At 41.4% G+C, this 144,179-nt stretch overlaps 1 protein-coding gene across 12 annotated transcripts; it reads right to left on the bottom strand.

Moving 5' to 3' along the window:
* Positions 1 to 57,848: 57,848 nt before the first annotated feature.
* On the bottom strand, positions 57,849 to 113,953 carry ephb3b (eph receptor B3b). Of its 12 annotated transcripts, none has more exons than XM_079350634.1 (16): positions 113,168 to 113,953; positions 84,277 to 84,341; positions 79,401 to 80,073; positions 75,980 to 76,135; positions 74,650 to 74,985; positions 72,362 to 72,486; positions 71,968 to 72,130; positions 71,415 to 71,523; positions 69,778 to 69,830; positions 69,463 to 69,585; positions 67,119 to 67,366; positions 66,399 to 66,614; positions 64,922 to 65,071; positions 64,364 to 64,563; positions 60,906 to 61,061; positions 57,849 to 58,987 (listed from the first exon to the last, which is right to left on the bottom strand). In XM_079350634.1, exons 1-16 carry the CDS (start codon positions 113,229 to 113,231, stop codon positions 58,879 to 58,881), a joined length of 2,946 nt encoding a protein of 981 aa, XP_079206760.1. In that variant the 5' UTR covers positions 113,232 to 113,953; the 3' UTR covers positions 57,849 to 58,878. The 12 variants fall into 12 exon arrangements, with proteins under 12 accessions (XP_079206760.1, XP_079206766.1, XP_079206762.1 ...); XM_079350640.1 differs by having other exon boundaries at positions 69,379 to 69,585; XM_079350636.1 differs by having other exon boundaries at positions 64,922 to 65,107; positions 69,379 to 69,585.
* Between the last annotated feature and the right edge of the window lie 30,226 nt (positions 113,954 to 144,179).

The raw sequence follows: 144,179 nt of genomic DNA on the forward strand, positions 1-144,179 counted from the left end.
CCATCATTAGAGGTAAATATAATGCTCACATCACTTCAGTTTTTCCCCTGAGGTGTGTACCCAAAGTGGATTTTTCCATTTGAGCTGTGATGGTGCTATAAAAAAAGTAATTAAAAGAATTTCAGTGAAATGAGTTTTCAATTTTTTGTTTTGATGAATATTTTTTAAATGTTGCTCTATTAGAAGAAAAATGAATAATAGTGACTCAATTGTAGGTCATCCGCTGCAGTGATCACATTTTGAAGATATTGCAACCACAAACCATTAATCAACCAGAGGTTACCCCCCTTGTCACAGACGGTAAAAGTTTGACTCTGCGTAAGATAAATCACAGTGTACGTTGTGTAAAAGATAATACGAAAAGTATGTCTACTGGAATGCCATGAATGTTATAACTCTTTTAACTTCACAGGGCCCGGAGTCCAAGCAACTATTACCCTCCATCAAAGCAGCAGACCTGCTTAAAAACATACTGTACACCACATTTAAAGTCATTAGAGTGATGACATTACCGCTTTAACGATACTCCCCTATAGTCTGAGCCGAGCCCCTAATGATCAAACTGGAACTGTACATAAACTCGTAAAAGCACTCAACGCTGCATTTAATAACTAGCCGACTTTCTTTGGAGGGTTTATAATGCCATGCTAAACAGACACTGTCTCCATTTCTCACGCAACAACGGGAAGATAATTATTCCAGTATTGTGCTATGGAGCAGGCTGCAGCATGGGTGTTCACAGTGAGGGAGCTGCTTTGATGTCGCAAATCTGTCCACTCTTCAGCCTCAGACTGCAGAATGCTAATGACTATTTGGCTCGGGGTGTCTTAGTCATTCTTTTCCAGACTCATACGACAAGGAACCCACAGGACAAACAGGTTTGTGACACATGGACGCACACACCTCGAAAGACTGTTTCGTTGCATATGAAACCTATTGAGGAATCTTCCCATATGGTGTGTTGCTGGTGCTTTATCTAATGCAGTGATAGATTTGTAGCAATACTGATACCAGTGGCGAAAATGCAATGTCTGCAAGTTTATATATATATATATATATATATATATATATATATATATATATATATATATATATATGTGTGTGTGTGTGTGTGTGTGTGTGTATATATATATGTATATATATATATATATATATATATATATATATATATATATATATATAAATGTGGTGAGTCTAACATAAATCCATGCCAATATTTTCTTCATTTTCATTAATCACTTGTGGTATCAGACGGATATCCAGTATCAGGAATATTCCATTCTTGGTACTGGTATTGAAAATCGGGTATGGAAACATTTCTGATGTCATGATATGGTGAGAAACAAAAATGTAACTAACAGATCAAATACCACAAGTGCAGTGTTCAAATAGCAAACACTTTGAGAGTTTAATCTTACAAAGTGTGCTGTGTTTCCACCTGGAAAAAAACAAAACAGTGGTAACCCGAGGTCTGTGCTGCAGTGCACTGTGCAATGTGCTTTGTTAAGTGACACTTAAAGCATGTCTGTGAGCCTCCCTTCCTGTCAGAGCCAGCGGCCCACTTGAGACTCGAGTATCTACACACATTTCTCACAACCAACAAAAATAAACCTACGGCAGGTTGGAGCCGCAGTGACCAAGCAAGGAGCTGCCATTTACAGGAAAGGGAGATAACCACAGCACAAACAACTTTGGAGACATTTTTGCTTGTGGTGCTTCAATGAGTGATTTCTCCATTAGCTGTAGAGTCTTTAAACTTTCTGAAACTTTCTGTTCTCTGTCAGTCTAAGATAAATTAATATATATTATTCTAAACTGTCTGCTGAGAATTCGCCCACTGATGAATGCTAGTGTTTTGAAGTGCTACTACAGATGCATAATCAGTGCTGTCAGCTTGAAGAATGGCTTTGTATCACATTAGCTCGTGGCAGTAGTGCTGTAAAAAAAAAAAAAAAAAAAAAAAAAATCCACTTTTTCGAGGGTTATTTAGGGGCTGTAGAATACTGTACCAGCTGCAGGCAAGTGGACTGCTGCCTTCGCTGTCTGCTGTCAGCCTCTCAATTGAATTACTCTAATGTTTTATCCCGCACTGTTCCCCCCTGCTTGTAATGAAATTAATGCCACTTTAATTTGCATCGCCCTCTTGTTAAAAGTCTAGGATTGCAGAATGAATGTGCCATTGTTTGACTGCAGGAGTAAAACAACACCGCGAGAACTCACTGGGTGTGAGAGTTAACTGGCTTGTAAATGGATCATATAAAGTGTCTTTCAGGAATGCTGAAATTATTTTCAGAAGTGTGGTCAGCCAGTTTTTGACGAGTTATCTTAGACCCATGCATCCATGGGTCTAAGATTGCATCATGCATCCATTAGCTTCAAAAGTGTTACCATGACACAAAGATTGCATATTCGGTCATGCACGCTTCACTGAAGGTCTATGAAGCACCTCGACTCAGTGTCATGTGATCCACTGAATCCTTCAGAGTGAGCATCAACGTTACAACCTCGGCGTCGTATTCATGCTTACAAAGGCAGCAGCTCATTGATCACTCTGCTCCCTCTCATCACCACGTCAGCCTCTCAGAACAGCAGGAGGAAAAAAATGTGTATTTTCAATGTACAATGAGCAGAGCTATTACTCCACACGATGACAACCAATCAATGCCACGACTGTGTATTCTGTCTTCAGTTGGAGGAGTAGCTCGATAAAATGAAAAAGATATACCGAGCGGGCTGATCTTGCTGTCAAAGCGGTCCTGCAGGTGGAGCCAGCCATGTTTGAAAGCTGTGTGTGCGCATCTTTCATAAGTCATGCTGCAACTTAAAGTATTAAAGGTTTATTTATGAGGAACGTGTGTGCTGGGATGCTGGTTTAGCTCAGTAGGGAAAAAAAACCCTCATACAGAGCCGAGGATAAAATACCTCCATCACTGGGTGAAACTTTGACTTCCAACCTCGGCCCTTTGATGGATCTCTATCTCTCTCCTCCCTGCAACGCCTGTCTTTCTTTAGCTTGTCCATCCATATAGGCACAATTGTCATTTGTGTCAGTGGTAGAATTTAAATGAAATTGAAGAATTGTTTTTAGTAGTATAGTATAAGTTTTTCTCTGTTTTAAATCATGAACCAGCAGTGGGCTGCACAATAAAAGTAAATGACCCAAGCAGTCAGGGATGTGGAGGAGTCGTCCACCTGCTGCCTGTCAAATAATTCAGCTGGTCAAAACGGGTGTATTCAGGCCCATCGGAATCATACACAGCAGAAAACATCTGCTTCTGTTTCTACACACACACACACACACACACACACACACAATTCCCCTCTCTAACCATTGCAACCTTTCAAGATGAATAAAAGTTATAGCTACGTGAATTAAATGTATATTGAAACCCACTGATCACTTTGTTTAACCTGTTCTTTTAATTGGGATTCTTTCAAGTCAGTTTAAGCCACGCTTGCCTTTCTCTAACTTTTTTTGTAAGTCTTTATTTCCCCGAAGGCCATAAATTAAAATACATTTATTCCTCAACCTGGTACACGTGAGGTGTAACCGCTGTCTTTTAAAACCTCCATTTCTGTTTTCACTGGTGCGCAGCTGAACTAAATTAATTACAAAGGCGCATGGGGGAAACCCCTACACATCTCCTCTGTAGAGAAAGTGTGACGACGGGGAGAAAGCTTTCCGTTTCAAGTCAAACTTTTAATTGAAAGTGCGAGAACAAAAGGAGTGATTTTTTTAAAATAAACCTGCCACGTTTTCTGTAATCCACTTCTAAGCTACAATTTATAAAGGGCCCTTATTAAAAGTTGACATTTGCTTATACAACACTCTGTTGTTTGTTTCATAGATCCCTATAAAACGTGTCATATCCTCTTTGAACGCTTCATCTATTTTAATGAATGGACACAATTGGGGTTTGAGCCGTGTTCTCAAAGGGGAGCTTTCAGTGGCGTTTGTTTGCTTAATTAAATCATGAGAGCCATCTCGAGTGTGACAGGTGAGCAAAACAGACGGTCGAGGGTTTCTTGCCTGAATCCCACTGAGACACTTGGATCCAGAAGCCTGGCACTAATGATTTCATTAACATGGCTAACAGGGCATCGGTACACCTGTTCACAGGCGTTCCAGCAGATACCTCTGTAACCTTGAGACAACGGTTCGAGGCCCCTGCCAACACTCTTTTTGTTTTATGACTGCTGTCTCAGCTCGTGTGCTCCTTTTGCTAAAAAGCTACAGAGTGTGTGCCTTTGAGTATTTCTCTACACTGCTCCCACATATGTGCACTCCTGAGTCAAAATATCTTCTTGTGTTTCGTGCCAAAGTGTCAGCGGTATCACAGAAAGCTACACTGAGAAGGTGTCAATGTAATGTTTGTTTTTTTAAAGAGTAACCCTAAAATGTTAAATCCAAGTCTAATGTCTCTCACGTTGAGTCTAGGTGGAACTTTTGCTCATAATTATTTTTCCTGTAAGGTTTCTTGGAAAAGCAGATGTGTGTTTCCACATAAAAGTACATTTTCTCGCATATTTTCACTGAGCTAGATGTGAATGTTTCAAGAAAATCACACCCCTGTGTCCCTCAGAGAAAACAAATCATTTGCATAAGAGTTCTGACCTTAGTTGTTTTTTTTTTATTATTATTTAGAACAGTTGACGCTCTTAAATCAAGCAGCTGGATTTTCTCTGATCCTTCTGGATTTTGCCGGGATGTCTCACACCACTCTCCTCGGTTCTGGCTGTCTCTCTCTGGACCCCTTTTTCTCACATTATCTGCATGCTTTAATGGTCTGTAACTTGTCAAAAAGCCCTATCTGTCTGCTCTCCCACTCATCTGACAGCCTCTCTGGTGTGTGTGTTAACCCCCCCCCCCCAACCCCTTTCCTGCCTCAGACTGTGATCGATAACCCCTGAGCCCCCCACCCAACTGAACTGTCTGCACAGGTGGATATCATTAAGGGATGAAAAATTTGCTCTGTCTTCCAACCTTTGTATAACCTGAATAGTTTTACTCTATGAATCCAAATACTTGAGATACAAGAGACATTTATGTGTGCACAATTATAAATCTTCCATACAAAGCTACAAAAACGCACTCACAAAGTGAATCTGGTTTAAAAAGAGAAATGAATATGTATATAATTTAGTTTGCAGAAATAAGAGAAATACTGTTGACATGTCTTTACAATAAATACCAAGCTATGAAATGCAACAAGTTAGCATAGCCTTTGGCACAAAGCCTGGAAACGAGGGTGAATAGTCTGCCCAGCTCAGTCGAAGACTCAGTCCTGCGAGTTGCCATGGGAAATAACATCTTATGCACACACCCCTTTTTTTAAATTGTTATTGGCGTTTTTTGATTTTTGAAAAACATGTATTACCCAGTCTTATTGTTTACCAAAACTTATCTGTTACTCTTGGAAATTAAAAGCATTGGCTTATTTGCTTTAACATTCCTTTTGCAGATGAACGGTTTAACCCGAGGAACATGTTTCAACTTTTCAGAACCACAACATAAAAAAAAAAAAAAAAAAAACAGAGTCAAGTGGAATGAGGACTATAACTCGAAGAGGAGGTGAAATATATGCGCTTTGTCTTACAGCAGCTCCAGATCTTCCTGAAGAGACATCATTGAAGAAAGGGGTGTCAATTTGGAAATCTTAAACATATATAGGAATTAGAAGCTAACTATAGCAACAGCGAATGTCAGTAAAGGCTATTAGTGCTGAAGCAAAAAAGGTTTGTTTTAAGTGAGGTTGTTATTCTCTTCTCCAAACCCACTTTACATGATATTCAACAGATCTGTCCAACAAGACTATTTCTGCTTCCAGAGAAACTTTACCTCCTTTTTTCTCTTCTGAAAACTACAAACTAAGACCTGTAAGCAGTTTTGCCCTCTATCTTTATCTGCGAGCAGTAAAGATGCTCCTATGAGCCTCAGACTGGGAGCATATACTCAGACTTTGTGCCCTACTTTGCCCAGGTCTTATACACAGAGCCCCATTGCTCATAAAAAGAGGCTGCAGACCGGTTTCAATAGGCCTTTCTGATGACTTGCATTTGCTTTATATATCAGCTCACTTTGTAATAACTGCTAGGAAAAACAAGCTTCATTCTTCTTGCAAGTTTTAGAATACAATACAAAATGTATTAACATACTTGAAGTGAAAAGGGGTCATATGTTCAAGCTAAATACTTCACATAACATGATAGGTAATTGAAATTTGGTATACATTTTGTAATAAATCTCGTTTTGTTGTACTCTGTTGTATCAGTTGAACTTTAATCTTATCAGTCAGACCTGTACAGTACAGCAACATTTTTCACAGGGTTAAAAGCTCACTGAACATCCTGAGGGAACAGTGGAACTTCCAGCATGATATTATCAGCTCCGGGTATAAACCAGGGCTTGGTATGACTATCGTGGTTTTTCACAGCAGGCTCACAGAGAGACCAAACTCAACCTGGAGAGTGGATCAGATCCCGGCTGCTGTGTTTTTGTGAATCCAGCTGTGCTGCGGTAAGTCTTCCTCCTCTGAACAAGCACCGTATTCAGGAGTGGCATGGGTCTTGTGCTAGGTTCATGCAGATATGCAGCGATAACAGGCTCCCTTTTTTCACATACACACACACACGCACAGACATACAGTCGCCCAATTCTCCACACCTACTCCTTCAACGCTCATGTGCAAACGTATATACTGTCTGTCTGTAGTCAGCTGAGATCCTGTAACAGAACAAACATTGTCCGACAGACTACCTTTCGAGGACAGATGAGATATGTGCAGCACCCAGTGAAAGGCTTATTATTTTAATGGGCCTGTGTGTTTTCCCAGATGCTAGGGTTGCAGTATAATGAAGTCTTTAGCACTGAAGATAAGACGGAGAAAGTAGATTACAAGGAGAACTCAGTGTGTGTTTGTATAACCTGTGTATGGACAACTGCAGTGGTTGTAAGTGAGATTAACGTGTCTAAATATTGTCCCAAGGCAGCGACCATTCAATGCCTTAATGCATCCTTACACTATGTGAGAAAACAGGAGCTAACAAAGAGATGCTGCATGCTGCATAACTGTATTACTCCAGGGGCAGGAGCAACTTTGTTCCCATCTGTATCTGAGGAACTCTGAGGACCCTTTGATCCTGATTAAATGATCCTTGTTCATACATGAACAAAGCGCTGTGGTTGATTGTATCTTTTTCAACTATAAACCCAAATTTGGACCGCAGAATATTCCAGATATATATGGCTTTGACTCCCTGACACTTGGGGAGGAGAGATGTCAGTGATGTCGGATTTATCTGAAGCTGCAGGAGCCTCCCCAGGCAGCTAGGAGAGACATATATCTGTAAGGCAGTGAAGGGAGGGAACGATAAAGGGAGGCTACACGGAGGAGGGAAGGGCTTGTTTGCCAAGGTCCAGGTTCACTACCTTTTACTGTTTGACTTGGCCCACTGATGAGATTATCAATGTTTTATTTCTAGCCATTATAAACATCTTTCTTACTGAAAAATCATGTGGGAAATATGCTGTTATAGGGTCAAGTGTGTGCTATTTTGCGTCATCAAAATAATGTGCCAAAAGTTTTGTTGCAACTTTGTTTCTCAGACATCATTAAAAACATGGACTCGTCTATCAACATCTTTGAAAACAATTAGCTTAGATGTGTCGCTCTTTGTATTCCATTAAGTGTAATAAAACCAGGGGATATCTATTATGGGAGTTATTTGGGGCTTAATCATTTGAAGCTGATGCTAAAGATTTGACTGACCAAACAGGCAATGATTAATAATATAACAGAACAATGAGATTCAATTGTCCCATGTATATTTTCTATTAGCATCCAAATCAAGTCGTCACTAAGCACCCATGGATTTACAAAATCAAGACAAATTACTGTAGCACTACAAAAGTTAAATATTTTTTTTGTAAAAAAAAAGAAAAAGAAAAAAAATTACTCTCAAGTTACCATGTTAAAAAAAAGGCAATGCTCTATCACTGCTAGCGAGCAGCTTGCCCGCCAACTTTAGCCTGTCAGAAAATACTAATTTCACCCTTATTGTCCTCCAAGTTTTGCATTAGGATAGACACCACTGCATTGTCAATTATCATTTTAATTTGCTAAAAATCTTTTATCTTCACAACCAATATCATTTACTTTACCTGATTTCTAGAATTAACAAAAGTAAAGCAGTAAACCGATATTAGCTGATTAGCAAAACTATTCCACTATTTTAGTAACTCTTACACACAAAACAGTTGTTGGAATAAAAACCTTCCAGAAAACAAATAGTCATACACAGCAAGAAAGCTCAGGGACAGTCTAACTTGAAAACATATGTCTCATGGAAATTTTGAGGTCTAAAGCTTAATTAGCCAACAATTTAGGAAAACAAGTGTAGCAGAGTTTTTGGAGTTGGCTTGCAGTTTGTGATTACTCGCATACACACCTACCTTATATTATATAAATGTGCAGAACATTTTTACATTTTGGGATATAAAGGATATAAACATGCAGCAGAGGTCCAATCGTCGCAACATGTTTCACTTGAAAGTCATTATCTGAATAAGAAATATGAAGATATTTTATTTTTAAATAGAGGCCAGATTGATGTCTATATACATTATGTATGCACTACACCTTTTATTCCCTAAATATGTCTTATCACAAGACTCATGAAGGGGGAAAGGGGGACTTAAAAAGGCATTTTTTTCAGCTTGGCTTAAGATTCTACTAACCCAAGCCTCCCACTGCCATTGGCTGTATATCTTAACACAATAATAGTTTTTCTTTATGGTGGAGCCTTGTGGTGCCAAATATCCTTTAGTGTCTGAATCATTACACCTCTAATGGTGTATAACTGATCTTCATCTTGACCATGTTGCCTCTTTGTTCCAAAAGTTTAAACACCAGTGAAAATCAGAAGAAAAGGAAGTGACTAAGCACAAAACATTTGGATGGTTCAGCGAAATATAAAGGTACCTCGTAGGCCCATAGACCTTAATGATTGACAGTGAACCCTAAACACGCCCACGAATAGGCTTTATTCAAATCAACCAATTATTTCCTGCCAAGTAGGCTGCCCCTGTGGCGTGAGCATTGCAGTTTGTGGGGTCTATATTTAAGGTTGCTCATTTAGAGGACAGTGACCCCTGTCGAGTTGTACTCTCCCAGATGGATAGTAAATCTAGGTGGTGTCTTTCAGGATGCTAATTTATGTGTCCCCGCTGGCAGCTTAAGCCCTGCTCCCTTTTGAATCAGCAACACCACCAGCTGGTGTGTCCCCACTCTCTCTGAATGCTACATTGTCTGTTGAGCATGGAAAAAAAGTGTTTTGCGTTTAAGAACCTGTCTCTGATCCTGACAGAAGTGTGGGCAGAATGGGTTCAGATTAAGCACCGGCCTAATGTGTCTCTACAAACATGGAGACAGTTTCTGTTAGGCTTTGCCTTCTTTGAGATATTTTGTTATTATGTTTCTCATGGCTGTGCAGCTCACCCCTGTTTATCTGAGAAACAGACCCTTAATTTGTCTGGTGGAAAAAAAAAAATGCCTTTTAAAGATTCAGGCAGCTCTTTTTGCTACACAGCAATGATGCTGGCCTTACACCAGTTTTCTTTATATATTCTGATATCACAGTCAGAAACATCAAAACATATATCACTCTATCCTGCAGTCATTAATTATGAGGGCTAAGTCTGAGCTGTCTTATTATCAGATGTCTTTAGTCACAGAGTGCAGTGATACTTTCTCTTTGGCTGACACTAGCACACTGTTGCTGACATACCCTATAAATATAGTGAGTTCATGCAAGTGTCTGCATCATATTCTGTGATTATACAAATGCTGACAACACAAGACATAGTCTTCCATTTAATTGGCCACAGAATGCAGTAAAACAGGTATTATATCTCATTAACTCTGTTGCTAGTGTAAGAAAAGCATGTATCATACCCATTTGCTCGATTTTTGCTTGTGATTTCTTTGTGGATCTGGTTGTCGATTGACTGAACGTGAACTTTTTTTCTGTCTTTTTTCTTTGTTATTGGTGTGTATGCATGTTTGTGCTTACATGTATTTAATAAAAAGGTCCGTTGTTTATAAAAAAAAGATCTTGTACAATGGATAATCTCAAATGGTCCACAAAGTTAATTTTTGTTACAGCAACATTTGATAGGTTGTATTACATGGCTGTCAAGCTAAAGACAGGATGGGCCTTCTTGCAAGACAAAACTACTGTGTTGATTAGCTGAGATGGGTAAGTGTGCAAGGAAGGAAAATGTCTAGGGCTCTGTGTACATTTGTGGGAGTTTGGGTGCAGGGCTGATTATGCTTCCTGTTTTTTTTTTCTTTTCTTACAAAGTATGTGCTGCGTTACTGTTGCGTGCTTTACTGATTAACCGTCGTCCGAAAAACAGAGGCAAACATGTTGGAACCATAGACTGTAAATACTGGAACCAAGCAAAGTGAGCTGGTTCACAGAGGGACACTGAAGCGAGGCTGCAACAGGTAAGGTCCGTGTCCCTTACTGTAGCTCTGGCAGCAGCAAGAAATTATGCCATGGGCAGCAGACGCATGGAAGCCCTAGACAAGTTATAATCCCAAAGTTCTGTCTGCCTTGAGGATTTAAGTTTCTCAAATCATTATTTTGGTATTGGTCCTGTAGCATAAAGCAGTTAGAAATGCATTTCTTACATCTGTCAAACATTTCAAATTCATTTGTTCTCTTAAGTAAAGTGTGTGAAACATGAACACATTTACCTGTGTTAGAAAGTTGCACGAAGTTTCAGACCAAATACATGAAACACCATTTAATGCATGTTTTTGCATGGCCTTTACATAAATGTGTGCATCTGTCGGAAAAAAACCCAATGCCACATGACAGATGGTTGTTGTATATGAATGTGTCAGAAAGGATTATGTTGATGACTACAGAGTCAGACAGTCTGCATGCGCTTTCCTGTGATTCTTTTCTGTCTGTGAGCTCTATGCTAAACTTCAGTACGAATGCTTCCTTTCTTATTAGAGAAACAGATAGAGATTTCTACGTGTTGTTTGCACTGACAGTCAGTTTTTGGAATAGAACCAGCAGGTACATTGGAATGCCAAGCAGATTTAATGAAAAAGACCCCAATACTTACACAGTTAGGTACAGAGGCATGTGCACATACCCAAACCTCCCTAGGGCATTATGATAGATAGATGGATGGATGGATGGATGGATGGATAGATAGTTTTCTTTTTTCAGCAATCAGCCTCAATAGACACTTAATGAACTGCATTGTTTTTTTTACACTTCCGTTTTGGCTTCCTGTTTCAGCTCCTGAAGCTTCCGCTTGGTGTCAACACATTGAACTAGAGAACTGACAGGGACCGAAAGCTAACTCTTAACTATTAACAACACTCAAAAATGCAAATATAATGAATATATATTTTAAAAGAATAACCTAATATTCAAACTGACAGCTGCAAGGGGAATCAGTTTTTTAACTACCTTGTCTTAGTTAAAAATAAATAAAATAAATAAAAATAAATATTCATTTAATAATGTTAGACCACTTTAATATACGCTGAACATAACACATAAGTGAATAGGACAATGATCACAAGACACGGTTAAAGGGCAGATCCAAAGGTTGATGCAGCAAGCTGCGATTAACCGACATTTGAAGATAACAACAATGTGGGAGAGAAAGAGAGCATCAGACAGTGATTCATTGTGCAGATTCTTTAGTTAAAGAAGGGGACGACTTACACAGACATCTGCATGTCTAAACAGGCTTGATTCTATCTAACATGTTGCAGACTGTACTGGTATATCTAAGCACATGCAGTCTGTAAATCAGGATAAGGAGAGATGAAGCAGGGTTGTTTTCAGAGAGGAGTACAGAAAGGTTCAGCATTCTTTGCAGTGTATTAATAGTTCAGCATTATTTATTTATTTTTATTATTAAAATGGAATGTTCCACCACTCGAACTCACGTCACAAAATTCACTGTGGACTCAGATATCCACACTTTAAACCTGGGAAGCCCTTGATGTTACATATGGATGGACACGTGCCATGAGAGGACAGTACAGTGAAAGCAGCAGTATCAGATAAGACAAGAGCACGACACTTTGTGCACGTGCCAGGGGGCCAGAACAGCAAAGTCAACAAAAGGCGCAGAGAAGGTAAACACGACAACAAAAGACACCTCTCCAGACAAAAAAAAAGAAAAAAAAGATCCCTGTGAGTTAAACCACGGCTGAGATATCAGAGGGGTCATTATCATGCCCCGTGTGAGCTCACAGTCTGGAAATGAGGATGCAGATTGTTTAGTGTTGGCAAAATGGAAAGTATTTACAGTGACTTATGTATAGGACCAACTTTAGTAAATGAATGTTACCAAACACGGACTAAGAAACAGAGAACACAGTCATGAGCTCTGCCGTGTTTCCAAGTAACATCTTATCACTCTGGCCTTTGTCTCCATTGTTTTTCATTTTGAAACTATTTGTCTTATCACAGCAGTGATGTTGCAGTATACCTGCATGTTTCAAAGCTTCAGATCTCGATCAACTAACAGTTTCCTCATGTCTGCCCCTCCCCCCTATCCTTCCCAGATGCAGTTGTTCCTTACCCGCATCAGTCGGTAAATCTCTCATCAGTGTGTGGTACAGTAGGCAGTGAAAGATCCAAGATTGTGCGGGTGTAGGATGGCTGGAAAGATGGATGGATGGAGAGCTCCGAGGTCAAGCTGAGTGACGACGGCTGTCCACACCTATCGGGGACAACAGCTGTCATGTTTACAGAAAACCAGTTTGACTTCCTGTTTAAACTTGTGGGTCACAAACACTTCTGGTGAACTATCTTGAATAAAAATAAAAAAAAATAAAAAAAACCTAAGGCGGAGGTTGTTTCAGTCTGGTATTTCTGTCCATCCGTCGTCCATGAGGATCATGCAAACAAAACAAACACACCAACCCCACTGTGTATGTCTTTGCATACATAAAAATACCAAAGGACCATTATAGCACCGTGTTGGTCCCCAAAGTAGTAGAGTGAGGGAAATATCTGAGTGAAAAATATTTATGAAGATACAATACAACTTGACTTTTTTTTTATCAACAGTAGCCCCATGTTGACTTCAGTATCCAGACCTCGCACACAGCAGTGGCTTACCTGCTTGTTAGTAGATTGGCTTTACACTTTACACTTCTCTTTCAAAACTGCTGCTACTTAAATTAGCCTCTAATATGTGCAGTGAAAGAACAAACAATGTAAAGGCGTCTGAGCAGGACAGGTTAAGAGGAAAACGAAGTGGAAGACTCTGGGAATGAGAGTCTATTTTCCTTTTTGTTTCACCCCCTCACTGTGTGTCTGTTCAAGTGTGTGTTCACCTAGAGCTGGGTGTGGATCCACACCCCTTGCCAGCAATCAAGTCTGCAAAGCTCCTTCTCATCTGCAATCGAGCTACGTCCACACTCCATAGTATAAAAGCCAACTCATTAGTCCTCTTGACGCCAGGTTGTCCGTTTACCAACCGGGGTTCAGATCAGTCAGTAATTATATTTTGTAAACCTACGATTGGCTTTACTGACTTTTTTATGTCCCTGTGTCCAGAGCTCCATACATCAACCTGCAACATTCCACGTTCTGCTCCGTGACCTCACCTCCAGATATATTGTTAACAGCGGAAACCTGCACTCACACCTTGGACCTCCCACCAGCATCCAACAAACGACAATAAATAACTTTCGCAAACCTTTACCCAAGACTGTTTTGTGTCTATGCTGTGGGTCGAGCTGTGTTCGTTATAACAGGGAAAGCATCTGTACATGATGGAAGTTCTTTTTTAAATGGAAATCTACAGAGCATGTTTTTGGATGAAACTATGAGGATGATAAATAATGCTTTCTCATTTCGTTGTTCAGTTACACAGTGCATATCCAGTATAATGCATGTTTCGATAAGATATACAGTTATGATTGAGGGTTGACAACATGTCTGCTAAAAAAAACATTTTCCTTTGCCTGTCTTTTTGTGAAAGACTCTTTTAAACAGTTACTGCTCTGTCTTGGATGTGCACATTTTTTAGTTCGAACGCACTAATTTCATAGATGACTAAACTTGTAGATGTCAGTATTATACAATTTAAAGAAACGTATACATTAACTTTCTTCCCCTTTGGCTGTTACATCCTTTTCCCTGAGTTCATGTCTTTTATCTCTATCTGGAACACTGTATTACCAACAGTGACATGCCTCACTCCATGTTGTTAAAGAGCGTCATCTTATCATCGAAAGATGGGACATTTAGTCATCGAGTGCATGCTGAAGGCGCTTCAGAGGACTGTTAGGAGGTTTCATTTGTCTTTTATCATTCACTTGTTCTGAGTGAGGATTTAAAGACGCTCAGTGCTCTTGATTTGCTCTTTCATTCAAACTGATGGAGCTCAGTGAACAGTGATTCAAGGGTTTCATTAAAATAAGGAGTCGTGGTGATTGTTACTATTAACTCTGCATGCTCTCAAGAAGAGGGGCCCTGACTGCTCTGTTTACAAATAATTGCTCCAATAATTAATGCTGGTTTTGGATGGTATTTTTGTAGAGGATTTTGAAGGCGGTGTTGAAGCAGTCGAAGAGGTGGGTGGTGAAAATACCCTTAAGATTCCATGTGGGTTTTGTGTAAAACACTGGCTGTTCAAATAATTCAAGGTTGACAATTCTGCACATCTTTGGTGTTGTTTTCATGGTTTGGAACTCAATTAGTGTTAGCAGTAACATTGTACCAACAAAAATAACCACCAATATTAGCTTTTATAAATAACACGAGCATTCAGACATTACAACACATAATTTACACACAGCCTTTTTAGAAACATTTAACAGCTTTTATAGATAGTAAACTTACGTGTTTTGTTTTTGTTTTGGTGTGATTTCTGTGTTTCTGTGCAATGACACACTTATTGCATGTTACATTGTGTGTGTTGAAACAATGTGTGACTCTCTGACCCGGTAGATGTCGCCCTTGAGCACCCAAAACTAAACCAAAACAAAACTGCTGTTTGGCGGCACCTCCGCTATTCTGAAGCTATCAATTAAAAAGCACCATCATTAAGCACATGAAGTCCTAGCGCGGGACAAAAAGGATTGCCGCTCGAGCTGCTTTGACCGTGGCCTGCTTTGTTGTGTTAGCAGGCTAATGTTAGCACCTTTTGGTAAACTCGTAGCTTCATATTGCACACAAATAAACAGAGAATGACCGAGATCTAAAGACACTTGACTTTCGAATAAGAAGAGTCTATGTCTAAGTCTATGTCAACACAACCCAACAATGATAACAGCTGGTGGGACTCACGCTTTCCACTCATCGTATACAGTTAAGACTCAGAGAGACATTTACAGAGGCTACACCTGATTTCTGATGTATTTATGTGTAAAATGTTGAATAATTCTTCTTCGTTTGTTTAACTCTCACCTGATCTGACTTTGCTGACATAATGAGTCTCTTTCTCAACATCTAAGCAATTAACTAAAGTTCCACTCAAAGTTATTATAATCAAAAACATTGCCCGAAGAACTAAAGTTATTTTCATTACACCTGACTTATCCTTTAAGGTCTGTCTTTTTGTGTCATATAAATTGTTCCCATCCAAAAAAACAAGAAAGGTAACATCCACAGACAGGGAGAAATAAGGGGAGGGAGACTGTAAGATAGAGAGAATAAAACATAGTCTCTTGTATCGCCTTAAGCAATACATCTCCCAGGGGAGGAGATGCTGACAACAAGAAGATAGAGGGAGAGAGACAAAACAGGAGAGAGGGGGAGAGGGAGGAGTGAGAGAGGCAATCACCTGCTACAAGGCATGAGAGGTATGGAGATGAGAGCACGGAATACTCAGACATTTCACATCACTCAAATAGTCATCTTCACATAAGTGCAAAATCACCAACATCAGCTGCATACAGAATGAGTGGGGTAACACTTTAGACCGGGCGGGTCACTCATGGTTATTCATAGAAGGGTCTCGATGGGGAAATTGGTGCAAACTGTCTCACTGGAGAAAATGTTGCATTCACATCTGCTAAATGCAGCTGCTCTTAAATGTTAGGCTCCACAGCTATACGTTCAAGTGTTTGTTATTTTGGGAAGGAGAAAGTTACGTTTTTTTAATGTAAATCAAAGTCAATGAAAGTCACACAATTTGGTAGTTTGGGAAGCTGTGATTTAAGAAGGGGGAAACATCTGTTTCCCTAATTGTAATTTATGAAGAACGTCACTGGTGTTGGTGCCTTGTTTTATCTTATCTTCTGTTTCCTGAATCTCACAACAACCATCAGTACATACTTTAGATTCAATCACACTTCTTTTTGCTATGCCAGGATTTCAAAACATTAGAATAACACAGACAACAGATACAAACATTGATCACATTCTTCTGCTATCTTCCTTGATGTCTTGTTGAAAAGAAACATTTATCTGGATGTCTAAATTCACTAATGCAACACTTCATACTTCCAGATTTTTTTAATTATTTTTTTTATTTAGAAATGATTTAAAAGATTGTTCACTGAGTCAACAGCTTAGCCAAAAGATCTTGGCTACATGACTGGACATTGCTAGGAAGTCCTCATTGCACTGGTATACCAAGTTTGGAAGTTGAAAGAGCAAAAAAAAATGAACTTTTTTTAACCAATACCAGTGAATTTTTTTTTAGCAAGATCCACAATCCAAAGACATTACTTTCTTCTCAAAAAACAATTAGCCTTTCAGAAAGGGGATGATAGTTACAGTTTATTAAGCAAAGGGAGGATTATTTATTAATAGTGCAATAAATGTAATTTATTGCATCCTCGTGCAAACACTAATACAGTATCATTTAAGTGCTAGTGATAAATTGAACTCCATTACGTTACAATAAGCAGCATTTTTAGATGAACAATGATACTATAGATGTGAATATACCTGGGCAGCCCTCCTGAGTAAGATATATGGGCTGTAGTGATCTATGTGACTTGTAATAAGTTATTTCTGCTAACAATGTAAAATTAAGATTTTCGTGATTTGCTGCAAATCAAGTATTACAGCTCTATACAGGTATGTCCACGCTGGACAGTTTGAGTAATTATTTGACAGTTTAAGTAATTATTGAGCAATTGGTCTTTTTTTTTTGCTTGCAAATTTGTTTGGATAACCCTGAGGTTTGTCTGTTTGCTTGCATTACTCATCTCCTCAGTGCTTTGACTTGTAATTATCTTTTTAATGATGTGAACAATGGTCAATTTCAGCAAAAAATAATATCGGATCTATTATTTGAATTAATAGCTGTTAGGAAAATGAACTCATCCTTCGGCACCTTTCGCTACATGGTATCGCTTTAGCTCGATGTGTCTTGCTTGATTTTCCAGCTGTCTAATATCTCAGCCCAGCTCTTTACTTGTCATCTATATTTATGATGAATTTGAAAATGCTTCACTGCACCGCTTTGCTCTTAAATGTGTCATTATGGGGCTTTGAGAGAGCAAACAGCATCTGAGGAATGCAGGCAGCTGACTTGGTTTTCCGCACACGTTGTGAGTGACACTTGCAGATTGACACTGACTGACTGACTGCGCCTCTGGGAGGCTAGCAAAGGGTGTGAACCTCTAAGTGCCAGCAGTGTGTGACTATGTCTGTCTGAGCATGAGTTCCATGGTGACAAAAGCCCAGATGTGTGCGAGATTGACAGAGCACTCTTGTCCATCAAGGCAGTTAGTTCCATCTATCAATAAAAGGTCTGTCACATCCGGTGATTCTAGCACGTTTGGTTGACATAGTACTGGTTCATCTGAATTCATATTCTAGATAGAATTTCACAAGTCCAGTGATCTTAAGGTTGACAGAAATAAACATTTTAACTTCAATCTCCTGTGAAAAGTATTGAAACAGACTATAATGATATTGCATCTATGTGACCTGATAAAGCAAACAGGACCCGTAGTGTAAAGAGTGACCATTTCTCTACTGCTTTATTTCAAGCCTGAAACCACAGAGAGGGGTAGATGCCAGATGAAGTGATGCTGCTGGAACAGCTTTTCTTTTCTTTTGGCACTGTTACTATTTTACACTGCACTAACACATGTTCTGATGAGTGATACATCTGACTTTTAAGAAAGCCAGATTAGATATTTGTGGTCATAAGCACTACTTACGCACGTGCATGACAATATCAGCGAAAGGGAAAAGAGGGCCAACTTTGTCCAGAGCGAACACCAAAGTCAACAAACGTTGAAAAAGCCTTCAGTGTTATCATACAAGTCATTGTAAGTGACTATACCACTGTGTACAACCCAACCCTGTAACCAAGCCTGCAGCAGACATTATGACATGTTTGGCATTTAAAGAAGAGCACTGCTCAAAATATTTATATTATTACTATTTTGCTTCAATTCCAAGCTTTGTAGCTTGAAGCGACAAGTAAATACACTTCAGATTTCAGAGAGACACCAAAGTTCTTTCATGTGGTCTGTGCTATGATTAAAAAATTACAGCACCCTGACATGTTTTCTCCCGTAACAATAACCACAGGAGGGGAAGTCAGGCTTTGTTTCCCAGCCAAGCCTTTCAGGTAACTATGCACTCGCGCACAGACATAAAAAGACCTTGAACGCTGAAGACATGCTCGCAAACACAGACGCGAGAAATAAAGGACGATATGTAGACACACTGAGCAGAGGCAGAGACGCTTCAGTGAATCAATGCAAAGGACACGTTTATTTATCTGTAAATTTAACAGGACAGAATGGTAGCTGGAATATGCAGAATTTGTATGATTCAGAGACATGTCTCTATGTTAACAAAATAACCATTTATGGAAGTTGGTTGTTGACACAGAGTAGCTGGGTTTCAAGAAGCAACAGTCTCCCTGTTCAAACATGTAATGATTTAAATCTTCGTAAAACTAACTACTACATTTTCTGAGCATGCACAAAATGTTGGAATGGAAAATAATTGATAAAGATACGCTTACACACCATATAGCAGTAAGACATATAAGACAAACAAATAGGTAAATAAAATAAGATGGAAATATTGAGAAATAATGCAATAAGTGCATAAATGCAGAGAATTGAAGAAATAAAGCAAAACTTACAGAAAGCAAAGTTTTGAGCAGTAGATTTGTGTGGAGTTTTGCACAGTTCCATGAAAACATGACTTTGTTTGATGTTGGCTTTGTTATGCATTCTTAAAGACATATACACATGCATGCAGGTCATGTTATACAGTCTCGCTTATGCTCTCAAGCAATGGTTTCAATGGATTCAATTGACACATGGTAAAAAAAAAATACACTTCAGCTAGTAAAAATTAGTGAAAAAAAACAGGTTCAACATGTTTGTATGCTTATCAAATGAAGAAGAAAATCCACTTCATTGGTTTGTTAGCACTTGATGATGATGGTGATGATGATTCAAAGAATGGACTCAAAAAACCTTTGCCTCCTCACGTACTCCACAGAGCACCTTCAATAACAATGAGCTGTTTTTAGGCAGAGGGTAGCCTTGCAGAGAAACAAACAGACAAAAGTGAAGCGCCGTGCCAAACAACCAAAGAATGTGAGACTTTAGAGCTTTTCTGAATTCAAGGCACTTGAAAAATAAAGAGTGATGTTTAAAGAGTAAATGTGCTCAAGATGTCGATTAAACATAGTAAATAATAGTAAACGTGATGCAATTGGTAAAACTTTTCTACATTGCTTGTTCAAGATAACACCCAGTATGACTTGCTGCCATGTGGCGACCTTTGGTGTTAAGAAATGAAGGCAAAGCAGAAGTTCACAAACCTGCAGTTCAGTCCTGGGTGTCACGCAGAAAAAGAGGGGATTAGATTTATTCATAGTTATGGCCGTGGCTGAGCTATATATATATATATATATATATATATATATATATATATATATATAAATATTTAGTAGCTATGCTTGTATTTGGTGTATTTTAAATGAACAGCAAATCATAAAGTGGCAACTACTTAAACAATAAAAATGCAAACTAAAAGAAACACGTTTTTAAAACCTGCTAAACTTATTGCTCAAACTTTACCTCACACTAATGCTTTAATATTTCCTGCAAAGGCTAGTAATCTCACAAGGTCGTCTTTGAGTATGCGCGTACCAGCATCCATATACACACACACATCCAGAATAATACACACAAAGTCATGCATGGACACACACACCTTGCCCAGAGCCAGTGCGGTCCAATTATAGGAAGAACCCAAAGTCCTGCTACATCAAAATGAGGAGGAGAGGATTAAGACCCGGGAAGGAGGGACGGCAGCAGTGAACTGGCAAGCAAGTTTCTGACAGGCCCTTCAAGCATCATGCTGCACTGAGTGCCTAGGCATGTAGTGGTGTAACCTGTTTGTGTGTGTGTGTGTGTGTGTGTGTGTGTGGTCTTGGTCGTGGTAAGCTTAATCATGGCCTCTACTTGTCATAATCCGCTTCCTGTACTCTGGGCTGCAAACCTACATGTTATTTAGAGTTTTTTTTGGGGGGGTCACAAAGGTTCAGGACAGCAGCAGCTACACAAACCTGTCAGTGTGTTGGCCATCATATCTGGAGTAGTGGTTAAACATTGAGCCTTGTAGATGAATGGTTTGAGAAGGGGTTGATGCCTTTTTTTTTGCAAATTATTTGTGACTTTTTAAAGAAGTTTTAGCTGACGGTTTTTAATTTGACAGAGTTTATTCATAAGGAGGGATTTGTGACATTTCATGCCGTCTTGATTGAAAATGTCTCCACGGCCAAACAGCTGAATCCACTGAACCAATTTCTTAGAGAGCAAAGCACATTGTCTGCTGCATTTTAAACATGGCCACGTGCATGTTTGAGGTGCAGAGGCTATTCTTCCCCCCTTCCTTACTCTTTTTTTTTTTTTTTTTTACAGACAGGTACACGCACACACTCACGCACACACAGACACAAATGCACGCAACCGTTTATTTCTGTATTTTTCACACAAGCTGCGCCTGGAACAGATGGCCAGTTTCATGGGCATGTTTGTGAACTCCTGGGTTGGGTCAATCAAACCGTTTTATGAGGGTAAAACAGGAGGGAGAGATGGAGGGACAAAGTGAGAGGGAGGAGGCAAGGTACACAACACCAGCATGTCAGACTCTGTTTATTTTCAGCATACTCGACTTTTGAGTCTCTAAGGAAACTGTTCTATTCTACATCAAACAAGTCTACTTCATGCAAAGCTAACTTGACATATTCCGAGGCAGTCTGTTAACGTGACAGCATCTTGAATTAAACTCAATTTCAGGTTAGTCAGCTAAAGGCTGGTTCACACAGGCAGGATTTTAAAATTGTCGGCCGATTTCTCAAACTTTAGAGACCACACACATATATAATCAGAGGTTTCACAGTTTTGGTCATACAGTGTGTGGTGTGCGGCCACATGGCAACATCAACACACCACACACGAACCGATTTCACTCACGAACGTCCCCCGATCAGACCGGAAATCTCGAAAAAGAGACCAAAACAGAGATCAAACATTCAAACGGTCCCAACTTCCTCCCGATCAGACGGATTATTTTATAAGATTATCTTATTGATGATCGGGGCGTCCTTAAGATTATCAGGAGGGGAGAATCGGGGCCGATATCCGCCTAATTATCCTGCCGTGTGAACCAGCCTTTAGTCTAATGATATAAAAAGTGAAAGTCAGAGTCTTATTGACAGACGTTTGGGTGGAGCAGATCAAGCGATGCAACGGGAACAGAGGCATGGACAGAGCACTCACATTTTTAGCGCCACCCTGTGATGCAATCGTTACTTCTTAAACAACTTAGGTTATTGAGGGAAATAATTGTTGATGGTCTGGACAATATAATGTTAAAAGTCCATCTGCCTTTATTTTAACGTCCTCTGTTAATTCAAGAGCTAAGAGCATCTTTCATTATTTCTTCTCTTTTATTGCCCTTTGAGCGTCACTTTAAGTTTCTGTAGGGATGTAGGGTATCTTTCTTTGACTACATGTTGGTTAAATTGAGTATATGGTTGCCGATTTTAAATGGAAAAATAAGCTCAGCAGGAAGAGTTGTGTCTGAAGGCTTCTACCATATTATTCTAACAATCGAACAGACTGTTTAGATTAGAGTGAAACCTCAGGCGAGGATCCAGCAGTGTATTCCAACATGAGGGTAGACTTGCAGCTAATGGAAGCCTAGAGCAGTTCTGTCTCTCCCTAATGAGAGTTCACCTTAAATTTGGCCTCTCTGATCTTAAAGACAATAGCTTGTTAGAGCTTACCCACACATTTTACCCAGCATGAGCTTTTCCTTTAGAACATTAAAAACAAAACTGTTGCTGAAATTACCCTTTCTTGACCAATATTAACTGCAGGATATAAATCTGGTTTCAGATTTCAGGGGGGATGACCCCATTAGATGACAGAGAGTCATTAAATATAAGTAATGATGACTTGATTTGTATTTTTCCTCTGTAAACAAAAAGTCTTGAAAGGGACAAATAATAGCTACATAACAAGTTAGTAGAAAACATCCTAACCAGACTTTATAGCATTTACTACAAAGGTTTCTAAGAACACATTTGCAGAGGAAGATAACTAACTTTTTTTATTATTATTATGTTACTGTATTTTTTATTTTAAGGGGACAATGCATACTAAAAAAAAAAAACATTTCTGTAACTACACCAGAGTCAGCCAAAAGGCACATCTGGCCAAATTTAATAAAAGGCTTCCTGGAAAAGCAAAACAAATTCAAACGTTGCTAAAAGCTACACATAGAAATAACATGGCAAGTAAGTATGTAGTATTTCAGCCCACTGTGTTTCCATGTAGACCAACATTAAAACCAGTCACACAAGTCTCGAAATAAATAATGTGGTTAATTACCTTCAAGTCAGTAAGGGATAATTGCCTCATACAGCATGTGCTTGTTGACCAATTAGTGAGACAATAGTGTTGGTTCAACAAGAAAAAAAGTAGAAATGTTTCCTGCAAATTGTTTCTGAATTAGAAATTTGCATATTCTACCACTTAATATGTTCAATTGTGTTGGCCAAATGAATGCAAAATAGGCAACAATAATTCAATTAAGCACACCAAATTTCCAAAGGTACGCAAGGTATAAGCAATAACTTTAGATCTTTGCTCGTGGTTGTTTGCTTCTTCTTTTTTAAACTTGATGTTCTCCTAATGAAGAAGCAGTGACAACAACTGTAGAAGCCCCTTTAGCCTTAATGTAAGTCGAGCTGAACCAGCAACTTAAGAAGTACAAGTTTGCCCCTGACATTTCCAGCCCTCAGAGGTTGCCAAAAGGCTTGAGTAACTATTTTCCCAACTTTGCTGCTCTGTCTAGGCAGTGTTTACTACACTGTAGTATTTGGTTGTGGACTGCCACTGTCAGAACCAGGTATGTTTGTGTGTGTTATGAGCTTCCTTGGAGTTTGAATCTCCCCAAGGTGTGCCTATGGGGAAAACATTAGAGAAGAGGATCCCTCTGAGACTGCCATGCACACGAGCAGTTGGTCCTGCTTTAAGTGTCTTTCTTCAAGCAATGTCGAGCAATGTGCAAGGGGATAAAGACACAAAAGGATCTGTGATCACAGAACTTGATGCAGTGCAACTTTGGAAGACTTTACAGCAAACACACACAGAGAGAACTGACCTATCACAACAAGGACAGGTCAAGGTGATGAACACGGATTGAAATCAACAGAAAAACAAAGGGCATGAAGGTAGTAAATGGCCCTGAGGTTTTATGATCCCGGAGAGCCAAATTTGCTAAATGGAAGTTCTTGCGGCAGTACACGGTGTCTGTGAAATTGCTTCCCTTGAGACGTGATGCCTGTAAATGTCGCTGTCCTCGCGGGGCTCACATCTCCACACAGCAGGAAGGACCTGCCATTGACTCGGGGTCAGACCTCAGTGGAGATGACCTGTCTGCGTCCTGCCTCTGCTTGTTCACGCCTTTCCTGTATACGCTCTCTCTCTCTCTGTCCTCTTTCTCCATCTCACATTCCTCTCCATCAATAGTACTCTGTTTTTCACAGCCTTTTCCCTCCCTCTTCACTTTTGCAGGCTCTTCTCTTTTACACTTTCTTCTCACTTGTGCCCTTCTTTGTCCTCGTTACCATGGCTACTGCCTCCTTTGAATGACATGGGGAGGCAGGAGGAGTGATGGAAGATACAGGGGCCTGCGTTACTCCTGCCATTCACCATTGTCCTTCCCTCTTCCATCTTAAATCTTTATTTCTTTCAAGTCTTCAATTAACCACTGCCATGGGAAAGTCATGCTGAAGCATTGACAGATCTGTACAGTCCTGCTGTCTTGTTTGTCCAGTTATTGTTTACTCCAAATCAAACACAAGACAAAGAATAAAAGACCAAGAAAAAGTTGTTGGTGTTTAATAGTGGGGGTTATTCTGGGCTTTTTCAGTGTAAGGGGACATTTGAGGATCATTTCAAATCCTAATTGGGTCCGAACCTTTGTGTTAAGGATATAATGAGCAAGGCAACACCAGGTGATCTTGGTAGGCTAAATAAGGTATGTGCTAGTGTGAGGGAAAATAAGCTAGTAAGCAATGGGAAGAACAGAGGAACAAAGCTCATGAGATGCACGGGAGAGTAAGACAGTGAAACGGCAAAGGCGGAACAAGAAAGGAGGAAAGGGATGTGCAGGTCTGTGATGCAGATCAAAGTCGAGGTGATACCCAGGGAGGGGAGAGAAGGGAAGGAGCACAAAAGGATTGAGGCCTGTAAAAAGAAAAGGGCAGTGATCAAAGAAGACATGAGGCGATGGAGGAGGCAAGGGAAGGGAGACCCAGGGAAGAGAGGGCGGTACATTCAGTGCCACAATGCCTGTGTGTGCGTGTGTAGCAACTGTATTGTCTTGTGCCCTATCTTTATGGGAATGTTTTTCTTTTATGATCCCCCATCCCCACCCCTTTTTCCGGGCTGGCAGATGCATGCACACATCAGTCCACCCTTCCAGCCACCCACCCACCCACACACAAACAACACGCTTCATGCCAGCTTTTCAACTGTCGGCCAGTGGAAGCGCCACGACCATAAAAGACGTTGTCACACAGTGCCTCACAGCGCCGCCTTGTTATCTTGACTACATTCGAAAAACCGTCAACTGATGCTGCAGGTGCCACGTTGCCTCCCTGCCATTACCTCATTTGCCGCGCTTGCCTAACTAATGAACACACGCCAGTGAAGGCCGAAGCGAAAGAACAGCAGGAAAGTTTAAATCCATGTGGCTCAGAAACAGCAGCAGAAGAAGTTATTTACATAATGCCTCCCTGATTACCAATCTCCCCGGCATACTTTTACTTTAATGTGTTAGTCTTGTGGGTGAGATGAGGAACAGGAAAAAGAGTAACGGGAGCAAGATAGTGATTTCTTGCATAGTGGTGCGATGGGCTAATGAGATATTAATTTGCAACCTTGACTTTCATGGCCTTGGGATGCAGAGATCAAAGGGAGATGATTTGTTTTTCCTGACGTGGAAGGTGTGGAACAAATCTTATTTCTTTCCACTTTTGGTTACACTAATTTTTATGAATTCTGTCTTTTTATTGTACAAATTTGTATGCAGATCAGAGGTGCTGGGTTGGTTAAATAGGAGCATTGAAGAGTACAAAATGCTAATTTTGCATCTGAACAAAAAACAGTACATGAACAGTAGTTTTGGTGAAATTGGGGTTTAAGTATTGCCTTTAACCTGTGATATCCTGCAGCTGTGTCCGCCATCTAGCAAGAATAAACCAGTGATTCAAATATCACTGCTGAAACTAAATGTCTTGTCAAAAGACTGACCTTGTTTAAAACAGAAGACAGTAACTTCTAATGCAGGGGAAAGAACTTTTTATCTTAACGGAAACACACCTCTAACAGTCTCTTCTTTATATCCCCTAACATCAAACTCTGCAGTATCGCTCTGAGGTACATATGGCTATCAAAGCTTGACTTTAAATACAAAACATATGTTCCTCACTTTAAGGGTAAACTGTGTTCATATAATTTCTTCAGATTTTCCTGTGCTAGCATCCCTCAGATGATGTTAGTATGTAGATGATAAATGGATTTGAGCTTGTTTAGCGCTTTTCTAGTCCTCTGAATACACTGCAACTCACACCTACCGATTTGCACACTGATGGCACAGGCTGCTATGTAAAGTGACCATCAGAAGGAACTAAACCCATTTACACATGACCAACTGAGTCACCGCCGCCCCGACCAGTGTGCCTTGGATTAAAATGTATGCACAACACTGCGTGAATCAGAGGTCAAGCTGATGAGGTTTCTGGATTAGTTTGCATTTCTTCTTACTGTTGTTTTAAGTGATTACCATCAGAAGTCTTAAAAACAGATTTTTTTTTAAAATCCAAACATTTTGTGTTTCATTGAAGACTTTTCAGCCCAAAAACAGAAAACTATGGGCTAACTGTACACACTGCTTTTCAAATTAATGGCAGAACATCTGTTATCCAGAGTACTATTTTCTTCAACGGCCACACATGTCCTAGTGTGTCCAGTTATTAGTCTGTGGTATAACATGATTTACCCAGGTTTGAACAATGTAATGGCATTTACAGCAATATTTAGGAAAAGTAAAGAGGGGCATTCTCATCTTCTCTAATTAGTCATTGTTGTGTAGATTTATCCATGTCATAATATGATCCTCTGTCCGACATGAGTCACTTTGTGCTCGTCTTTTAACAGTTAAAGTCTGCTGCCACTGATGACACATCTATCCGGCAGCCAAACACCTTGTCACATTTTCAGACAGGCAAGACAGAACATAACTCACAAAGGGCACCAGGGGCCCAGCCTTGGCCTGGAGGTTAGATGCCCACAGAGTTGCTGAGCCTTTCTTTATACTCCTTATGAATGATGCATGGCTAGCTGGAGTTGTGGTGGGGCATAGGGAGAGAGATTGAGAGAGAAAGTGAGAGACAGCAGCCATAGAAGCAAATCAGCATTGATCAAGGGCGCTACAATTACACTGAGCTCAGCTAGTTCCTTCCAGTGTGTGCCCCCAGGAATGGAGGAAATGGCCTTAGCTGGATGAAAAGGTCTTGTGTGTCTACAGTATGTGTGTGTGTGTATAAAGCAGTAGGGGGATCCTGTAGCTCTAACATTGGAGTATATTTTAAGGTTAACATTGTGAAGAATGTGATTCTTTCTAACTCCCCAAAAATCCAAAGTTTACATAACATATATTCATTTTGTTGTTGTGCCCCAAGGCCCAGTCTGTACAAGTCTGTCCATTCACACATTTCTTATTCAACTCATACAAATGCACAATATCAGTCTATGTATGTTTATCTGTTTATGATAATCAGCAATTGGGACCCATCAAGCAGTTATCACAGAGCACAGCAATTTGCTAAACTTCCTTCATTACATCCACAACTAACTGACAACATGTGTTTATTAATGCTGTGATTATTTTTAGCCTGAAAAATTACTTTGCAAAAAAAGAACTTTCTATCCCCCAGCAAACACATGGTATTGGAACGCCAAAAATGGGACCGTGAGTAGGTGACAGGGATAAAGTAGGATAAGGGGGCGCTTGGTGAGAGAGAGAGTGAGGTGTGAGATAAAAGGGAAGGATGGGAGGAATGCAAGAGGAAAAGAGGAAAGGTGATACGTTGGGCCGGGGAGTCGACAGATTGATGGATGGCTTCGCTGCAGATTGATACTGAGCAGAAACAGAGCTTTGAAAACATACTTTAACTGACACACAAATGCATTCATACACATACATTAAGGATACCATTACATAAAAAAAACAAAAAAAAACAATTGGTCCACACATGTTAAAACAGTCTTACTGGTACATAAACCATTCGGACACTCTAATCCAAAAGTGGCATTCAGGTAACAGTTAACTCCTTCCACTCCGTTTATCTCCTTTCCTAACACTCACACATACAGTATCATATGCTCCACGCAGCTTGACATAGAGCGCTGACTAATAACTGTAAACAAGTGTCACTGTGGGGCCCATCAAGCAGCCCAGTAATGATTATTACCATCATCGCTCTTCCTGATTATCTAGGCCTGTTGTTAGAACATGGTTGCCAGCCAAATATAGCACTGGCATTGTAGAACTACACTAAACCCCTCCCCATTTCACTCATTTACACCTAGAGCAACATCTGCTTGCAAGGTGTAACTGCGAAGGAGCAGCATTTAAGACTTCAAGCTGATCTTCGGTCAAAGAAACACAAAGATGATGCTATGCTGTGTTATCTGTAACAAAAAGCAAGAAACTGAACATGACTTGAATACTTCCTAATGGGTTGGAGAGTAACATGGAGGTAACAGTGCAAGCTGAGTGTACAATGAACACACGGAGAGCAAGGGCATGTAGGTTGTAAATACCGAGGGTGTGTGTATGTTTAAAAACTAAAAATCAGATGTGAAACTCTGCATGGAGCGAGATAGGTCGTATTTTAAGAAAAGATCCAGGTTTGGTGGGTGATAGTTGCTGGACATTCAGGATATTCTTATCATGAAAACTTTTTCAATTTTTTTTTTCAGTTTTCAGGGAAAATGTCAGTAGCTTTTCACTTCATATCATTTCAAAGTAGGAGAGCTGTAGGTCAGAGAGAGGACGATTTATCTTTTTTATTTCTCTCCTCTTTTCCTTCAAAAATGCCAATTTTACAATAGCATGCTTTCTTTTCATTGGATGTCCTTGGACTTGGAAAGTAGACTTGATTCCATTTATTACTCAGCACATGAATACTTCTGCACAAGCTGGCTCAATCAATACTCATACTGTTTGATGATGTGTGTTTGAATGCATAAGTATGTTGACAAGCGATTAGGTTTCTCACCATGTGCAATATGCTGTCAAACATTAATAGCTTTGTAATGCATCACTATAACGCAAAACCAAGAGGATGGGAGACAATGAACATTGTTATCATACGTGCTAGTATGAGACATGTGATCTAATATAGACGACTGTTTACTCAAAGTCTTCCAAAAAGTGTGGAATTAAGTTGGCACTTGCTAGTCTATCATTGTCATGTGGATTTATTGGTATACGAGACAGTCTGGTGTAGGGTCTCATCTGTAAATTCAAGTTATCAGACCTCCATGCCTCAACCAGCATGCTGAGTCCCCGCTGCTGTTGGCTGCTAATTCAGCTGCAACCACATTATTCTCCTTCTTAACATGGTTTCCTGCACATCTGCTTTGCCGTCCCTTCATCCCCCTCCTCCACATTTATGCACAGCCTCAGACATTCAGCTAATCAAGCCATTTTTATCCATGTCTTGTTGCATTTGTGAAAGCAGTTTGCTGTGTCTTGCTGTTAAAAGTGCAGGGTGTGTAATCTTGTGTATGCTTTTTAAAGACAGCCTTTGTGTGTTTGCTTATAAATAGGGACATTTTGGGTACATGGAGGCCAATGTTTTTCTGGTCGGATAATGCAGTGCCATTACCTGCATTATGAAAGCAGAAAGAGAGCTGTTGACCTTCACCTTTTTTTCATCTTACATTAATCCATTAATAAAAACATACTATAACACTCTCACTTTGAACAAAGCATGAAGAATACTTAACATAAGTCTTCATAAATCCAATTACACAGAAAACATGTATTTATTTCAAGAATTTATTCAATTGACCATGTATTTGTTGAACTTCAATAATTTTTTTGTCAAATCAAATTGTTTTAATTTATCAATATGTGGGAGAAACTTCAGGAAAGGTGGTGGTAAAGGGCATGGAAAGGGCTGGTCTTGGTTGTAAGGAGCTATGGAAGGGGCTTGTCACTCCCACTTCTGCAGGTGCTTGTGTTTGCGGAGATGTTTGGGAGTGCACGCCTTTTTGTATTTCCTCCACCACGAGACATGCTCGACCACAGGAGCTTCTTGGGACATTGCAGGTGTCCGCTCTGTCTCTGGCTCCGTGGTTTCATGGATCAGATCAGGTAGTGACATGACAGTCTGGTGTAGGGTCTCATCTGTAAATTCAAGTTATCAGACCTCCATGCCTCAACCAGCATGCTGAGTCCCCGCTGCTGTTGGCTGCTAATTCAGCTGCAACCACATTATTCTCCTTCTTAACATGGTTTCCTGCACATCTGCTTTGCCGTCCCTTCATCCCCCTCCTCCACATTTATGCACAGCCTCAGACATTCAACTAATCAAGCCATTTTTATCCATGTCTTGTTGTATTTGTAAAAGCAGTTTGCTGTGTCTTGCTGTTAAAAGTGCAGGGTGTGTAATCTTGTGTATGCTTTTTAAAGACAGCCTTTGTGTGTTTGCTTATAAATAGGGACATTTTGGGTGCATGGAGGCCAATGTTTTTTTCTAGTCGGCTATTGCAGTGGCATTACCTTAATACATAATATAACACTCTCACTTTGAACAAAGCATGAAGAACACAAAAGTCTTCAGAATTTCAATTACACAGAAAATATGTACTTATTTCAAGAATTTATTCAATTAACATTCATGTAGTTGTTGAACTTCAAATATTTTTTTGTCAAATCAAATTGTTTTAATTTATTAATATGTGGGAGAATCCGGAGCATCCCGTAGAAAACACAGCGTGTGATTTCAGGAAAGGTGGTGGTAAGGAGCATGGAAGGGGCTTGTCACTCCCTCTTCTGCACCATTTGCAGGTGCTTGTATTTGCGGAGATGTTTGGGAGTGCATGCCTTTTTGAATTTCCTCCACCACCAGACATGCTCGACCGCAGGAGCTTCTTGGGACATTGCAGGTGTCCGCTCTGTCTCTGTGGTTTCATGGATCAGTTCAGGAGCGTCCTGGACCATCTCAGCAGTTTCCTGGACTGTCTCTGCTGTTTCTTGGGCTGTCTCGTGTTTGTCCAGATATGTTTCAGATGTTTCTTTGACTGGAGGGTCAGCCTCATCTGTGACATGGATGTTCTCTGGCGGGAGGGATGGCTCTACCGTTGGCTCTTTTGTTTTAATTTTCTTTAGCACGAGGGTCATTCATAAATGTAGGGTAGAGAGGGGCATGTTGTCAGATGGGTAAGTTCTCACGATTAGTTATATCTCTGACACCAGAGGATGCTGTTTAAAATTAGAACCATTGAATGTGCAGCTCACAGTTCTTAAGAAATGTTATTTACGTGCAGTATTAATCAGTGATATTTCAGGTGAGAACAATTTTGATATTTTTTGAACATAAAAGTAAAAAAAACAACATTTGAGTTGTACATTTTGCCCACAATAGTGGAGGGAAAAGGTTTATTTTGATCCCTAAACCAAAGTCCTAAAAACGTGCTATTTGGCTAATTTGCATGTTTTCTGACATTTTGTTTTTGTAGAGTAAAGGCAAAGATACCTCGGCTACTGAAAGACCAGTTTTCCCAATAAAATTCAAACAGTTCAAATGATCTTGCAAAACAAATGAATTGAACCAAATAGCCAGTGATAGTAAAAAAACAAACAGACAAAGATAGTGCAGTTTGCATTGTTTCTATGAACAGTATATACAATGCCTTTAAGCTGCCTTGGTGACTGGTTTGTCTTACAACATGTTGAACCTTTATTGGCCCTTTTTCTTTCAGCTTCTTCTCAATTGCAGCTTTGGAACCATGTTTTCCCACTTAACTGAGAAATTAATGGCCCTTTGGTCATGGAGGCTCTGGATAATGAACTCATTCACTGTAAATTCATTAGCAAACATAACAGCAGACAGTTAGAGGGAATTATGCAAATTGTGGCATGCATACATAATAGCCTATCCTATAGCATGCTAATAATGCATATATAATGAGAATGTTTAATGTCACCCAATGAGACAAACAAATCCTTAAAGCAATTTGGATCCTTTATATAAGTGATATACATTTGTTTTCATTATCCGTTTGTATGCGGAGAAAATTCTGCTTACATATGGATGTCAGGGTCAGCAGCAGAATTATGATTGGCTGGAAGGCATTCCTGCTAACAGACACCTCAACGGAGCAAAGGCATGGGGACCTTTGAGCCCTTGTGTTCTTCTTGTGCGCCTGCTTCCTCCAACAAAGTTAGTGAAAAGCTTCTGGAAAAAACAAATAGAACAACAAACTGGACTTGATTCCACAATAATACAAACCCACACTTATAACTCCTACTCAGCGAACCACTCTGCCTGCCTATGCCACTGAATTCTTACCACTAAAATGCAAGTCATCTACATTTTCCTGGACACCTCTCATGGCTTGTTCTCTCTAAAGAATAGTGAACCGAGGACTGAATACAGTTGATAATGCATCAGATATTTCCTCCCACACAGTGAACATGAAGAAGGCAAGGATGCGTTTAATATTCAGTAATCCTTGCTTTTGCAGCTGTGTCTAAAGGGACATTGCCTTGGAAATGGCTTTCATATACTCGATATTTGCAGCATCATTCGCTATATTGAACTCATTTGTTTGCTGATTACACGGTCAGTTGAGGTCTACAAGTCTTCAACAACTCTGACCTATACTGTAAGGTGCTAATTCAATAGTTTGGTCCTCTCACTTTGGGGGATCTATATCAAGAAAAGATGACTAAGTGACGAGTGCTCTTCCTGCAAACATGTCCCTTTCACTCTTTAGAAGCAGCCGAGTTTTGCCATATGTAAGCTTAAAACACCTGATGTAATTTCCATCCACACTTTCCCCCCCTTTTTGCTGTTGTATACACACACACACACACACACACACACACACACACACTACAGCTTTCCCTTTGCTTTCATCTCCTCCAGTAGCACGTTCACTTTGTAATGGATTAAAACGGCAAGTGAACCAGAAGCAACACTTACTCAGAATGATGAATAACAATGCTTTCTACTTGACATAAATACACATGATAAAATTAATTGCTTATATGAACAGGCCCCCAAGAGACGAAAAAACATACAAAAAAAACCCCATTACTGGACCACAATGGCAACATGAAACACATATATATTTTTATATTTTTTTTTCTGCAGTGTTCTGAAAAAAAAATGCCTGTTGCAGATTTGCACATTCACATACAGTTGTGCAGTTGTCACACACTATGATGCAGAAAAAGATGCACTTACCTTCATGATCCACATACTGTACTTAACATTCAAATTAGTCTGTGCCGTAAATTATGATTCATCAACTAAGGCAATGCACAGCAAACACAAGAACAATGTATTTTAGTCAACACAAACAAAGAGCTCAGATAAAACTGATGGTTGGCGAACGAATTTTGCGGTCTTACCTGGACTTGGACAATGCTCTGTGTGTTCTGCATATTGACACCAAAAGGTTTGTTCAACAGAAAAACCTGATTACAACCATGTAGGATTAACATACACTCTCTTCAAATGATCTGTATAACCCCCCCCCCCCCCCATTCCATTAGGGAGGTCGACTTAAAGTATATCTTCACTTTCCTCCTGGCAGCTCAGCTCGTAAATCCCACACAGAGAGAGTCAGACTCTTTTCTCACAATGTCTTTGCCTACTCAGAAAACTTTTTTTGGAGGGAGTAGAGTACGGTACATTCGTCTGCTTTAAACAAAATGAATGATGTCATAAAATGAACTAAAAACAACAGATAAGCGTTAAATAACTGGAAGAGTCACAATCCTGATTTGATGTGCCTTCTAAATCCATTTCTAACCTTCTGTAACCTACCTGCTGTTGGAAATAAAGATGTATGAACAGAATGGAACAAATGTAGGCCACATTGTACCTGCAAGGCACCTCTGCCAACAACTGTACAGTATCTGCACTTTGCTGTGATGGTGTGTAATTAATTGGAAACTGTGCTTTGACACTTTTATTATATTTTTATTTAGAAATGCCCCGCTTTGAGGCATGGCTCCTGTGAATGATTGCCCCGTGTACGAATAAAGTAAAGACTATACATCATAAAAGAATCTTGGACTTATACTTCTCCCAGAATCTTTTGTAAGGCTAACCCCATAAGGAATTGAAGTTTTTTAAATTCTCTACAATTATGCTCATGGTCAAATATTTCCTGGAACTAGACATCTGCTCTGTATTGACTAAAGAGTTTTATCTTTGATCAAACATATATTAGTGACTCCTTGTCAGTAATGCTATCTTATCAAAACATCTTGACATACCTGTGCCGACTAGAACCTATGTGCAGACTTTTTTACACAGCAGCTGTTTGACTTCTTTTCCTTTCACACCACCTGCAAGCATTCAGAGGAGAGAAACACATGAACAATTTAGTCACGCTGAATAGCAGCAGTAAAGACGCACTGACCCCTTTGTGCGTGTATTTGTATATACATTCCTCTGTGTGATATTGCAGCGGGAGCACATCTGTGTGCACACTTCTAACATTCTTGTTGTGTTTGTGTGATTGATTATCCAGCAGCCTCTCAGCACCTTTTCGCTTCCCTATCTATCACTCTTTTCTCTTTACACACATACACACACGTGTACACAAGCCGTATTGCGGGTGACGGAAGCCCAGCTAACGGCATATTAGCCACCTGTGGGCAAGCCCAGTGCTGTGTAAATACTCAGGGCGGAGGTGGGGGGGAGAGAGATGAGCTGTGGCGCCCCGTCAACCCTAATCTAGGAAACCACCTAATCTCCTCAAACCCCCATGGAGCCTTTTCCATCACTCCCGCATAGATAGAAATATACCTGAAGGAACCCAATTGGCAGCATTACTGTAGGGTATTCCAGAAAGTCGTCTGGTCCACAACAGATTTAAGGATTAATTAAGAAAACTAGTGTCAGCATGTATTCTGTGGATTACATTGTGATGAGTCCCTTCTTTTGAAGAGTTAAATCAGTATTGCCACACTGTATATGTTGGTAAACTGGTGGTCCTGAGGTAAGAGATGATAGAAACACTGGAATATTACAGTACTGTTATCATTCATGCTCGTTTTCTATTCTGACAGCTAATTTATGACGATTGTGTTTAATCATCTACTTATACTGCTCTTCATATCTGATATGATAGAATTGGTTTGAATGGAATAGATAAAAGGGCCTGTCATCAGCATACATTTCATGGCTTAACTCATCAGTCTGGAACAAACTCACCCTCAAAGAATTGAAATGTTATGTCGACATGGTTTGAAGTGAAAAAGAATGCTTTGTTGTTTAAGTGATGTCATTAACTGACATTTATATTTGTATGAGGGCTAATAGCTTGGAAACTGTGCAACTCATTTAATCACAGACCAGGTTTGGCAAGGGACACAATGTGGGGTAATCAGAATCAAGATAGGGTTTAATTGCCAAGTACATTCACACCCACAAGGAATTATATTTTGTTATTTCCAAAGAAACTTCAAGGTTTTTAGTAATTATTTATCTCGATGAATAGTAACCCCTTTAAAACAAACTGCTGTCAAGTGTTGGTGCAGCTGTTTCAAGTAAATGTCATTCCCACTGACGTAAATGGTATGCTTGACTTGTGCCCATGTATTTCAGTATTTCAAGGGTCCAGGTTGGAGAACTAGTAGGAGGTATTATGAGAGACAATTTCTCTTAATCTGATCCTTGGACTGTCATGACTCGATCTTTGAAAACCTTTCGCGGTCAGTTTAATAATTAAACTGACTGCTAGCTAACAACATCTAAACACCTTCATTTGGATTGAAGATTCTGTTAAATAGCTGGCTTGAAAAAAATTAAAAGTGGAAATCTGTGGTATGCACAGAAACAAACACTTTTTTTCTGTAGAAGTGGGTTTGAGCTGAACCTCAACTGCAATCCAGTTACTCACACCCAAATGTTACTAATAGTGCAGCTGCACTTCATACAGCACTTGAAAGGTGATTTGGGAGGGGAGGAAAAACAGCAAGCAATTTGCATGTTGAAGCACTGCTCTGGCAGGTGGAGTGCTAATGAACAGTTCTATGATCCATTAATCGGGATCTCGTTTGTACATGGCCGTCATCACAGAGTGGCACTTCAGTTGGCGTGTTTGCGTGGCTCCATCAAAAGGGTTAATGGATACAATAGGTCTAATCAGTCCAAAGCAAACAGCTCTTCTGTGGTTTAAATTCAGGAAAGGCAATGGACTATTAGGATGCATATAATGAATCATTGTGCATCACCTTCAGAATAAAAGCCTAATGGGCAAAGCTTAATAAGCACATTTAGACTTATAGAGTAGGCTGTTTAAGGAAGTTTGATGACCAGATTGTGACTTGTAAAATTACTTTAATAAATTACATAAAGCTGTTATGGCCGCTTTTTAGTATCATTGCTTCGTGTCATAACATATCATATCACATGGCATCCCATTGTATTCATGTATTCCTGTTAAATTGAACAATAATGTTATGGCACCACATTATACTGTTTTGCATCATATTGTATCCTTTTCTGTTATATCACATTGTACCATATATCGTATGAAGTATCATATTAAGTCCTAAGTATCTTTATGATCACTGTCAGTTTTTCTCAAAGTTATTTATTTATTTATTTTTTCACATTCATCAATAATCTCACTCCTGAACCTCTTGTATGTTCGGGGTTACGAGAAGCATGGTGAGTGGTATTTGTGATGTACAACGTTGTAGATCTACATTAGGAAATTCAGTGTTCTCTATTAAGAGCTGTAATCTGTGGAACACATCACCGAGTGAAATAAAATCAATTCTGGAATTAAAATCTTTCACAGCAAAGGTCAAGTGCAGGCTAAAAGCAAACAAGAGCTGTGCTCAGTTTCAGAATTGTTGTATTTTACATTTGCTGATTAAATTGGCTCGACTGTATGTATTGTGATATAATTTTATTGTATTTTACATATACTGTATAGTTCTGTATAGTTACAGTTATATATGTTTGTTTGTGACTTAATGTCTTGTATTGGATACTCTGCAATTCTTAAAAGCCCAACCAGGTCAAGTGAGGGAAATTAGCAGTAGCTATAAATTATGCGCAGCAACATAATTTATGTTCTTTATTGAAACTGTTTAATTGCATTGTCCCTGTGCATGAATTAAACAGATCTTTTTTATTATAGTAAACCAGCTTTTACCAAAGCTAACTGCATGTATAATCAGAATAAACTTTTTCCACTTTTCCCATCACTTAAAGAAATTCCACCTATCTACCTCTTACTTAGAGCTAGAACCCCTTCTTCTCCCCTCTCCTCATGGGACAACATGCTGAAAATCTTATCAAGCTATGACCATTCTCTGATATGTAGCCTCTCTTAACCAGTTTTGAGGATTGAGATGTACGAGTCAACTGCAGGCTAACAATGGCACAAAGCAGGATACACACACTTTAGTGTCTATTTGCCAAACTTGTAGGGGGAGCACAGAGACATGGTGGTCAAGCCCAGACCTTATTTGGTAATCTCTCATCAAGAGCCTGATTGGTGTGAGGGGAAGAAGGTGACTGGTGAATATGGTGGTTTCTAGTTGAGTTACAAAAGAAAGGTTTAAGACATTCTTTCTATGTGGCTAATGAAATCGATTTAAGTTGTGTTATTATCATTGCATTTAAGTTAAAGCAAAGTCAGTCTGTTTAGCATGTCCCTCTACATAAAAAGAGTCACCCAGAGTTTGTAGGTTCTATATGTGCACTTGAGGATTCACTGAAATAAGGATTTAGGGTTATCAAAATGCTCAAAAGCTGTTTATAAAGAGCATCAGTTAACTTTGCTTGAATGCATAAAGTCAGGCCATAGTGTCCATGTTTGTGTGTTAAAGAATGAAATGGTTGTAAAAATGAAAAAGAGGACGTCAACAAGAAATTACCAGTCAAACAGCCCAGATACACAAGGATGTTGTTGACAACGACATCACACTTGCAGCCTTTAAGCTTTATTAATTAGGTTGACAATGCCAGGATATGACTGTAATCACACGTCACTTATTATGCACTGCATGCTGTTCCACCTCACACAGTGAACCATGCATTTATGTCATGGGTATTGTATAAACACTTCACAGGGGGTAGCCTTAATGAGTCAACATGGTACGCTGTTAGTTATCCATTCCTGAATGATTTATGGTCATGTTGAGGATGATGGCCTGTTAGGTGAAAATATTACTCACGACTTGTAGCATGTGACAGTACAGAAGCTCATCTGCAGACAACGATCTGCTGGGTGTGTCTTATTCAATTTTGGTATCACTTGTACCTCATTTCATTTGGATAAAGTGAACTAAGTTTATATTCCAGATTAGCATAATCTATGTGAAAGTGTATTCTAGTCATGACACTAAAGAGAAAATACAGCGTATGGATGTACCCATTGCATTGCATGGAAGGCCTTTGGCACAGATCAGATTTCCCCATTTGGGGATAAAACCAGCATCAATGCCCTTTGTGTACAGCCTAGATTTTCCGCTTCACCATCTCTTCTCTCTGCTATGTGGTAAATACTTGAATGAGGTCCCAGTGTTCGTCATGTGTCCCCTCCAACTGATGCGCAGTGATATGCAAAATGGCAGCGATCTACACTGGAGACAAAAAAATGAGACAATGCAAATGTCAAACTGTGCTACACTGGGCCTGTGGGGTGCAGGGGGTGGGGGTTGAGGGGGTGTGATGGTGTCATGGGGAGGTTGTGCAAAATGTCTGTGGGTGTGTGCGCATGTCTCTCTGGCAAGGGGCTTATGCATGCATGCAAGCAGATGTGCGCCAACACATGTTAGTGTACTAATGCATGGGTTCATGTGTTTGTATATGCAATTATCAGCTTCATCAGACATTACCTTGTCACAACTACCGTCCCCAGCCTGTCACCCCTGCAAACAGACACGTCTCAAAAGGCTTGATACTTAATGCATGAGGGAAGGAGGGTGTCTGGTGTAACTGTGGGGCCCTAAGCCGGTTAATGACGCCGGGCACCAGAAGCCCCACAGATGGCTAATCTAACCATTGTCTTCTACCCACCCAGCCCCTCTGAGCAAACTCCCATCCCATTGGCCCCCCATGCAGCATGCAACTGTTTACCCCTATTCTAACCAATTCTAATCCTGTTTAGCAACATTCTCAGAACTCTGAATGGCCTTTCCCCCCCTACCCTCTCCCCTCTCCTTTCTCCCTCTAACCTCCTCTTTTGTTTTTTCCAATGATAAAACGGGACGGCTGGGTGAAGAGGGGCCTCGGTTTATCCTCACTTGTGTTAAAAAAAGACAGATAGGGCCACTGGGGAAGCGAAGGGGAGGAGAGGGGAGGGAGTGAGTATGAAAGCAGGAGGGAGGGTGGGAAGACCTTGGAATGTTCAGAGGGTTTTTTTTTTTTTTTTTTTTTTTCAAGGCGAGTTCATGCCCCAGCTAATTAACGATTATACTTCATAGTTCTTGCATACACTAATATGCCGGGATGATGGATATGGTGCTGACATCTTCAGCCTCCTGATTCAGCTGCTGAAGCCTCCCTCTCTTTTCTTCTGGGTTAATCTGTGACTCCTAGTTTACTGTGTCAATCTCGGCCCCAGTTTGGCTGACAGATACTCCTATAATTCCTTTCCCTCTATCAGGAGGGAGGAGGGTGGCATGTATGTTGCAAATAAAAGGCCTCACTTTTAAATCCATTGCTTCTAAGCCACATGTACAAAATGAGACAACTACACACACTCACACAAACACACTGTGGCTGTCTGTAACCTCTACCAAAGCGAGAATGTCCCAAAGCAGCCAAAAGAGGGATCAGTGGATTGGGCCTGTGTGTTCACGTTGCCCTCTCTGCTAGTCTTTACACTTTTGTTTTCATACATATCAAAGCATTTTTTTTTTCCTGTGCTTTCTGCATAGCCTGCTAATTTGACACATTGCCGTTTATACTGATTTGAATAAGTGGATAAGAGGGCACAAAGGCCCACGTAGAATAGGGAATGACTTGAAACTCTTTCATCGGCCGTTGAAAAGGACATTGTGACTGTCCGACCTCACCGCTGACTTCCACAGGCGTTTCAACAGAGCGGGGAGATTACAGGCGACGAAAGAATCCACTTAACACGTTTTGTTTGGTCCGTCTATCTCTTCTTCTCCTCCCATTGCTCGGCAGCGGACCAATGAAAAGGAGAAATTGTACGCAAATGGGATTGCTGTCTATCTGTTGCAGCCAGGTATTGGCATGCCATGACTTCAAAGGCCATCGAATGCTTTGAAGTGCAGCTTGAAGTGAGACACCTGTTTTTCTTCTCGTTGTAATAATTGTTTGACACAGTCATACTTAACACTATGCTGAATGACAGGCTGGGATTTGAGGAATCTAACCATTGGTCCTGGTCGCAAAATCATCGTATCCAATGACATGGCAGGAGGAAGAACTCCAGGAACAACAAGTGATAGCTTACACAAGGCTCTGTGAATCTCCGTTTGAAAGGTTATTCCCAGAGCATTGGGTAACAATCACGTACGCATTCCTTTGCAAACTTTTTTCACACTTCAATTGGTGCCATTTACTGATATTGATTTGTGTTGAGTCATTTTGTGGTGTCATCAAACATTTGGTGGTCCTCAGTGGAGTTGTTCCAATACCAGTATGAGTTTTGACTCCGATACCGCCCCCGATGTGATATATACCACTGACTACCCCAAAGCAAGGCTATGATCCAGATTCATAACCATTTAGCCAAAAAAAAAAAAAAAATCAGTATCTTAAACTATAAAAGTCAAGGTATGGGAATTGGGACGGGAAGATATGGTAGCTGTTCATCTCTAATTATAATGTATTATTTTCCAATTAAAAGCCTTCTGACAAGCTGCTGAGGTAATTAAGACAACCTATTAGGAGCCTACCTGCTAGGTTTCCTAGATTTACGTTTCTTTTTTCCTAAAATATTTAAGAAGGAGTGGGTCTGCTTCAGATTATCCGTAACCGTACCTGTGACTCTTTCGTCTCTAAATAGATAGAGAATAAAAAGGTATTATGTTTCTGACCTCCAGCCAAACAAAAGCATATCCCTAACCCTCAAATGAAAACTCTCAAAGCTTTACTTTCTTCCATCTCCTTTTCATTCAGTGTCTGCTTTTCATCCAAAGGACCTTACTACTACTATAAAAGGGAATGCACATGCTCAAATTTAAACCCTGCACAAATAAAATCTCTCCCTCTTGTTTTTTCATTCCCTACTTTTTTGTGCCATTGTCACAAGTGTTTAATTGGAAAGATGAAGATGCACTGCAGACTTATAATATTGGGTTTAATAGCATGGGACTGTAAAGTAGTTTAAGATAGTGAACAAGATTTATGTTTTGATTTATGTAATATTAACACGTTTCAAAATATGTATTCACAAAACACGTTTAATTTCTGATGTAGATCTCAGAAAATGTTCTACTTGATAACATATGTGGCTTAACTACATGACATTCCATTATGATAAGTTGCAAATACTAATAGTGCAAAACAAAATAACTTGCGTCATGCATATTCTAATATATTCCATAAAAGTATGAAATTACACTTTTAGTAGAATAAAGTCAGAAATATGTCTTCAGCAGCAGTGAACTTTATGTGCAAAGGAAGGTGATTGGCTGCCAATGGTATGATAAATGATCTAGTTGAGGCATCGACTCAGAGTCACATTTGAATATTCTCAATGATTAATTTAGAAAAAGAACAATGTCTTGCAACACCCCTTCATCATACCACAATACTGAAATAATCTAATAATGCATCAATTACCTGTGTAGAAAGATGTATTTTTAAGTAGTTTGTTTCCAATTAAATAATACATATCATTCTGAAATTTCACAGACCAATCGGCCATTTCACAGGTGTCCCATCCTGCCACAAGTCAAAGAGAATAGGAGGACAGCAGCATGAGACTACAATATGGTTCCTGAGCTTAGCAATAAGAAGGTTCCAGCACAAAGACAAGCTCTGTTCCCTGCTGATGAGCCAGCACAAACTGCCAGTCCCCTCACTGAATCATTCCCCTAGTAAATGTCCTTCACCATCGGCTTTTATGCAGCACAGCTCCCTCCCCTAGACTGCAGGCACTGTAAACGGCAAGCAGGGTCAGAGTAATTGAAATCATTAATCGTGTTTTATTCCACTTTGGGGCAAAGTAAGCCTGAATTGGAAAGAGGTAGGTAATGGCTCTGGATAATGTAGCAGTCTTTGAAGGAGGCGAACGAAGCAATATTGAGTTGTATAGAATATTGAGTTTCAAAGGTGGAATAGTTGTACATCAGGTACTATTATGCTGTCATAATAAAATCTTTGATTTAGCTTTTGGAATTAATGTCATGGTGTATTTATTTATCACTTTGAATAACAACCACAAAGGCACAAACAAAAAGAAGAACACAGTTCCTAAAACACACCTTGGTGTTTTCCAATATCACACTGTCAAAAAAATGGGCCCTTTTCCTGTGGAGCTGTCGAACACTGACAAACCAACAGGGTACAGAAGCCAGCACAAACAAAGGGAAACACAACGACCACAATTTTCTCACATTACATGTTTTTAAATAATTTTTCTTCCTCTTTGATATTTAACTTTGTTGTAAACGCCATGACTACTACACATAATACCCCCAAACTACTCATGTTCAACCCTAATTCCTAGAGTCCATGCTAGTAACTACAACCTTATGTATCGACCAGACAGGGCAAAGGTGACTGTATAGTTGATTGCATGTCCATAGAGCAGAGCACCCCGAGGTGCAAGGGCACAACATGTCCTGCACACCCTGGTAGATGAACAGCAAGCTAACCTCTGGCGCCACGCTCCCATTTTTTGTTTTGACCTCATGATGTTCCCCCACTGGTGCAGACAGGCCATAAGTGTCAGCTCATGTTTGACCTGTCTCCACCTCAACCTGGCTCCAATTTCAACATCAATACACGAGGACTCGAAATATGGCGGCACACCTTTTTTTTCACAAAAGCAGCTCTCGGTAGATGCTTGCTCTTTCTTTCTCACCGAGAGACAGGACCATCATCCTCTTTGTGCCATCACCATTAAAGCGCTCTTTTAAATGTCAAGTTTCAAATAAAAGATGACAGTTACATTGATTTTTTTTTTAGCACAACATGTCTGTGTGGTAATAAGAATATGAGGGGTAGAATAAAAATCTGTGTTTGAAGCTGAAAAAAGAAAATCCCTACCTGATGTCATTGTCATTATTTATACCTGTGATAGAAGAGGCCAACACTAAAACAAAACATTCAACTAATATACCTTTACATTTCTAAACATATATACCTTAAAATAATTAATTATCAATGAGTTTCCAATTATCATAACAAAGAAATGTTAACAATATATGTTTTTTAGGGAACTAGAAAAACCAAGCATCATTGAAACCTCCCTCTGATCTCCATCCAACATGGTACAGGCACTATATCTTCTGCATTGTGTACACATAAATAATGTTAGTTCAGCTTATATCATTAGCCCAGGTTATATTTCAATGTGTCTCTTTCATAGTCATTTTCCACATGTTTTATTGATATATTTTATTTTAGACCTCGAACCACATAGAAGCTGCTATCCATGTGAATTCTACTAAAGTTGTATATTGTTTCGCCCAGCTCTATGCAATGTGTTTCTTAACATTAATGTATCTTTCTCGCTGCCGTGGAAAACGTGTTTAAATTAATTATTTTGAATTTAAAGTATCCTTTGAATCTCTTTTTTTGTTTAATTATAATAACCACAAGTTGAAAATCACTCGACTAAAATTGCAAAACATCCTCTTATCATTAATGTAATAGGTTTGCGGTGAGGTTTGGGTGTGTGTTAATTACTGGCCCGGGGCGCAGAGAGGATGTGGCTTTGTCCTGCTGTTGCAGAGCAGAATACCTGTATCCAGACACTGAGTGGCATAGCTGGGTAAGCTTTAAAGAGTTAAGTGAAGATATAATTGGATGTTTTCTATGATCATGCCAGCTGGCCCACCTGTGCTTATCAGGTTAACTGGTTTAGGACGGGTTTGATTGTGCTCACTGACTGGCACAAGTAGTTTTAACAGCAAATGTGAGAAAGGAGGTTGACAGCTGCTTTTCAAGGGCAGTTTCCTTTTTAGCTGTCTAAATTGTAATTGTCTTACTGCTGCTACAAGTACTGAGAAGGGTCACCCATACAGTATATTTACTGACATACAACCATATCAGTCCAATGCAAATGATAACACAAGAAAAAGCCTGGAACCAACACCTCTGTTTTATGACACACCTACTTCATGGTGAACATCCTAAAAAACATTTGTGACTCCTTAATGGTAACAAAACAATTTTTAATTTACCATTTGATTTGACATTCTGTTTTTCTCAAGGCATCAAGGGACACAAATTGTAGGGTCTTTTTAGACAAGATGATGGCTAAACTAACTGTGGTGATGTTGAAGATGTTAGTGCCAAATTACTTGCTATGAGATGAGATTCAGCTTTATTGTCATTACACGTGCAGAATCATGAAACACAGGGCGTGATCGAAAACTGTCCATTGTGCTAATGGGTGGTATACATGTGAGGTTTCGCCTTGATGTTGAGAGTGGCGTGATGTAAATGTGGGAAAGATGTAAATTCACACATCTGTGGTGTACCTTTGGATCAGGGGTGTGTTTCGGCCTTTCAACACCAAAAGAGGGGAAACGGATCAGCCAGGTAAACATTGAGTCAAATCAAGTTTATTTGTATGGGACATCTAAAAACAGCTTCAGCTGACCAAAGTGATTTCCTGGCACACAAACAGATACTTATCTAGACTTAAAATAGTCAGGGACTCAACTCATCAAAAGGGTACGAAGCAACCATTCTAATACATAATGCAAGTCATGGACTTGGACCATAGGATAAGAGTCAGGGACTCATTAGGAAATTGTCATGACTAACAATATCTCACCAGAAGTGCAATAAGCAGATGCAAGAATTTACTCGTGAATGGTCTCTACTGATTTAATCTACAGTTCTAACAGATTTAAAATCGTCCAGTTGTCTCTATTAAATGACAGCATAATTATTCAACACATTGGTGTCGTAAAAATAAATTAAACTATGACGTTGTAATAAAATTGTACAGATGGGTGACAAATGTCCTTATAGCCAGTCCACCAGTCAGCAAAGTCCTCACTGACCTCGACAACCTTCAAAGCGCACACAAATTAACTAACTTTCACTGATCATAGGTGAATACAAATGGTCTCAAAATGTGTTCAAAAGACATTTCAATCTCTCTCAAGGTTAAATGTTTTCATGCTTACTGATGAATCCCATCAGATTGTAATACATTTTCTCCAGACCTTTCCGAATAGCCTTTCCTCTGAACAGCAATTATGTGACTAAACCACTTCCAAAAGGTGTGTGAACCCATTTTATGGCCTGATTGAAAGCTATTCATCACAGTTGGCAGTGTTGTGAATGAACATGTGCCACGTCTCAAAAAAAGTTTTACTTCTCAGAACAAAGCATTGTGATCTTTGCCAGTATTTACTGCTCAAGGCAAAGTAAATGAATTCTTGCTTTTAAGGGCCAACACAATAAAATCCAATCTATATTGACTAGTTGTGGATGCTTTGGTGGTGATGGTGGACAAATTGTCTCGTGCCTGTCTCTCAGGGCATGGTGCCACAGATTGAGTTGCAGTTCTCACAGTTTGTAAGTCATGTGGTGTGGTAGAGGTTCAGCTGTATCTCGGGAACACCTGGAAGCCAGTGACAGTAGGTTAGCCTGCAGACAAATAACATTCAAATGGTCTGTAATCTTGGAACCCCATTGTCTAGGAACAGAGCCTCTGGAAGCAGGTTTTTTTTTTTTAGAGCAGCCAGCTATTAGCAATAACAGCCAAGACTTCCTGTTCTGCGTGTTGTCATTGGTTATCATCTGTCAGGCAACTTGAAAAGTGACAGTGATGTCGCTGTTTGGTGGCGACATCTATGAGCAAATTGCTCTCAGCTATCAGATGTATTCTAGGTTACGTTACAGCAAGTGCTTTCCAAAATGGATAGTTTCCCTACCAGCACTCCGGACTTTCACTACAGAAACCGGAATCATTTGTAATTGTGAGAGTGATTTAATTTGTGTCAATGAAATGATCTATGGCAACTGTTGTACGCACAGTAGTCCTATAATTAAGACGGATATAAAACCTTGTTTCTGCCAAGCGGTCCGGGTCAGTTTGATTCGGTTTGGTGCAATTTTATTGGTGTTTCCACCGCCAAAAGTTGGGAATGGTACCAAAGTAAGGGATCCGCACCGTCCTACTTTTTTGGTACCCTTTTGTTGGGGTGACAAGGGTACCAATCCTGCCTTAAAGGTTTCCTTTTATTAATTGTGTCCCGTTGTTCTTTGTTAAACTTAAATTATACTATTTTGGGCTGCTGTGATGTCACAATATTTTGCGGCTACATAGTTTACACTCCAATCATCATATAAGGCTACGGTTGGCTGTGGAAACGCAAGCAAGATCAGAGTTTGCCGTACCAAACTATACCAAACCAAACCACTGCTTTGTGGAAATGGGGCTTAAGATGGGCACCAAATTGCCCCCTTGCTACTTAAAGCATATCCCTATGGTTTAAACAAGCATTCAGTGACTTTCAGAACTGTAATAGGATGCATAGACGTTCTTGTTTTTTTTCTGGCACAGTATATGGCACAGTAGCATGGCTTTAAAACACATCCCGTCTGCGTCATAGCACATAGATGAGGAGGAGGGAATTTATGATTGAGGGGAGGAACCGCATGGCTTTGTAATAAATGCACAGTACATCATCATTTCTCACCTAAACTGAACCCGCTGACCACTCTTTGACCTCTGAAGCAGGGGGCAGATGGAGATCAGGATTAAACGAAGACAACAGATGAGCTAAAGGCGCGGGGGATCAAAACGGACGCAACAAAAGAGGAGAGCAGTGAGAAATTAGCGTCCCCTTTTAGAGCTTTAGCTGTGTGTTTTTTTTTCTTCTCTATACGCCATAACAAAGACATATTACCATAATCACCGTTTCTCCATTATCATCAGATCGATTCAATTCCCCTCCACTGTTCTCAAAGTCCTTTGAGAGAAACATCAGTATCTCTGTGTTCAAGGTGAAGCGTGCATGCTCTTGTGTGCAGCAATGCCTGTGTTTTGTGCATGCATACAGTGTGTTTGTGTGTGTGTGTGTGTGTGTGTGTGTGTGTGTGTGTGTGTGTGTGTGTAATTCTATGAACAGTTTGGGTGTTTGGAGAGGATGTTCTCTGGCAGAGGCAATAAAGTCTGGCAATAATCAGCAGTCCAGTGATGTGTGTGTCCTGAGGAAAAATCAGCTCAGATGGTAAACGCAGTAACATTACTTTGACTACTTGAGCAGCAAGTTAATAGTGAGAGAATTGGGCTTTTGACCAGAGGGGCCGACAGTTCAAACCCATTTCCTACTGACTGTCTGAACAGGAAGGTGTAAAAGATGTCTGTTTGCTTCTTAAACTCACCCTGTCATTCCTGCTTTTTTCCACCGTCGAGCAAGATGTGGCCTTCTAAGTGCTGTAAGGGAGGATTTGGCAACTGGTGGCACAAACATGATCAATGTTTTCTCGGCGATCAACAAAATATTTTAGATTTAATACTGCGAACAAGAAATGACCCTATAATTGTGTGACAAAGACAGTAGTATTACATCATAAAATTGTACAAAATCACAAGGTAAATTAAAGGAATTTAAATATGCAGCCTATTAAATATGCATTTGGACTATCGACCCCTTTTTATATGGTGCAGGTACTCAGTGCAAGCAGAAAAAAAACCATACTTTTGATCATGCCGTGTCTGTGCATGTCGTCCAACTGCCTGCCATGCTTCTCAGCCTGTGTGATGATTTTTATCACATCACACGGGACCACTGGAGCATGTGTGTTAGGAGGTGTGCCTGTATTGTTGTTGTCAAGCATGTCTGAGGTTTTTTTTTTTTTCTCTTAAACCTGCCGCTAATCCTTTTTTTCTACTCTCGTCAGGGGAGGATGGTGCGCGTATGTCAACACAGCGAAATCGCTTTTCTTCTGAAGACACGCACACTTCTGCAGCCGAGTGTGAGGACACGGAGAGTAAACATGCACAGCCAGAGAGGTATGACCACACACAGTCTTTGGTTGTATACAGATATGCTTGGTGCCTGGTAGAGATGCAACCATAAAGAAGTGAGCTTCTGAAGAAGCTGCTCGACTCAACAGTAAGAGATGATTTAAATAACTGCAGGAAATAATGGTCAAATACTTCCTTTTATTCCACACTGATTAGTGCAAGAGCTATAGCTGGAAATCACTGGCTTTGCAATTAAAGCTTCCCCTGCTTTTGCAAACCTACACAGTATACTCTTAATCATCAAGTGTAGGATTAAGGAGAGAAGGATTAAGGGTAGAAGACAACTACAATACACACAGGACATCTCTGCTGTTAAAAAGCTCCGACAGACATTTTCCTTCCTCGCTGACATTCTCGCCCCTCTTCTATCAACACTTGCAACATCGTACCAGATAATGCTGCAGCACAAATTAGCACATTCCAATCTTATTATAGACGCTCATTTTATGTGCATCCTTTGATGTGTGGAGCATAGTTTTTATTTCACATTTTCCATGTGTTTAATATGACGGCTCTAACGGTGTAGAATGTAATGAGAGGTAATTGCCGGCTCTAACTATGCCTCCATCGAAAGCCTTTATTGTTCTTTATTGGACACCATTTACACCCTGATAGCGCACTCTGCTAAATTAGGCTTGATGCAAATCTTTGATAATGAGCGATATGTGAGCACTGTGTGTTTAGGCCCGCCTCAATACAGCTATTAAACACAGCGTTCACTGGTGTAGCATGAGGGCAACTGCTATCCCTAAAGCGTGAATGTCTGATTGGTTTATTTAAATCTGTGTCTAGTTAAACAGAATGATGGCTTCTCTGTTTACCAGCTGTCCTACATTTCGCTTTCACAACTGCCCTCCTCCTCTGTGGAAAAGAGGACACATTTTACCCAAGATGCATCACGATCTAGCCTTTGTATGACCCCATTCGCCGTGATGCGAACGTCTGGCCGCGGGCGGGGTCACATATCGGTCACTTTCGTCCAATCAGAAACTCTGTTGTAGGAGACCGGCTGTGGTTGGTGGTAAAGCCGAGTCCAGTGACGTGATTGGAGTAGCGTCGAATAGCGATCACAACAAATCTAACGTTGTTCGAAAACAAATCCAACATTACAAGGTCGGTCTTAATCTGTGAAATTGGACGATGTCCTATTTTTTTTGTGATTCATGTTATTTTATCGGACAAAGGACACTTCGGATTTCCCGCTGCGTTTAGCTTACGCTCAAGCTGCACTTTCTTACCCTCCGCCTTTGTTTCCTGACAACTCTTGGCGACTCGTCCTGTTTACAGGTCATTGGCGGTGCAGAGGGGTGAAGCGGAGTTTGTAATGAGTTGACGTTTGTTTCACATAGAAAACACCTCACTGGAATACGGAGCCACGCAGCTGCACAGCCCCCAAGAATGTTGGCACATTATCTAACACCCCCCACTGCCTCACCTTTGTCTTCCTGCCACCTGAAATTAGACTGCTTCACTTTGGCCTCGTTAGAGGTCCTTATTGAGGTCAAGGGGTGAGACTGGACACCCGACGGTAGATTGAAATCAGTTCAGTTTTTGAGTGCCCTAAAAACAATTTAACCACATAAGTAGATTTTTATGAAGTTATTCTGGTTCTTTTTTAGGACTGAGATTATCAAACGTATGTATTTTTGTTAAGACAAAAACGTCAACAGTTCTATAATAAACCCATAATACACACAGGAAACCAATCAGTCCTATGATGCATTTAAAAAAGACAATAGCTTAATGTCTTTTTCTTTCCCTCTTGATGGCTAAATTCAAAATGTTCCTACATTTTAAAATATCCCGTGTATTCTCATTCGTTGATTTGGTGATTATTTTCCTCTTCGACTGACTTTGTGGTAAGAATTTGATCTACTACTCCAAGCTTGATATATGGGTGTTCTTTGTTTATTTTTTTTTCAAGGCAACGGAAATAACTGTACAGACATTGTCTTCAAGAGGGATACAGTGTTATGAAATAAGTGGTAAATGAATTTTAAAAATATTTTTGTAGACGAGGAATTTTTTTTCCTCACATTTTTTTGTTCAAAATGGACGGCATTTATTAACAGTTTTACTCCGTTAATGCTGATTAATTTTAAACGATGATGACTTGTATGGTTTTGTTTTTATTTCTACGTGAGAAAAAAAACTTCTGTTTTTCATGTGAACTTGTTGCTACTGCAAAACAACCTTTCAAAAATATGCCACAAAATTTTTTTTAATTTCTGTTTATATTTGATAAAACAACTTTATTCATTCACCTGGACTGCTCGGTCACTTTATTGCATTTAATTAATTTGGAAATCACATTGAAGATAGACAGTATGTTAATTTGGGGAATAAAAAACGAGTCAGGGGACATTTCATTCCAAGCTGAAAAAAAATCCTGCCGAGAGGTAACGTGTTTGCGAAGATGTCAAATCTTGACAGTTTTCTAAACTAGCTCAGTCTTTGTGGACACAATAATAAAACACTTTTCTGACTTTTCAATGCAGAGAACCTTTTGTTATTCACTCACTATATAGAAAGATAAGCAGAAGCTGGGAATCGTTTTTTTTTCCCCCACTCCATCTTCTTCCGCCTGGTCCTCTTAAACTTCCTCATACATGCTGGACTATTTTAACTCCGTAAATCAAGGACAGCGTGGAGGACGAGGTGTGATTGCTTTCACACCCAGGAAGTAATCACAGCAGACCTGCCAGAGCTCTGATTAAGACTGATAAATATCGACAAGCAGTTAATGAGATGTCAGGCAGGAACAAGGCCCCTTCCCTTCACGCCGACCAACGACACCAGTGGGGAGTTGGAAAAATGACCTCAACTCGTCAATGTCACGACCGTCTTTCATTAGAGCAAAGCACAAGTTATTCATTATCTTTAGGTGGTGATCAAAATTATCGATAGTGGAGCTATATTATTCCCATTAAAGACATGGTTGCCGACAGATGCTTATTTGGATATTATACCTCATAATTACATCAGCTAAAGTGAGAATGATTATTGTTCATTCTTTCCCCTCAGCGAGTTCAGACTCAGAGTCATCCGAATACGACTGGAGGCAGCTGACTAAAGATTATTAAACATGTATTCCTTCAATTATGTGGAGCTAATATCAATTAAAGTTCATGATCAAGTCTTGAACAATAAAAATCCATCATAAACAGGGACACGTTAACATCACCTACGTTTACCCTGACTCCGATGACGCGGCGTTGTTTTTATGCCTGAAGCCTCTCACAAACACCACAGTGCACACAACTCATATAAAGACATGCAAACACAAGGCTGTTAGGTGTCTGCTGAACTCTAATGAGGGTTATGAGCTCAGTAGGGTGCTGGAAGAAAGTCAACTCATTATCTCACGGAGCGTTATGTATACACGGCCATATATGATAACGTCAGAGCAGTTTCATGCCAGGCCATGTGATTTATGCATCGCGGCGCTGGCACTGCGCTCTGTTTAAAGTAAATGAGGGCTCTATCTTGATAACAAGCCGCCACGAGGACGTCTTATCTTTCCACAGCAGCGTTTTGATGTTCTTGTTCAATGGCCCCGCTGTACCTGAAGGCCGCCGTACCGCTCACATGTGATAGATTCCCACCAACTGTCCAGCTTTGACCGTGAACTCCAGGTCACCTCATGGTTTTTTCCCGGGCGCAGTCCTGTTGAATATTGTTTCTCTGGCAGACATGCTCAGCCCCATCAGACAGAAGTACTGTGCAGCTGCACCCAAACACCCAACAATAGGATGCTTGTTCTGGGACAGAAAAGGTCGGGTCCCCTTTTTGAAGAAGGGGGTGATGTGAACGGGTGGTCAAATATTTCAGGGGTTTTGCAACAGGATAATCCTTTGAGGTTTTTTCTCTAAATGCCAGCAATCTTCTGCAGAATATAATAAAGCATTTTACAAGTTTAACTAAGTCACATAATTATGACTACTCTAAAACACCTTTTGGTATGGTATGGTAAGGTTTCAGGAAGTTGGAAAGAAAACAGATTTTTTTGACATTTATTTTGGCTCTTGATTTAAATTCCTGACTACAGTACTGTTGAGGGTTATGACACATGCTGAAGAAAGTTAAATCAATATGTAAATATTGGTGAAAAAAACTTGGCTCACTTGGGCTCAATGTGGACAGAGCTCCTCTAATTATTAATGACACATTTGTTGTGATTCGTATTACCGTTACTGACAGCGAAGTAAAACACATCACCAAAGTTTGGGATTCATGACAGACTGACATAAGCGACCAGAGGAGAGGCAATTTGCGGAAAGTTAAAGACACATTTTGAAAAACTTTAGGCATTTCTCATCATTCCTCTTGTAACTTTTTTTTTTTTTTTTTTTACCATTGAACCTTAAGCTAATGGAAACAAATGCACACACATGCACATGCACACACACACACACACTCTCTCACACACACACACACAAACACGGACACTTCTTTGTTGAAAGTATTTGCCAATTAGCAAGTAGTGGGGCTGGAGTGGTAATTAGGCTTTCCAGTCGGCTGGTGTCTGTGTACAGCTTAGCTGAGACAGGTCTGAAGCTAAACGCCTCACTATTTGTCCAGCAATTATGTCAGGTCCCCATGTCACAGTACAGACGTGACCAATTAGCTGTGCCGAACCAAAGTGAAAGAGAGGGATTACGGCAGAGGAGATGGGAGAGGATGAAACAGTAGACAGAGGACGGGGCCGTGTGTGAGGATGTCGACGGGGAGACTGTGAGAGTGGGGGAGTGAAGAATAGTCTGCAGGGAAGAAGAGAGAATAAAGGGAGATACAGTTTGGTTTTGGGGATGAGGCAAAGGAGGGTGTAAGGGAGAGGATTAATTTGTTTTACTTTGCTGTGTGATAATGTTCTGAACTGATCCTCCTTCTGACAGACATGTGACTTAGACATGCTAATACATACTAAGTTATGCTAATGCCCCTCGCTGACTCCCTGGCGTTGTACGACATATTTTGATGAAACATGCCTGCGCACAATCAATATTCTCCAGCTTGGAGTACTATGACACAGTGTCAACAGCCGTAGGAAAGTTTGCAGTGCTCTAGTTCATCTTGGCACGCGTCCATATTTACTTCAACTTGACAGATTACACTCCTGTATTGAGCAGTGAAGGAGCAACAGCTATTGAGGCCGGTCAAAACAACTCGAAAACTACGAAACTGTACTCAGGATACGCAACTGTACGTAACTGAGGCTGTTTCCTCTCATTACATGATTATTTTAAGTTTCTGTTATTCAATTATGGAAAAAAATAGACAAGAAGAAAAAAAACTATGAATGTATGCTCGTGAAATGCTGCCGGACCTTTGTTACGTGCGAGTCCATCATTCGGCAGCAACAATGGAGGATAAGAAGATGTAAAAGTCAGGGAGATTTAAGATTAAATGTATTCTGTCTGCTGCAGCACATAAAGAACCCGAATAATCCTCAGATGAAACTTCTCAGAGTGCATCCAGGGGGGAGTGTTTCAAAAATATCTGCTCTACCCAGACACCGAGACCACCCGATGCAAGGCTCTGTATTTAATTGGACTGGGAGAGGGAGAAGAGGCGAGCCAGGGGACAAGCCGAGTGGAGGATGAGGTAGAATCTATGATCTGAGCATCTTTTCCCCAGTTTTTTTTTTTTTTTTTTATAGCAGGAAAACAAGGCTGTTGGCTCGGCTCCTGCAGAGATGAATGGAGCGCAGATAAATTAGCACGCTTGAAAGACAATATGGGGAGCTTTAGCGTTGCGTGGTCGTGACACAGCTCTACGGAAGATTGCAAGCTTATTGATTTGATTGTGGCAACATGTCTTCAAAACCTTAGGGGTGAGGCTGAGAGCAAATTAACCCCCTTTTTTGATAGTAACTTTCTGGGACTTTCTTGTTTTGATTATGCTTTCTTTTTTTCTTTTCTTTTTTTTGGCAAACTACCTGAGGATGATGGTGTTTAACTTGAAGAAACGACTTTAATAATGGGAGAGAACTTAGCAACGGAAGGAGGTTTAGAAATAGATGAACTCTGGGTACCGTCTCCCAAAGATCAATATCCATTCATCAGGTGCCTGTAGCTATAAGGATGAAAGACAGCATCACCAAAAAAAAACACAAAAAAAATATCTTTTCCACAGACACTGTTACTCTAAATGTCCTCAGGCTTCTGAAATGCAGGGGGAATAATGCAGCCTCAACCTGCCTGAAACACACCCATCAAATCAGACGGCTCTGGATGAAAAATGAATCTTTCCTGTTTGCAGAGCCATTGAGGACATTAATAGAAACACGCAGTTAAATCTGGGGGAGTGGTATGTTTATTTGAAGCAAATAGTTTTCTGGGATAAGGACTTGATATTCCTTTTAGCAAGAAATGTGTTTTTTTGTTGTTTAATGGTAATTACAGAAAAAGTACATGAAGTGCTCGTAATGATTAACAGCACAAGATTGCCATGAAGGATAAGCAGTTAAATGGAAAGTTGTTTGTCTTGGGTTGTAACTGGACTGGGCAACATGTGTGCAATTAGGCGCTGGCATTCGTACCTTGATTCAAAACACAGCATTATGTTTAAAAAAAAAAATCAGTCATGAGATCCGGTCACATTTCTTAAATAATTTAATTGCAAAAGGGTCTTTTAAAAATATTTCTACAAGAATGCATCATCATTTTTTTTTAGTAATTTGTTGTGTATGTCTGCACCATTAAATACATCTTAATGCTTTTCAAAGAGGAATTAACAATTGCATTTCTCAGCTTAACCCCGCCCACTTCACTATACATGTACAGTACTCACTAAACGTCCTTGCATGGAGAGGGGGTTTGCAAAAAAAAAAAAAAAAAGTGACAAAAAACATGTGTGGAGTGAACTTGTTAGAAGACAGTAGAAAATACAAAAATGTATATATTTATTTAAAACAGACCACTGGAAAAAAAGTTAGGTTGTGTAAGTTAAGGGGGGGTGCAGGATGCTGTATATTAGTTGTATGATCTGTGGAGGATCTAAAATTGGGAAAGAAAGGTGGAAGGAATGTTGGGATGGTTTGAATCTTATTGGCACACAGAGATGACCACATCTGAGACAGCCTGAATCCTCTGGATCAAAGTATTTCTGTATAAAATGGCAATCCTTTTTATTTCACACGCGCGCGCACACACACACACACACACACACACACAGTCCATCTTCATTTCAGCAGAACAATGAACACAAAAGAGCGCGTTCCTGTCCTCTCTGTGAATGTTGAAAATTAAACACACCCATGGACGTGTTAAAAATCCACTAAGGAGATAAATGGTTCGCTGTTGATGTGGTGGCAGTTTAATCGTTTTAAAATGTGCAACAGTGCCAGTGGAGCTCATCACTCACGGCTGGTTGACTTTGGTGAACACAAATCCAGACCCCAGTGCGCCATGTGCACCCCATCAATAGTTCATGCAAGCTCCAAAGCACTGCCATTTTTCATGAGTGGGAATGTCTGCCATCTGATTGTGTTTAGCCCCCCCCCCCCCTGTCTTTTTTAGCGTTATATGCAACTTTGCAACAGCGGGACTTACCGACTGATTAAATAATTGAGCTGAATGCGGGGGAAAGTGAATGTATATTCCTGTGTGACTGGGTGAAATGGAGCTTCTGATTGCATTAAATCTGCTCTTGCTGTCATCTCTAAATGCAAACAGAGTCACTGTTTTCTAATCAGAATGCAGTTTTCTTTGGAAGTAAACAAACTAGCTCTGTAGAGGATGTGGGGAAAAAAAGGGTTTGTTCATTTAACAGGCACTTTTAACACTTTCTACGCATTATTATAGCAGGTATTGTAATCCCCCAGCAATGTTTCATATATCTGAAGTGACACTTTGATGAAAAAAAATAAAGAAATATGTGACTTATTTCCTGTATCGTTTGAGACTCGTTAAATGACTGCTTAGTTGTTCCCTTTACCTGCTGCAGGTTCGTAAGACCTTCACAGAGTGTGGGAGAAGTGAAAACGTCTGCATGTGGAATAAGATGAAACACTGTAAAATGGGGAACACATTGTGGGTTTGCATAATATCCTCCATGACTTTTGAAGGGACTTAAGAGGGGCTGACATAAAGTGATATGGGAAGACACAAACACCACACAGTCATCACGCACCTAACTTAATCAAATTTCACATATTGCATCGATCATCTCCAACCCAAACAATATGGGAGACTCACTGGAAGATCACAGCCTCATCTCTTAATCCGCTACTTTCAAAAACACCCCTCAGAGAGACGTCTAAAGAGTCCGGTCTCCGTGATGCAGCTGCGATCATTTACGACGAGGGGGCCTGCAGATTTTGTGTGTCTGTCGGCGTGCCACGGCTGTTGATCCTGCACTGTACTAATCATGCAGCAGCCCGAGCTGAGACAGGATGATTGCAGGCCAGACAGGAAATGAAGAGAGATAATGATAGGTCAGCACGCCGTATGTCTGCACTCGCTGCATGAGCGTATCCTCCCAATGCCAGATTGGCTGCTGCATTAATCAACCTGACAGAAAAAAAAAAAGAGCAGACCAATAGGTTTCCATTCTGACAGCTCTGGTTCTCTGATGAGCGAGCCACATAGTGTGCCTAGTGATTGAAATGATTGGCAGGTAGGCTACATCATTCATGGACGCTCCACCTGATGGCTCCTTAACAGTCCTACATTGGATGGGTTGGGAGGATGATATTGTTGGATGTGATGGTAGATATATAAAAAATAGATGGTAAACCACGGAGATGCCGTTTGGTGGTTGGCAGGGAGTTGGAAGTTGAATGCAATGTGCTTGGAAGACAATTTGTGACAGCTCAGGGCCTCACAAATGCTAACGTTAGTTTAGAACGAGAATGGATTTAGACGCTTCATCGTCATATCAGGTGGCACGCACACTCAATTGGACACACCGACGCATACACTGAAACAGCAATGGACGGAGGGAACAATGGCAACACGTTGACACCAAAAAGGTTAAACCATGAGTGATGTAACTAACTTCTTCTCGACCTCCTCACTGCTCATCGCTTCTATCTTTGCTTTCTGTTAATTTCACTCTGAATCAAACATTTCACAACAGCACTTCCATTTTGTTTTTTTGTCAAAACACCATTTTTTTCTTTTGTTATTTATGATATTTTTGTTACAAAACATGTACAGGCTGTTTAGAACAACAACAAAAATACAATATCCAATTAATATGCAATTTCTTTTCGTTTAATAATCATCAATTCATTTGGGCAAATCCTCTTGAGAGCTTCTCTTCCCTCTGATTGTTCCAAGTCCATTTTGGTGGGGTTGGGTGCGGGGGCAGGATGGAGGTTAACAGGTGAGGTACAAATAAATACATTGGGCAGGTTGTCAAGAAAATTAAACCAAGAAAAATTCATTATTTCTAAATCCAGATAATAGTAAGTAGAAAGTAAAGTGTCCGTCAAGGTTTCTCTGTTTCTGCATGAAGCATATATATATATATAATTATATATATATATGTAGGTTTCCAAAGTTCATTTTTTTGGAATCAATAAAAAAAAGGTTTAACAGTTGTCCACAGAATATAGCGTAATTGTTTCAGATATATTTGCTCCTTGTCACTGTTCAGTTCATGCGTTAATTCTCCACGGTGGCAAATAGCGGAAGCCGTATTGTACAGTATACTTGTGTGCAACTTGACACCCGCACATCCAAGCACACCTAACCACACGTATACTCACACATGCGCACGCACGCACACACACACACACACACACGTACAAAAAAAAAACACGCGTAAAGGCCAAGTGGTCTTTCTCTAGTGTTGCCACGGTCCTTGTTTCCACTTCATCACAGAAAGTGTCCAGTGGGGGAGGGGGGTGTGGGGGGGGGGGGTGTTCTCGGCTGTGACCGGCCATGTTGAGACCATGTTGAGATATCTCCAAAATACAGGTAAGAACAGCTGAAAAATGAAGGGACTCCTGTGGAATCCTGTGTGGACAAACAGAAAACTAAAACTTTTTTTTTTTTTTTTTTTTAAGTGTGAAACACAGTTGATGAGCAGGTGAATCCGAGCCATCCTTGGTCAGGTCAGGTTGAAGAGGTCTGGTGACCTTTTGAGGACCCTGCAGCCGAAGCAAGTGTCCAAAAAAATGCGGCTGCCCTCTTTTGACCTTTCTGACCTCTTTCACCCCCTCCTGATGATTATTTTTCCTCCTCCACTGCCTCCCCCCTTCTCCAGCAAGTGCCCTTATAGATAACACACCTTCAATATGAAGATGGAGAACGACACGCGTGTGCACAGTAAAACATCAGGGAAAGAATCGTCCTCTGTCTTCCGTGGGTCCAAGATACGGTCCTTTTTTTTTTCTTCTTTTTTTTCCCTCGTTTATCCACTTTTTTCACAGCAGGATGTCTATTCTTTACTTTGTCCATCAAAGCTGGGTAGAGAGGTGTAAGGGAGGGACTCTAGCACGAGGATAGAAGTGTGTCACTTCAGTTACAGGGCTAAGGCCAACCTCACTAAAAACACACATGCATGCAAACGTCAACCCACACCAGAGCTGGTGAGGCACGCATGGGATATAAGGTGGTGGTGGTGGGGGGGGGGGGGGGGGGGGGGTCTTCGGGGGTCTTCGTCTTCTTTCAAAAAACACACAAAATCGGATTGGATGGTAAAGGAAACAATGCTGAATCATAAAAAAGCAGAGGAAAAATGGAAGTGGTAGTGACATAAAGAAAAATACAAGTCAGAGGCACTGCAAGCCAGTTTCGAAGCGTCTAATTGGCAGAGTTGGGGTCAGGCAGCTAGGGTTTTCCAATGGCTCTCTCTCTCTCGCACTGTTCCTCGTCCCCCTTTTTTTTTCCTGTCTGGCTGTCCTTTTTTTTCAACTGCATCAGTGTGTGTCTCCAGCCGCTCACACCTGGACAGGAAGTGTTTGGTTCATCTGTAGTCTCATGTCCTGAATGCTACCAAGAATCTTCTTCTGATGGCCGGCCAACGTCACCCCTATCCGCAGCAAGTCCCTGTGGTTAGGAACAAAAAAAAAAAAAAAAAGAAAGAGGAAGAAAATGAGAACAGATGGCTCAGCTATATATACATGTAAAAAAAAAAGAAGAAGTAGATAAACAGGACATGTGAGTAGAAAGGCAAATTTCACTTTTCATTCAAAAGTAAACACAACAACAGGTGGGACGAGGGACAGAGACGTAGGCGGGCAATCAACTATAAAATGGCTAACAGTGGGTCAGTCAACACAATGTGGAGTCTCATCCAATGAATGTCGCGCCTAATGTAACATACTGCCGTTGTCCGACAGGTGGGCGAGAGAAGGGGAGTCACAGAGCCATAATGTGATAGTTAATGATTAAAGAGGAGAATTTGCTACTGTTCAGCGGCAGGCAAACTTCACAGTGTTCACATCAGTCTACCACAAACACTAAATGATATTATATACTCGACTGATTGCTCAGTATGGGAACCATCTGTCATGCTTTGGAACCAGCTGAAATCAGCTTAAAGAACAACATTCCTCAATGATTAAACACATCCAAGAAAAACATAACGCAAAAAAAAAAAAAAAGAGTGTAAATTAGTACTTGTAGCCTTGGGGCTAACACAAGCGTAAAGGACTTTAACCTCAGCGTGAGGGTTCGGTGGGAACTTCCAAACATACATTAGTGCATCTTCAGGAAGGCCTGGGAGGAACACACCTGCTTTGGCCATAATTTCCCAGAATAATCTAATCGTCATGGCCATGTTGGTTTAACACCACAGTAATAGAATGTGACCCTCTCCTCTCCTCTTGCATGTTTGATTTCCCTAGTTGATAACTGAAGGAAAAGATGGCGTCGGAGGCCGTGATTAGCCGACCACTGGGGCTCTGCAAAAGTGTGTGTCCTCGCTGTTTAGTCACACACACACACAAATACTGGATAATCTAATATTACACACAGACGGCATACACTCTGCTTGTCTCAATGACTTTGTGGCCCAATCTATTGTTGTACAAATGCACACACACACGTACACACACACACAATACATGCAAAAGCACACAAAAATCCCTATTTCCCATCCGTCCCCTCTGAAGCTAAATAAGGGTGCATCACGGCAATTTCTCACAAATAAATGATGTTTTTCTGTTTTTTTCATATTTCGCTTTCCCCATCAGTGCAGCAATGGAGGATGAAATGATAATAAATGGGCACCATTAGAGGAATTACTGGCCATTAAGGGCAACAGAGAGCCACACTACACCACACCTGTCAGCCTGGCCAAATTGAAACAAATTACCACCTTCTCCATCGCCTATTATGCCGCTAATGAAGATAATTTATTTATCATTATAATCCTAATGCATTTATTTGATCATCACTAGCCTCTGATTTCCATGATTTCCATGACATCATATCCTGTTAGTAAACGCAGCAGAAGGTGGGTGAGTGGTCAAGGTTAATCAGGGAACGCAGGAAAGGAAATGGCTTGCTTAAAAAAAAAAAAATCCTGCTTTAATGTTAAATTTGTTGTTATTTTTTAATCTGTTGCAATCACTTCTGAAGAAGACTGTTGTTGCAAGTTCCCTCCTGATTACTGATTCAGCAAACCATGTGATTGGCCAATAACATGCCAAATAACAAACCAAAACAGGAAGAGTAAGGAGGACTTTGTTGCAAAACAATCCCTCATTTTCTTTTATTTAAAACTAGTGTCATACTACTGTACACAGTACTGAGACACTAAAGTGTAATGAAGATGTGTTTACATTTCCGTTATTTGTTTAAAAGAACTCTAAATGTATAAAAAAAGTAAGATATGTGTATTCGTACATATGCCACATGACTGTCTTTATTCCCTCAAGGTCAATTTTTACAACACTAATTTGAAAATTAGCCCAGTCTATCACTGCAGGCAGGCCTGATTATCTGAATCCTCTCCACTCACTCTGCCGTCATCTGGGCCACCAGGTCAAAGGAAGCAAATCCAGCGTTGACGAAGTTGTCACGGTAACGGCTCATCTTGATGGCGTCCAGCCAGTCCCCCACAGTGGTGAAAGTGGTATAGTCTGGCACACAGCGGTCAAGCAAGGGCTGGGATACCCTACATTAGAGATTGGGGTGGGGTGTGGAGGGGGGGGGAGGAAGAGAAACAGAGAGAGAGAGAGAGGGTTAAGGTCGTCACTCTACTGCCTCCAATGGCTCAACCTCATCCCCAAATGCACCCCGCTGAGCGCCACCTCTCCATCTCTCCACCTCTCCATCTCTCCTCTCCTCTCCTCTCCTCCCTTCCACATGTAAGGAGTTGTGTTCGGGGGTGGGTGGGTGGGGGGCATATTTGGGGGTGGGGCTTTTATGATTGTGGAGAGACTGGCTGGAGGCTTGGGTGGTGGATGCTGGCGCTGCAGCTGGTGAGGCTTGGGTGATGTGTTTTCACAGAACAGATGTCAAATCTGTTCTGAATTGATGAGTCAGCGAGTTGTAATTTACAAGCAACCAAACAGCACTGATGGTGAGACACCACATTTGTAATAATTGCCGCTAATAAAACAACAGGTTGGAGTGTAAACATGTGGGTATATTGTTAGTCAAGCATGCCTTTGATTAGCAGCATCTGTGATTTCAGAATGCTAAATGTCAATGTTTAATGGCATTTCTGTGTGATGAAATACTGATGGAATGGTAATATCTGTTTTTGGTTTCAGTTCCTTCTATTGCAAAAAAAAGAAGAAAAAAAAACAACAGAATGAAATCCAATTTGGTTTTATGGAGTTGCGCTTCAAAACACTTTTATACTATGGTTTAAATCTGATCAAAGAAAACTGGATTCTGTGTGTTTTTTTTTTTCTTGTCAGCTCATGTCAGATTTGAGCCACATGAACTGACCTTCGAGGTTATAGAATGATGCACTATAGATCAAGTCTTTGCATTTGGACTACATTGTTTCATTGATTTGAATCTGCATGTTTTCCTTTTAGAACATCCTCCTTATTGGCTAGACAAAGGGATATAAGTCTGACAATCCCTGTGTGGTTAGCAAGGTAGGACTGACTCAAGATGTTGCTGATGCTGGCAGTACATGGAAAGAGTGTTTCAGTGCATCTGTGTTCATGTTAATATGCTGTGTTTAATGGGTGAATGTGGCTGAGTGTGTTTGGACTCCTGAAAAAATGTGTTTTGCATGTTCCTGAGCACCTGTTGACAACGCAAAAAGGCCTTTCTTCAAAAAAAAAAAAAAGCAAACCTCCTGTTTCTGATCAATGCTGTAGATAGAGAGGCCACCTTGGGAGTTTTAATAAAACTGGTCTACAACTCAGAGTGAAGTGGGGCGAAGGAAGAAGAGTGGAGGTGGAGGTGGAAGTGGGGGGGAGGCAGGGAGGTGAAGGAGGAGAAACAGATGAGGGAGCAGGCGAACTGAAAGAGCACCACTGTCTTCCCTCCTCTCTGCTCGGCTGATCCCTGTCATCCTTTTTGATGGCATTAGATTCATTAACAATTAAAAGAGGAATGGAGAGAGAAAGGAGAAAAAGGCATGGAGAGGGGAGTTAATAACAGTGATACAGAGGCTCCATTGAGTGGTGTAGATGGAGTGATTTTTAATAAGGCCTGCGCTTTGGAGCCCAAGGCCTCGGGCCGTCGTTAACACCAGACTCTGGCTTCTCTTAATGGAGTATTGTTAGTGTTCCCTCTCAAAAGCTGGCTTCAAAAAAAGGTCCAAGCTGTAGCTGTCCAGATGTGAGCCACAGGCAGAAATGGCAGGAAAGCTGGGTAATTTTGTTCAATAGCTAGCGAAACAGTTAAAGGCCAAGCCTGGTTCAAGGTCAACGGTTGGGACTTTTGAAGTTTTACCAGGTCTTGTTTTAGCCTTTTGGATTTTTAAGAAGACAGAAAAGAAGACGTGACTCAACTGTGAATGATGATTTTTGTATATATAACTGAGATTCAACAGTTAATCTTTTAACATTTTAACAAAGGAGGCCTAATGCCACCAAAGACTAATTTCTCATGATACTTTAATCCCATAATGCAGCCACGCCAAGAACAAACTGTCAGATGACTTTTTTATGCCAGACAGTGTCATCTCACCTCCAGCCACCCTTCAGTGGCAACCACGGTGACAGACTCATCTCTCACTCTTCCCTTGTTAGGTTTGTTCGGCAGGAGGCCACCTCTCTGCTGGCCCGTTTCAAATCTCGTTAGTGGCTAATTAAAAGGCGCTCCCAACTTTTTTTTTTTTTTTTTTTTTTTCGCATCGCCCTAATCGAGCTAATTAACCGCAAGCTTAATCTTCCAAGAATGTCACTTAGGTGGCCAACCGAGACCCTGGTTTCCCCCATGAGCCCAAACCAGGATTGTCTGTGGCCCTCCCTAAAGACAGAAAGACCCTGTTGCAGGGACAGATAGGTAGGTCAACCCCCCCCCCCCCCCCCCCCTCCTCCCCTCCCTATCGCTCCAACTCTGCCAACCTCTATCCTCCGAATTCTTTCCAAGAAACAGGTTGCCGAGAGAGGGAGAGAGCAGCTAAATGTAGATGTGACATCATTGATTGAGCTCCCAGTTGGCAGGGGAGTTGCTTTAAGGGCTTTATTGAGCCATGGTAATTTGGATTTGCATAATGGCCCGGGCTGCATTTGTGAGAACTGGAGAGTTGCATGCGAATAAATCTGCACTTTAAGGTGTTACTAGTGTTACAGCTGAGTCAGAGCGGCTCACACACTCCTATAAACTTGGACAAGAAATATTTGCACAGTGGAAATCATTACAACCAAATAAAATGGCTCGGCCAGTGCTCTTGTGACTAAAAAGTCAAGTGTGTTCTTGCGATTAGCTGATGACCTTTTCCTGCAAGCCATCAATTGAGTCCTGCAGGTCTACTCCGATGTAGGACTTAAGGAAACCAGAGAGGATTTTCAGAAAGCAAGCACGAGTATCCAAATGAAACATAATTGGACATCATTGCCCTTTAGGAAATTCCTTCCATCCATCCATCCATCCATTATCTTATACTGCTTGTCACCGGGTCATGGGGAGGGGGGCAGGTTACACACTGGACTGGTTTCCAGTCAATCATCAGACAAACAGGAAACGTAGGTTTTCATGCTCATTCATACCAGCAATTTGAGGTCACCAGTTAAACAGAGAGAGAGAACCCACGCCTGCACAGGGAGAACTCCACATGATAGAGGATTCGAACCAGGAACCTCCCTTGCTATGAGGCAACCAGTCGCTAATCCTGCACCACTCTAAAGCCCCTAACGACCTCCAGGGAGTTAAACTCTACTTTCATTACTATTAGCTCCAACCAGCATGGAATGGACATTGTGTTTGCTTCTATCTTTGTCCAACAGGAACTTTAGTTACTAAATGTGACCGCCATGTTTTTGTATCACCCATGTTCCAACTTACCCAGTGGACTGTGTGCTGTTGGTGACCACCTTGAGGCTGGCAGCATTACGAATGAGCTTATCCAGCGTGGCCACAATCTGGGTGAATTTGGGTCGCAGGTTCCTCTCTTTCACCCAGCAGTCCAACATGAGCTGATGCAGGGCCGTTGGGCAGTCCATGGGTGGGGGCAGTCGATAGTCCTGCTCCACAGCGTTTATCACCTGGAAAAGGATGGCAAGGAAATTACATTCACTTCTTATCCAAGAGATTGGTGTAGAGGGAAGAGGAACAATACAACAGCTCTTATAGCTAAAAAAAAAAAGAAAAAAGTTCAGGTAAGTTGTACCAGAAATGGATGGATGAGGAAAATGATGAGAGTGTCAGAGATACATTGGAAAAGAAGGCTTTAGGGAAAGCATTGAAATACAAGCTGTGATGGCTTTAAGACATTTAAGAATCTATACAATTTTAAATGTCTACATTTATTGTCTTTAAATGCAAATTGCTACTTCTCCTGATTTTTTTTTTAATCGACAAACTATCTGTGTGAATATATCACATGACACGCAAAAAGCTTACATCTTGATTGCTCATGTCCCAGTACGGCCGCTCGCCGTACGACATCACTTCCCACATGACGATACCGTAGCTCCACACATCGCTGGCTGAGGTGAACTTCCTGTAGGCAATTGCCTCGGGAGCTGTCCAGCGAATGGGGATCTTTCCTCCCTGTGGATATGCGAATGAGTAGGTGAGCATGAAATACTGGAAGGATGGAGCACAAACACAGTCACACACATACAAGAGGAAGAGAGAGGGTGAGAAAGAAAAAAAACACAGTCTAAGGGAAATGTTGATGCACAGCACATGGGTGCATGCAAACCAAACGCCACATACGCACGAGGTTAGTGACACAGTTACATAAAATGATGTGTACGAACATGTGAGGCTGTAATATTTAATGTGCTACTAATTGTATTTTTTAACATCAATACATCATCATAACTCTTCATAAAACTTTCAGACAGATTGAACTGAAGGCAAGGTGACTGAATTCTCATTGTGGCCTGACATTCGATAACGCAGCAACCAACACGTATCATTTGTACGTAACCGGAACCACCATCCACCATCCACAACGCTCATGTGATTGTGGATTCAGCTGGATTCCTGTCTGAAGATCTGCCTGCCTGAGGTCATCCAACACGAGCTTGCAGACTCATGTGGTTCCCACGATTATCTCATGTTATTATCGATTATCTCATGTTAACCAGTTAATCACTTAGAACAGTGAGAATGCACTTCCCAGCTTACACCGTGGCTTTCCATCTCTTTACTTAACAGCAAAGAGAAGTTCTTTCCCTCCACCTCAATGCTCTGTTTTACGATGGTTTCATCGTGGCATATTCAAAACACTGTAGCTGATTTGCATTGGATGAAGAGAGACCTTTTCCTGTTTGAAAAATCAACACATCTACATGTCTGTGTCCAGGTCTGAGGAGTATGTTTGGTGGGTCTGTTTGTCTAAAGCAAAAGTTCATGTTTATTGATAACAAGCCCTCTGTGCATTTACCTCTGTCGCTAGTGTTACACGTCTGCTTATGTGGGAATATACAGTAAGTCATTCATTCCTATCAGAAAGTCTCTTCACGTGTCAGCTAAGGGTCTTCTTACACAGATGGCAGTCTTCTCAGGTACAAACAGCAACATATGCTATAAGTCATTCTGCATTTACAAAAGTGTCAAAAGTGCTCTCCTATGAAAATATTTACAACATCCAAAAATCCTATCATTTCAAAATTAACCATAAATGTGTGTTAGTCCATTTTTACATTGTTTTAAAGTGAAAATATGTGGATGAGGACATGTGGGAACTTATTTGACACTGAAGTATTTTTTTGGAAATAGTTACAACTACAGTATTATAGTTATGATGTATTGATGTAAAAACATTACATGTAGCACTGTTAAACATCTATTTCAGTACGCTGACACATCAATACGAACACACACACACACACACACACACACACATGTTTTTTTATGGCTGACTCACCAGGGAGCTGGTGTAAGTGGGGTCTGTTGCGTCATCCTCGAGAAATCGAGATAGGCCGAAGTCAGACACCTTACACACCAGATTACTGTTGACTAAGATGTTTCGGGCAGCCAAGTCTCTGTGCACGTAGTTCATGTCTGACAGGTACTTCATGCCTGCTGCGATACCGCGCAGCATGCCAACCAGCTGGATCACTGTGAACTGCCCGTCATTGAGCTGGCAAAGTCAGAGAGAGAATGACAGGGATGAACTGGACTGTAGATCAAGGTTGTGTGTTCAAAGGAATGAATATTTATGTTTGTACTCTTTTCACCTTTATTTGTCCTACCTGTCTTTCTGTTTTCTGTATCTGTGTACTTTCTCTATGTCCTCTTACATCACACAGCCAAGTCTTTTTCAGCTTTATCTATACATCCTCTATTCATGCACTCTCTATGGCTTCTCATCCGTCTCCTTTTTATAGCATTGCAAGTATAATGTGACTTCTCCATCGTGATTCATGCAGAATGCATCAATTTCCTGATTTGCATTTCTTTTTTATAATCTCTGCAGCACCGCTTAAGCAGACTTTATAAGGTTTGGATGACAGTGAGATAACTAAAAACAATCAAACCAATTTAGATTTTCTCATTTGCTGCATAGATCATTATTGATCACATTAGAAAATACATGCTTGATCCTTTGAAGATCCTTTTTTTTTCTCTTCCTGATTGCTCTTACCCTTAAGAAAGAGTCCAGTGCTCCATTCTCCATGAACTCAGTCACAATCATCACCGGCCGACTCTTGGTGACCACACCTTCCAGACGGATAATGTTGGGGTGATCAAACTGGCCCATGATGGAAGCCTCGGACAGGAAGTCTCGCCTCTGGCGGTCGGTGTAGCCGACCTTGAGAGTCTTGATAGCTACGATGATCTCTCTGCGCCCGGGCAGCTTTAGGCGACCGCGGCACACCTCCCCAAACTCTCCTGCGAGAGCCAAGGTGAGACAGCAAGAGAAACAGAAAAAAAATAGAGGAATAGGAGAGATGGAAGGAGAGTGAGAGTAAGAGGGAGGGGAGAGAGGCATGACGGAAGAGTGGAGGAGAGTGGGGGGAAAGAGGGGAGAGGGTACAGTTAACTGGTTAGAACCAAGGAGTCAGGGAAGGGTAGCAGGGAAGTGGGACAGGGGGGGACTGCAAGAGAAGCCAGGACTCTAGGCCAGTGTCAATGGATGATGGTGACAGTGGAGCATTCAGGTTTTTTTTTTTGTGCTTTTAAGCTACTGGTTAAAAGAAACAGCATGATGAATGTGAGGCATGATGATTGAATGTGAGAAGATGTAAAAAAAAAAAAAAAAAATGCAAGTAGAAATGAATGGGCAAAGCGGGGTGACACTGTAAAATGCGCTGAGGGGTACAGAGGAGGAAGGGGGTAAGAGTCGAGGGGGTGTTGCTAAGCTTCGGAGGGGCTTGCATAGCGGGCACAAGAGGAGGAGATAGGCGGTGAAAGAAGCTTTGGGGTTTTCGGGGTCGTGGACGCTTTACGTTTAGAGTCTACACCAAGCGTGTGCGTTAATGATAGGCCATGACAGCAATGTGGCGTCAACGTGGGTGGAAAGGTGACGAAAGTGAGGGTCGAGAGGGTGAGGGATTAAGGAATGATGGGGATGGGTTGAGGAAGGGGGCAGAGGAGATGAGGGGGACAGGGAAGACAGGGGTTGAGGGTTTGTCACTTTAAAGGCGAATGCTGGGGAGCGACGGGTTTCAAGTAGTAGCCTCAGCAGGAGAAGAGCTCTTGAGGTAGTAGTAGCAGTAGTATTGGTAGTAGCGGAAGCAGTAGTAGAGACTCCCATCTCTGCCATCACAACGTCCTCCTTTTTGGCTCAGAATCAATACTAAGAAAACTCAACCTCATTTGGCACAAGTCCTGCAGCTTTTGAGCAGATATATATTACTCTCAAGAACATCAAAATCATTGAATATTCTATTATCTACAACATCAAATGTTAGGGTGGGATTCTAAGGGAGGGGACACAACGACAGAGTGGTAACGGTGCCTTGGACAGAGTGATCCAGTAGAAGCACTCTTTAATAAAGAGCTTCTGGAGACATTTAAAAGTGGATAGAATCAGAGACACCAATCCTGGAAACTGTTTCATGATCTTACAACCCATCCAGAGAGAATTTATACTTCACTGGATGAAGGCAATAGACCTGCTTTTTGTTAGCGAGAGTCGCTATGTACAACCCAACATATTCCCTGGGCTGCAACCAATGAATAAACTCTTGACTGTTCACTTGTTCTCACCCAGCTGATAAGCCTATAGGGGCAGGCCTTCCCCCATGGTGATTGGTGCAACCAATCACCAAGTCATGAGTTTCTTGAATGTCTGTGATTTCTCTTTACAGAACTCGACTGGCTACTATATAAAAACTGGGGAAAGGTATGTTCAAGTATTCACAGTCAAATCATGTTGTCTAGTAACAAGAGTTCCAACAAAAGTATAATGCTGGGAGAGATCAAGGGGAAAATGTGCCAGGATTTAAAGTTCCCCAAGAGAAATAAATCATGTCTGTATGGAGTTTCAGACTGGCATTATCCAAACTCTTCCTACAGCTAATTCAAGAAAAAATACTTTTAATCAGTTATGAATGAGTGCTGATTCCTACTTGTTTTAACTAAATGAGTGTATTCTCACTGCATCACTCTTTTTCCAGGATTGAGTTCCGTTTTCTTTTCTTTCTTTTTTTTTGCATTTGGGTGAAATGATAACATGTTGAACAAAAGGTACAACAGCTACTCCGATATTAACGTAAGGGTGATATGACTGTGAGTCACACTAACTTTACGAGGGCACACTAGGGCTAGTGATGTTTAAACACAGGATTGCTGGAGACGACTGTAAGACTGGAGAGGGTGAGGGGGGATTCCTAAAAAGGTGACGAGTGTGGGAGGGGTGGGAGCAAGGAGAGGGCTTTCGATGAATTGAGTGAAAGTACCGCTTGGTGTGAAGTCCTCTAACGGTATGGCCTGGAGGTGACTAGCAGTCTTCCCCCTGTAGCTCAGGAGCTTTGGTGGGTTACCTGCGCCAATGACCTCCTCGATCTTCACGCAGGAAACGTCTATCTCCTTGGCGAACTCGCGCACCGCCTCATTAGGGTCCTCGTAGGTGAAGGGGTCAATGTAGACCTTCATTCCCGGCGTTACTATAGGGGATTCAGTGGCAAGAACAGGAAAGTGAATTTATGCCGTCAAACACAATTTAAACAGCAAACTTTACGATGTGAAGTTCTTAAATAGCCAAACATTAGATAATTCATTAAGTTTTATGTAAAGGAAAACTAATCTTGGAGTTAAAAATGCTTCAAAAGGACAGGGATCTCAGCAAAGAGACTTACTGTACTGCTGCAGTTTCTCTGTGTACTCAGACTCTGAACCGTTTCTCTGCTTTCTGTAGAGAGAGATGAAAACACACACTTAGTCATGTGGACTCGACTCAGCAGGGTGCAAGTACTGGAAGGAACAAAGGCATGAGGAGAAAACAGGCCCTAATAATGTCTGCAAAAATGGAGCCAAACTACAATGTGGCTTGGTAAAGATGGCTTTTATTTTTTTTTTTGCTTTGGGAGCAAGGAATACTCGACAGATAAAGATTGCATCAATGCCTACCGGTAAAATGATTCATACTCGGGGACTGTAACACAACTCTAAACAAAGAATATCCTACCATTGTTTGAAGGAGCAAGAGAAAGACATTCATTCTTGGTACCCCCGAAACGAGAAGCCGAGACAAAAGCAGACTCAAACTGCAAGCTCAGCTGTCTCGTCTTGCTCGCCCTGTAGACATGCACTGCTCATTTTATTCAAAGTGCCTGTTTTTTTTCTCTCTTGTGCTCTCATTCTCTTCCCATAGTTATCCTGCTTTTTTTTATTTTACTCATGTTTCTCAGTCTGTATCCTTATCCTGCTGCATGTGTACAAAGATGATGATAAAGTGAGGGGGCTTGGTTGTGGAAATGGCATGTTAATGTGCTTCCTTTGTTGTCTAACCAGTAACCAGGGCAATAATACCCCATGGTGATTTGCATCCAATTTCAAATTCTAATTCCGATCCAGAATATGCCAAAGCTCTGTGTTTTGTATGATGACTATTTTATCCTTTATTTCTTCTGTGCCAGTCAAAGCATTGGCTAAGCCAAGACCCTGAGAGAGACACAATGTAGTGGTGTGAAAATAGAGGCGAGCGTAAAGGCAGGAGGGGAGCAGGAGAGGACGGGAGCCAGGGAGATTATTATTCAGTCTAGCGTGACTGATGCCCACGCTTGTCAGCCACAGCCTGAACTGACTTGTGGAGGGAAGCCAGTGGGCGCCAGTCAGCGGTGGGTGCCAACCTTTCACACCTATATACACACAAGCACTGCATTTGCAGCTTGACAAATGAGTGGTATAAGGATAAACGAGTGTGGTTAGACTCAGCTGAAGCAGTGTCAGACTTTTTGAAAGGTCTGAGCAGCCGCTCGCATCTTCCCAGTCAATTGGGCCCAGCAGACAGGGGCGCATCCGGGGTTCTTTGTGGTTGGGCGACTGCACAGATGATTTCGAGTGCTGGGCCATGAGGGCAGGCCTATCAGGAGCAACAGCTGCTCCACCATGCTGTGTCCAGCGAGCATAGTAGCAATTTGGCCAAAGCTGTTTACTACTCACACATTCAGAAGGCTAATCTGGAATTCAGTGACCTCACAGGTGGACACAGAAATCCACAGTGACAGTTTTGGGGTGGTTTAGAGGACGTGCAAAAAAGTAAACATTTGAAGGTATCTTCTCTTTTTTTTTTGTACTTGAAGATAAAATATTTCCCACAGTTGTTTTTGCAATTGCCCTTGCTGTTGGAACGACTTCTTTCAGAAATACAAAGGCAAATTAGTCATGTAGAAGTGTGTTTACCAAGCTGCTGTTTGCAGTTTCTACCCAAGTTATTCATGCTCATCTTTCACCAGAGCTGACCGTTTGAGAGGATGATGGAGAGTTTACTGACCTGAGACAGACAATAGCAATGACCACAACTGCAATGATGAAGACTAAGATGGTGGTGGCTGATCCAACGATAAGTGGCAGCTGTTCCTGCCAAGGCTTTGGAGGATCCGCTATGGATAAGAAAGAGGTTAATCAGAAAAGTTAACAATGTAGACCCACAGTAGTTACAGACCATTTCTTTAGCTAGAAAAGCTATTACTTCCTGACCTATGCCAAAAGTTGTATGCCTACATGGCAAAACTATACTTGTTGTGGTATCTCCATTCAGCTTTGCCAAATTGTGTCTGTTAAAAGATGAATAATATACAGAGCAAGATAACGAAGGATCCATGACGGATTTTAAAGAAATGGAAGATTCCACCAAGTAGATTTCGCGAAATGGACTTCAGTTCTTTTGCACCAAAAATAGTCATAGTAGCTTCTCTTTTCATAAGCTTTTGAGCCTCAATTATGTTCACAAGCTTATGCACAGCACTTTTATAGAGGTAATGCTGCTAAGCCCCACATATCCTATCATATCCCAGGATAATGAAGCAGGTATTGGAGGGACATACTTTGCAGGTTGGTGCTGAAGTCTGCTGGGCTGCTGTAACGGCCATAACCAGCCACTGTTCTAGCCCGGACCTGCACCACATAAGGTGTACCAGCCTTGAGACCCTCAATGCGGGCATTGCTCCGTTGGGCAGTCATGGTATGAGCGATGGCCTCACCCTGATCCTGCAGAGGAAGAAACAGTCAGTGATCAAAATATCCAGCTCAAGCTGTCTGACAAAAAGCCAGAGAGAGAGAGTGAGGGAAATAAGAGGTTGGAAATTGTGACTTTTCTCACTGCAACCATGTACTTATCAGCAGAGGCATTCACACTTACAGAAACACAGATTAAACAGAAAACCTGCAAATCATTGAAACTGTATTGAATAAGAAGCATTGACTTACATTGCTGCTTACCTTCTCATGGTACTTAATCTCGTAATCCAGAATGATTCCATTGGGTTTCTCCGGGGGCAGCCAAGACAGGCTCATGGTGCTTGCTGTGGCTGCCATCAGGTGAACTGTTGGCACTGCGGAGGGAGCTACAAATGGGAAAACAAATAAAAAGAACATTTTTTTGCTTTATTGATTGTTGTTTTCTGTGTTGTGTCTTTCAAGTTCTCTGCCCTTTGTGTATCCACACAAGGATAAATACAAAGTCCCGGGCACTGGTCCTTTTGAAAGCTTCGGCCAGTAGTTAGTATGCAGAACCATGCCCCACTAATGCACGAATTCTCCCTCTGAGTCTTTGGGGAGGGAGAGAGAATGTCTAATTCTCCTGTGACAAAAGAATCTAACTGCAAAACTGATGGATAAATCTCTGGAACATGTAGTTCCCTGGAAGTTTGGAAACAGACAATTACACATGCAACCTTTCCACATTTTTTACTGCATCCTTGCTGAACAACTGCCGTACCTTTGCAGCAAACATGCATGCATTGTTTCACACAAACATTTTGCAGCAGAGCATAAACACACTGGCTCTCCACCCAAGCTTTTTATGCTTAGTTCACATGTGTCTATTAATGGCAAAATTGCTGACTGCCTCCCTGTCTCCTTACTCTATTCTAAATTCAGGTTTGTTGTATACCTCTGACTCACGTCCTCCCCCCAGTCTACTCCTTATGTTGTTTCAACTTCAACTGTCTCTCCCCATTGGCATCTCACCTTCGAAAATAAAGTGACATTTTTCAACCACCTTCTTTTTTTCCCGCTTGTCCTCCACAACTTTTCACTTTTCATAAGACCTCACTATCTCAGTCTTACTTCTTTCCTCCAAGCTTTTTAATCCGCAGTTTTGAGTTATTTGAGCCTCCCTGTCATTCAGGTTCTCCTTCTGCTGCCAGTGTTTGTCTCCAGACATCCTTCTGTTTCTCATTCTCCTTTCTCCCCAAACCTTCCCCTCCCTGGTTCTTTCCCTCCCATGCCAGCTCCATCCACTAAGGTCCTCTCTCTTTCTCCCTCAGGAAACAATGCTTCCTAGGCAGATCCCCGGTTACTCTAGCCAGGGGATTAGGGGCCCTCCTCAGGGAGAAGACATTGGGGTAACCATGGAGGTGGCCTCTGGGGCTTATCACCGCCCTTTTATTTATTTTGGTTCTTAAAAGGTGAACGCACATGCAGGGGTGGTTTTGGAACTACACCAGGGGATAATCTGATCACAGTTGATGCTCTCTTGCCCCTTCCTTTACCCTAAAGCTTCTATCTCTCTACACCCAACTGACCCAAAGCATCCAGGATGGACAGCCGTCCCTGTCAGCCCAGTACCAGACCCTTTGTTAAACAATGAGACCCTCACATGGGGTCCTATAGGGTCTTTGGGTCCTAGACCTGCAAACATTATGCATTCCAAAAAACATCTTCAAGGAGCAGAAACTCAAGGCTGGAGGTTAGAAGGACAAGGCCATGGATTGAGGGGAGTGATATGAGGAGAAGGAGAAAGAGGTAATCCTTAACATAGCGGCTAAACACATCCAAGGCTAAACTTAAGGGGCCAGGGAAACCTCAATATAGAGACCAACTCTCAGGACAAAAGAGTGTAGTGTAAGCATGGTAGCACAGAAACAGTTTGAGCTTATTTAAATGAAATTTTCTGCCTAAATTGACAGCATTTCTTGTATTAACTGCTCCACCTGCCTTGCAACAATTTTCATCAAAAAACATGAACCCTGATAATGAATGGACAGTTCACATCTGTGTTCCAAGGCACACATGCAATACAGTAGCTTACCAAAACTGCCCTGATTTATTCTGCATATCAACAGAGTTTAAATTGTATGTACGTTGGAGATTAAATTCCTGCAATGATTGCTACATTGGCCCAGTTACTTTTGTTGCTGTGGGTTGGATGAGTGGTGGGTTGGAAGCAGTGGGCAGCTCGAATACTGAAGGTTCAACACTTTGAATACACACTGCCTCGCTATTGCTATTTGCAGCCGTGTTAGTACAGAGCATGCTGTGGGCGTGTGAAAAAGGTCCCTTTTCTAAGCTCATTCAGAAGAATGTCTTCCTTCTCAATCCTTCTTCAAAGGAAAAATATGTAACATACTCCTACATGCATGCAAGAAATTGATCTCTACTTCTTAAGTACAAAAGATAATCTCTGACATTTGTATGTGTCTTTTCCTAGCCTTTGATAGCTGGCAGCGCCTACAAGTTCAGTATTGATCTCTGACAGGTAGCCATGAGGCTGCGAGTTTACCTACCAGCCTGATTGGTGGTGATGTTCACAGTGGAGAACTGGGGTGTGTAAGGGCTCTTGTTGGAAACGCCGTTGACCGCTTGAATCTCAAAGCTGTACTGTGTGTGGGCTTGTAGGTTACGGACTGCCACTCTGCGCTGGGTCAGGCCCAAGTGGCGCGGCGAGATGTCAACATTGTCATCGCACCGTGAGCACATCCCCCTCTCGGGCAGGCACTTCTTACAGATGACATTGTAGAAGATGTCTTCACGGCCGCCTAAGTCGCGTGGGTCGCTCCATTCCAGTACGAGTGAGGTTTCATTCACGCTGGAGATGACGCTGCGCGGTGCGGAGGGAACGGCTGAAAACGAGAGGTTAAGCGTGGATGAGACGAGAAAAATAGGTTTGGAATGACAATGGATTTAATTTCCATGCACAATAGGTGTAAAAAAAAATACAAGTTCTTTGGTGACAGCACAGAGACATACTGACAATAGTGAGAGGTTGAAATTGCAAAAGACAGTTTACATACCATTATACACACACACATTAATTATTTCACAGCTGCTATCGACACAATTGTGGGCTGTGGTATTTCTAAATAATTAATGCTTTAACTCGCCATATTTTTCTGCTGTATAACAAGAGATTGATGCAGCAATTCTTGAGAGAAAAAAGAGAACAGGAGTTCACATTTGAATCGCATGCTCATTTGGAGTGTGAGTTTGTGTGTATGCATGTGTGAGTGTAAAGTGCTCGGGGGGACGAGCGAGACAAACTATTGGCAGAGCCTTGGCAATTCTTATCCAATTACCGGAGCCTTATCTCTCACTGCACTGAGGGAGAATCAGCCCTCCACCCCAGCAACACAAAAAAGGATATTCTCTTTTCACTAGCAAATGAATTAGCTCCTATGTGTGTGTGTGTGTGTGTGTGTGTGTGTGTTTTCTCTTAGCAAATGCACTGCTGCTGGAAAAATTCCTCCACTGTCTATCTGTAAAGAGACAGCAGCATTGTAATAAATAGACCTCATGGTGAGGCACAGGGGTGGGAGGAGTAAAATGATAACATTTCAGGTTTACGTTGGGAGAGCAAGCAGACTTGTTCTGTGTGGTAGTCCTCAGAGCTTTCATAAGCAATTGAGGGAACCAGTCAAAGAGGGAAATCGGATTGAACAATTCCTACCGAATATTGTTTTACTACCACAAGTAAACATGTTAACTGTCTAATTATGACCTATATAGCAATTCCTGCATTTTGAGCAAGAGAAAGAACATGGAGAATATTGTATTTTTAAGGGAATTGTTAAAAAAGACATGTTGGACTCATGTAGATGTGATGTAGTCTTTACTTACTAGTGCATGGAGAGTCTGGAGAATCAGTGTCCGAGCGGTAGTAACCGTTTCGACAGGAGCAAACGCTAGATGCCCCTGAGCTGGCACGGCTGTTTGCTGGACATGGTAAGCAGAAGCCATTTCCCTGTTTGGACTTAAAGGTTCCAGGGCTGCACGCTGATAGAAATAGAGCGATAAATAAAGAAATTCATTAGACATTATTGATTTAAATTGATTTTGTTAAGGAATGCACATTATTCATGGTGGATTCAAGATGCAATGCATTTGGCTTGTTAACACATGTTCATAGGTCGATTTTGCACATGATCCCCCCACCTCACGTTCCCTTTTTCCCCACTTCATTGAAAGTGTGTCTTCAGCAAACTGCAGGCAGCAAAGGCAAAAGGTTCTTTTGCAGTATATAGCTTTTTTTCACTCAGGTTGACACAAAGAAACTGTCAATCCAAACAACAAACCCAACCCTTTGAAGTTAAAATGCTAGCACGATGCTTTGAAGCTTTCATGAAATTCACAAATAAGCATACACAGACAAAACTCATACAACAAGTGGTGATGTGTTTTTGGTTTTGTGGAAACCTAGGCAAAGATTTATATATGTATACTCGCATACACCATCCTGTCCTTGAGTTACTGTAATGTGCTCAAGAATAAGATGCGTTTCTCAAGAAAAACTGCATGTCGGCAGCCTTTTCAATCATTTCCTGCACAGACCATTGCAAAAGTCTTTAAAACGTTGTTTACCTAAACTGGCTCCTGATTGTTGAAGTCTAGTTAATCAGATGAAAACACTGCTCTCCTTTGTTGATGTCCCCTCTCCATTTATAGCAGCCGTTGGGATGTTTATAACTCAGCTGATAAGTTTCAGATATACTGGGATACACTGACGGCGGCACTGTGAACCAGAACACTTTGGCAGGCTCCATATCTTTGATAAACAGTCTTGTTGAAACTTGAATGAGTTTGCCGCAGTGCTTAAAAAAAGACACTAGCAGGTAAGACAGTCAGAGTTTACAGGGGCCAGTTGATTAGCTGACCGGCTAGAGCGTTAGCTCGTCAAAGTCAAGGCCACAGCACTGTGTTTGTCCCCCTGAATGATAATTTTAGCTCCTACACTTTTTTTTTTTTACCTTGTGTTGGAAAATAAAGGCTGGAGGTCGAATCTACAGCGGACCACTTCCTGCCCCTGCTGTTATCCCGCTTTTGAAAGGTCAATATTAGCACAACACCGCTAGTTAACTGCAAGGTGTACATTAGCACTAAGTGTATTTGCTCTTTCACCATTAATCACAGTCATCCACACCTCTGGCTAACAGAAGGTGATGTTGATAAAGAGATAAGAAATGACCTCGAGCTTTAACAGGTGGGAGAATTGCTTCTTGTATTTTGTAGCACGACCCAAACAAGTTCATTTAAGTTCACTCAACAAAGATCCACTACAAGCTATTTCTCATCTCACTGGGGTTAGGGCTATTGGTTTTTTGAACATGTTAGCCATATGAAAGCTTTTTTTTTTTCTTCTTTTTTTTCAGGGAAGGGCTGAAAGTGCTGATCAATCACTTTCAATGAGTAAAAGGGTCATCCTCTGTCTTTCATCCATTTCCCCCTTAGAGGAACCACTGAAGAATGAGGAAGAATAACAGACAAGGGGCTGAGGAAAAAGGGAGGGAGAGGTGGAAGAGGTGAAAGAGGTGGAGGCATTGAAAATGCTAATCCTGCAGGCATTTTCCTCCCTTTTCCCCACTCCCCTGTGTCTTATCCTCTCATGCAGAACATAGAGCTTAAGGAACTGATTAGAATGTATGCTGAAATTGGAAAGTGTGGAGCACGAAGAAAATCAAAAAGTGAACACATTGGGGGGGTGAAAAATGTGCAGCAAACCACTGTAAAAGACAGGGGGGGGAAAAAAACTCATTAATTAATATTAATGCAGACGTTCTTACAGTGACTCTAGTGGTGTTTTAATGAGAGTAACAGCCTCCAGATAGGGAGGGAATGGGAGAAGGAGAGCTAGTAACGAGAAAGGGTGAGCAATGTTGGTAGGGCAGTATAGGGGATAGTCCACGTTAACCGAGGACAGAAAAGTGGAGTGTGGAGTAAAGTAGTTGGAGAGGAGGGTGGACGTGAGAAGAGGGAGATTTATGCCTTGTGGTTTCCAGTGAAGCTTGATTAGAGAGCATTTTATCAGGGCCCAGTCACCAGAGCTTTAACCTTGAGCTGCCAGAAACAAACATACAATCCAGGTTTTAGATTTACTATACTCTCTCAAACCTACACTCTAAGTGTTAAATTGTGCACACATCAATATTTAATGCCGTATCCATGCCCTTTCTGCCTGATCGCCACTGTAGTTACTGAGCAAAATGTCCTCCAGACTCATTTCTCCAGACTATATGACGAAGAATGAGCCCTCTGAACTCAGTCAGGCAAGAATGATGCACAAAACATACATAAACTGTTCATGCTCTGCTCAGACACCTCCATCTCAACCCTCCTGATCAATATCGCTGCCACCAGCCCCGTCTGTCTCTCATTCCACTGTCTCCTTTTGACCTTAGCCTAATTTTACGCCCCCATACCCCTCAACACACACACATTTTCCATTTATCCTTCCCCATCCTCCTGCTGTCACCTGCACTCCATTTCAGCCGAGACCTTGCTGTTTAAATTCACCTTGCTCTCAACCTCTGTGAACCCGTCATGTTTTCCATCAGACCTGAAACCATCATAGAGCCTTCGAGCTCGCAGAGGCAAACAGCCTCCCCTGCATTTCCATTTATTTAGCGACCAACTGCCAAGCAAAACTGAGGTCAGATGGTTGAACAGTCGCATGCTGACACTGTCATCTAGTGCGTATTATTCTACCTTCTAGTCGTTGTATTATTAAGTCAAAAAATACAAGGCATATAAATAGCTCATAATAATGTGAAAGCTGGACAGTCTCGTGATAGAAGCTGTAACCTCTAGCCAAAACAATACCTTCAATCTCAGAGACTGTCTGCCTGATTTACTAAGATCCCAATTAAAGAGTAATAAATTGCATGTGTACTCCAAAAAATTGCACTGTAATGTTGAAATGGTGAAAAGAGGGAAATAGGAAGACATATTGTAACTCTGCTCACATTAAAACATGTAATGCCATGCACCTGAAATGCAAATGGAACTTGTCTTAGCAGTCGTAATGGTATCAATAATTAAACACCAACCGGAATTCCACTGTCATTTTCCAGGAAAGTAATACTCTGGAATATGAATAATATGGAAATAGCACAGTGCTCTGTAGATTTATACAAATGCACTACCTATCTCTGAGTCAGTTCAGCTAACTAAGAGCTCATAAACCCTGTATTTTTTTCTCTAAATCTAGATTCATGCACAATCACAAACTGTGGATAACCTAAGATACACTTGTAAAAACACTCACCTTGACATTGGGTATCTTTCATGGCTGGTTCAAAACCCGTTGAGCATGTGCACGCTCCTACGGGAACCATCCACTCGCCATCTCCGTTGCAATAAAGCTTCAGTGGAACTGACACCTCGAGAGCATTGGGGACACAAGTTCCAGGTGCTATAACCAAGGACGTTGCCTCAGCCCCAGTTGCTGTCTCTGGGAAAACAGCGAAGTTGGCAATGGTGGTAGAGCACTTCTTGTAAAAGACTCTCACTGAGATAAGCGACATGCAAGCACCAAGGTCCTGGAAGGCCAAGTAGAAACCAGCTTTGGACAACGGCCCAAAACTTCTGACTTTTGTGTTTACCCGTCCAGACTCGAGCATGGAAAAGCTCTCATCTGGGGCAATAGTGTCCACCTTCACATAAGGGTTCTCCATCCAGAATGGACTTGTGGCTGTGGCTGAATCTGAGTCCGATTCATAGTAGAACAGATTGAAGGTCTCTTTGCAGGAACCGGGGATGTTTGGAATGCTGTTGCAATCACGTACTGTGAATTTCATCTCCACATACACGCGAAGTACATCCTTTCGGGGGATGAAGTCACTGCGTAGCCAGTTATTCTGGTTCAGCTCACGTACATTGCAGACTTGGTAAGTCCGGATGGGGTTCATAGCATCATCGTAGCCACTCACCTCTTCCCACTGAAAAGTAAGTAGAAGAGACACGTTAACAGGTTGAAAGCTGTACATGAGTTGTTGATATCTTTGATAGATTTGGTTTGACAAGTTTGAAGACATCGTGTCTGTCTGATTTCTGGCTGGGCAATTCCTCGATCTTCATACGTCTTGCTTTAAAACTTTTAGAGCAACATTTATTCAGTTTGCAAGGTGCGTAGAAAATGGAATTGAATGGGGAAATGCTTGGTTCTTTTCTTGTACTTTGGGTATTTTTTTGGGGTATAATTTCAACCTTGCTTTTGCCATGCTATGCCATTCTTCTCTGGCTATTGTTGCGAAAAGCCAGGGACAGGAACTGCATATTCATCACAATTACAGCAACCTGTCACCTCCCTTCCACAGCATGTTTACCTCATATATGTTTGGGAGTAGGAGCCACATTGCTTCACCAACCAATTATGCTTCAATTACAGAGCAATGATCACAACGTCCTCTAATAAAGACGCCGGTTAACCTTCATGCTTCTCTGTTTTTACACTCCTCTACAGCTTTCAATGCTACCACGATACCCAGGGGGTGAATTACTTGGGATAAAATGGGATTCATTTTTCTAAACTTTGATTACCAGCTTCATTAAATGAGTGCAAGCAAACTAGACTATGAAAGCTTTCTTTGAGACGCTGTAATCTAATGCATTTTTCTATCTCAAATGAGGACACTACATTTAAATCATTTTACTTCAAATAGCGATTCCTGTGTGTATACCATATCGTTGAGAGTGTGCATGTGTGCTGAGGGATCTGCTCCCCTTTCCTATCCGAGAAACAGAGTGCATTTAGTTTTTAACTAAGCCAAGGCCTTGCAACTTCATTTGCATAGTGCATTTGAAATACAAAACCAATTCAAACCGTTTTGCATGACTCGTGACGGTGTATTAAAGAATTTAGAAGACAACGAGTATGAAAATTAAACGGAAACAATAAAATCTTTGGTAGGAATCAAAGTTATTGTGTGGTTACGGATGCACAAACCCAGTACTACTTTACATCACATTGCCATGCATCAACATTAAAAAGCAAAAATAGTAATACCTAGTAAGATTTATAGTGTAAAAAGAATTCAACATTTCTTGACCAAACCTTGCCGTGGAACTTTTAACTGTCTCCAAACTCCAGCATAAACTCACAAATTCCTTCTCCAGAGCGGACTGTTTTCATTGCAGCTCCGAGCATCTTAATTAAGGCTGTGATATGGATGTGGTGGAGACAAGGCTATTCATCCAAGACCCTGGAGGCCGTGAGGGAGAGAGAGCGAGTATGGGCATACGTCTAATGCGGTGGCATTAAAACGATGGTCCAAAGAGAGAGCGAAAGAGGAAGTGACCACGGGGAATCGATAATCGCCAGCCAGGTCAATGGGATGGCTAAAAGCATGAAGTGTCAATGGGTATTTAGTTTGCTATAATAAATCACCCACTGCAAAAGAGCAACGCAGCCAAGTGTTTGTGTGTGTATTGTGTTTGTTTGCTTGTGTGAGTCTGTCTGCCCGAGTCTCTTTTTGCTGTGTGTGTAGGTGTGTATTATTGTGAGTGTGTCTTTAGAGAGAGGTCATCCCCTCTGAGATACGCACCAGTGGCCAAACATTTTGAGCGTCTGCTTACCAAGCCTGAATGAATTAAGTAGGTCATGTGAAAAAGGGTCAAGTTTCTTGGCATCGATTTCCAACAAGCAAATCGTTAAGCAAGATTTGCGATCCACTTAATTTTCTCTTTGTCCTTCCCGATCAAATCTTTCAATTTTACTTTTAGATGACAATGAACAGTGATTGCGATGCACTTACACCCTCACTAAAGACCAGATGGGGGAAAAAAAAATTCTACAATTCTCTTGCAGAGCTTCGGTAATATCTTTTTTTCTTTGGTTTCAGGGGAACATGGCCTGTTAGTAGCTTTGATGTGAACATGGATACACTAGCTCGTTTGACTAGCACGTTAAGCTTATTTTAGGCATTAAATACAATGCTTTGGCTCCAAACAGTCTATAGCTGTAGTAATTGCAGTACTTCATTTTTCTGTTTGGTGTTGGTATGAGTAAGCTCTTCAAGGCTAATTCCAAATATATATTGGCTTGTTCACAACATGTATCTGCATGCTGAGGATCTGTGAAGCAGACAATAATACAGCAACAATAATTATCTCCAAAAAGCTAGCTAACATGGAGTATTGTTATTAGGGTTGGTGCCATCCTGAGTCTGAGGGGAGCCATACTTTCAAGTGGAATTTCCCCTCTATGACCCATCTGTTTAGAAAGATAAATGATACAGTGTATGGTCAAACACACAAAAGAGGGAAAGATGGTGGAAATGTAAAAACAGAAGAGAAGTTCCAAAAAGGTGTTGACATGCAAACAGACTTGCATGATGCTAATACGCTACAGGCTAGACCGTGAAACTGACAAATCCACATACCAAAGTGCAGACAGGGTGGTGGAAGAATAGGATAGAATACATGTACACACACGAACACTACAGTCATGGTATGTGATGGCAGTTCACTGCACAGATCTTCAGTTGAATGTTAATTGAATATAATCCTATAAATAGACATTCACAAATTGCTTTCCTCGTATGCCAAGAGTGTTTGCATTTGTAGTAGCACCTAGATGCAGGTTGTCTCTGGATTCCCTGTCAAAAATAGACACCGCTTATGCTCCTTCCGTGCAGCTTTTTTATCTGTGTTGTGCAACACTCTGAAACAAGGATAGAGACTGTGACTCACACTTGGCTGGACAGCATCCCTGGGAGAGTGTCTGTTGTCTGTGAGTGGGTCTATTTCTATGAGTTTTTTTTTTCTTAGAAATAGATTTTTGTTTACTCCTATAGGCTGACCCGCTCTGCATGGACATTTTCTTTGGATTTTATTTAATCTCAGTCTCACTGCTCTCCCTCTCTTTTTGATCTCTCTCAGTTTTTTGTTTTGTTGCTGTATTCAGAAACAGTACCGATTCCTCTTAAACACACATCGACCGGGGGGGGGGAAAGGCTGCAAAGTTACATTGTAGGACCTCAAATGCATAATAAACATTCAGTATATTGTTGCAAAAAAAAAAAAAGAGAGACAAAGGAGAAGGATGAAGGGAGGGAAAACAAGTGTTTGAAAGACAACTCAGGGGCAGCTACCGTCTGTGCCAGCTCTGCTGCAAACAAAAAAGACAGGGCTGAAACTGCTCTCCAGTCTTTTGGGTGGTAATATGGGAATTCTGGGGTGCAAAGGCTCCTGACTGTATGTATATCTCTGAAAAGGAGCATCTGTTGCGTGTTTGCTTGGAAAGAAACTGGGAGGCTTTTTTTTCCTATGCCATTCTGTATTGGACCAGTGGGAGCATCTCTGCTGCATTGTAGCTTAATGAGGAGGAGGGGGGCATACAGAGGGGAAGGAAGATAGACGGAGGAGGGAAGGGGGAAGGAGGGCACAGAAGGCAGAGAAGGGGGTTTGTCCTCCTGATTGTTGCAGCTGAGGTGGCTTGTGTGCCTGGCTTCATTAGTGCTTAGTTACTTGGAATTAAATAGAGGGGATAAGACAAGGGGGTGTGCGACTTTCGAACAGCTGGGGAGGAATCTCCCTGCCAAAGTGTTGGGGTGAAAAACAAAAATATAAAAAATGGGGGCCCACCTTTCAAAACACAAGAGCCAAGTCAGAGGGCCACACAAAGGCGAGGGGAGGAGTGCTTGGGGTCTTTGAAGTGTATCTGAGGAGGGGTCAAGACTCTTTTTACTCCTCTTTAGGCCTTTGTGGCGACCACATGGGAAAGCAAGATGAGGCTGTCACTTGCACTTTGTGTGTTGTTGATTTGGATGCCCGGACGTGCAATAGGTCAACACCAAGAAATATGTCTGAGTTTAAAAGGATTAGTTCATGAGTAACTGATGTTCTTCACATGTTTTAAGTGCACTGAGGCACAAGGAAGGGAACCGCTCTGACTGGGCGGGTCGGTGAAATTGGATTGCAGTGTTTCTTTTTCAGCTCGCTAAGAAGCGCATCATTTTGAATCCCAAAACATATCCTGTTTAGTGACGTGCCAGTGAAGGTTACGTGTATATTACTTCACTTAAAAACTAAAATGTAAAGGCATTTACATTATGTTTGATGGAAACCATTATTAATGTTCATTCTACTTTTGATCCTCCATTAATAAATCTGTCTTACTCCACTTAGGCACAAACACTTACTCCGGTCTCAGGGTGTGCAGTCCAGGCTAATTCTGTCGTGGCCCACTTTGTGTCCATGAGCGTCTCTGTAGAAAGGAAGCAGAAAGGAAACAACCAGGTCAGACAAAGATAAACAGGGTGGCAGATCAATAGAACTTTCAATGGTTTTACAACAATGTCATAAAAGTTGTTTCGCAGACTTTGATAAGACGATTCAACATAGAAAACTGCCGCTGAATGAGTCAGTGACAGAAAAGTGCGCGCTGAGATTGGTGTGAGATACATATAGACAAAAGAAGAACTGTTGTGTCTGCACGTGACAGGAAGAAGAGTCGGTGGGAGAGCGAAGCAGAGATCTAGGTGGGTGATCCGTAAGGTGTTGTGTGACATTTTATAGTAGCTCCTCGTCGGGCTAATTAGTTTCAATTATACGTTTGCTTTTATGCAGGGGGAAAGGAAACAACAGTCTCGGTCTCACTGGGGAACGGTTCCGCTTCCAACAGGGCGCTGCGGGACACACACACACACTTGACAGCACGCACACACATGCAGCAAGTAACAGGTTGTAAAACTCAAGAAGATATACAACCCAACAGAAGGCTTGAATGGAGAGGGGGGTTATAAAGTGAGTGTCACAAAAGAGCTGCTCTTGAGTGTAACAGAGGTCAATATAATTGAACTGGTTTTACTTTTTGTCAATATTGAACACATACACACTACAAAATAAGCCTCTTTTTCAGTTCTGTCTTTGCACACTAAGAAAATGCACACAACAACACAGACAAAATGAGGGACGGGGATCTCTCCTGAAGATCCCTTTTCTCCTCCTCACTTTCCACTCTCTTGTTTCTACTGGCAAATACGGCATGTTTGTGAGAGAGGGGAAAGAAGACTATAAATGTTGAGTCTTTTACTACCTGGCGCTCAAGGCGCAGTACGCAACCACCGTTATTATCTCAACCACTGTGCTGTTCTACAAGATAGTAAAAGATGATGAAACGGGCACTGGCAGAGCGTGAGCTTGCACTGTCCCTCGTCATGGAGGGAAGAGCGAGATGTTCCTTTTTATTTTTCTTGCTACATTTGCAGGAAATGAACTGATAGTGTCTCAGCTCGCTGTGCTACTCCACCACTATCTCTGAGGTTTGCTCTGCCTCTCTCTTCATCTTTCATCTTTTAAAAAAAAGAAAAGAAAAATCTGGGAAAGCTGACAGGAAACAGGACTTAAGAGAAAAATAAAAGAGTAAACCTTCGGATTTCACTCTCCTTTATTTTCCAAATACCTGATCTCAACAAAGTACGCAGAACACCCCCAAAGACCCCATGTGAGTTATGTCTACCTCCGTAGCCAATCCTACAGCTGGAGATTCCCACTGAATTCCACCTCCTCCTGCTTTGAGTGACAATGTCTTTGGAATGCCTATTGAGACAACATAACTTCTAAGACAGATCCTGCCAAAGGGAGACATCTTTTGAGAAAAAAAAAAAAACATATTGTGAATGTAGTTTTGGCTTTTTGCCCTCAGGCGAAATGGTCCGGAAGCTTCACTGTGAGAGAGTTCATGCAATGAGATCTGTATTTTCTGGGAGTGGCTCTGGAAGCTTAAGTGAATGTCATGTAATCGCAGCAGCACATGGTCAAACCCAGCTCTCAACCTTTGTCTCAAGCAGTTCTTTTCTTTCTAGCCCATCTGTGGGATTTTTTTTTTTTGGGATGGCAAGCTCTCAAAAAAACATTAGGACTCTGCTTTTGACGAATACTCCTTTTGCAATGAGCTGCATTTGTCAATTGAACAAATAAGGGTCTACTTGTGTTTTTATCTCTGAAACTACCAGTGTATATTAGCTGTGGGACTTCCCCTGACTCATACGGTGACAGTGTGTGATTTAGGACCTGTTACCTACAGTTAAGCAGGCAGGTAAGCCACCACGGTGAGGAAATGATACACCTTGGCTGCCTGCTGTTTATTGTTATGACTGTGTACGGCTAGTTTGTCGGCTTGTCATTACGGCTGACTTTGCTGAAAATGACAATACGGTGAAACACAATGACAGACCAGGGGAATCGAACAAGGGAGGGGGAGAGAGAAAGAATGGAAGAGAAAGAGCGAGAGCTGGGGAGTAGAAAGACAGAAATGCAAAAAAAAAGAAGAAGAAAGAAACACAGGCTACAGCTGCTCAGTCTGACTGGTTTAAACAGTGGGTCATTCAGGAGGGCATGTGCGACAGTAACCCTTCCCTTCTCGTTTTATCTACATTGTTTAGGCTCTGCTTGTGTGTGCGTGTATTTTGCAAAGCCATGTATTGTGTTCAAAGTGGAACACCTATCCTGAGTCAATGGGCCAAAGCAAAAGCACTGAATGACCCTGACCTAACCTGTCTGTCTGTCTGTCTGTCTGGGCATGTGCACCTATTTGTATCTATATATTATTGTATTTAAATCAGTACATAGTCACTCTCTGCAATATTCATGACTGCACAGCAAATTCAGACACCTGCACAGTCACAATAAACGCAACACCCACACAAAGGAAACAAAACATACTGGATAATAAAGAACTATGAGCCCACACACAAAGCAGCCATTTGTGTAAGCCAAACTGACAGCAGAGTAAAACAGATTAAAGAAGGGAAGGTTTTTTTTTTTTTTTAAAGCAACAAACTCCAAAAGCTTGTAAGATTTAGCTGGTGATTTGTTAATGGGAAGGGCTGAGCAAGAGAAAAAAAAACAAAACAAAAATAGTCCAAAGAAAAACCAGAAGGACAGGTTGTGAGAGAAAAAGCAACGGTGTGACTATAGGACCCTCCCTTGTACGCAGACAGCACTCGTGTTTGCTTTTTGGATCTTTACGTTTCACTTTGTTCTTTCGAAGGCTGGAAGTGTCAATGAGAGCAGGAAATATTGGAGGAAAAAGGCAAACAGAGTAGATTAGGCAAATGAACATGCAAATGTCTATAAACAGTGATCGGTAAGTCACAGTAGTTCCTGGTATCATTTTACACAAGTATACACAAACGGGAATTTTTAATGTGTATTTCTTATACACACTTATACACACGTATACACACTCTAGAATTTCTTTTATCTCCCTTTCTTTCTCATCATCCCTTAACTTTCATGAGCTACTTTCTCTCTTTTCTTTACTGAGAAGTGAGAGGTTTTTATTCCTCTTTTTTTTTTTGCTTTTTCTCTTCCCTATTTTTCTTGCTGATCTCAATACTATCAACAATTGTGTTTGCAATGCTGTGCAGAGATGGATGTGACGTGCGGTGTAAAAAGGGGAATGTTTTTCAACCTCCTATGGCTCTCGAAGACTGTTCAATTAGCGAGTCACTGTTTGAGTAAACTGACGCTTGCTTCAGGAACGTGTTATTTATGATGCAGGTCAAATGCACCTGGAATTAGCATAGCAAACGCATTTAGGAAAATGTCAGTGACATGCATTTTCTCTGCCAACTCTGATTGTGTGAGAAAAATTGCAGGAATACAAAGAGGCTCAGAGAGATCATATGCAAGCAAATACGTGCACAAACACACAAATAAACTCACGCACAAGAAGCCAACTCCTACACTCTAATCCCGTAATGACAGAGCAGGCCTAATAACAGGGGAGGGCACTGAGGCATTCGTCCCTATGGCCGCATCCAACACACACTCACATGCACACACACAGCAGAGTAACAAGCCTCTTAAAACATTTCTTTGTTCAAACAAGAAGACTTCTTAAAAGAAAGGAAAAAGGGACAGAAAGAGGAAAGGGGAAGAAAGACTATTATTGAGAGAGAGGAATGTGCAGTCGTTTCACAAAGCTAAGTCTTGAGGTTGCAAGGAGCAGACAGGTGAGGGATTTAGCTTGGATCTCACCGCGACAGCTTTGAGCTTTTTAGCATGCTCGTCTTTGTTAGCGTGACCCTGCTAGATGACAACTGAAAAATACCTGAACCCAAGCCCGGGGGAGCTAAAAGATATGTCTGGACAACCTTGACGGCATGATTGTTAAATAAAAAGGACAACGTTAACCAAAAGAATTTTTGGTTGAAATTCCTGCTGGCTTAATTTCCAAAACAAAATGGCTTCTCCTTCTGCTAGCATTAGCTGCTGTGTAAATTAAATGTGATGACGACAGGGTATGTTCTTTTTTTTCAGCTGGGAAAAGTTATGAAAAACTAAAACTTCAAAACCCCCTGATGACTTCTTCCCTGAAACACTTCCCTACGGGCTTCTCCGCTAGTTAATTATCTTCTCCCCACCTCTTTTCCGAGCTGCTTTTGTTGTGTTCTTCTACAGTCAAACAGACTGAGCACATGGCAACCTGGCATGGGGTAGCCACTCCATTAAAATACTATGCTGCCTGGTTGCCAAACACTTGAGCCTCTGCTTAGCCACAGAAAACAGTGAAATGTGTCAACATTGAGAGTGAGGACCCCACGCTCAACTTATTAGCGCTATTAGCCTGATTGCTTTGTGCGCTAGCTTTGTTGGCTCCACTTTTGTCATCCGGCGTAAAGCAGAGAAAGAAAGAGGAAGAAGAGAGAGCAGGAGGAGAGCTGCTATTCAAATTCAAATCATCCAAGCAGCCTTTTTGCCTTTGTGCCGGGCCAGAGTGCCATGATTAGGAGAAGTCCCTTCCATTTTATGGCGAAACCTCCCCCTCAGTACCAACACACACACACACACATACGCAGTCACAGTAATTGGTTGCTGCGACATAGACAGGCCAAGGAGGTGATTCCTCTGTGGAATTCCTAAACGGACTGGCCTCCGATGACAAACCCTCCCAAACCAGCACATACGCAAATACACACACACACACACACACACGCACACACTTCCCCCTGCTACCACTCACTGTCAGTCATCCCACAATGGCTGTCACACAGGAGATTTGTCCTGTGTGTGTGTGAACAGGGTTTTGCCGTCGATGCCGAGGAAATAAGCTCTCTTATACCTTTTTGTTTCCCTCAAATCCTCATATGTTTTCCCTCTTACTCAGTCTTACTCATCATCACTCACGATGAGGAAGTCTAATTAATGCTAGTAAGGTATTTGCCCTCTGTGTTTGCCACTTACACCCCTGCCCTCAATTATTTTCCCCTCGTCAAAAAAATACCTCAAGGCCGAAAAATATTTGGGTTCTCTCGGTTTGCCTTTTTTGTCTGTTCACTCTACAATTTTGTGTCTACAGAGAGAATTTTAGACAAGCCGCTTTTACCTGATGACAACCAGCCTGTCATAAATAAACAAAAACAAACTATGTTTTTTTTCCCAGTATAGGACCCTTTGAGAGAAGCAAAGTTGGAGCTTTGATCGCAGAAAATGGAAAATATGAACTAGTGCAGATGCTTTGTAAAATCACAGTGTCCACTGCAACCAAGGTGTGTGTTGCATTTTTTCTAGAGCTCATGAAGTCTAGTCTAGTTCCTGTACAGCTGATAAAATGGTCTTTGTCTTTACCCCCCTCCCTATTTCTTCTTCCTTGCACTCATTCTTGACCCCCCTCTTTCTCTTTACCCCACCCTCTCCCCTTCTCTCACTACCTCCCCTAATTACAAAGCACAGAGGATCTGACAAACAGGTAGCCCTGAGGGCAGCTGTCTACAAAACCAGGTGTGTGTCTGTAGTGTAAATACGTGTGCATCAGCAGTAGTGTGTATGACTAAGTGTTCGTGCACGTTTGCATGTTCAGTCTTTTTCATTGCACATATTCCTGTTTAACGCATCAAAGTAAAAATGTAAGCGGTTGATATTGGACCTTCAGCTTTCTTTTGTCACTGTGGCTTTTACGCCTTTACCTCTAAGGTTTGGTGTTCTTATGTCAGCCATGCAGCTTCTATAATGTGTTTTAGCTGTTTATTAAAAAGAGTGAAACTAATACTGAAGACAAAAAGCTCCAATAAACAAGACCATCAAGTTATGTTTAATGTATGAATCTGATGGGCCTGGGTAGACTTGTGTAAATCAGTGATAGATATGACAGGAAACTGAAAGTACTTGGTCTTTTTAGATTTTTTAAATGTTCAACCTCCCCCCCAAAGTCATTCACTACATGCTGCCAAAAGCGCTTCTATTTACATTTTGAATGCGGCAAAGGTTGCTGATTTGTGATCGATTTGACTGCTGAAGACAGCAGTAAGAGATTTTCCTACATATGTTCGTGACAAAATCAGCAAAAAAATAGGAGGAAAATTGCACCCCGGGGACAAATATGTTTTAGGTTTTTTTTATCAAATACCAAAATCAACTCAAATTGAATCTTTTTTTTTTTTTTAGGAAAACTATAGTGTGTCCCCCTAACTGTGTTCATCTGCCTTCCTTTTTTGAGTGTGTGTTCATATGGCCGTGAATGTGCAACTTCTCTCCCTTTACTTCCTCAACCCCCTTGTTAACCAGCCAACCTCTCGCCCTGCCTGAGACCCAGCATTCACAGCTGCTTGCATTGTCCCCTGGGTTCATTGAATGGCTCTGTGTTTGGTTGCTATTGAATAAGTTGCAGCCCCTTCATCAACAGCAATGACAACATAGCGCATACCCACACAAACACACACATTCTTGGTTGGGGGTTGAACCATTAGCCCTTGTTTTATTGGTTACTTGCACTTTAGATTATCTTCAACTATCTGATTCTTGAAAGGTTTAATTGGAATCGTTCATAGCGTGAGTGGCGGCATTTTCTCAGGAATGCAATCTTTGCTGTAAGTGTACCTTAAACTACTGAGAACACCGTGGACATTTTTCATCTTTAAATGCAAATGCTGATGTAATAACAGCAAATCAATGTGCCCGAGACACGCCACCTAATTGCCAGCTGACTGACGTGATGTTTCCAGTGAGCACTTGAGGTACAGCACAGCTTTGAACTTGCAACCTTCTTAGTTACTAACTTTTTTTCCCACTACTGGGAGGGCTGCACTTAACATTTTTCTCTCCGAAGGAAATTCTAAAAAGCTTTTTAGTTTGCCGCCCAGAACATTCCACATTTATCTTTATGTCTACACAACCATCTCCACGTGTATGTGGTGCTTCTTTAAAACTGCTGATTCTGACTTTTACAAACTAATAATAGAGTTCAGGGCCCTCGTCTGAGAAGTCCTAACCACCTTGTTTCTTTTTATCACAGCCCCTGCCTCTCTGCATGACATGAAGTTTACTGGGTTTCCTTCCCCTCTGAAATAATCCTCTGAAGGAGTCATCCCAGACCCTGCTGATTTACAACACTGAGATGTTTGGCCTTGTCATGTGGAATCTAATTAGAGCTGCCAGGGCTTTAACTCACCTCTTACTGGAAAAGCAAGCATGGGGCAACATTTTTAATCCTGACATCATTGGGAATGGAAATTAAACGCCTAGCAAATTAGGGTTTAATGATGGCATATCACTTTTGACTAAATCTTGTGATAATTTAAGTATTTATTTTATTAGGATATTTATTTTATGACATTTGCTCACATATTTACCGCTTATTCCAGTTTGAAGTCTGTTGTTTCTCATTTGTAAATGATTATGCTAAGGGCCCCATGTGTTCCTATGTTTAACCACCACCAGGAAGTGGGCACACAACCAGATTTCTGCAGGGACAAGGGATGTTTACATCACCTTGCATGGAAACTATTGCCTCAACTTTTGCCATAAATGAAGTGACTTTTCACTTACAAACCTCCCTGGAAATACTGCCCGTGGGTAATATATTTCTCTTGAAATTAAATCAAATGTCAAGTCATGACAGAAAACACTGCTTAAGCATAACTCTGTGCTTATGAATTAGATTGCTACAACCAAGCAGGGGGGTGACTTGTGTGGCGTGTGCCTTTGCGTGAGACACCGAGATGCCATCATCTGATTTCTTCAAATGACTCAGCCAACTGCAACTGAAAAATGCAAACATGCAACCAAGGAGCAGGTTCGCTTCTGCCTCGAGGATCTGCATATGGAAATACGGATGTCATTGTCGAGTTTTGTGGGTACATGTGCGTGTGGCTATGTTTGCATTAGTCAGAGTAAGAAAGGAGGCAAGGCAGAGTAATTTGGCTGTCTATCCGCATGTGTATTTGTGTATGACAGAGTGCGCCTGGGTGTCACTACAGCTGTTGATTTCTTTGCGTTTCACCTCACACTCCCTGGGGGGATGGCAATACCTGGAATTGGATTCATATTTAAAGCACAATATAGTGGAACTGCAACCTCAGCAAGCTCTGATTGATTTTCCAGTCTGCCACCCAGATGAAAGGTGAACAAACGCACCGCACACGTACACACGAACACACGTAGGTGCATATTTTACGTCTTCAACTTCTATGAAAATATTTCTTTGACACATTGCAGAATAAGAGGCAGTAAGCGTGCCTCATAACATCAGATCCACTATTACTTTGCTTTCAACTGCACTTATTTATAGCAAATACTTGGGAAAACTTCACTGTTATTAATTCAGACACTACTTTCCTTTGAATATGGGGATTCAAAGCCTTGCTCAAGGGTATTGCAGTGAAGCTATGGAAAGGAAAGCATACTGTGGGGTTTTTCTTACATTTAAGTGTCTGTCATAAAATATAGAAAAGGGACACCATGAAAATACTGTTATCATCGGGAAAAAAAATGGAAGTCAAATGAAAATATTTCATATTTGAATTCAACTACTATCTGTAATAACAGATAATTGTCTTTTTATCTAACCATCCCGTATTCCACGAGCTTTGTTTCTGATGTTCAACAATGGCCTCATTATATGTTCGTCTACAAAGCGAGAGGAAGAAAAGGGATTTAATAAAAAGGTGGGCGGCGGACTTTATTCAGCGAGATAAATCAGTGTCGATATTCTTTGATTTGCTGCTTTGTCTGGCCAAACCTGCAGACTGCTCTGATGACGCTGGTGGATATGGCTAATGAACAAACACCGCTTAGTCGCTTTAAACACTGATAAAGGAACGTGTGAGGACACGCATAATAAATATGAAGTGCCTTAAAGGTCAAACAAGGAAGGGGGAAGATATATCAGGATTGAAATGGGCTTTATTCTTAGTCAATAGTCTCATTAAAATGTTGGAAGCATCACAAATACTGATTACATTTGCTGTACACATGGAGTTGAGCTATCTTTCTGTCTGTCTATCTGTCTGTCTGTCTGTCTGTCTAGCTCTCTGTCTGTCTATTTCTTTGTCTATCGGTAGCATCTCTTCATCATGGCTCCCTGTGCGTGTGTCTGAGCAGAAATTCACCTGGCGCCTCTTCCCCTTTGAAGGATTAGCAGTGCAGGCTAACACTGTGACAGGTGAGTGTCAGGAAGTGCTATCCTTGTCCGAGTCACATTAGCATGTCAAGTCTGCCAATGGGGGTTTTGACAGCCAACAATCTGCCCTTATGCATTACCTTCAATGACCTCTACTGCAGTCACATACCGACATGTTCAGAGTGTCCTTATGCGAGAGCAAAGACTTTTATGAGGGACACTTTTTCAGTTACAGAAACCACGTTGAATCTATAAAACCACAAATAAATTTATGCTCGAATTCAGTGCAGTTCAACAAATAAACCTACTATTACATACGTAGGTTTATTTGTCAAGATAAGCCAGGGTGAGGAGAGTAAAGAGAGAAAGGGAGCAGGAAAGAGATTCCCAGCTTTGGGTGTGGCTGTTTGGAGAAAAAAAAAGTCCTTCAGCACACTCATATATCCCAACGTTACTTGGAAGTCTCCTTAGGTTTCAGCAAAGAGAAAAGAAGGAAAAGGAAAGAAATGAAGAAGTGAAGCAGAAATATTTAAAAGGTGTGTGTGTGTGTGTGGGGGGGGGGGAAGCGGGGGGGGGATGAAAGGCAAGAGGAACCATGAAGGTAACAAAGAGGGGGAGCGGGAGGGAGGGACAAACACAGAGGGGAGAAAAAGGAGTGAGAGGAGAGGATGGAGAGCGAGTATGCGCTCTCTTGTATTCCCAGCAGCCCCTGTGCCTCTTTCATTGCCACTGTGTTTTTGGCATGCTGACATGCAGCGGCCTTCAGAGACGGTGTGTAGAAGTGTGTGAAGTCTGGGTTTGTGTGTGTGTGTGTGTGTGTGTGTGTGTGTGTGTGTGTGTGTGTGTGTGTGTGTGTGTGTGTGCCTGCCTGAAGTGTCTGTGTTTAACATTCAGCCTGATGGGAACTGTTTTTGCTTGTTGCCTTACTGCAGCCCAGCAGGGTATTGTCTACTCCTTTCCTCTTCTCTCCTCTCATTCATAACAGCTTGCTAACTCTGGCAACAGAATGCATAGATGACAGCAGCACATATTCCCAGACCAAATATATGAAAACATGATAGCAGCTACTTGTCCTTGGGGAGCTATGTGAGAATTTCAGTGGAATCATTTCATTGGTGCTGAGTATGATGTTTTTGTACACACACACACACACACACACACACACACTCACCTGTGTGAATGAATGTGTATTTGCTTGTATGGGTGTAAGTCGCTGATTATCTGAGTGTTGCAGATGCACTAGAAGTCTAAACATGCACAGACGCACATACACACTCTTTCTTTAATGGGCTGTTGTGCTGCGTGTGCCATCAGTTTGTGTGTGAGCATTAACCTCACAGCTCTAATAGCAGGTTTTATGCAATTGTGTGTGTCAGCAATGGCTGACTCCACAAACACAGGTCAATCACCTGGGAACACAAACCCACACTGTACTCTCTTACATAACGCTACTGCATACACATTATTCATGATACCTTGTTAAAACAATAATAACACCAATTCAGGCATAAATAAAAAATGAGGCACATTAGATTCGAGCGCACACTAAAATCCTGTTCGTTCACTGGGGGTGCAGCCTAGAAAGAACTAGAACCGGGCGATGAATAAAAGCCGTGGCTTTTTGAATGGCTGAGCACCACAAGAAAAGGGCTTAGCACCCGGCTTTGCCTTTCTGTTTCAATAGCCACTGAGGCTCCCTCACAAACACACGTCCCTGCTCTCTCTAACACACACCCGCTCCCTCTCTCTCTCTCTCTCTCTCTCTGCCCCTTCCCCATTGTTTCTCTCAATACAGTCACTCCTAATACAGTCATCTGCCAACATATCAGATCACCTTACAACGCACTTCCCATGCCGCATGTAATGATTGTGCTGAATCTAATTAAAGATGGCTACTTCCTGCTACACCCGGAACAGCTGCCCGTGTGCCTGCAGTGAGGGGTAAAGCCCAAATGCGGTCCACATTTTCCACATGCCAGTGGCCTCCAATTACTTTAAAACAGTTTTAAAAAATACTGCGGTGGTAGGAGACCGAAAGCCTTTGAGGTTCGCTTCTTTCTTTTCTGCTTCTCCTCAGAAACTAGAACAGACAGTGTAAACAAAACAAAACAAAAATGAACTAAAATAGGAGCTGGGGACTACCCTATTAAAAACGAGATCCGGCTAGACGTAGTAAAAGCTGTCTTTTGGCTCATCGAGCAAGCGCACATGATTTATGAAGATGTTGTAAGGTAATTATCAAGTCAATTATCACCGCCAGTCATGTTAATTTCACAGGTATGCCCTCGTTTACCTGTGAGGGAGAAATGAAGTAAAAGGGTGGGGGAAAAAAAGCAAGGAAGAAAAAAAAGGCAGAAAGGGCGTTTTAGTAGATGAGTAATTACACTCAAACCCTCCACCACCACACATACGCGTCACTCTCCTCCTCCTCCTCCTCCTCGTTTCAAAAGGAGAAATAAGGAGGCCCAGGTGACATTCAAACCCTGCGGGAAGGCTTTGCTTCTCACACCATCTCGTTAAGCAGACGGAGGGCTTGTTACAGTTTACCTGCCTGCCCGGTCATTAGCCATTCAGGTCAAAGACACGCTGAACAAAAGGGAGGTTAGGGCAGTTGCAGTCAGGAATGCAGCCCGCCAGGTCAGGGCTCTGCAGGCCTGTGTGACTGAGATGCTCTCTCACACGCACACACCCTTCCTGTGACAGCCACACAAATCCACACAGACAAAGATCACATAAAAGCACAGATATCTCTGTCTCGGTACCCTCACAAACTCAGGGAGTGGCACTTCATGTTTAACTATTAAAATTCTAATGTGGCATGCAACATCGCAAATACAAACACAAACAGGAACAATGGCCCGGATGCACTTACACAACACATGCTTTTTATCAAACACTGGGCACGGTAAACCCGGCAGGTCGCTTGGTTTTGCCCCTTGTTTTTCATTCCTTTTCAAATCCTTCCGTCCTTTCTTTCTTTCTTTCTTTCTTTCTTTCTTTCTTTCTTATTTTCCTTTGTCCCTTCTTTCTGACGGAGTCCCTCATTCACACATACAACTACCGCTCCTTTTTTGTTTTGTTTTTAGATTTTCCTTTGGTGTGCGTTTGCTGGCTATAACTAACTAACAATCTTTTTGCGCTTCGAAGGGAAGTCGTTAAAAGTTTTTTAACACACAGCGGCATTGGTCTCACGCGTGACATCGCAGCGTGTAACCTCATTTCTGTTCCTTTTTTTTTTTTTTATTCTTTACACTCTATCATGATAAACAGCAGCAGATTTACAACTTCAAACAAATGTGTATTGATTTTTGTACCAGGCTTATATTTAAATACTTGAGCATGTGGTGGCAGATAAACATTAGAGTAAAGGAAGCAGTGGTGAGCTCATTATTATTGATGGTTATTTTGTTTCTCACTGCCACAAATGGCTGTTTGAGATTAATCATGTCGATCTGTTTGGGAGTGGAAGCTCTGCCTCCCATGCACTATCAGTGTGTCTTACCTTCGAGATTCTCTTCGAAACTGCATTCTTAGCTACTGAGTTAATTAATCTATACTTGGCTGATGTAATAACTTGACATGTTAGACCTCCTCGGTGCAAATGGACTTTGCCTCTTTAGCAGCTAAAAGCGTCAGTAATGAACCAGCCAAAAGAGAGAGAGAGAGAGAGAAAGAGAGCGGCCGGAGTATTCAGAATCATTTTAATAAAGCGATGACAGCCCTTTTATCTGCCCTTCCTTACATTTCAATTTTAACCATTTAGCCTCCTGTTAGTGTTGCATTGCTGTAGAAAAAAAAAATCACATTTCTTGGATGCCAACATTACGTGACCATATGAGACAACGCACACATTAGCTGGAGTCTACAGATGCAACAAAAGGCAGTATAATTCAGATTAAAGGGTAAAAAAGTGGCTGAGGAGAAGAGGTGGAGGTTTCTGGCTTTTGGTATTACTTCAATAAATTCAGAACATGTTTTTTTTTTTGCTGTTGTTGTTTTTTCAAAGGCATTAGTTTAATTACCATAATAAACAAAATCACTGCTGTGAGGATTGGCAACCTGTACGTCCTAAACACACTAAACTTTTTATGCCACACAGATTCCTGGCTGTATAACTTTACAGTACAGATGGGAATGAACTTTATGACATTTGTAGAGCAAACAATACAAAGCTGTGTTCAACTGCCTCAGCAAGATGTTTCCTAATACAATGTGGGTTCTTTTTTTTTTTTTCCTTCCTTTGGTTTGGTATATTTTATGTTCACTCTTAAAACAAACAGGTAGGGTGGAGGTGAAGAGAAGCTGCACCTTCCTTTAACAGAGCAACTGCAGTTAGAGTTTGACACTTTTTTCTTCATAAACCAAAAGAGTTAAAAAAAAAAACTGACAATGATAAGGAGGGGGAAAATGCATCCTGAGCCTAGTTCAGCATTATCTGGTCATTCTCATGGTCAGGGATTTGTGCATTTCCCAAACCTTATTATATATTAATGTATTTAACCTATTGAGAAACCACTCGATAGATGGTCACAGCACACAGTCCTGGCTCTGAGCAATTAAAATAAATTGATGTACAGACAGACAGACAGACAGACAGACAGACAGACAGACAGAAGACAGACAGACATCCAAGGATTTTGTCCATATGGCAGGGGGCTTCAGAGGCCCACTTCAATTACATAAAGACCACTGTGCATTGGAACGGCACAAGAGGGCCCTAGACAGCAACATCAGAGAAAGATTGAATAAACCATGTCGCATTCAGAAAAGCACACACAAGGAAACACGCATTTGCAGATGCACACGTTGAAACTGGCAAGGACATACACACACGCACGCACACAGTGGACAGGCTGACATGGACAAAGACAAACAGGCAAACACAGTCACCCTGTCGTCTTCACAGTAAGATGGATGTCTAAATAATTGCACCATGATTACAGAACCGATTGCATCACCGATCCATGCTCAAGGACCCTCACACACTCCAGCGAGTCTGCTAAAAACCGGAGCCAGCTGACTGGGCCAGAGTTTATGGCTCGTCTCCTCTTCCCTCTGAAGGTGTCCTGTTGTCCTTAAAGCACCTGAACAGCAGCATAAATCTGGGAGAAAGAGGTGTGTCATATATCAAGCCAAGGGAGTAGGGACACGAGAGCGACCCTATCTAAACAAAAAGGGAGGTAGGATGAAGTTTGACGACTTGGATAAATGATGTGGAAGATAAATGGGATAAAGGAGGGAACGGTGATACCTGGGTTAAATATCTTTTCTCTTTTGGCTTCAGTAGCTTTTTTTTAAATTCTGTCAGCTGTCTACCTCTTCGTCCCTCTGTCTTTGCTCCTGGGATATGTAGGAGGACTATGGGCTACCCTGGCTAATGTATTATTCACCCTTCATTGATGTGTAACTAAATCTGGCAGTTTGGAGGGAGCAGGGTGTCACCAATTACCCCCACACCACTACACACACACAAACACACACACACACACACACACAAAGTAGCTCTAGCCACAAGGCCGCCAGGCAGCAATTGATTTATATGCTGACACACAGTGCATCTCTACGGCATACACACAGTCACACAAACATTTTTCTGTATCTAAAACATGGAATTCCATCTTGAATAATGTGCATCTGTGTGTCTGTGCATGAAGGGACATAGAAGGTCATTTGGGAATTGCAACAGGACAACAGAAGTATTAGGATGCTGCATTATCATCAGCAAACACCTGCAGCTGTGTTTGGGTATGTGTACGAGTTTGTGTGTGTGTGTGTGTTTGTGTGTGTATTTGTGTATTTGCGTCGGGATAGGAGAGCGTTTTGTTGTCCCACGTATTTAATTCAGGGATGGGTGGTTTAGGTGAAAACGAAAATGAAATTAATATGATGTAAATAAAAGGAATATGAAAAGTACATCAAAAGGGAAATTGTTTTATTAACACATTTGCGAAGACCAGAGATTTCGGTTGGATAAATTGTGAAACCGTAAAAAAAAACTAAGGTGAGGAGGAATTTTTACATTTCACTTCTTTATCTTTTTTAACGACTAATGCACTAATAGAAATTGATGGATACATTTTTAGAAAAATCAAAGTCAGCATTGCAATGGTTAATATTTCTCAATAAACTCAAGTTTTCCATGCTTATCCAACCTACCTTATTGTAATCCTTATAACACAGCCCCTGGCGGACTCAGTTAGTTAAAAAATAACGATCCCAATGTTTATGCCTAAGCTCACCCATTAGCTCAAGTGTTCAGCTGGGTCTAGTTCTGTTGTGGCCTTTGGCGATACAGTCTGAAGGGAATAAACAACAACGAGTTGCAGGTTTTTGGTCTGAAAGGACCAGGGACATGGGAAATGGATTTCTCCAAAAAAATATTGGTTTGTTTCCATGCAGCTTGGATGTGGTCCATCTACCTTCAGCACACGCCGAAATACACTGAGCCAGACCTCTTGGTGGTCCAAGTGAGCTAGGTGGGGTTGGTAGTGCTTTAACCACAGGGTGTGGATCAGCGCTGACCTGATTAGTCACCGGCCCTGACCCTGAACCAGCCAAAGTGGGTAGAATACAAATGAATCCCAAGGGATGCTGGCCAGTAAATCTGACTCGGGAACAGTGTTTATGGGACTCAAACCACACCACACAAGGCCACAGCGGATGGGCTTACTGACCCATAGAAGTGACTTCATTGGAAGGAAGGGAAAAACGCTTTTGGGCAGGGTGTTTTCAGGACCAATTGGTAGTTCCAGTAATTATAAGACTGTGGTTAAAGCAATGATTTCTACCGGCATACATCACTCAGAAAGGTGTTATGAAGTCACCAGTACACATCAGTTGTTTTTCTGAGCTTGTAAATAACCCTTGTTTAAGAGTGGTTACATGTTTCAGTAAATAAAAGCAAGATTAAATCTGCAAAACCCTTGCAGCTCTGAGAAAGTCTTAATATTTCCCTGTATAGCTTCCCCGTCTGTTCCTTCAGGTGCTCTTCTTTATGTAATGACTATCAAGCCTCAACACATCCGTGTTGTCTCTCCTTGGGTGAATGAACAGGTGAGAAATTAGACAGACAGAGATCAATATTGATTTTTTTTAAGTGTTGCCTCATTATGCCAATGTGGAGCACTTTATCCAGTACCACAGAAACACAACACCAGACCGTGGGGGTAATGTAACGTCAAGGTCATATGGGCGTTATGGTTCCGTGTGTGCAAATGACAGAATGGGGGTCGGCGGCCTGGATTGAGATTGTATGGATTGTTTCGAAGCTGAGCCATTAGTGAGAGACTAATTAGGGGAAACCAAGTGGTCTCCAGTACCGGTCGAAGCCAAGATTCATAAATAAGTAAGTGTAGGGGCAGCTTGGTCGCTTAATTAACAAAGCGTGAAAAAAGGGCGTGAATCCCAAGAGGCAAGAGCCCAATCTGGTTGCAAGGTTGAGCTAGCCGCAGCAACCCTGTCCATCTTGGTGGCATTGATTGATGGCAAGCCAAATTGAATCTCTAATCATCACTATCCTTTTATATCTGAACCCCTGGGAGTTTATAGAGGCCAAAAGGGGCTCAGAGGCTAATGCTTTTGTATCCCTCTTCTGACACTAGTGGCAAAAAAATTGCAATCCCCTGCACAACCCCCCCCCCCCCCCCCCCCCGGCTCACTTGACCATCACCATCTGGCCGGGGGTTATCTGACCCCTGTGTGTGTTCTCGCTCACACTTTCATGTCTCAGCCGATTGTTTTCACACTCTAAGCTGTTTGGCTGAGGTATTTAAAACCCAGACACCTCACGCGACTCCCACTTAGACACCCTTTGCCACCTAAAGCAACATATTGTATTACAGCTCGCAGAAGCCCTCTTGTCTTTCTTCTTTTGTAGGCGTTCCTTCTGTTCTAATCTTTTTTTTATTGTCCAAGCTGTCAGGCAAGACATGTTTCGTCGAAAAGCCATGGGTGATAATGACTTTGTTGAAAGAAAAGTGCATGTCAGACTTTTCATGTAAGGAAATGTTTCAGCCAATGGAATGAGGTGAGATTTTCTATGGCTTTTAAGTGCAGACTTTCCTCTCCCAATACACAATAGGGGAAGTCATCTTGACACTCAAGACCTTATCAAGTCATGGGCAACAACAAAGGGTCTCTGAGCAGTAAATAGCATATGTCTCCCAGCTGCTTACTCTTTCTACTGGGATTTTGATTGAACAAGGACGTGAGATAACGGGGAAAGGAAAATAATGCTGCCATTAGGACCTACTGTAACTCTGATAAGCTAGGGTCACAGAGGAGATAAATGAAGAGGAACAGTGGGCAGAACGATGAATGAAATGGATGGAAAGAAAGAATAAAGGGTGGGGGTGACAGTTAAAAAGGTGGGGTGAAGAGATCATTGGCCAAGAGCAAGGCTGGGAAAGGAGGAAAGCCGAAGGAAGTGACAGCAGACAAAGAACGGGAAGGTAAACAGCATATTAAAGGAGGCTTTGTCTCCTGAGGATTTTTGTAAATGCCCACCTCTTTTGGTGGAAAGCCAAGAAACACTTGGTTCTTCCTCTCTAAAGAGAAAGTGAAGCTGTCTGACAGGCACAATACCTACTGGGACCTTGAAGTCTGTGGTACTTGATTAACCTTTGCTCAACCTGCAGAGGACGTATACAACCTCAGACTTTCTATTAAGAAATAGCAATAGAACATATTGGGGGAAAAAAAACAATGGCAATTGTAGTGAAATGATGCCATGCTTTGTTCCTGTTGATAATTAAGTTCAAATTTGGATTTGGATTCCTCAAACATTTAACTGCGATCCGGTCGTCAAAAGACAATTTCTCATGTGAAACATGTGTTTACTCGCTCACTCATAGTTTTTTTCACTTCTAATTATTACATTCCATCTGCCATTGACTCCCGCATTCTGACACTATCTGAGATTGCATCTTGAAATTGTCACACAACGTTTCAATTGATCGGCACTGGCTTGCTTGTCATATTCATTAAAAACCACTGGCAGATTTCTTCCAGGCTGCATCAAAGCCAAGACTGTTCATCTGGGACCAATGTGTGTGTGAGCAAGATATAAAGACTGAGGATTGAAAATAGTGAAAGGTGCTATTGCAAAGGATCTCCCTTCACAGGCACAATGTTGTATCTGGGATGCAGCTGCTTGGCATGAAAGGGGAAGCTTGCACGATAGGATGATGGAAAGTGTCCAATTCTGGAGATTACCCAAACTCAGACCGACCTCACAGTCTCAGAACCTACCGCTTCTTTCACCTCCTAACTTTCCTTCTCCAGTCCTTTCCGCTCAACCGTGACACGACTGACCTTGGCAAATTTCAATCTCTGTTCTGTCGAGTTACTTCTCTCAACACCTTTTGAGACAAAGTGACCAACCATAGAACAGAGGTCAGTGGCTTTTTAAAAAAAAACAACCTTTTCTTACTTCCTTCTCTCACTATGCATTGACACTCACTCGCTCCAACTTTGAGAGGCTTTATTGACTAATAACCTTTTTGACTTTGACTCAGTATGCAGGGAGGATGGAGCATGGCGAGAGTTGGACCGACCATCCACATCGCTCACGTAGCCAAGCTACAGGCTCAAACTCCAGAGTAGTGTGGGGAGGTTTACACCTCATGGTACAAAGAGAGGGCATCCCTGGATGTGTATGAGCTTCCGCTTGGCTTACAAACTGCCACCTGCTATCTCCATCCTTCCCATGGTGATAGATCCCACTCTGCTAACACGCCAGTCTTGCAAAGGTAAAAGAAAGGTCAGACATCATGTATAAACTCTAGGAGAAGACATCGCGCCTTCTTGATCTTTTTTTAATCCCCTCTCTCTCTTTCATTTCACACTCATATACACACCCAAAGCTACACACCATCAACACACCACATTTCTGGGGGACCAAAGCAGATGAGAAATGAGGAGCCTTTGAACTACCAGGATGTTTCAAGCCCCTTCTTCTCCTCTCGATCTTTGAGCCCCCCTGCTGCTCTGTTGGGATGGTGGCGAAAAGGGGCTGATCGATGGGGTTTGACAGCGATGCAATGAATGGAACCAGCTGATTGATTCATTAGCAGAGAAGTGACTGGATGTGGATATGGTCATGCGCTCTGACCTTAAGAAGTGGGTGGGTGCGATGTTGTGTGTGTGTGTGTGTGTGTGTGTGTGTGTGTGTGTGTGTGTGCGCGCATCTGTGTGTATTGGGTGAAAGTAATGGATTCATGCATGTGTATGGCTGTATGATTAAGCAACTGTCATCCTTCATGTGTGTTAAGTGTGTATGTGTGTGTATGTGTGAGTTGAGAGGTCAGAAGGGATTTCCATAGGGTGTTAGAGGGGAAAGGGAAGCTGTTTATGGCCTGACTTGGCACAGAGGGAGGGGGTCAGCCCTATATTGTCCTGTGCTTTCATCTGGCTCACTGCAATTAGTCTTTCACACACTTCAACTTCATCAGTCTAGTTGTCAAATCCCAGGTACAATCCCATCTAACAACAATCAGATCATACAAACACAGAATATACATGATAGGTTGGGGCAACACAGATATTATTTAAACAATCTCTTACAGGGAGAGAGTAAAAAAAGCATCCCTTAAACATAGGGACTTGCATGTCATGGGACATTATGATTAAATTAGGCTTAAATTACATTAAATTAAAAAATAGGTTTGAAGAACCGGAGGGGAACTTTCAGCGTCGTGTCAGTTTTGGCGCCTCTATAGACAGAGCGTGACAATTTATCTCACGCCGTGGCATAAAATTACCTGGTGGTCTTGTTTGCTGTTGAAGATCACGTCAAGTATAATTATTCAATTACCAGTTCAAAAAAACCTTACCAGAGCTTTAAACAGTTGGTTGTTTCATCTTACCATCATAACTAGACAACAGCATAACTAATGTTCTTGAGAATATGTTTTTTTTTTTGCAGAATTGGACCCGCAGCTCTGTTGACTGACTGAAGCTGAAGGCAGAAACGAAGGGTGGCCTCCCATCCCTTCATCTGTCTGCTGCTGAAAACACACTTTATTAGTGCATCCTTACACTCACACACACCACTTTAGGGCTCTCCACCATCTACCAAATGGTCAGGTGTTAGGGCAATCCAAGGAACAAACGACTGAAAGCTACACCTCCACATTTGCTATATTGCTAAATTGCCCAATGAAAGGCTGTCCTTAATAATCAGTCTTTGACCTCCCTTTGATTGCTGTCTTAATGTTGTGCTCACTTGAACATAAAAGTCACTATGTCATTGCATTTCAACCTGAGCTGAGGTTAAATAGAGGCTTCCCACAGCTGGCAGTTTCTCCAAGAGCTTGCAGCGTGGAACCATGGGGATTATGTTAATGTCTTGACGAAAGGTCACGTGTGATTGGTGCGGCTACCACTGAAACGTCTTGAATTCACCGAGTGCGAGCCAAAGAGGGCACGATTTAAGATGTTCAGAGTTAATTTTAGTGCGCTGTTGATAAGAGAACTGGGCCTCTGGTTAAACCTGCTGCTGTTCTGAAGAAGACAAAAAGGGAAAAGGGAGAAATATTTAATAGATGTGGGGAGCCCTCCTCTTGCCTGCGGGGCTTTTTGAAGTGAAGATGAAGTGCAGGTGGCGAGTGTTTTTGACACCGAGGATGAGAAGTAGGGCGGGATAAGGTGTGCTAGTGGCCTTCCTCTACACTGCACGCAAATGTGTTATGGAACACTCACACACATAACCCTTACCAAGTAAAATAAACACAGCTGAACATTCACACATGTATTATATTTGATTTCGATGGACATTTAAGCCTGCAATCAGTAACAATACAGTCTTACTATTGAAGCTGTTCTTATCATCACAAATCGTAGATGACCTACCATCAAAATTCCAGTTATGGTTCAACTCAAAAAAGAGTTTCCCCCGCTGTCTTTTCTCATTATAGTTAACAAGACTGGAAAAGGCTGAAACCAGGTGATGCGGCCTTCCCCCACCTTCAAGGCAAAACATTTTACAGCAGCGTCCACCCTCCAGACAGATGTAACTGGCTATTTTTTTTGAAGAAAAATATCAAAGATCTCTTTCTGCTCCATCTGCAAAATTTGTTACAAGAGTCCGTAGCTCGTAAAGAAGTGGTGGGAGGAGACCCTGAGGTGGATCAAACTGCTGCGGGGAAACGTCCACCCCCCCCTTAAACTCCACCCTGTGTTCATTTGAACATCACAGGTTCTACTGTGCAGGCCAAGTAATGTGAAGCATAATGGTCGCCGCATGTCATTTCTCATATATGAGCTCCAGTTCTTGCATAAAAATAGTACAACTGCCCTGATATGCAAGCTGCCCAAGACGACAAAAAGAAGTCAAGCGCACATCTCTGACCCAGTCTCCGACTGTGCCTGTGATCCGGTCTGTTTGTGTTAGTTTTGATGTGTCAACGAGCCATGGAAAGTTGCACAGTCGGTTTCTCTAAATATACTCATCCTCTTTCAATGTATTTTTATTCGCCACTGGAAATGGATAACCCCTGGAGCTTGATTGTGTTAGGATGACTATTGTTGTAAGAGAAAAAGCCTTACAAGCCTTTGGGAGTACATGCCACACATACACACAGACACACATGCACACACAAAATCCATCCATCCAGGACACCCTCATGATCTCCAGATCGGGGTCACAGGACGTGGGCAGAGCGTGGGTGGAAAAGCACAGCAGGTCCTAGCTCACTTAGAATCTGGACATTTTGACACATGGTTATTTCAGCTGCACTTATTGGACACGGTGCTGACAGGGCTTGTAAAATAGTAACTATGATAGGATTAATTCCTTGTTCAACATTTTATCAGTATTTTAATGGTCATTTATATAGATTGATCAGGAAAAAAAAGATTAGGAATATTCTTGTCTGGCTGAGCAGAGCAATGTGAAATACTCATCATAAATTAACGTGTGCTGGGCTTTCCTATGGAATTACCAGGTTGTGAATATGTTGAAGGCACTTTAAGTTAACTTTTTTCCATCTGGGAGAGAATAAAATCATGAAAAAATTATCAAGCCTGTAAAAGTTCTAAAACTTAAAAGAGAGAAAAAAATGAGTGAAAGGCTTGCAATGACTGTGTAATTTATTTAAAATGTATTAAACCGGGAAACGCCTCAATGACAATAACAATCTTGTGTACAATAGTGGCTAAGACCTCTTTTACTTTTGTTTGAATATAATCCACCTTCACTTTGAGGAATATACAGACCTTGACATGCTGTACCCCCAGCAAAGCACACACACACACACACACACACACACTCCCCGACCCCTGTAACCTCCCTAACCTAACACACATACTCCGAGCTCTTATTTGCACTACCCAACTTGCTTTCCCCGTGATCAAAATCTCTCCCTCACTCTCTCCCTGTGCCTGTGTGTGTGCGTCTCTCTCCCTCGTTCTGCTCGACTGACTACAGAAACCGACTGTGTATGTGTGTTTATGTGTGTGTGTGTGGAGCAGGGCAGGCCCAGACACATTCGCCCTCCTCTGCTTGCTCTCAACAGTGGGTGTCAAAAACCTGCCATCCCACAAGGCCCCTCTGTCGGATGCCAGGATGGACTGCACACACACACGGATGGCATACACAGGCACACATGCACAAGCTGTACGCACATGGACAGCTTTAGAAAATGTCCAAAACATATATCTCCAGAATATCTTGTAAAACTGACATCAGCTCACTATGGTTTTTTTTTCAGTGACAACAATTAAAACAGATATAGCCCTGCATGAAACTGTATTTGAATTGTAATTCATGTTAAAGCATGTTTTATTTTTTATTAAATGCACATTGTACTTAGATTCTGCTCATACAAGGAGCGAGTTCGAATGTAAATTCCCTTTCATCCAATTCTTTGTCTTGTATATCTCATCATTCATATCAGGTAAAACGTGGTAGAGTTTAGCTTCATGTGTAAATAATTGCACAAGCATTTATCAATTTTATAATACAGAAATACTAATGTGTTTACACCCATATTTCTCTCATGGAATAACTTTGCTGTTGGTTTAACACTGTATGTCTGTGGATCCTGTTTGAGCTTTAAAACCTAATTGTAAAGCCTTGGTTAAATACAGTGAAGTGTACACAACTTGACAACATCACAGAGTCGTATTTGATAGAAAAACCTTACAGCAAACATCTACAGAGTTTCCACTGGTCATCCTGCTCGGTCCACTTCCTGGTGTGTAAAAGCCCCAGCAGGCCGGACACGGCTGTTGCTTGCCTACATGTGAAATTCCAGCTCGGTGAATCTTTCCGAAGCCGCCATATGAGCCATGAACCATCAGTGGGTGCACACACACACACACACACGAGAGCTCCCGCAGGCCCGCTGCATCTGTAAAGTCTGTCAACTCGGCTGCACTCTGGGTTTCTGATCCAAAGTTGCCACCAAGCACACAACCTCACAACCCCACCCCACCACAGCCCCCATATCATCCCACCCTGACACCCAACATGCCGTCATCCGCTCCCCCTTCACTCTGAGCGCCTTAGGACAGTCTGAACCTAAGTCACTGTACATCTGTTCAACATGGCTGCTGTCGAGCGTATGACCTATAGAGACTTGCTTTGCTGCCTGACGAGGTCAAATCCACTAGAGGACTGCTGGAGGTGATGAACTGGTACTTCTGTTTAATCTCGTGATTTTTTTGTATACTCTTGGAATTATATCCGTACATGTGAATAATACTGTGCCATTGAAAGGAAATATTAAATCAAATGTGCTACCTAACTGAACAGTTTGGCATTTTAATGAATATGACAGAGAAAAAAAAACATAAATAAACAATATTAAGTTAATACAAATGGTTAATAGAAACTATAATAATCATAACTATAATAATGTTCTGCCAAATGTGAATTAGTGACAATTTGCACAAGAGGCGGACTTGTCCTTCATGCAGCTGATTGATCGGGGCTTTATTGATGAATATCCCTCATGAATTGCTGATAGCCAGAGTCTCACGCACCAGAACTGATGGTGCGGTTTTAAAGGGCTGAGCTGATTCGCTCGATCAATGAGACCACATCAACTGACACTTTGAACAACACACGGAACTGTGTGTGTGTGTGTATGTGTGTGTGTGTGTGTGTCTGTTGAAACACGTTCTGTTTACATCGCTGCAAGCTGTAACGTAAAAAACACGTAGGCTATTTGTATTAAATCCATCTAGTTTTTTTAGAAAAAAAATCATGAATGGATAGATAGATGGATAGATAGATAGATAGAGAGAGAGATAGCTTTAACGTGCATCTAACCCCCTAAATACCCCCGGAATTGATTCATTAGCAGAACAGGCAGAATGACTTTGCTTTTATTTTGCTAATCCACTTCCACGCCTCTTTAGTGCGTTTCCACTCGGCCTCTGAATGGTCTGCGTGATTGCCGCCATAGAGTCACTAATAGTTCCCTTTGTCACTTCAATTGCGTCTCTAAATACATTTGCTCAGTAGTTTGCGTTTGAATGTAACGCAGAGGACCTCCTGGAGGAAAGTTGAACACAGCAGGCTCACAGTGAGTCATGCTCGGGCCACACAGACTCTAGCCTGGTGCGCAGAGGCCTTCGGACAATAAATGTGCCGGACATTATGGCCCTGTTTCTCCTTCTTCATTCCTGTATTTTGTGATTCAGCAAGGACCAACCGTTCCAAACTTATTGAAGGGCTGTTTGTGTTTCTTAACATTTTATGATCCCTTAAAGAAATACTTAAAACATATATTTTTAGAATATTAGTGTAAATGAAGTTAAATCAATTTACTTAGATTTAAATTAGGTTAATACACAGTTCATATTGATTAGGGCGTATAGTTTACGCATATTTTTCACTTCTGCTGAAAGAAAAGCTACCATATATTTTAGATTAGAGGCTAATAAAAAAAGAAGAAATATCAGGATTAGTCATAAAATATGTATAAAATGCGTGTGAGGTTTTTTTGTTTTTTGCCTTGTGTTCGTAAATTAAGAAACATTTAATCAGATCCATGATATCACGGCATATCAGATTCCTGATATCACGGCATATGTTCGATAGCCCTATCTTCGTAATAAAGTAATAAAACATGACGAGGGGACCTCCCCTGCATTGAGAAAAGGACCAGTTGAGAATAAATCATGTGAGAGAGTAAGAGCAGAAATGTGCCAACTGCAAACAGGCACAGGAAAGCTCCTGTGGAGGTGTGATCTCACCCACGTAAAAACATAAACATGTGCGCTTCAAAGGCACGGCTTGTGCGTAACCACTTCACCAAAACACACCGCCATAAATAGGAAGAGAAAAAAAGAGTATGTAGAAGGAGTGGGAAACCCGGAGCCGTGACTATAAAAGCCCATTTGTCTTCGTTTAGACTGATAATTATTCCAGGTGAGAGCTGTTAGGGTGGGAGTTGTCTTAAGGGGTTTGGGCTTTTGCTTTGAGTGCAGGCATTATGAAGTTGATGTTTTTGTCATCATAAATACACGGCACACAAAAAAAAGAGAAAAAAAGAACAAGTCAATTCAGCTGTTCAAGCTTACACAGAAATGTGTTTAGCTGGAAGTCTACGTGCTAAAATGAGACATCGTAGGATTTATTCTACCAGAATCAATTAAACGACACTATCATATAATAGATACATTAAGACATTAAACTTGAGTACCCTGGGTTGCGTTTACAGCTCGTTGTCCCGGCCTGAATGTAATTATGGTGCCTGTGTTCGTGTCTTTTGTCAGTGCTTCCTCCCTTCATCACAAGTAATTTACACCCAGTACTAACCACAGCGCCTGTGCGCGAGACAGGACTGTCAACAGCACGATTTGTCTCCTCAGCTCACTGAGAGCAGCCCTGGGTTCAACAGCCACGGCCTCTGTGACACCCAGAGGAGGACATCTTCTGACCCCATAAGCATCGACACAATCATTTTTTTTTTCAGTGTGAAAAACAAAAACATAAATCGTTTCTGTATGCATGAACAACTGAAGTTGAATGAGGGGTGGTGATTCTTATCCAACAGTGAACAAACCTTCAAGTAAAGATGTGGACATTTTATTCTCGCCTATCGTCCCAGCGCAGACAAAACAGCGATTATAATCAGCCCTTGACAATACAACTGTATGTACTTTTTCAGCAACTTAAAAGCGCCCCTCAGTCAAAAGTGATAAAGTTTCTTCAGAAAATAGTGTTGAGCGCTGGTTAATGAATCATAGCCTAATAAAATAATTAAAAACTAACTATACGAAATTGGCTTTTACTATGACAGCCATATTTAAGGAACGGATGTGAACAAGTAAAGGAAAGGAGAAAATGGAGGAGGGGGGGAAAAAAGGAAAAGAAAACATGAATTCATTAAGGGTTTGTCCCCGAGCGCTGTGACCCTGGGACCCGCGGAGAGACGCAGAGTGGGGCCGAGGAAACTTCCCCAGCAGGCCGCTTGTTCCTTCTTAAATCTCCATAAACCCTGATATCCCCAAAGAAGTCCCAGCAGCGACCATAAATCACCCAGCTGTATTATAAGCTTTGGAAAAACCCCACATAGGTCGGCCAGGTACAATTTATGGCATCACTTGTGCAGGGAATAGATCGTTCTAACCATATGCAACAACTTCAAGCCTGTGCGCAGCTAACTCGTTACTATTATCAAGAAATCGCCACGCTCCCTCTCCCTCTCCCTGTATCTACCTCTCCCCCTCCCTCTCTCTTTTCACCTTTTCCTTTCCCCGTCCTTATATCTACCTTCTGTGCCTCCAAATTGTGCACAACAAGAATCCACACATCCATTCATGCCATGTGTTTTAAGTCAGTGATTCTCAACTGGGGTCCGGTGACCCGCAGGGGTCACAGAGAGCCGTCCAGGGGGGTCCCTAGCAAAATAAAGAACTAGGGTTTCAAAATAATGCTGTTCAGGAGAGGTAGGCATACGAAAATGTGTAACTCAAGCCAGCTTCACCCTCATTTTCTACATAGTGGGCTGGTAATTAATCCAGTGCTTTATTCAACAACATCACAAGTTTGAATACTTTGTTTTTTTTTTTTTAAACTAAAGTCTCTATATGCGAATGAGTCACTTTTCTCATAATAGCCCCCTTATATCGCTCTGTTATTATATGTAGCCGACCGATAACACCATGTAACTTAACAGATGTGCTTTACACTGGCCGGCAGAAGAAGCACTGGTGGAAAAGGCAATTTGATTAAATTTGTGATTAAGAGTTCAAGCGGCAGTGTGGTCTTTTCTCATGCAGCACAGACTGTAAGAGGCCTGCGGATGTGTTCACGTAATAGGGTCAGCAGCAGTCTCGAAAGAGGGAAAACCTTACATCAAATGCATACAGACTGAGGTCGTGCCGCGGTACAAAGATAACGTTTGAGATTGTGGTTTTTTTTAGTTCAATAAATTGTACTGTTATGATCATGTAAAACAGTTACGATGTTGTATGTCCCTTTGTTTATTTGGCGTTGGTATCTACTGTACTTGTGCAGCCTATCAACTGTACGCGCCTGGCGTTTGGTTTAATATCAAATCAGTAAAACTGTAAATCAAAGCATACAGTACAAGTTGCCATGGGGAGAAAAAAAGGTTTGGCGGGTTTTTGCATGTTTTATGATAAGAGAAACTCCTGAGACTTGGAGCGGACAGGTCGAGAGACAAACCGAGAGAGAAAGGCGTTAACAGAGTCACTGGCCCACTGTCCTACTTTCCTACTGGCACCCCAAGCCATCCGGGAGCCTCGCCGGAGCTTCTGCATTCACAGTGTCATGCTTTAGGCCCCTTTCAACCTTATTTCCATTCTACAGTATTCTTTTCCCTGTACAGAGCAGACAGATTTTTTTTAATTAAGAGAAGCGATAGTCTTCTTTAGTGGGGCGAAAAGACTGATAGAATTCCCCATCGATTTTTTTGCGCACGTAAAACATCAACACTCAGTTTAAACAGATGGCTTTGTTATTGGAAGCGACTGCGATGAATTATAACTGTAAGCGATGATCTATCGACCCCACTTCTGTAGGAATATAATAAACGTGACTTAAAAAGAAATGAAAGCATTGAACAGTACTTCATCAACTTTAACTGTTTTACAATCCCAAAACGTTTCGGCTTAAAAAAAAAAATCATACATGGCAGTTTTTAAAACTAAATACAGAATAAATAAAAATTTTCATCGCCTTTTCTCGAGAGTTTACTTTGACCATATACTGATAGTCCTATATGTCAAAAGGCCACGCACTCACAGCACTAAAATACACGCAGCCGACCTGAGGGAAAGTGTCTGGTGGGGGTCTTGGGGCCGCGACTCCCCGATGAGTTACAGTGTGGAGCTAATTTCCCTTAAGTGACGAAGAAAGCACCAGCACCCGGCAAAAGCTGATCCAACAAAAAAGAATACACAACTGCTATTGAAATGGATGAGCTTTAGTTGATGCGCATACCTATTGTGTAGTGGATCCTGCACCGGCCACAGCGCATGGCTGCATAAAGCCAATAATGCTATTAAAGATCCCTAAAAAGAAGCCAGATGGCCACTTTGGCAAATGAAATGTTGTTTTAAATTCGAAGAAAACAAAAAATGAAGTATTTGGGAAAGCAGGAGCCTCACGCGCTCAGCCTTAGACAGGCAGGCAGGCAGGCATGGGTGCTGGCTCACAAAAATACACTTTGGGCAGCCTGCAGAAGAAATACAAATCTGAAATCTCTTACCTTCAACGGCACACACCACAGGCAGCAAGAGGCTGCATAAAAGCAGAAAGTAATCCATTGTCATAAGGCGTTCAGGCCGGACATGTAAATAAACCCACGAGAGATAGAGAGTGAGGAGGGAATACAATCCTGGGTGATCCGACGCTCCACGCACCCAGTCCCGTCCCAGTCCAAGTCCTGGTTCCAGCGGTATCAAAACCCACTGGAACTATGTACCTCCCATTCACCAAAACGCGTACAAATCAGTGTTTAGAGGAAAGAAGACTCCTTTTCGTAAAACGTGTGTGTATATATACGAGCCCTGTGTCCCTTTTACGTGAGCTCCAACGTGCCTGGTTAAACCAGAAAGGAGGCAATGCGCTCAAGTCTCCCAGTCCCCTTTCCCTTGCATGGAGCGGAGCAGCTGAAAACAGGTAGTCCAGTCCGGGGTCACCATCCGGAGAATATTTCCAGCACGGTTTCGTTTATCGTCAGTGGAAGAAAATAAGAAGTAATAAGAAGCAGCAGCCTTCTCGAGAAGATCCGAAGACCCTCTCTGTGGTCAGAGGAGCACAAGCACATACAGCCGCACTTGTGTCAGAAGAACCATAGTGTGTAGCCTAAGTCCCAAATAAGCATGTGCGCGCTCACATGCGTCCACGATCAAGTGGTATTCCTTTATATGAAGAAAGAGCCGCGCGGTTTGTAGATATTTATTCCCTGAGCGAATTGATCAGCTTTGGCTGCAGCGTGTGAACGTCTGTCTATTCCTCTCGCTCGGCTCGTGCTGCACTAGTAAGAAGCTCAGGGCTGTGCAAAAATAACGGGGGGAGTGAGTGAGAGAGAGAGAGAGAGAGAGAGAGAGACCGAGAGAGAGAGAGACTGAGAAAGACAGGGGCACCAGCAGGAGGAGGGGTTACGTTAAAAGCAACTGCATCGAAAATAAAATATCTTAATTGTTAATAATCACTTAGTAAAATAGTCGTCAGTAACAGTATTTTAGAAACAATGTTGCATTCATAGTATGTTTTTACTCCAAGAGAATTTCCCACACTTTTAATTTACATGTAATTCTGAACACTAAACGATCGACTTCATATCACATTGGTTTAAATATCGTTTTGATTGGTCGATCGTCTTTTTAAACAATGAAAACCTCTATCTAAATTTGCATTTTATTTTCATGAATCTGACAGGCTGAAGCAAATGGCTTAGTTGTCGGGTTGGTGATTTTGAACACATACTTGATCTCTTCTGTGCAGCGCGTCCCTCTGCCTCGCCTCTCTTATGTACAGGCATGGACGCACAGCGCCTCCCTGCGGGTCGCACAGTTCCGATTCAAAGACAGAGGAAAGTTTCTGCTGAGTCGTTGCTTTATTTAAAACAAAATATCGTTTAAACTTTGCAATAGAAAAAGCCTACATAACTAAACGTATAGCACTTGTCGTGTTATACAACATCAGAGCATCGTAATCGACTGACATCACAATAAGAGTCAGGCCCTGCTGTGTGTCATCGACAATGTTGGTCCATAATTAGACAACTTCGATGAGAAACTTAAACCCACTGTTGGACTCGAGCGCACCCTTTCACATCTCTGTTGTTTGATTCCTTCGCTTGTGTACACTGCGATAGTTAACCTCAACCAATCGGTAAGCACCAGGCAATGTGTTCTTTTTTTTTTTTTGGAAGATAACAAACTTGCGATCTACTTCCTTTTTCCTTGTAAACGTGAAAGAACTGGCTTCTGTCACGACCAGGTTTTTTACAGCCTTTCTCCTCAATTGCTCAGACCTCTCATTGGTTTTATTGTATCAGTAAGTGTTTTAGTGTAAAAGGGGAAAAGAGTACATTAAGTCCACTGACCTAAAGAGAAATTATATTTTACTTCACTCTACATAGCCTAGGTTAGAGTAAAACAACATTTTTCTTTTTTCACGTCATTCATATTGAGCGGGTCATTACAGCACTTTAAATCAACAGATATTTCCATTTGGTGAATCAAATAAAATGCTGTGATCTGTAAGGGGACTACTGACAAAATGAAGCCCACTGAGACTCAACACATGCCCTATAGGCATACATATAACAGGATCATTTAAATGACATTGACATCTCTACATATGCTGAATAATATTGTTTAGTTTATTCAGTAAGTATAGAACATGTCCAGAGAAGATGGGCAGAGTTCTGAGAGGCTGAACTCGGCACAGTCAGCATTAATACTGAGATACTGAAGTCCACTACATTATTAATTATGTTGAATATTGATGTGTTCACTGCTGTATTTGGAGATAAGAAGGAAGCGAGGAGCTGAGCACAGCTCTTCAAATAAACTTATTAAAGTTCATGTAAATGATGAGCAGTCTGAAGCCAGGCTGCTTCCACACGACTTCATCCTATGTGCAGAGAATAACAGTTATGTTAACACAATGGAATTAGGCGTCCATTCAGCAGGAATATAAAGAAATGTTTTACGTGTGCTCAGAGGAAACCAGCCCTGTGAAATGTCCAAGAGAAGCCAAATGTCTGTTAGTGTAAAGTTAAAAGGTGATTGGACGCCATTTCCTGAGAGGGGCCGGCAGACAGACGTGCTCTGGTGTGTGTCTCTCGGTTTTATGTGTCAGTGGAGCCACTAACACACATGTGTCGTGGAAGAAAAAGTGTAAAAAGAACCTTCTGTGTCATTTGACTCTTTTTTTTTAAACTATCTTATTTCATAAATTGGAATAGATGTAGCTTTTTTTATCTTGTTCATCTGTAACAAACTTCCTCTAAATCTGATGGAACAATTGAATGAAATACTAAGAAGTGAATTTGATTTGTGAGAATTATTACAATCACATTTTTTTCTTTTTTGATTTATTTGTGAAATGGAAGATAATCTTTTCATTGCGGTCAGGAGTAAGACAATGTTTTTAGATAATGACAAAATATTTTAGAAATTTGAGAAGTGTGTTTGATAGGTTGTGATGGTGGTTAAAATGTCCTCCACTTGTAGAATGATGGACAAATAAATCTAAATCACTGGACTGCTGGATGTGAATGGCAACTTTAAGTATTTTCTTGCTTGGTGTTACAGGCAATAGATTCTTAAGCCCTCATGTCTGAAAATGACCATATGTTTTCATTCAATTTGACCGTTTTTGTAGTGAATGAAAATAATTTGAGAAAATCTCTGAAGGTCAAAATACCGGTTCAGACCGATATCAGCTCAGAAACCAGAATGAACAAAATAATAAATGACAGAGTGTGAGTGAAATAAACGTACAGTCACTGCTGGTAGATGGATAGTGCTGTTTAATGACACAGCAGCACATCATGTGAGTGCTGAAAAAAACTTGTTTCAACCGAAATAAAACTTTATCAAAAAAAAAAAAAAGTTGTTCCTATAATAGCTGTACAATTACACTTATTGACTGTTAAATAAACACAACTGTTTAGGTATCATAGCCTTGCTGATGCTGTAAAAAAAATAATAATAATAATAATTTGTAGTAAATATTGGATAATATAAGAGTAATGCAGAATTATTTTATTGAAATCAAAAGATAGTCTCAAGAAGCTGAGAAAAAAAGCTACTCACAGCCACAGATTCAAGGCATTTTGGGTGATATTTCAAACTGAAAGACATTCATAAAATTCCCGTATGAATTACTATATACTTCACAGGTTTGAAAGGAAAAATATTTTAGTGAAGTGACAAGAGTAAGAGTATCCATGGCGGCTTCAAAGCAGCCGGTCTTGTTTGTTGCCAAAACCAATGCAGTCCTGGCTCTCCTGCCCGGTCGCCATTAAAGGGCAACCAGAAGCAAAGGGAGTTCACTTCGGCTTCTTCTGTTTCTTCTATCGCGCTTCTGTCTGCTCTTAAAGGAAATGAGCTAGAAAGACTTTAGAGCAACTTTGTCAAGAAAAGAAAACATGGATTTTTTGTCGGGGGTCTGACACAGCTTTGAAGGTTTTTTTTCCAGAAGATCACAAGGCAAAAAAATCTCGGTCTTTGATAAACAAAAGATTAGCTGGGGTAAGCCTCAGCGAATTCCCAAACCCCCAACTGTTTGCCGATGTGAAAAAGAAAATGTGTCAAACCATAAATATGGTCTCAGTATAAACCAACACTCTTTGGGGGGGGGGACACTGTTTCCAACGAATGGAACGTCCACATTAATAAATCAACAATGGTGGATTTAAAAGTGAAGGTTCTGGTTTTTACTAAACGTATGGAGCAGGTTTATTTTTCTTCATTTTATGGTGTGTATCATTGGGGGATCGGTTTGTTGAGAGTTTTCTAGTCTATGAAACTCGGCAGTAAAACTGTTAATACAGCCTTGTTGTTGTAGAATGACTGTAAAAGGAAAAAATAGTGCGGAAAACACCAACTGGCAGCTTATTTCTGAAGACACTGCACTGATTTTTTTTTTCCTTAAGGCTGACCATTACCCATAACCAAACATGCCTGACCCTAGCCACTGCCCTTACCTTTACCCTATAATCAAACCCAAAGAGGACATTTCAGCTATGCCTGATATAACTACCCTGAGAATGACTTTTGGATGCCTATTTTGTCCTAAAGCGATCGATGGTCTCCTAAGAGTCGACAATTCGTTCCAAATGCGACTTTAAACAAACACATATACACACACATATACATATACACATGCTGCAAGCAGACACAGTCAAACGGTCCATTAAAAGCTCCTGAGGAGCACCTGGCCCGCATTAAAAACTCAATAAGTAAAGTGGTAGACATTTTACTGCCACATGGAAATTTCTCAAGCTTACACCTAGTGAGCCCTCGCCAGACTCTCGCTAACCTCATCCATCCGTCCTCCCGCTCATCTCGTGCCAGTGAGTCTCTACATGGCTCTACGATAACGCATCAAGTCGACGCACACAAACACACATTTACAATCAGTCACACTCAAAACTTTTCAATCGTCTCTCAGAAATTACAAGCCAAGATGAAAATACAAACACACACACACACACACACACACCTACACACACCTACACACACACCTACACACACACACACACACACACACACACACTATACACACTACTATAGCTCTTGTGTCTGGGTATGGTCTAATAGCAGCACTAATGTGATGTGAGTGTGAGGGGATCGCTTTACTCTCGCAATATTAAGGGAATGGTGAGCCGTTGCTTATGTTAGAGTGTCTTTTGACATGTGTGTGTGCATGTGTAGGTGTGTGTGTGAGAGAGAGAGAGAGAGAGAGAGAGAGAGAGAGAGAGAGAGAGAGAGAGAGAGAGAGAGAACAGGCAAAAAGGACTGTTAATGCTGTAGGAGGAGGAGTTGGTGGTGGGTGGCTCTGGAGAATCTCATAAGGGCTCAAAGCTGGAATCCAGGCATTGAGTAGGTGCTTGTGTGTGTGTGTGTGTGTGTGTGTGTGTGTGTGTGTGTGTGTGTGTGTGTATTGGAGAAAGGGGGGCTGTTTACAAGAGTTTTTGGTGGGGGGGAGGGGTTTTGGGTCTAATCCTAAACGCCTTCATCACTGACCAAGCACTTAACACAGTATCACAAATGCAGCCCTGGCTGAACCACCTCAAGACCACCATCATCCAGCCTCCTCTACTCACACACACACACGCATGCACACACCTAACACACACATCCACTGTCTGGCCTTCAGCTCCAGTGCTGCTGCAGTAAATCAGCACCTCCTTGCCAGCCTCCTCCACCAACAAGACCCCAGACTTGTGCCACAAACAGCTACTGTCTGTCTCTAGTGAGTATCCCCCACCTTTCGCCACCTTTCGCTACCTAACTGGGAAAAGCCATACTTCACTGTCTCCACCGACTGCAGATTTATGACTCACCCTCCCATCACCCCGACCCCACTGTCTTTGTGCCGACATGCAGACAGACAGGCGGTCATAGATAGACACAGTCATACGTGTGTGGGGATCACTGAGACTTGCAGGCACGCACATGCGTGGCTGACAAACAGCCTGAGCATGTAAATTACACGCTGCGTGCACAAAAGGTGAGAGAAAATAACCTTTCACCAATGTGTCAGGTTCTGCATAGAGGAACATGGACAGTTTCGGGTGTAGAGGTTGAGTTGATGGATGAGTGATTACATTTGCTTTCAACTCTAAATGGAGTTCAGTTTCTGAGCTCTGACGGATACGTGAAGTATCCTCTAAGGTCTTCTCTAAACTCAACAAGGTTCCAGTTTCCTACACCTGCGATTTACCTAATAAGGTACCAAGTGGAAACAGACAACACAGAGTTAAATCAGAGACTTTTTAAATTTAAAATGTTGTCAGTGGAAGATGTAGAAAAAACACAAAAGTTCCTTATACACACTGAGAACAGTGCATCATCAGAGTCGTAGAAGACGTCATGTGTCCATCTTTTACGGTTTTAAAGTGAACAATACTTGTTTTTTTTCTTTTCTTTTCTTTTTCTTTATTATCTAAATAAAGCAGTTGACTTATTAAAAAGTCTGAAGTGTGAAGTATAGTTAACATTACAGAACTTAGAAGACAGCTATCCCAAAGGAGTACTCTGGGGATCATGGCAAAGACACAGCTGGGACAGCTGAGGATAAAGGTCTGGCATTAGTCACAGCCCAAATCTGGAGGCCTCAGAGGGATTTCAACAGGGTCAGCCCGGGATGCATGATCCAAGCCTAGCAAGGAAATCACCTTGGTACTGTATTCTTTGTCATCAAGCTGACCTCCATTGATCTCAAAAGCTGTGCTCAGTTTCAGTAAACACATGTTGGGCCTATCCCATACTTCCTTCCATTATTTTCGCCATAAAATGTGCTACATGTTAGAGTGTTTGTTGAAGTGTTTCTGCAGCAAATCCTGTCATTTACAGTACATTTCAGATCAGTGTGATTTGTGCTGGACATTGGAAAGTGTTTTCAAAACAGTCGCACGATTTTTTCCTTGTGGGAAAGGAACCTTTTGACTGGCATAGCGCATAATATGCCAGTTTGCAAATTTAATTTACCCAAACTTGTTTGGACTCAATCTTAACTCAAAAGCACCTGCTGAAAGTCAAACAAATCAAACACACTGTATATTAGTCACTTTCCTAAACCCTTAATTTGTCATGCATGTTTTCTCAGCCTGCTCTTTGCCCCATGCCCTATGTTACCTGTATAACAGTATTACGTCTGGCCTGGGTGGCAGAGTGGTTGAGGGATGGATAGGGTTGTCGGAGCTTTTCTCATTAACACAATGGAATTCATCCTGCTGTGTGTTGCTACGTTGCCATCGTGCAACTTTCTCCCAAGATACACTTTTAAACTCCAGAGTTATATGTCGATATGTCTGAGATTGAAATATTTTAAGATTTACATATGCCAGCTAAATCTCTTTAAATACATTTGCATTGATACACAGAAGCATTGAAGTATGCCCATGTTCAAAGTTAAAACAGTGAAAGGGAAAACGGCAGCTCATGTAGGAGCCATCTGATGTCGGCCGATATCAAAGGTTCCGAATGAATAATGACCAGTGCTGGTCCAATAACAGAATGATTGATTTGCCCAGAGCCTCACACTGTCTGAGATAACATTGTTCAAAGTGTCCAAACACAATGTCAACACTGTGCCTCCCTCACGGGCGCCGTTCTTCCTTCATACCCAGAAACCCTCTTTTGACCTTTGATCCTTCCACATGTCCAGTTGCAAAATGAAATCTTCCATGCAGTCTTGAGCCCTGAGGATTACCAGCAGTGGCAAACAGTAGCAGATGCTCTGTACTGTAGGTTATAGGAGGTCACTATGCACACCTCTCAAAAACAAAAAAAGCCAGGAAATTCTAAAGTTATTAAAAAGTAGTGAAAGGGATTTTCTGCTGTTCCAAACAACATTTGATTCTGGGATAGCATCGTTCCATCTATACTTTATCCCATACTGAAGACTAAGCTGAAGCAGTTGGCAGAAGCAGAAGCAGAGGTCAATAGCTCAGGCTGTCAGCTTTTTATGAGCATCAAACGACAACAAATCGTCCCTGTCTAGTTATTGTCAGTTAGGTGAAATGGGATTTTCTTCCCCCTCAGTGTCCAGCCTCTCTCCTGCTCTCCCAGAGGTAGTTAGTCATGACAAAGTTTTCAAACCGCAAAAGCACATGGTTTCAGTTTAGCGCTTGCTACCATTCAACATGGTTCCCATCCGGTCGCTCTCTCCTTTGTACGATCAGAGCACTTGTATACGACGTGTCATGACCCAAAAGCTGTGTAATGGGAAGCAGAAAGCCTTAACCACCACCACTTCGAAATCTGAAAATCCAATAGGAAATGTCATCCGCAGCTTTGGAAAATAATGCTTCTAATGATTCTGCCTTTCTGTGTCAAAGGGCTCTTTTGAGCCATCTTTAAGTGAACACTTGCTTCTAAGAGGATGTTGATTTTTTTGATTTTTTTTTTAGTTGGGATTGGTTCAGAGCGTCGGCTGGTCACTTTGTTTGCTGGCTATGCCGAGAGCAGACAGTTAAAGATGGTGTCAGACTGTAGTCATTCAGTGTGTACGTCTGAGTGTGTTCAAGCCAAGCCCTGATTACCTCAGTGTGGGTGAGGTGGTCTGTGCGCGTGTGTGTGTTTGCGCGTGTGCGTGCTAAGTCCTTATTACCTTAGCGTATGTGTCATGTAAACAAACTGCTTATTACCCTGGCATGGTATTGTGCGTGTGTGCTTATAAGCTTCTTCCTTCTGACCAGAAACTCCCGGAGAACTAGTTAGCATGTAAATAATAAAGCAGAGAAGAACAAACATTGGGTAAAGGCATAATTGACCCTTTTACAGGCAAGTAAATACTCTCACAAAGACAAAAGACTAAGAGGATTTTAAACCATTGACTTTAAAGCTTGCTTTATTGAAATAAGAAATCACTCTGCTCGCAGTAAAGGTCAGCCATCTGCTTTCTGCATCGCAATGCATAACATTTGATCAAACTATTAGTCTAGTTACTCCTAGTCTATGTTAGTTTTTAGAGAGTTTTAAAACATTGGAAAAAATTGTGTTTCACATAATGTGTTTAAAAAGAAGTAGCTTGTATGATACAATTATCAAATAGAGGACATGCCATTATTGTTTAACTATGTAGGTACAGTTAAGACTTTTATTGTTCACAAGAAACGTGAGATAGTTGTGTCAGAGAGGAAAAATATCAAACCTGAGCAATAACTGAATTGTGCTGGGGGGGGGGGGGGGGGGTTTCGACCCTTTAATAAGAACTTTGCGATGTTCAGGGTTTAGATCAAACATTTTTAAGAAACTGGATTTTCCAACTCTGAAGTTCAGATGGTGCAGTAAAACACAGTATTAAAGTCTGTACGCGACAGTTAAACAATGTTACTGTATGATAAAAGCAAGACTTGATCCCAAAACTATCTGAGCTCCACACTATACGTCCAGCTGGGAACAATTTTAGCAGTTCCATCTTTCACGTCTGTGCAATAGGGGCAGCGCAATTACATGTTCATATGAACTGTTCTGTCTTCACTGACTGCGTTTTGTTTCTGCTTTTGCATACATATGGCCTCTATGAGGAGCCAATCACATGAAAGTCTAGCCACGGATGAAACAAACCCTCGTAACTATCTCGTAACAGTTTCACAGTTGTCTTGGCCTCAACTAAACTCGAGACAAACAAAGCAGAGTGACTTTGTGTTTCGCTTCAGGGCTCTGACGTGTCCGTGCACTTACACACGATTACATCATCAATATTTGGGAGCAACAAGTGAAGCTAGCGCTGCTAGGCTGCAACTCATAACAATTTACCTACGTATGACTAACAACAAGCTACGCTGCTATTGATGCAGGAGAAGTGTTTCACATTTAGTCACTCTATTATTAAGTCTGGTATCAGAGGAAGCAGCCACTGTAAGCAATAATCACGGACTGACTGAAGATGACGTTCTGTAAACACGTGATCTTGCTGATTCAGTGTTTATTCATCTTGAGTTCACCTGTGTTGAGATTATAAAGGAAACTTTATTTGTGTGCATCTCGTTCGGACTACATTTCGCAGTGAGATTCGTTGAGTTGTTTTTGTCTTTCTTTTGTTTAAAATAAATAAAATAATAGAATGTTTTTATTGTCATTATACAATTTGTACAATGAAAATAAAGCTTCACCTTACAGTGCACACATACAGTCATCCACAAAAAAAACACTGTGATTCAGGTAGATGGTCAAAGTGTGTAAAAGTATTAAATAATGGATATACCTTTATTTATTTATTTTTATAAATACCTGTTAAATGATCCCAAAGCTAAAAGATGAACGAGGAGTTCCGCTGTGTTGTGTTGGGTGAAATATGAGGTTTGGAATAATGTTGAAGCATGTCCATCTTAAACTTTCTCCACTCATGCATGCTGTGACAACCAGACTTAGGGAACGGCAACATGCCTGGCCGGGAAAGGAATTTAGTAAAGCGGATATGTAATCCAAGAACATGCGGCCATACAGAGACAAGGCTGCACAGTGTCCACATGGCAGAAGGGATGAATGCATGCAGTTGTGCAGGCGCACACAAACACATGACTGTGACCAACAAGCATTTGACAGACAGCGACACGCACGAGGTGGCCACTTTCCAGTCCCTGATGACATTTACATGACGCACTGGTTGACTCTCTGAAAAAACATGAAAGCAGCTTTGGATTCAGGTTTTGAAGTTCTATCATGATGCAATGTAGTTTCTAATTTTAAAAAGCGATGCATGCAGAACAAAACAGAACACAAGACATTTGCTGCTGTTTTTTTCAGTCTGTCATAGAGACATAATTCAAATGTTAATATGGCACTAAGTATGCACGCTCGAATGCACACATGCACAGACAACTTATGAATGTGCACACTTTTTTTTTTCCCCTCTCTAAAGCAGCCCCACCCATCTTCCATGGCACAGATAAACATACACACACACAAGGAAGCAGTTGCACTGCCAGCACCAACCCACACACACCACCCCATAACCACCAGTCAGTCGCCTTATGCCCGCCACTGATACAAACAGACAACGCTAAAATGCTCTGCCAAGAAGCAATCAGTCAGAGGGAGTGCCTCAGTGATTTGTTATGAGCAGGTGCTGTGAAGTAAATTGACAGGCAATGCTTTATCTCGACAGAGAGAATTTACTGCCGGTAAATTGATAGTAGACATAATGAAACAATAAAAGTGTCTGCAGAGCCAGGCGGGACAAGGTGCTCTGGGGTTGCATGTATGTGTGTGTGCAAGCATGCATGTGCACGTGGTGTGTGTATCAATTTACCAACCCTTCATTACATACTCGCATTCATGCCCCTTTGTTTTCTTAACTGATAAGGAAGTACTTGAGGTGTTTGCAAACAGTGTGTCAACAATGGGAGAGGACAATAGAGCTATTCAAAAACCCTGAATGAAGGAGAAGGGGGTAATGAGAAGGAAAGAGGAAAACAGACAAGAGTGTGAGGCGTGAGTGTGTGTGTGTGTGTGTGTGTGTGTGTGTGTGTGTGTGTGTGTTTGTGGGAAGAGAGAATGGGTGCCACATAAACAAACTTTCTAATTGTGGCTGATTTTCAGCATTGTTGCGCTATATCATGTCGCGCTGCTGCAAGTCATCATAAGGTGTTTAGTGACTTTGCCCAGCACTCTCTAAATACCTATACCCCTTCCTCGACCCCCACACACACTCATGCACACACAGGTCTGTCACCCATGGCGATGTGAGTGATCTCTGTATGGACGCTGGCGAGCATCTGGTCTTTTTCCCTTCTCAGTCTCTGAAATGTAAACACCCCAGTTGCCTGGATTTGCCAAATGAGCACCTGGTATTTCAAAGTGGCCTCCTTGCTGTGACTTTTTTTTTTTCTTCCCCCCAAGTCGTAGCTGTTCTGCATTATGTAGACATACACACAAGCATGCTTGCACGCACACTCGCCGTTGTTACGCACAAATGTAAAGAGGGAGCAGAGACGCAGGGGTGAGACAGGCCAGCAGGCCCACACATGCACATGTACACACACTTTGACACAACTACTTCAACTAAAAGAAATGCATGCTTACACACTCCGTCATTCCCTCACCTGGCCTTGTGTTTAGTCTGTGGCGAGTGTAATGGTATACGGTAGGATTACTGCGACCCTCTGAGGTGCTGCAGTACAGCGGCGTGGTGTGTGTCAAGACTGTCTGTCCTCGTCCCTGAGGGCTGCTGCGACTTGTCATCGTACCAGTTAGCCACACAGAGCCAAGCCAGAGCCAGAACCTGTGAAGAAGTCATCACACACAGAATCTACTGAAGAAAAAAAATACAAATCAAGTTTGGTGATAACACAAATGAAAGCAAAATATTTTTCTCACAAAATGACTCCAAGAAAAAGAACTGCCGGACTTAAAAAAAACAAAAAAAACAAAAAAAAAACCTTGTGTTTTTAGTGAATTTACAGCATAAAATAAATCTTCACTGCTCTGACAAACTTGCACTGGACACATTTTGGTAGATAAGAGGTTAAAGGAGGTTTGAATCAGTTCACATGCCAATTGAGCTTCATTTAAACAAGGTCAGATGCTCAAGCCATATATGGTAATATCCACAATAAAGTAGTTCAAATGAGTTACTCATAACTCAATCAATTACTCATCAATCAGCACCATATTAAAAAACCTTAAAGTTATTGTATTGTCTAAAAATGAGTGTTTTTTTCTACCTTTTTGCAATGCTCATCTCGTTGCCATTTGGAAAAAAAATGCATATTTACTATATATGCACACCCATGCTGGTCTAATATTTCTTAACAGTTGTTCCCCTCCCACTCCGCCTGTTTCCTTTTTACTGTCTTTTTTTTGTTTTTCAAAATAGCAGAGGGAGAAGAGAAACAAATAAAAAACATGTTCATACTTTCAATTTCTTTTTTACAATTCCAGGGACTTGGTTCTCTGTACCATAAAGGAGGATGCATTCCTCTGTGGTTTAATTGCTCATTATGTTGTTTATGGTCACACTTGCCAAGCCGAGGCTTGGCTAGATGTTTTATTTTGAAATAAGTAGCATGTCTGAGAATAATATTCCTTTGCTTTTAGACGAAACCAATTGGAAAAACAGCACTTTTACCCACTATGCTGTATAAATCTACATATAATATATTTTTGCACCAACAATGCATGTCTAAATGCACTCACTTGAGACTCTACTGTAGCCTGTTTAGTAACGTCATCTCCATTCAGCCCACACAGACACACACACACGCACACACACCTACACACACACAGACACACACACGCACACACACACTCAAACCCTTTCCTAAAAAGGGAAAATGTGTGTCTCGTTTTTTTTTTTTCAAATCTATGTGACAACAGACTATGTCATGTCGCTGCATGCCTCAGCATTGACAGTGTACGGCCAACATAGCCAACATGGGCTGTCTGTCATCAATGTAGGCTGACACATCCTGGCCTACACCCAAGCAGACCTGAATGAGTCACTGTAGATAGGAAGTAAGGTGTCTCTTTTTGGTTCTCCCTAAATGCATTCCATGGCACCTAATCACAACAATCCCCAGTTCGTCAGATGAGCGACTGTCATTGTGTTTGTTTATGTGTGAATGCATTTTATCCGACTGGTTTGCGTTTACTAGACTGGATGAAGGAATGATAAAATGTAGGTGTGTGCTCAACAATCTGTTGTGTTGAAAGTGTTTGGGGAGTGACACCATACATCAAAGTGTTTTTTTTTTAAGTGTGTGAGCATAAATTCTTGTAGGCACGTCTGGCTGTATGTGAGTATTCTGACACATCTCAGTGAGCAAAGCAGCCACACTTCCTTTCGCATGCTTTCAGGAAACTTTCCACAAGGGACTGTGATATACTCTCCTCCAACCACTTCAGCACAAAAAAGTGGTATTCTGCCTTTGTAGCAAATCCCTGTTTTCTCAACTGGCTGCATCCACCAGGGAAACAAAACACAATCTACAGACGAGCCTGAGAAACACCCTGACAAAACAGACTACAAATGGCAAGCACGGCTACAGAAATGCTGATAACGTCAGTCTTCTTTATTTCATCTCTTTTTCCCCTGTCTCTGTCTGGGACTATGGTATCAGTCATTGTTTGACATTTTCTGCTACTTAGTGTGAATGTTCAGAAGTATCCCATGGGTGCTGAAAGGGGAGAAATAGATCCTTTCATATGGACTCTACAAGGTTACAGGACCTTCGGTCTTCCTCCATTGCAAACAACAGCCCTCCAATAATTACCTGACTTTGTTTCCCTCTTTTTCTCCCTTTGCCCTTCCATGTTCTCTTTGGCAAAAAAAAAAAAACATAATCAAAACTGGAACCTCGTGGTCGCTGGGGGCAAAGGTGCTCTAGATTAAAAAGAACCCTCGCAAATTGAATTCACACTTGATGAAACAAACAGATTTGCATGTGTCTATCCACCTGAGACGGATTTGGACAGCTCCAGGCGACGAACTGTCCCATCTCTGAACACGCTAATGCGCTCAACTAATTAATGGGCTGTTATTGGAAAAATGTGTCACCGAGTTTGAGGTGAGTGGATGTAGAGCGGTGCGACCCTGGTCCAATAAAGGTTTAGGTCCTTGCTAATGGGATGGAACTGGGTCATTTTGTAACCTTGTGGAAGTTTCCAATCTAACTTCATAGAGTTAACTTCTGTATCAATCTACCTCGCTGACATCTCGGAAAGCAAAGACGGATTCTAGTCCTGTTTAGCCCCGGGTTGTTCTTGTCACGAGGCTTGCATCCTCATTTCTTCGTATTATGGTGGCAATATGTAAAGTATTCATGCTGCTTTGAAGCCATATTGTGGTGACAGCTGTGCATTCAAGTTGACAGCTGAGTCTATTATCCCCTTCCTTTTTTCATCAAAGGACGTGTTTCCACACATTACATCAACTTACAAATCACAGTGATATGCCGTGGCAATTGACATGTAAGAATTGTTCGTGCTTTCGGGTACATTTATGTCATACATTTCCTTCATTTGCTGCCTTTTGGTCCTAGCTGGTGGTTATGTTTTATGGCGTACCGTGAGCTATTTCAGTAATGGGTCAGGCCACACACCGCTTCAACAAGGCCGCTTCTCCTTGTGTTATGTTGGCCTTTATTTTAGCCTCCCTGCTGGTTGCCAACAGAGGTCAGTGGGGGGGGGATCGGTTGGTTGGACATCGACAACCCAAGATAAATCCACCTCTCGTCCAGGGCATGATGGGAAGGCTCACAGGAGCAAGGGTGGGCAGACAGACAGACGCTTTCCTCCCCCTTGTTGTCCCTTTAGTTATTTACCAGACGGAGGTCTCATCCAAGCAGGAATTTCACACCCTATTGACAATGTGGCTTCTGTCAGCTGCCGCTCCAGCAACCATTACCAGGGACTCATCCTTTCTTCCGTCCCTTCCCTGTTTCCATGTCTTATTCTAATCCTTAGAGGGGGTTCTACCCTGCAGGTTGCTGAAAGAAAAGACAGGATCCAGATTTTAAAATCAAGGATTAATGGGTTGTCAGGGGTGTGTGGTTGGGGTGTGGCTTTGTTAAGTCAAAGTGCTCAGTTGTTTTTAGCAAGGGCAGGAGGTTGTTAAAGGATGGAGTGGTGAAAACAGACAAAACAATCAGTCATGTGACCTCACGGAAAAGAAACAGACAAAAGACATTGTCATTTGTAGTTTTTAGGGTGGTTTACGTGTGACAAATGTCATAGAAAGCATTTGGTTAGCTTGTTTATCAACCAGTTGTGAAAAGGGTCATATTATTCATACTGACTTCCCGATCCAAGTTCAGACTGTATGCCCAGTCGGCTTCTCACCACTCACAGTCATTCAGCTTTCTCATGAAGGTGTTAAGCTTCTAAGTCACCTTCCACGTGTGGGTTATTTGATTTGCTTGAAATGTGCCAGCGAGGGTACAAATGTTTAGGAATGTAGATTGATGATGTTAAGGAGGAACTTAACCGCAGGCTGAAAAGCTGTGTTTTTTCTGCCCTTTCTCCCCAAGACTTTTCCAGCTTGTTTCACATCTGACTACATGACAGATGATGGATCTCGTTGAGTGTGCTCTGTTGCACCTGTAACCCCACCCGAAAGTCATGCCTGGAATCTTTCTGCAGCCAGGTGAAAGGTTAAACCACTGGAGGTCAGCGAAGAATAGAACCCTAGGGCCTGTTAAATTACTCTTTAAAAATCCCTGTTGTTGATGGATTAGCCAGACAGATTTGGATGGACTTTTAAAATGGTTAACTGTTCTGTCAGCTCCATTCTAGATCAACTAGAATGCATGAGGAAAGTGATAAAAAAAATCTTCAGAGAGAAAGAGAGAAGACAGATACCCCTCTTAACACAGCTTGAGGTCCATTAAGGGTTCCATATAAGAAATCAAAATTCTAAATGTGAAAACGTAGCACTGAAAAGGTTTATATAAAGTGCCACTGCCCATATGATAAACCCAATAGCTTCAATACATTCTACATAATGAATCAGAAATTGGTTATTCATATAATTCCATCTCTTAGAAGGGTCTGGTAGAATTGGATTTGGACCAAAGCGATGCTGGAGAGGGTGTTTGGGCCCTCAGAGGATCCTTATATGATGTGATTAAAGCACTACATTTTCTGAAACCATGAAGAATGAAGGTGAAGACCAGGGAGAACATTTTTTTATTAGGTGTTGTATTTGCGAGAGGTGTGTAAAGATGGCTGTCAAAGAGGGGGAGATGCAAAATTGCAAAATAAGGGGAAAAAAAAGTTGGCAACATCTGTTCTAGAATACAATCACAGTTTGCCTTTGGCTATTCACATAAAAAGGTAAGAACTTGTCAATGAGTATGAATATAGGACAGTTGGTTTTGAAAAGTTACAGAGAAAGCCTTAATGCAGATGCCAAATCACGGTTCCACTGGACTACCTCTTCACAAAAACATCTGAAGAGGCAATCTAGAAAATCCCCTGGAGGGAACATAAAGTATTTCCAAGTCATGGTAGGTAAAAATGTCCGTTATGGGATACATTTGAACTTTATCAACAATTAATCATCGTAAAAAAAAACACTTACAAAAAGACTAAGTGTATACTGCATTAGGTAAAAACAAACTCATACCAATATGAAGCGATTAAACTAAACACAACAGGACCAAAAAGACACATTCACAAAACAATTAAGTGGCTTCCTCCGATTCCCTGTCCCCATTCACCTGACTCCCTTTTCTCGCCGCCTGTCGCTGTAATTACGGCCCATCCCCATGTGTACAGGTGGCCGAGCAATGTGTACCTGACTTACCACACATACACACACACACACACACACACACACACCATGAAACACATCAAATTGGCAACAACACCATTTATAAAATCAATCTAATAGAGCCCTTTTTGTAAAGTTTTAAATTTAATCTCACAGTCTTTGTCCGCAAATGGACCTCAGGTGTCCCAAAGCAGAGAAATGTTTTTCCTTGTTTCCGGTGAAATTCAAAATATTCAAATGTTTTGATGGGAAGAATAAGTTGAAGAAGGACTGGGTTTTTTCACTGTTTAAATACTCAAGCCCCAGCTGGATGAGAGCTTCAGTTAAACAGATGTAAAGTTGAGAAGGCCTGCTTCTCTATGATCCCCTTTCAACATTTTTTTCGGCCGGTTTTCTAAAGAGGTTATTAACAGGAAGCTGGTTGTGTGTAGTCATACCTAAATAATCCTACCTGTGTGTTTGTTATTCTAAAAGGAGGCTAACCTGGATCCCCTTGAGTAAGACTGTCATAAAACGTCTCTCATCACACATAAGTGTTCCTTCCTGAAAGGGAAAGGTCACATCCTCTCCTGTGAGGAGACGAGTGTGCTGCGGGAGAGGAGAGTGTCGCTTTCTCTTCCCCTCCACTGTGTGTTGATGTGTTGTTGCAAACACTTGGTGATTACAAGTAAAGACTGCACTCATGTATTCTTTGTTTCACTTAGCAATCAATGGTCTGAGACCTTATTCATACAATTCAGTTGAAAGTGTTTTGTTTTTTAGTTACTCATGAAAACGTAACCTCTCCAAAAGAAGGCAGTCAAAAAAGGTTTGTGGCTTGAGAAAAAAAAAAAAGATTTTTTTTTTTGCTACACTATTTTGTACACTGTACACACAATATTCTATAACTATTAACAAATGTAGTGAATTGTTCTCAGCATCTGATAGTGGATATTGTGTTTTGTTTCCATGATTTAATCAAAGAAAGGATACGGGCCATGATCCTTTTTGATGTTATAGTACAGTGGATTTCATTATTATGTTACAGAAATGAAAAGTATGTCTGGCTTTATTTACTGTCCCATGCCTCATATTTGAAAAGTATTAAAAGTATAACTTTCAATAAATACATGCACACATCATTAGCAAGTGGCTCTTTTCATCCGAGCAAAAATATTGGAAATAAAAAAAAAATCAAATATCTTGTATCAAAAAAATGTTCAGCCATTAGCATCTTCTGTTGGCTCCCTCACTAGAAAAAAAAAGTCAAACCTTAAACTCTCATATGGTATGCTACTTGAAGCTTCACTAAGACCATATTGCCATGGAAACAGAATATTTTTTTGGTCTCATGGAGGCAGTTTTTTTTTTTTCTTCCTTCCCTTTGAGAAGATACAGTTTGAACGAACACACTGATAATGGCAGGCTCCTCTCTGTCACAGCTCATGATGCCCTGAAAGCGAGGGGTTTTGTTAGTGGTGCATTAAGTTTACCTTAAACATGATTAAAAAGTGGAGTCTGGGATGGTGAACGCAAATAAATGAGATGGAATGAAATTGGTGAAGGGGGGAAAGAGTTAATTAGCTTAATAAGATTGGGGAGATGGGGGGGTAGGGCTGTGCTTGTGTTTAGGAGAGGGTTGCTGTGCCGTTCTTGTCTCCTGAACATGCCAGAGGTACAATAAGCCTGCTAATCTGGCAAATGGAAAGGTGCTTGTAGGGATGGGTGTGAGTTCGGGAGTAGCACTCAGGCTTCCATCCCTCCAATAAGAAAAAAAACAAATTAAATGTTTGTATCTTAGAATAGCCCCCCTTTCACCCTGTACTCGTTTCATTGATTACATTGGTGTCTTGCTCACAAGCCTGGATGTAGTTTAATGAGGAAAAGAGGGCTGTAAAGCTTTCATACTATGTCAGACATTTTGTTACAGTCGGTGTGTTCATGGTGACACTTTGCAAATATATTTTCTTAAGCCAAGAGTGCAAGCCCCAGACTGAATCATTTATTTTGTTCTGCCCATAAAATGTTTTAATCTGTGCATGTAGCTAGTATGAACATCACTTATGGTTATGTGAGGAACGTTAGGTTTGAGTTGATTTTTGAGTTCACTCAAACATTAACCATTATTAAAAAAAATAGCTGTAATAAAATAATCAGTGTTGTTATTGATGCTCTCTTTTGCTTGTCTATGTTCTAAAAAGGCATCAGTTAAAAATCCTGTTTGTTTCATAACCAGTTTAAAACTCCTCTCAGGAGCTTTAATATTAACTGTGATCAATAAAGGTGAAGTAAAACACTATTGTAGGGTTACATCAGTTTAAAACTACATTGAAATACCAAACATCAGCAGCCAGTTCAGTCCAAACGGCCTCCTTTTGGTTTTCCCTTTGGCTTGGATCCAATCAATGCAGTTCATTCAAGAATAATTCCAACAGCCATGAAAGCCCAATCTGCACTTTTAAGCACCCCCCTCCACACGCACACTCTGCCTTTTAGCATTAATCAATACTTATCAAGCTTCTCAAACTCTTATCTATTAAGACGGCTTGTCACTTCTAGTTTAAAGGCCAAATCAGCCCGTTTTGTGAAGCACCTGTTTGATAAAATCGCTTTTACCCCGGAGATGTGTCGACTCTGCCAAATCTGTCAGCGTAAAAAAAAGCAAAGGCGGCCTCATCTTTGCCTGTGGCCATTGTCAAATTAGTAACAATCATCCCATTGTTGTCAGAATTAGATACATTTTCCTCTCACCTCATTGGCAATACAATGAAAGAACAGAAAGACAAATTATATCCATGGGTTAAACTGAGGAATCCTTGATGGATGAGGCTAAATTCAAAAAGGGAGAAAATGAATGAAGGAGGAGATAGAGCAGGGAGGAGGACAGGTTACCTTTGTGCCCCAAAGAAAGTTTGAATAAGTGGGATTTGTTTGTTAGCGTGACTGTCAGAAGGGGACAAGGTAATACTTCTGTTTTTTTTTCTGTTGTTTTGTTTTTTCAGGTGGTGATATGCATGGTGTGAGATATATCAGCAGTGACGTAGCGTCTGAACATATCCATATCTCTTACTCCTACAGAAATTTCCCCAGAGCACGGACAAGGCTTAGAGAACATAAAGTTGTCAGAGCTTTTTACAACGTGGTTTCCTGCTGAAAAGTTCAGAATTTGTGAAATTATTTTTCTCTTTGCCTACTGTTTCATCTCACATAAAACATTTACGGCTGGACCCATCATACTGGATTTTTCTCCAGGAATGTCACATTTATTGAAGTAGCATTACCGAAAACACTGACTAAAAGTTTTGCAGTAACAGATCTGTATATGGGACAGCTGGTAAGAGAAAGGCGATGTGGGGCTATGTGAGGCTATTAGCATTGACAAAATCACAATGTTGAGCTGTATAAACAAATGAAGTGGATCCAATACCAAACCCTTATGGTAGACTTCAGCCCATGTCCTTCATGAATCTCTCTTAAGTTATTAATATTAGCCTCAGTCCATAATACTGTCTCTTACTTCACCTCCTGTCAGTGACTCTACAAGATGTCACCCCAAAAAATTCCAAACAAGTAATGCAATGCATATTAAAATTACAATTTCCTTTGTAAATGCACTTATGTAGATGTGAAAAGTGACTTCTTGGCAGAGAACTTGAAAGGTCAATTTCATTATGTAAAGAAGAGCTCTGAGGAGTCAATAAAGAGACGTTGGCAAGGACTTGTTATTGGAACGGTGGACTAACATTTAGAGCAAGCCATTATAGAGAGAGCAGTATGAGCTAAAAGATGGGTTCCTTTCCACGTTCCCTTTCCACATTAGTTAAAGGCAAACACGTTATCACTGAGTGTGATCGCCCATAAACATGTTTTCAGTCTTACCATCTTTTAGACCGTTTCACTCACTCTCTCACCAGCATCAGCTTCTTTCTGCTGAAATCTGGGCTCTGCATCCAACCAAATGTATGATATGCATTTTCCACTGGCACTGGATTTTTTTTTTTTCTTCTATATACTGTATAGTATCTTAACAGCATTATGTGGTTGTCAGTAAAATGCACATCCATGCTGTTAAATAGACTGCAGACAATAAGACTGGGTGTCAATCAGATGGAGGGTAAAATGCCAAGAGGTTGGGGGAGAAGGATGAAGGGACTGGAATTGAATATTCTCCGATTGAAATCCCAACTTTGGATTTAAATGTCTGAGTGGAAGCTCAGTGTGGATTTGTCATTGAAATGCAAACCATTTTGCTTCCAGTGCTGTATACTACGGGATAAAAATTAACATAAATGTTGATTTTCGGCGCATAAAACTGCCTCTCTCTCAGCCAACATGCAAGGCTTGGCTATGCATTCATCAGCATGCAGTCATTCATTATTCATGTTTATATGTGTGCACCTCATAATTGCTTTATTCAGAGTCAGGTCTTGTTTCGGCATGGGGCCTTTTGATGGCTTTTAGACTGACTCCCTGAAATTTGGACGCTTTGGATGTAATGAGCATCTAATAGATACCTGCACTCGCTCTGTTGAGAAGACCAGCCACCCAAAAACAGCTTGGCCCGCTATCGCTTTGAAAATGAGTCACACAGGACGTCCTGGTGGCCAAGTGGCTCGCACTTCCTGCCTCATCTGTCACCTTAGGTTTAAGGGCCCACTCTCGATTACAGCATCCTGGTTCGCAGCAGCAAAGCGGTGCGGTATTGTAAAACCTCTAACCCCTGACCATCTGTGCTTTCTTGTCACCACAAGGCCAGACATACCAGACACATTTTGTAAATGGTTGAAGTTTTTTGCAAGTGACGAGAGGTGAGGCTTTTCCTCACAAGGCTGCTGGCATGCTTCCTTTACAAAAGTGTCAAAGGAGACCTGTTTCATGTGTAATTAAAAGAGAAAAATTGGCCCAAGCTTAAGTGAGGTGGAGTATTATTCCGCTCAATACCCCCTGTGTTCTTTTTATTCTTTTTTTTATGGATGACTTATTTTCTTAACTGTGATGAATGGCAATGCAACAGCCCAGTAATTTCATTCTCCAGCTACGGCCATTTTTATTATTTCTCGGGGCTTTAGGAAATACTGTTGAAATTTTTGGGAACAAAACCACTTCAAAGTCACACCAGACCTCAGGGCGATGGAGACTAAGAACAAACAGTCTCCAGAATTGAGTTGATACATAGCAAGCAATGAATTTTAATCCTTGACAAAATTCTAACCAACATTCACATCGAGAAGACAGGGGGAAAAAACACCATGGTTATTACCTCCCATTTATGTTCACTTTGCATTTCAAAGGCACAGCCTCTCCTACTTGTCACACCCTAGTTAACAGTTTAATCCTGACACGGATGAAGTACACGGCCCTCCTTTGTGAGACGACTGCTAAATGTCCAATGGCTGATGCTAGGGAAGTGATGAAATCAGCAGGAAGGGATGGGGGGGGGGGGGGGGGGGGGGGGGGGGGGTATCTGAGAGCTACTTTATCTGCCAGAAGTCACACTGAGTGATTGCCATCAATGAGGCAAGGAGATTAGCGAGAGGGTGTTTTGGTGGGTGGACAAGGGGGGAAGAAAGTAAAGGATCACAGACTGCTGGAAGCCAGGAGGTGAGAAAAGAGGATGTGTGACTGAGCATATGTGTGTTACAACCAATGTGTCCGATCTCACTATGCTTAACCTCAATGCATTTTTCATGAGCTAACCTCATTATTATCAATCCATCATAGCCAACGCCAGTGATTTCCAAAAGAGGGTGCTTTCGTTTCATCTCAACAAAGAAAAATGTTAACATGGGATGTACCAGTAAGTACTATTCTGTAGTAAAGAGCCAGCAGATCATCTAATCTGACCTGAACAACGTGCCTGTATCCTCCTGTAAATAATATGAAACATGACATGTCAGTGCATCTGTTTGTTTAATTCAATGATAAAGACAATTTCTATTTGTGTCATATAAGGAGATGTATTTCAGACTGGTTGCCTTGCCTGGTCATCATGTTATCGTCTGTCCAAAGGTCTTTGTTCAAAGGTTGTTTCGGGGCTTTTAATTCCATTATTGAGTATGGATGCTTAAAAAAAGACTATTCTGTTGGTGTAATTTGTGAACATATATTTTCGAAGTCCAGTTTTAGATCAAAGACGTCAAAGATGTCTTGAAGTCTGACGAACACACCTCGATAATGTGCTTGGGTGGACTTACTCTTTCAGGCACCTCAATCGTTCTCAAAGTGGCCTATAGGCACAGTTCCCTCGCCAGGCTTTTTCTTAAGTAGACACTTTCTTTTAAATCCCCTTTTCCACAGCCTGTCATTCTTTGTTTTAATTGCAAGACAAAAGATAAACTCAAACACAACAGCACTTTCGAAACAGCAAACTAAATTTCCATCAAAAAAGGATTACAGAGTGTGTTATGTTGGTCTGATGTTGTTGTTTGTGAAGCCAGTGGGTTCATGGTTTGATGGTATCTCCAGAGGTGATGTTTATTGGATGAAGGGACAAAACAAAATAAAAACAAAACTTTGAATATAAAATAGTGGCCCAGGTGGTTACCTGATAAAGGAGGGAATTAGTAAGTGCTCCTTTTAATGCTCCAGTTAAAGCTTCTGGATGTAGTTTAACTATTGCAAGCACCACCGCTTTATGCATATATTGACATTGCAGCACATGTATAAAGCCCCCGACTTTTAATGATTAAAAAACCATTCATGCCCAGGCTACTAATTGATGTCATCTCCTCTGCAAGTATATTTATGTTTATTTATTACATGATATGTTTGAGGATGTTTTTCAGTTTTTGGCAAAAACCCAAGTTCTTCTCGTTTCCACAACATACAGCAATGTGCAGCTTGAGTCATGCCGTTATGTTTGAATCTTCAAATGCATCAGACCTGCAAACTCCACAGCTCATATTATATGCTTTTGAGTGTGCAGCAGGTGTCTGTGGAGGATAGATGAATGAGCAGGAAATATATTATTATTTCAATAGGAGACATCAGGAAATCTAACCATGTGGCAGCTTGTGTGGGTGAAGAGAGGAAGGTGTTTTTTTTTTTTTTTGTACATACACATATTTATGCATGTGTCTGTGAGTGTATGCATGCATGTATGAAGGTGTGTGTCTTGGGAAAGGAAAGAGTGTGATATACAAAAACAGGAGATTGAGAAGTTGATCAAAGACGAGACGGAGAAGAAATTCATGTATGCATATTGACGCACTTGTGAGACTGCTCTTATGATTTTATGCGTGCGTGTATGTAGCTGTGATTGTCTTTGAAGTCAGAAGAAAAGAGATGTTTTTTTTTTTCTGTTTTTTTTTTTTTCTGCTTGTGGTCTGTCTATGCTTTATTCAGTAGGACACACACACACATACACAGACTGTCACACATCCACAGGCCAAAACAAATCCACAATGAACTGTGACTACACTCTTTAGGGGCAGAGAGGGGAAGTTGCTTTATTTATTCATTTGTTTCACAAAGCACATGCACAGAAAAGCACAAAGAAGTGTTTTTTTGGAATAAAACAACAATTTGCTCATAACAACCCCTTTGTGACTGAATCCACTATGCTGCTACTGATGCCCCTGAATGCTGGCCCCTCTGGAAGTGGACTTGATCTTTTAACCTCTCCCCTGTGACCCACTCCCAGTCACATGGTTAGCTTAGCTGGGACCTTTTGTGACCTTTATGGATAAAGGGGAGGCAGCTGTGTTGGCGAGGTCAGGCTTAGCTACTGCTAATAACACTTTACACACCTTTAACATGAGGAGTGCCTGGGTATGGGAACGCATGCTTGATCACTCTTGGTGCAGATCAATCCACCAGAAAGGAGAATAAGACCACGTTAGAGTCTGTATGGAGCTTTGCAAATGATGTTTCCTTGTTAAATAAAGGTGAAATACAACATTATTAACAATAGATTGTCGGGACAGTTTTAAATTTATCTTGATATGTAAGTTCAATTTTTCCCATCTTATGACATGTAATGTCCACTGAACCATTTTTTTTAGAATAGTTTAATTCTATGTGTTATTAAGTTTATTTACTATTATTAGTATTGCTATTATTTACTAGTTGTGTTAAGTTTTTGTTCAGCTTTGAGGCAATTTATGTGCTAAAAACTACAAATACCACTGTATTTTATAAAATCACCAGAACTTGTACGATTTTTTACTGTTTGTTTGGTCATTCCTTGGAGAGTGTTTCTGGTGAACTGCAACAACACTCGAAATAAACTGACAAAATCAGGAACACGAAGACATTTTCTTACAAAATGTGCTTTCCCCAAAACCCTCACAATCACATATTATCTAGTTTCCTTTCTAGTCCATGTGTGGTCTTGACTTGGTCTGCATTCAAAGCTCTTATGTCTAACAAAAAATATCTTCGTGTGTGGGTTGCAGTATTCCTGCAAACAAAATGATTAAAAAGCCAGCAGAGCAAAAGCCACCCTGTGAGGTGTTTGATTGGCTACAACCGTTTCTATTTTCAGCTGTGGTTCTATCTTGGTCCTCTCAGTTGTCCCTCTACATACTGTTCATGTTTCCTTTTTTTTTGTCAGCAGTTTTGTAGTGTGAGCAGCCGATTTGTCACTGCAGCCAATGTCGAGAAATAGATTACAACAGTGCGCTGACCTAATGTGGTTTTGGCTACAATGATGGACCACACAGTTCACAGTGTGAACAAGCAGACAGTGTGAACAACACATACACTCTACATGTTTATGCACACACGTGACACATGCAGTCATTTTTTTTATTTTTTATGATTTGATTTAGTCTCTAAACACAAGCGAACATATTACTGCACTCGTGCTTTGCCAGGTTTTTCCCAGCATTAAGGAGTGAACCCAAACAGATCCAGAGCACAGAGTGTTTGGTGAAGTGGACCTGACATTTATTGAATCAAATTGAAATAAAAATAGCGAAACACGAGCCAAACCCTGGTAACCTTCTCTTGGCCTTCCCACAAAGATTTGAGCTGTTAGAGGAGTATTCAATTTTCCACAGACATCTCTCCACTTCCCCTAACACAAGCACACACACACAAACACACACACACACACAAAAGATATGCTCTACCACAATGTGCGTCTCTGTACAAATTGTTACATATTGGTGCAGTTACTAGACACAGCAGAAAAGGATTTCACAGAGCACTTATAGAAAATCCTTACTTATTCCCTATAATCCATGATAGACCTGATGTTAAAGGGTCTTCGTACCAGTTTCTCTCAGGTCGAGTTCACTTTACAGCCCGATTAGGTTCCTGCTTCGACTTTAGACTATGGCGGGTTTCTTTTTTTTTTTTTTTCTCTGAAGAGCTGAACAGGCCTAGTTTCACATGTGTCCAATTATATGGGCAGTCTCTTCTTAAAGACTAAAGAACTGTTTGTTTCAGCTTATTAGTTGGACTTGGCAGAAGTAAAAAAAAAAACAGCCAGATCCTGCAATGCAGAGGAGCCCTCGTGGCACAGAATCAGCACCATGGAGCTGCTTTCTTTCTAAAGAGTGATACTGTGTGATATTGGGGTCAGTGCCACCGGCTGTCTGCCTCAACCAAATGTTCAGAAAAAAAACCCTGACTGTTTTCGTTTCTCCATGTACGTTTTCTGAACTATGTAATTACCCCTGTCATCTCCATCGTGCAGCCACTGCAGCCGAGCCAACACAAATGTACAACAGTGACCTGGAATTGGTAAAAAAAAAAAAAAGAAAAGAAAAATTTTGGCTCATAAGAATCCTGCCAGGAGGAGTTTCAGTTTGGGTTCTTTGTTCAAAGTGTATGCTGCAGAAAAACTGTGGATTGCCTCCAGGGTTTAATTCTCTCTCAGTGCTGTCAGAAAGGAAGGGATGGGTGGGTGGCCCGGGGAATACCGCACAAATAACATGCTTGTTTACACTGCTTGGATGCAAATGATAGAGTGAGGTCACAAACTTGGAGAGTTTGCGAGACAAAAGGCGTCTTATATGTAGCCATGCTTTGTGGACGAGATTGAAGGCTTCACCCTGAGATCCATCATTACTCCCCGAGGGGAAGCGTTTGATCTGGCCCCTCCCACTCTCGATCTGATGTGTGCCACTCTGTTATGGCCGCATCTTCTTTGCTTTACTGCTGCATCATTACAAATTCTGATTCTGAAAGTTCAAACAAGCAGTCTCCCCGAGGAGGGCGGCGGATTCTCCAGCAGAGCAAAGAGAGCATGCCCTACTGAGACTTCCCCTGCGTCTCTGAGAACGGGGGAAGACAGAGTTGGAAGAGGAGACTACAGAGCGAGAGGGAGGAATGTTTCAGGAGTTGATCATCCTCCCGTCTTTTCAGCATCTGTGCACCAGGATGGCCTCAGTTCACATACATGTGAACAAGTGCGTGTCTGAGTGGATAATCTCGTGTCAAACACAGAATGTATGTTCGGTGGAATGCATGATCTCATAGTACACAATTTGAAAGCTGATTCTTACAGACTTTCTGTCAGCTTCATATACGTTGCTCAGAAAAGCTTTTTTCACACATGCTATCCTGAAGATGTCTAGAAATTTCAGAGGGCGTGGCTCTCAGAAGGCCATCGAGAGGCGAGGCACGATGCAAAAAAGACACTTCAGCAATCCAAGATGGCAGACCAAGCGACAGGGTAGATACAGTACAAGGGAAGCGTTTTACCTCAACGCTATGTTCAATTGAAAGTACACACAGTCTGAATGCCTGAGAGGAACAGAACATACAGGCAAGCAGAGAAGAGATTGAAGCAGCTTCAATGGTTTCGTCCAGGTCGCAAAATATAAATGTCATCAGCCACACCCACTTGCTCAGGGTCAATTTTCTTGAATATTACCTCCAGTATTCACACATTGGCTTCAACAGGAAATTTGATTAGGTTGCTGGCAGGAAAGATTCTGGGCAAAGTTGAGGTGAAACATGTATTCAGGAGTTTTATGCATTGTGTGAATATGGCACAAGAGTACACTCCAACTCAGTCATCCTTGATCTCTGCCTATAGCTCAACTCATTGCAAACAGACCAAATCAGCTTGTCAAGTGCATCAGTATTGTGCAGACACGATGAGAGACAAAGGGAAAGGCTGGAGGAAGACACACAGAGAAAAGGAGGACTGGGAAGGAGAGCAGACCTCTGCGTCAAGTGCATCAAATATGGTGAGAAATGATGAGAGACAGCCAGAATGAGGGATGGATGACCAAGGAGACAGAGGAAAACCAGGGGAGAAATCATGAAGAAAAGAAGAGGTTGAAAAAGTCCAGGCCTCTATGCCAGGAGTGTCTCGCGCAGGAAGGGAAGTTTTGATGACAAGCATGAAAGAAACCAGTGGTGGGTTAATGTGGGCCAATATGCATGTACATGGATGTCACTTTGTGATAGCTTATTGGATGTTCTTCCTTTGAAATGTCACCAGAGAGACGGATTTTTCCTGCTGAAAGATCTGGCCGCACATCTCAAACAAAAAAAAAATCTTGTCATCTGAACGATTAAAGTGGCTTTAATTCAAACCTGACAGTCAGTTGAATGTTTACGTACCACATCATGTCAACCTGAGCAACATAAAGAGGTTTTGGACGGGATAATGAGCACACCAGGCCTGTGTTGTCCTCAAAGCACTTTGCAGTCCCTTGAGAGAATAACAAATTACCAACGTGTATCAGCAAAGTGAGACTAAACCTAATGAATGTGTGCATGGCATTAAGGGTGAATCCGCTACTGAATCTTACGCTTGCATGGGACATGCCATTGTTGGCAGTGTGTGGATGGTAAGAGTGGAGGAGGAGGTGGGGTTGAACTAAATGCGTAAAGGAAGAGAGAAGTGGTGGGGAGGGAGGGGGGGTATCCTAGTCCCCAGGAGAGCCTAGCCAGGCATTAATCTTCTCCCTTTGACAGCTTCGTGAAAGTTTCTCAAGAAGGGCCATTTCCTTGAGCTATTATAATGCTTCACTCAAGCACAACCCCGACGCTGAGTGTTCAGGGGAAGGAGGGAGGGAGGGCCGGATGGATAGAAGCAGAGAAAGAGTGGAGAGGATTGTGGGACCTCATGAGTAGAATATAAGGGACCATTTAGTGGATCCAGAAGCAATCTGTCACATGGGGGGAAGACAAGCAGGAGCTACTTATTTGGGATTCTCTATGTTGAAGAATCTCATACTTAATGAGCGAAAGTCTTGAAAGTCAAAGATTTAACATCAGGAAATAAAATGAAAGGAATGAGTATTGCTTATAACAAACTTCTGTTATTTAATTTAAAAAATGATCAAAGTCCATTATTAGAAGAGTTTAAAATGGCGTTTAAAATACACATTTTGACTTCATTGTTGTAACAAAAAGTCTGAGCTTCACTTTAGAATCACATTTCTTTTACCTATCTAATGTATTGCTTAGAGGGGTGTTTCCAGTTCAACATGAAAAAAATGTGCAAATCTCAACTCCCTTAACTAAACAAATGTACTTCAATTAATAAATCAACCTTTATTTGTATAGTGCCAATTCATACCAAATGTTATCTCAAGACACTATACAGAAGAGCAGGTAAAAGATTCAGGAAGCTCTTACTTTTTCTTAACTAACGCTGTGTAAATCCACATTTTGATATATATAAACCAACTATAAACAAAGGCTTCCACTGCAGTCTTATCTCAGCAAAACCAAATGATTTAGTGCAATGAGAATGTTTCTTCAGTTTAATCGCACAAAAAAAAAAAAACGCTGCTTCCCAACGTATAAATACAAAGCCGCTGTCTGGTCTTTTTTTTGTATTAAATCAAATGTTTCATTTTTTTGCAGTGATTCTTCATCCCAAGATTTCTCTTTCGTCTCACTGCAGATGCTTTTGAAAGTCAACTGTGGACTGTGATAACTTTTTAAACGTCAAAAATGAGTTAAGAGAAAATTTTGGAAACACACAATAAATACCTTTCTCTTAATTTCAAATTTCCAAGCTATTGCTTTTCAAATTCAGGGAGAATAGCATTAAGTGCAGATAACACTTAATGAATTACACCAAGCTCGCAGTGAATACTATAGCAATAGAAGCCAGTCCTTTTGCTAAGTTACAACAACATGCATATGGATATGTTAGCTTAGCATATACAGAGTTAAACAACTAGTCTTAGAGCTGAGCCCGAAGCAGTAGCTTTATCTATTTTTTACAACTTTGTTTTTTACATTAAAATGCAATATTTGTATCATACATTTTATGTTTCTTGTTCATGAAAGTACAGAAAATAGTTCTCTTCTTAGCTCTAATAAGCTCAGGTTGGTTTTCAAACACCTGCTTGGCTAATAACCATAAACCTGTGTGGATCTGCAAACATCAGATTAATGCTCCTTCTGCCTTAGGGCTATCACACACTAACACCTTCTAATCTGTAAATCTCCTCATCTTGTTCTCTGTCACTCTGTTTCTCTAACCCATGTGGAGTGACACAGACACTTTATCATGACTGTCAGTTTGCACAATATGTGGGCTCTGTTGAGCAATATGTCATTGTGCTCTGGATATCTACTGTATGTATGCTGTCAACATGTCTCTTCCCTTATACAACCAAACAGCAACACATATGTACACAAAAAGTAAACCTGTCTTTATAAGCAGCACTGTCCGTAACAGCTGTCATATCGTCCTTCAGGTATGGATGACTCTGACACTGTTATCTAACTCAAACTTCACTCATGATTAAAATTCATCACAGACCCTTCAGGGTCGGGGCCACAGACAGGGCTGGGTAGCATCGAAATCAGCAACAAATTAGTTTCTTGACCCCCCCTTTAGTTCAAGGACAGCAGTCTGGCCTCCTCTGGAAGACTGGGCATGGCTATTGCAATAGCTTGAGAGAATTTAG

This window comes from Symphodus melops (genome assembly GCF_947650265.1).
Source record: "Symphodus melops genome assembly, chromosome: 8".
NCBI lineage: Eukaryota > Metazoa > Chordata > Actinopteri > Labriformes > Labridae > Symphodus > Symphodus melops.

Bases quoted from the DNA above. Each gene is read 5' to 3' on its own strand.
- ephb3b (XM_079350631.1), bottom strand. From the start codon at position 113,231: ATGACAATGGATTACTTTCTGCTTTTATGCAGCCTCTTGCTGCCTGTG. The intron at 84,342-113,167 runs GTAAGAGATTTC...TCCTTTCTACAG, and splicing joins TGTGGTGTGTGCCGTTGAAG to AGACGCTCATGGACACAAAG. The intron at 69,598-69,777 runs GTAAGTCTCTTT...TTCTTGCCACTG, and splicing joins AGAGAAACTGCAGCAGTACA to AATCCCCTATAGTAACGCCG.